At 45.2% G+C, this 131,638-nt stretch overlaps 5 protein-coding genes across 11 annotated transcripts; 2 read left to right on the top strand and 3 right to left on the bottom strand.

Moving 5' to 3' along the window:
- Positions 1-10,309: 10,309 nt before the first annotated feature.
- zzef1 (zinc finger, ZZ-type with EF hand domain 1) lies at positions 10,310-53,033 on the bottom strand. Its single transcript, XM_018741979.2, has 54 exons — positions 52,447-53,033; positions 49,118-49,262; positions 48,645-48,839; positions 47,994-48,177; positions 46,976-47,175; positions 45,679-45,889; positions 45,279-45,395; positions 43,955-44,133; positions 42,973-43,071; positions 42,406-42,497; positions 42,096-42,241; positions 41,740-41,845; positions 40,748-40,963; positions 40,449-40,549; positions 38,738-38,907; positions 38,486-38,619; positions 37,632-37,702; positions 37,431-37,545; positions 36,432-36,591; positions 36,211-36,332; positions 35,993-36,115; positions 34,756-34,925; positions 34,063-34,144; positions 33,734-33,935; positions 32,660-32,790; positions 31,165-31,405; positions 30,904-30,983; positions 29,866-29,959; positions 29,327-29,768; positions 28,991-29,155; positions 27,851-27,970; positions 27,579-27,740; positions 26,947-27,076; positions 26,275-26,413; positions 26,012-26,177; positions 25,668-25,930; positions 25,375-25,553; positions 24,478-24,652; positions 24,156-24,328; positions 23,328-23,605; positions 22,271-22,445; positions 22,022-22,154; positions 21,742-21,938; positions 20,819-21,133; positions 20,608-20,708; positions 20,246-20,381; positions 19,582-19,941; positions 19,319-19,462; positions 18,984-19,152; positions 17,881-17,979; positions 17,227-17,392; positions 16,618-16,768; positions 12,119-12,190; positions 10,310-10,876 (listed from the first exon to the last, which is right to left on the bottom strand). The coding sequence occupies exons 1-54, from the start codon at positions 52,897-52,899 to the stop codon at positions 10,796-10,798; spliced, it is 9,030 nt and encodes a 3,009-aa protein (XP_018597495.2). The 5' UTR covers positions 52,900-53,033; the 3' UTR covers positions 10,310-10,795.
- A 60-nt stretch (positions 53,034-53,093) lies between these two features.
- cyb5d2 (cytochrome b5 domain containing 2) lies at positions 53,094-55,996 on the top strand. Its single transcript, XM_018741981.2, has 5 exons — positions 53,094-53,309; positions 53,806-54,196; positions 54,761-54,901; positions 55,192-55,378; positions 55,584-55,996. Exons 2-5 carry the CDS (start codon positions 53,923-53,925, stop codon positions 55,759-55,761), a joined length of 780 nt encoding a protein of 259 aa, XP_018597497.1. The 5' UTR covers positions 53,094-53,309; positions 53,806-53,922; the 3' UTR covers positions 55,762-55,996.
- Positions 55,997-56,350: 354 nt separating this feature from the next.
- ankfy1 (ankyrin repeat and FYVE domain containing 1) lies at positions 56,351-79,773 on the bottom strand. Its single transcript, XM_018741980.2, has 25 exons — positions 79,744-79,773; positions 74,580-74,775; positions 74,132-74,250; positions 72,960-73,095; positions 72,502-72,625; positions 71,133-71,282; positions 69,282-69,447; positions 67,979-68,183; positions 66,529-66,597; positions 65,909-66,111; positions 65,444-65,541; positions 65,152-65,359; positions 64,950-65,048; positions 64,615-64,768; positions 63,947-64,115; positions 63,263-63,381; positions 62,039-62,195; positions 61,139-61,339; positions 60,726-60,902; positions 60,496-60,643; positions 60,245-60,335; positions 59,450-59,574; positions 59,155-59,301; positions 58,168-58,258; positions 56,351-58,071 (listed from the first exon to the last, which is right to left on the bottom strand). Exons 1-25 carry the CDS (start codon positions 79,751-79,753, stop codon positions 57,939-57,941), a joined length of 3,495 nt encoding a protein of 1,164 aa, XP_018597496.1. The 5' UTR covers positions 79,754-79,773; the 3' UTR covers positions 56,351-57,938.
- A 5,509-nt stretch (positions 79,774-85,282) lies between these two features.
- On the bottom strand, positions 85,283-96,801 carry ube2g1a (ubiquitin-conjugating enzyme E2G 1a (UBC7 homolog, yeast)). 3 transcript variants are annotated; one of them, XM_018742160.2, is made up of 6 exons: positions 96,752-96,801; positions 88,695-88,797; positions 87,817-87,914; positions 87,523-87,701; positions 85,985-86,108; positions 85,283-85,468 (listed from the first exon to the last, which is right to left on the bottom strand). In XM_018742160.2, exons 1-5 carry the CDS (start codon positions 96,777-96,779, stop codon positions 86,022-86,024), a joined length of 495 nt encoding a protein of 164 aa, XP_018597676.1. In that variant the 5' UTR covers positions 96,780-96,801; the 3' UTR covers positions 85,283-85,468; positions 85,985-86,021. The 3 variants fall into 3 exon arrangements, with proteins under 3 accessions (XP_018597676.1, XP_018597675.1, XP_018597677.1); XM_018742159.2 differs by having other exon boundaries at positions 96,569-96,794; XM_018742161.1 differs by lacking the exon at positions 85,283-85,468 and adding an exon at positions 86,572-86,663 and having other exon boundaries at positions 86,032-86,108; positions 96,569-96,794.
- A 7,640-nt stretch (positions 96,802-104,441) lies between these two features.
- Positions 104,442-115,907, top strand: spns3 (SPNS lysolipid transporter 3, sphingosine-1-phosphate (putative)). 5 transcript variants are annotated; one of them, XM_029249202.1, is made up of 13 exons: positions 104,442-104,716; positions 106,514-106,764; positions 106,894-106,959; positions 107,725-107,861; positions 108,836-108,987; positions 109,079-109,145; positions 110,230-110,372; positions 110,474-110,626; positions 110,749-110,906; positions 111,407-111,472; positions 111,999-112,097; positions 113,125-113,296; positions 115,457-115,906. In XM_029249202.1, exons 2-13 carry the CDS (start codon positions 106,539-106,541, stop codon positions 115,695-115,697), a joined length of 1,680 nt encoding a protein of 559 aa, XP_029105035.1. In that variant the 5' UTR covers positions 104,442-104,716; positions 106,514-106,538; the 3' UTR covers positions 115,698-115,906. The 5 variants fall into 5 exon arrangements, with proteins under 5 accessions (XP_029105035.1, XP_029105037.1, XP_029105033.1 ...); XM_029249204.1 differs by having other exon boundaries at positions 110,717-110,906; positions 115,457-115,681; XM_029249200.1 differs by having other exon boundaries at positions 110,286-110,626; positions 115,457-115,907.
- The last annotated feature ends 15,731 nt before the right edge of the window (positions 115,908-131,638 follow it).

The raw sequence follows: 131,638 nt of genomic DNA, 5'->3' as shown, positions 1-131,638 counted from the left end.
GTCCCAGGGTGAGCTTGGTCGTGGGGTATAATAAAGTGAAGCGTTTTGCATCTACACATTCTTATTCTCACGACAGGAGCGAGCGAGCGCTAATCATCCTCTGGCCGTGCCTCACATACACGCTCCCTTTAATTAGCTGCTACGAAGCAGAACTTTGAATGCTGGCATCTCCGCGGACAGCCGAAGCGCCAACGGGAGCGGCGGCGGTGGCGGCAAAGAAAGGCCACGGCGAAACGCCCGGGAGGCATCTGAAGGCGGCGAGAAAAGCGGAGCGCATTTAAAGCCGTCGGCGACGAGCGGGAGTTGAGCCCGAGAAGCCGGACACGTTCCGGAACAGGCCGCGGCGTTCAGAAGAACAACCCGAACGCTACTTGGGAATACCGCATGCTGCCCACCGCCACCCCTCCCCCACCGCCGCCGCCTCCCAAACTCACCTGCGGGCCAGAGTACATGGTGGGCAGTAGTGTCGGACCGTGGGCTGGAGAGATGATCCCTTCACGGCTTCCCGCTCGCCTGCGCAGCGCCTCCGCCTCGGCTACATCCTCCCACAAGAACGCGCTGTAGCAAAGATCGACGGGAGAGCCTGAGACGAGAGCAAAACCCACTGCTGGTACCGTAAGTAACGTAAAGTACCTGGTGCCGCACTGTCCGCCGCGGTGTCCCGACGCAGGCTGTGCCATCCTTCGGCCAACGACTCCCCTTCTTACGTGAAACCGAGTCGCACGATGCTGTGCGTTCCCTGTCGACGTGTCTAAAGCGTCCGTGGTTAAACGTTGAAGTTTCGAACCGTAATAAATACGGTTACAGCTGCGAGTGCTATTCTGAGCGCACCTTATCTCCAGGAGTTCCAGAAGATGCAGGACCTATGGTCTTTGACCTTGTGCCCCCTCCCTCAGGTGGACGTTCTTCTAAGACCGGCAGGCCCGTTTGAGCACGGTGCGACACGCCGATTTTTCCGGCGGAGACCGCAGCGCCCGGGATGCTGTCCTCCGTTGGTCCTCGCAGTCACGTCTTCATCAGGGGACCCACCTTCAAACAGCGAGACACCAATCCCTGCCATCTCCGAGCCTGAAGCACAGTGCAACCCTTACTCTTCTTAAAAGAACGAAACTTCAGCAACAAATATACACCAATTAGCATCACATAAAACAGACGAAGGAAGGTAAACGGGTTCAAGGCAGAAATTTGTTCTGAACTGGACGAAAAATCTCGGGTGGGGCAGCACTTTGCACATTGAACAAGGGTATAAATTGTTCTATTATTTACTCAGCTAAGTGGGTTACAAAGTATTAAAAAAAGTTGCAGCAAATATTAGTTTTGGATACAAGTACTTGCTAAACGAATGAGTGAAACGAACAACACTACCCTGAGATTGACTGGTGTTCCATCCAGAGCGCACCCCTCTTAGCCTCGCGCACAGTCCAGGATAGGTTCCAGACCACCACGACCCTGACAAGGCCGAGTCCCCGAAATTCAGTGAGCGAGGAAGTGAATAACAGAAGAGAAAGTGAATGTGGGAAGGAAAAAGTCAGCAGGTGGCAAAGTGCCTAGAGCTGCCAACTTTGGACTCAGAGGACCCATGTTTGAATCCCACCTCCTGCAGTCGCACCTTGAGCAAGGTACTTACCTCGACTTGACACAGTAAAAATTATCCACCTGTATAAATTGGCAAATCACTGTGAGTAGTTACAGGCTGTATGTCGCCTTAGAGAGAAGCATCTGCTAAATAAATATAAAGGAAAAGGTCTTCAATGATATATATTTTTAAAAATTAATAGGCTGGACTTTTCACGATATAAGAGCTACTTTTCAGGTGTTGGGGAAAGCTCTAGGCTCCTCATTCTCCGTTTTGGAATCAAACGGCATCAAAGAGCATCGCTATTTATAGTCGGAGAGGTTAAGTGTGCCTTTAACTCCTGGATTATTTTAAGCACGCAATTATCAGCGTGCCTTAAGGGAAGCACCTTGGAGTCTCTCACGGGCACGAAGAATTAGGGCTCATCTGTGACGTCGCGCTGCCGAGGACTGGTGTGGGCAGGGATGAGGGAATTAGCGCGGATGGACACGGACACGGCTGGGGTGATTCATCCAGGGGCAAAATCCGGGCAGAGGTTACATGGGACCTTTGGTGTGTTTTACTTCACAGAGATAAGGACAATGAAGGACACTGACCAAACAACCCGGAAGACACCACATACCCAAGAATGATTGCGGACAGATAAGCGAAGACATATCTAAACACGGCGGCTGGTTACAGAGAACACGGGGTTAACCGGGGTCAGTTAGACGGTCCGTTTCGGCTCAGTGGCACCTTTCGCTGAGCCGCTCTTGAATGTTCATAAAACAAAAATATTTAGTTGAAGTGTGATTTATTCTTTCAAGTTTTGGAGGTACTTAACATAATAGATGTATAAGTAAAAGAGTTTTTTGTACGCTGACTATCGTCTAGTAGAACCTTTCACTCCAGACAGTCTTTCGTATTTATCTTGGAGTCTTTAATGCCATACATAGTTGGAATTCTAAGTTTATTCTCAGCATCATTTAATCACAGCGTAAACAGATTTCATGGGAGGGATACGAAAGCTTTTCAAATGCTGATAAGTCTTCCATTGGGTTATGCAAACTTAATTTTTCACAATTTCATGTTTTTTCAGCATGTTTGGAAAGTGCTTTCTCTATCAGGGTTGGTGTGATTGGCAACCTGTGCTGAGAAACAGAGAATAAGGGGGACTAACCCCAACACTTCTGGACACACACACACACAGAGATGTTAGAAGGCCTTTACTGGAACTGCATGAAATCTGCACAACCTCAAGATAAAATCATTCAAACTCCACTTAGGTCAAGTGGAGGTCGATAGCCGAGACATTACCAATACACTAATATTTAGTATTCAGCATTTTAATTTCTGAAAGAGGACTAGACTCCTGCAGCGACTGTGGATGCACTCCATTTGGCACTAAGAACACGAGAGGAGAGCAGAACTTTCATGAGGGACTCCATGTGGCCGCCAACACTCGACAACAACCATTTCATCGTTTAATTTTATTTAAATCTGACACATAATGTTATATTCTAACATGACATTATATGGCAAAGTCAAGGAAAACTAAGGACTAAAACTGAATACTAAATATTAAAATTTAATTCACGCCGATTTTTTTCTTTTTTTTTTTAAAAATACATTTGTATATAAAGTGTTACGAAGCAGAGCTGATATGACACTACTGTTATTAGTCACCTGAGAAAACAACCGCATGATACCAGTCCTGTCTCGCAGCGAAACGACGAGCTGCAGGAGGAGAAGCTGGGTTCTGTTTTCCTCCGTCTCTGGAAGGGGAGAGGCGCAGTAAACAAGTCCTCCGCCACGCTCTGCTGCACAGCTCTCTGGGAAATCAGCTCTGGCAGTTCGGGTGAAGAAGAGGATCCCACTCCACAGCGGAGCGGGGATGTGGGCTGTTTATCCATCTGCAAGGGTGTAGTTCTCATATGAGCGGTAGAGGAGTTGGTCACGACCCAAATGAGGGTCAGCGGACGGCCTCAGGAAAGAAAAATTACGATCTTGTTTGGGAATTAGTGAACCGGCACAATATGAACACTGAAATAATAGTTACAGCAGAATTACTGTGGTTAATATAGCATCCATACACAGTTAATATAGTGCGTTCACGTCCAGTACATGTGCAGCAAGCACACCTGCAAGGAGGCTGTGGTTCACTACCACTCCTAGATGAATGGGATATTATAGATGGTGCTGTAATTTTAGCATTTTCAACGTAATTATCAGATACGCTGTCTTTACTTGATTAGCATTTTTATTTACATTTATTCATTTAGCAGATGCTTTTCTCCAAAGTTGCTTCCAATGAACTCTATGTAGCGCTGTGAGCCCACACACCTTATTCACCGCGGTGACTTGCACTGCTAGATACACTACTTACACAGGGTTACTCATCCATACATCAGTGGAACACACTCTCTCTGTCACTCACACACTATGGGGGAACCTGAACAGCATGTCTTTGGACTGTGGGAGGAAACCAGAGCACCCAGAGAAAAACTCCTGCAGACATGGGGAGAACATGCAAACTCCACACAGACCCCATATTCTCTTGCACCACCCAGGTGTTGTGAGGCAGCAATGTTACTTGCCGTACCACCGTTACAAATGTTTGGTTTTTATACACTCGTAACTGTTCCACGTTAAAGCAAGGAACTGTCTGGATCCTCTACATGAGTGGCACTGAAAATGAAGCTGCATCACGGTGGCCACTGGGAAAATCTTTGACTGCATAATGAAGTCATGTTGCTGTTATTACGTAAATTTGTTCTACATTTCACCCAGTTAAGAATTATTTGAAAATCATTGCCAGTAATTGATTGAACAAAAGTGAATGAATATACACAAAGTATGAAAATGACAGGTCATGAAGGGAAGGTAACAGGGTTTAGGGTCGCCGGGCTAAGACAAGACTTTATTCAGGGTCACCACCAAAAACGTTTGGAAAGCACTGACTTACAGGAGAGTTGGTGGAGCTTCTGTAAAACATACTCACAAAGCAACAGGCTGGAGTGCTAGACACACACACACACACACACACACACACACACACACACACACACACACACACACACACACACACACACACACACAAGGCCAAGATGACAGCCCAGCCCATCTGTGGATGGCAATATTTGAAGTGAGCTGCTCTGAATGTTCCTTTGGAGTCAATAGGAATGTGGTTGGAGGTGAATGCAAAAGGGACATAAAAATGTAATGTGTTTCAGAGTGTAGGATAGTGAGGAAGCCCTTTATTGGGTCACTGGTGCAAGAGCCAACACCCGTCATGGACCGAATAGCTCAGCATGACACACAACGTCTGTAGGGTGAATCAAGAGCGCGTCAAATGAGCCTTTGTGAGAGCCCGCTCACCGAAGACATGAAACGGTACATGCTAGGGTCTACTGGGGTCCATTACTGAATTTTTTTTCTTAATAAAAAGAAAATCAATCACTTTGAAGACATCATATAGGCTCTGTAGGGAACGCTTTCTCTTGAATCAATGTCAAAGCACAACACATGAAATAAACCCTCAAGCACTGATGTGAGCCTTACAGAGACTTGAGACACTTTTTTTTTTTTGTTGGCGTTTCACTACTGCTTGGAATAAATCTCAGTTTTTGGATTTTTTTTTAAAATGGAGAATATGCTGACTAACCTGTGAGCAGCGCTCATCCAGTCCCACCAAAATCACACAACGCAACACTCATTTTGATGCAGATAGAGTACACTTCATGCATTGCACAGCTGAATTTCAAAATTCTCAGAAACCCCCTTGGGCTCCAAGGGCAGAAAACCCCAACGTCCCTGACTGTGAAACAGCAACTTCAATGGAGGAAATTTTAAGCAAGGCAAGCGCCTCGGTGCTCCATTCGGTGACAGCTCCTGAGATCAAGGCCGTGCAAGCAAAACACTTGGGGAAGGGGGGGGGGAGAGAAGCAGGAGAGCTGGAACTGTGCATGAATCGGCATCCTCATCAAGGTCTATGACAGTTCATCTGAACGAATGAAAAAGAAACTCGTGACACTTCTTTCAAGGAGGATGTTGAGACTTGAAGAGAACTACAACAGACGAATGCATTTCACATATACTAGACCACCTCTCTCCACCACGGATGTCAGGAGAATCAACATCCATGAAATGAAGATCAGCAGTTCTCAAAACACATCTTGAAAAATCAAGAGGAGCTCAAGATCTTGATTTTCCAGCATCCCAACGTGTTAAAGCGATGAGAAGAAAATGACCAAGGGATTTTGAAACAACAGGAAAGAGCCTGCTTTCAGGGAATTCCGAGGTCATGTTCCCCAAAATTTCAACATGATGTTATCTGACATGAAAAACTACACAGCAAACACCTATGTTGAATAAGAAGCAATTATGAAAGGTGTTTTCTTGTTAAGGAAGAAGCTGTGGTGCAACAAGAACTTCCAACAGATCACTGGGTAAACATGGGCAGCATCACACAAGTTTGCCTGACAGCAGGTTTGCTCCACCTCTCCCCCCAACCTCCATTTACTCATTTAGCTGATACTTCTCTTCAGAATTACTTATTATGTTTTACCCATTCATACACAGTTGGGCAATATTTAATAAGTTTGCAGTAAGTACTTTGTTCAAGGGTACAACTACAGCCTAGCCATGCCACATGGCATGCAACAAGGCTCTGTACTGGGACCAGTTCCACCTCTTTTCCATGCTCAGCTTGCCATCAACCCAAAATGTTTAAGAAAGTATGACCTTTACTTCCTGAAAAAGGGGTAAGATGGGAGGCAAAAATCAGCTGAAACTGGGCCAGTGAGGTGGTGGGTAAGACTGCTGAGGGTGCATGTTCCACCAAGATATATGCAGGTTCTGATTCCACTGATTCCACTTGCAAACATCCCAAAATGTCCTAGTTATAAATATGCAGTTGCAAAAAAGGTCAAATCTCTGAAATCGTCTTAGATACTTACTGGCTAAACAAAAAAATAATAATACAGATGCTCCTCTACTTACGATGGTTCAACTTACAATTTTCAAAGTTACGATACGTTTATCGGAACATAACGCCATCATTAGTCGAGGAGGATCTGTACTAGTACTACACTAGGACACTAAACAAGTGGTGTCCTGAAGGAATTAAAATGTAAAGATTGTGCAAAAAAAAAAAAAAAAAAAAAAAAAAAAAAATCCACGGCCTTAACGTCCTCTTCTATTTAGAGTGAGTTCAGAGCTACACCCCTACACTATAGTAAAGATGTCACTGTAAAATTTAACAAAACATAAGCATTCTAAGATCAAAAAAAGTTGAAGTACAAGGACACAAGTCCATTGATGATATCAGATTCATTCTGACCTTTTTTTACTGGGAATAATTTGGATATGGCCATCAACAGATTAATCTGAATCGATGTGGGGTGTGCTTTTGCAAGCGACTAGTCAACAAGACTTATTCAAAGACTTCTTTGCTTCATTTTTATTTTTTTGGTCACTGACAAGGCTGATATGTTTCCTTTTAACATATTTTTGAGTAAATTTGTGGCTCCTACCCACCTAAAGAGGCAGAGACAGTTTTAACAGCTTTTTTTTCTTTTTTTTTTACTGTCAAATACTGTATTCCAGGGAATTTCATGGACTGCAATGAATACAAGATGCGATAAAGTGGCGAAACATCCCACTTTGTTCCGATTCCTAACCTCAAGCGGAGCACAGCCAATGTGCGTACTGACATTGAAGAGCGGTCAACTATTCCCCACACTGGGAGTCACCGCACAGTATTAATGGGAACTGAAATACCACAAACAAATAATTATTTGTGCATTTCTTGGAGATCTTGCACACTGGAGAGGATTACAAGGGAAAAAGTGCTTAGAGGTTGTAGAATTGGCCTTTAGCAGAGGAAGGAAATGGGTATTTAACAAGGTGGCCTCACATTCAACTCACACTATCTCCTCTGTTCAAAAAGACCACATTTGACCACAACAGTCAAACCAACTTGAAAGAGAAGCAGATACATTTTTCCGAATTCCATAAACATAATCTCATTTGCCAGGGCTTTTATCGCCCTTGAATGAGATGCCACTGGATGTCTCCCAGAGTGACTCTGCCAAATGCTAGTAAACGCTGAAGCAGCCATGTAGAGTCCAGAGTCGCCTCTAACCCACCAAATGTTTCCTTGCAGTTTTTCCAAAATCCAGTTGTTGCAATGAGATATTCAACTGTGTTTTTCTTTCTCATTAACATTTAATAAGACTGCTAGGGGTGAGAGTGCAGAAGTTATTTAAAACCAGCCACGAGAGCCTGAACAGAGATATTGGGTTGTACTAGGCCTCACAGTGCTCACCTCGACCTGGGTGCGATACGGAGGCAGCAAAGGGGGCTCTTTGGAGAAGTGAGAGGGCATGCTCAGAATCACCCCTAACTGGATATCTACCTACTTATTACCGTAATGACGAGGCCGTGATAGTATCCGCACGGTGGGAAGTGGGAAAGGGTGGAACGATATCACAGGTTCAGATGAGCTCTTCCGCTTCTTCAGAATAAGCTGGGGAACATAAACAACAGGACAGGAAATCATGGAAAAGTGCACAGTGCCAGACAAAATTGGGCTGAATGTAGAGCTGTAGACCAGACAGGGCGAGATCTCAGTAGGAAACCCTGACTGGGCAACACACACACACACACACACACACACACACACACACACACACACAGAGCTGTCAAACTGTACTTATCGAAAGTCACTTTGGAGGAATACATCTTGCAAAACAAACATAGAACTAAACTAAAATGTCAGGAACTAAAATATAACAGTGTATTGAAGGTTACAGGCAGTTGACCCAATAATGGTTTGATACAAGTTTCCAGTTTTTATAAAAAAAAAAAAAAAAACTTGTGCAAAATAATGGGATTGGCAGAAACAATTGAATTGCTATGCAAGAGCAGGTGATATTTACAGAGTGTTACAACGAAGGGGAGCAGTTCTAAAGGAGAAGAAACAAATATTTACATTAGGTTTGTAGTATTTGATCAACAGGCAGGTCAACGTTTGATTTGGATCCAACTGTTGGCATGTAAAAATGGGCCATGTGCTGTTAGAAGAGGGTGTAACACTTCAGAACTCATACTCTAGACGATACTTGTGGAAAAACTTTAGGCCTTAAGAATAACAAAAAAGTATCAATCACAGTAAATATAAACCGGCACAGTATACTCCCAAAACCCACTGCAAATCCAACAAATGAGACAAAAAGAAATTAACTCATGCTTTATGCATTAAAATTGGTTTTTAATTAAAAATGGATCACAAGGCAATCAAAGCAGTATTTTTCCCTATTGTAATATTACATACAGAAACCACAGTATCAATGATTTAGTTTTCTGTCACCAAAATAATATATTAGAATTATAATTAATTCTTTGGGAGTAGGAAACAACTTTTTCATATGGTGTATTTATTTCTGCATTTAACAATATTCACAGTTATATACATTCAAACCTGGTCATTCCAAAGACTCAAACCTCAAAAAAATTCAACTGAAACGTATCTGTAGCATATACCGTCTTAAAATTGAGAGGAGGAGGGAAAAAGGAAAAAAAAAAAAAAAAAGCTTACAAAAGCCAAAAATTAAATGACTCTTTTTAAAAATATGATTAAAGAAAATTTTTCACTGATATGAAAATTAAATAAGAATCGCTTTGATTAACCATAGGCACATTTTTAACCACATCAAGATGGCGAAAAGCTCAACTGCAAAGTTACTCTACACGTCAGCTTCTTAAGAATAACTCAAACTCCACCACCGGTATCAGGTCGATTACTGCTGTAAACAGAAAGGCTAAGTTTGTAATTTGCATGTCCTCGGCCAGCATTCATTCATTCATTCATTCTGAAGTTTGATGCAAACAATCAACAAAAGGATGTTACAAATATTCTAAACACCCGGGAAGTAAAGTTAGCACATTTCTCCACGACTGCTTTGACAGCGTTTTCTTCTTTGGCGTGTGCCATTCTTCCAAAGCCAAAAGCTAATCAACTTTTGCTGCGCTATTGCTCCATAATTTCCTCCAGCAGGAATATAAAAGGCATTTTATCTCAATCAACCCCGGTTATCCAAGGTGGAGGGAAAAAGAATGAAATCAAAAGTATCAAGTGAATAAAACTCAAGTAGTAGGCAGGGAAAAGGAAATGAGACGTGTTCCCAAAACACACGTGTTTCTCGGAGTCCTCTCAATCCCATTCGCACGGGGGACAAGGGAGAGGATATAAACTTGTCGTTTTGGGAGGTCACCACAGCCTTACTGTACCTGCTTCTGCGGTCCTTCACCGGCGATAGGAAGGAGGACACGGCGGAGGTAAGAGCACTGCACACCCTCCACATTGCCAAGGCAGCAGAAACACTCGGGGAAACGCAAAGATAAATCTCATCGCTGTCTGAGGAGCCTCGATGGGTCTAAAGGCACCAGAGATGCATTAATGACTGAAACCTTTACTTGCGATTTCCTGAAACCACAACAATTAAATTATTGCTGTACTGATGTTTCGATTTTGCTCCATTAGTAAAAATTATCCTCTACTGGTGCGGCATGGAGTATATAGTGTTTTTTTTTGTTAGATGTCCACACTTGGACACTTGTTCTGAAGAGGTTTAAATTATGTCTTGGTTGAGGAACAGGGTGCTCGTGTTTTTGAATAATGAGTCCCCTCGGGCTGGGCACGGTATTTTTAGGTCGCACTCTCCTGTTCGCTGCTGGAGAGAAAACAGAAAGACAAGGTGACCTGCTTTCACGATGATCGATTACCCTGCCCCTTGCAGCTTTTCTACAAAAAATAAAAACGCTCTCAAACCGTCGTGCGATCTGGCGCACCTCGCCCTCTTAGGTGCAAAACTGTGATGTCTTCCCAAAGTTGATACTCAAACTTTGCTCGCTTGAGCCACCCGTCTCGGAGAAACGTGCGCTGATGTCACCGCACTGCGATATGTTGCAAGGCAGAAGTTGAAGATTATGAAGCTCAGGGTCAGTTCTGTGAGCTGTCCATTACCCCTCTACCTGCCCCACTCCTATTCCTTGCAACTCCTAAATTCCCATGTGAAGGATGCAGCTGGTGTCCTCAGTCTGCCTCCAGGGGCAAAGTTTCTCCTTCTCCTGAGGCCAAGATTGCTGGAAGACATTCATGAGTGCCAAGTACTTTGTACTCATCTCCCCACCCCTTCCTCGACTGAGCGGCAGCCTTCGTCGGGAACGCTCCTGAGCTCATAATGATGCGTTCAGCAGCTTGGTTGATCTGTTCGGGTAGTTGATGGCCAGACTGATGGCAGCGATATTCTTCAAGGCCTGAGAAACAGCGAGAGAAACACACACACAAGAGCAGAGTCGATCACAAAAGGGATTTGAACACACCACATATGAAAACAAATGGGGCTGTGTCAGTGAAACTACCGGCCAATGCCACGTGAGCCAGCTCTCCGACAACCATGTGACACACTCCGGTTGCTGAGGAGGACTCTCGCTTGGCCATGAGCGGTAACAAGGTAATTAGAAATGCATTAGTCCCCAACGCAACACACACTAAAATAAGTGGACTGCAGAGGCTGGTGGGAATCCATGCCAAGATTCATTGTCGTTCGAGAAAATCACAAGTGTATGAAGGTTGACTGTCAAATGTTGACAGTGAAGGTACTGTACGCGTCCTGTGTGTCCAGCAGCTGTGCAGTGATGGGGAACTCAAGGTCAATGCTTTGAGTGTACACAAGTAGTAGCGCCACTTCTTGTTTAGAACTTCAGTTGTCACACTTAACCGTTTAAGCCCTATTCTGCGATGGTGCCAGAAAGTGACGTTTCATCAACTGCGTGACAAAGATATGTCATTGAATTTTATGGAAATCTCAGGAAAAGCGGTCAAGAGACTTCTGGAATCGTCAAGTGATGAGGAGAAAAAAAAAAACTACTGAAAGGAAAAGGCCCCCAACCTTGAGGAGCCTTCACATGTGGAATGACGGACAGCCTCAAAACTCTTCGATCAACCTACGTAATTAGGACACTGGATGTCGAACCCACTCTACAAAAGCTCTATGCTCATATCATAAGCCATAATGCACAGTTTTGGTGAGGCATACCATGCATTTCTAAGAAAAAAAAAAATTATGTGACGCCATGGCCGGTCATTCTCCTGCGCTTGTTTTTGGCACTTCGATGCGCGAAGGAGGTTAACGACCGTGTCGGCTGAGCGGATAATATATTGTCATCGAGCAGAAAACGAGCATTTAGAACTTCAGAGCGTATCCTCACCAGTTCAAGACCCTGGTTTCTAATTAAAGAAGATAAGGCTTTCTCAGAGTGGTGCTGTAACTGAAACAAGTGGAACAGGAAATAGATTTAAATGATTACTGGCTGAGAGAATGACAGAGGCTGCAGAGAGAGCGCCAGTAAAGTTGGGCTTCTTGTCTGCAAAGCCAGCGGTGAAACGCTGGAATGGAAATGGACTAAAGAAGTTATGGGATACCTGGCAAGCATCTAAGGTCAGAACCCATGTGAATGCAGAAAGACCATTTGCAGCAAGAAGATGGAAACTCATACCTGTGCTGTGTGGTTCAGCAGTTGTTCGCTGGTGGTCAGTGCCAGCAGGTACTCCTGCAGGACACCTTGCTCCTGCAAGACAAAGACCAAAACATGGAATCACATTCCTCCTGACTAAACAAGTCATATAACTGACTCTCAGTGGATCAGTCGGTATTTAAGGTCACCGACGTGTCAGGAAGCACTTGGGTACAGTATATGGTGGTGAGGTGAAAATATCACTGTTACACAATGCAGTCAAGCATTCAGCTGCAAGGGCTGATGTACATTTGCTGTATAGTTACTCATTTAGCAAACGCTTTTCTCCACAGCGACTTATATCTAGAACCTAAGGAAAGGTGCATTTTACAACAGGCAAAGAACTCCAGACAGGCTCTTGTGGAAGCACTCCCTTTGTCCAACATCACCGTTTTCGTCAGTGCACGTTAGTGTAGGCTGCGCACACAATTGGCAGGAAATACAAACATGATCAAGAGCGATGTGGAAGTTTGAGGCAGGTCGGAGATCAGGAGAGAAGGGGGTCCGAAAGACCCTTTCTTGAAAGTTGAACGGGATTCAGCTGCTCCGAGAGACAGAGGCATTTCATTCCACCACATCGGGACCGCAACCGAGAACCTGTGGACTTTCCATTTTGGACCTTGAGAAGTCGGACCGCGCAAGCAGCCAGAGGTTCGAGAACACGGCGCTCCGGCGGGGGCGAAGGAACTGGTTGGGTCCTGTAGGTACCGGGGCGCCAGATCCTCGCGTCTTGCAGACCGTAACGAGCGTGTTCAATTTGCAACTAACAAAAGGTTATCTGCACACTTCCCCAACACAGCGAGAATGACACTCGCTGGCAGCGAGAAAATGAAAAGCACATAAGCAGCTGCCCAAAGCTAATTAGCTAATAACTTCAGCGAGCAGGTACTGTAAACATCATACATCTTGCAAATGAACACTGATGCACTCATCTCCTTGCAGGGATTCCCTGCGGAGAACAAAGCTGCCAAATGAACGCGGCGGTTTTCGTTCAAACTGGTTCCGTCACTCAGATTGGCTCAACCTGAACTTTTGTTTTTATTCAATTTACCCCGATGGAAAAAACAGTAACGCGTAAAACACGCCCCGTAATGCGGCCCTGCAGAAAAAAAAAAGGAAGAAGAAGAGAAAAAAAAAAACCACTACGTACCAGCGGATTGGCCGGTCTTGAAGATCACACAAGATGCTAAACCACATCCTGTAGCGGAGAAGAACGAAAAGGAGGTGCGCGGAGGGTAACGCGCTACGGAAAGATGGTATTTCCTGTGCGCCAACCAAATGCGCACGTATTCGTGACAAGTCCCGGGTTTGTCACACACGCTTTCCCCATTTGCGACGTACGGCTGAAACGTTTTTGCAGCTTCAAGGTAAATTAGAGCCCCCTGAGCCAAATGCGACTAAAGAAGCTCTCTGAAGCAAAACAGTGTGTGCACTTTATTTACTGATTTCAGTAATAACACTATAATATAAACTAGGGTGTACATTATGTATAAAAGTGTCCAAGCGTTATTTCTACTTCTTCAGCATTTAAGCTAAACTACAAATGACTTTTTTTTCCCCTCACCAAGATTATAATAAACTGGATCCCCCCCCCACCCCCTTTTTTTTTTTTTTTTTTTTTTGAATTATCCTCAATGTACCCATGTAGGGTTCACTAGGAATTCGGAACTGCTTCACACTCTCACGGTATGAAACGCTGACCCTTTCGTAAGCGCTTATGCTTAGAGAGTAAGTACGAGTTTGCGTAGCTGCGCACGTGTTGCTGCGTTGGGCCGGCGGAGAAAGGCGACGACGCTCCGCTCTTTAGCGGGAGGGGAGCTGGGTGACGACACGGAGCGAGGAAAGCCGGCAGATAACGTTCAGAAGTGGAGCGGAACGAGGAGATCGGAAAGAATCCGACGGAGTCCCGACGTCTCACGTACCTGTGGCCGCATCATTTTCCAGACAGCTTTCATATTTAAATATTTCAAATATCCCAATATTCACATTTCAGCTTAACATTCAACCTGCACGATTCAAATGAGTTCTAAAATACCTCGTCACCTTTTTTGGATCTTCTTGGCCAGAGCTGCATGACCATCCCTGCTAAATACTGTAACCTTTTGCCCTTGAGTTCTACTATGTAGGGATATGTACTGCCATGCGTGTTTCCTTTGCCTACTGTTTCTATGCACTTTTGTTCCGTTCTGTGGATAATTCGTTTAAAAAAAAAAAAAAAAACCAAATGTTCCCATGGACATGGAAAAACTCATTATGTACCAACAAGTGATACTGAGCTTTACTGCGAAACGAACCGAAACGCTGCAGCTCAGAAAGTTCCTGCTGTGTGACACACAGCAAACGCACTAAATGGTGCGACGTCGCGAGCCGAACTCTGTGATTCACATCTGCACTCCGGCTCTTCGAGAGATTGAAACGCATCGTGAAATGCGCTGACTAACGCAACCTCGCCGATAACGCAACCATGCAAAGGCCGTTCCCCCCCCACCACCATTCTATGCGTCACCGGGGGAGTCTCTGCTGCATCCCAGCATGCCGCTGCAAGAAATCGCGCCGACGTGCGTCTCGGCATCCGGCAGATCAGCAGTGCCCCCTATTGCTCAACCACATCGTCCTTCTGCGGACTGTGCGTTTCCCTCCAAAGACAAGGCCAAACACGCATCAACCTCAATCCCCAAAGTCACGCCACTCTCCATCTCCGTTGTGACTGAACAAGTTATGCCCTTTGCTGGGAGGGAAGAAGGGAGGGGAAAAAAAAAAAAAAAAAAAAATTTTATATATATATATATAAATAGAATAGCGTGGGGGTCTTTAAAGCGGCTAAAAGAGGCAGAACACACTTCACCCAGCGGCTGTATAAACAAACAGGCTCCGCCCACTCCCTCTTGTCATTCATTAAGAGGTAAAAGGTGCACCTCAGCACAGACTGCCTGGCGTCAGCCTTAGGTGGGCGACCGCTTGCCTCCGCGCTGAAATATTGATGCGCCAGATTGGTTGTTGCTCGCAGATGGCCGGCTCCCGCGCGGAGACGCAGATCGAGCGGGACGGCGTCCAGATGAAACGCGCGCGTCTCTGTGTGTGTGAGGAGATTACTGACAGCTGAAGATGCGGGTTTGAAAAGCGCAACGGTCTGAAGCTCGACTGTGCTTCGTTTTAAAGGATGATCGACTAAACACAGCAAGTGAGCATCATCTTTAATTTAAATTAAAAAAAAAAAAAAAAAAAAAAAGAAGAAACTGCCTTGTGGAGCTGATATTTATTGGGGTCAAGTGACCACATTCAGACAGCAGATGGAAGGTCTTTCAACCACTTCATCAGGACTTGGGGAGATGTAAACATGGCCAAATTTCGGTGTTTACTCAAGCCACATGTTTCTCTCATAGAGCACAAAATTCATTCACTTACACAGAAGCACACGATGCGAAAAGAGCACTGTGTGTGGATCTGAGCCAGAATTGTATTGGGAATGTAGCACAATTTGAGAGCTAATAAATCTTTTAAAATTCCATTTAAAGAAGAGAAAATAATTTAGCGACGACCTAATCTCACAGCGACAATGAATCTTCCTTTCGCATTAGCGATCGTCGTATGACTGCGTCTCGTGGAAAATATTATGTGAACAGATGCTGCGATTTTTCCCTCTTTCGAAATGTGGTCAGTTAAAGTACTGCACTGATGGTTATACAGTTATATTTGAAAAATAGCTTTAATCTTCCGGCTGCGCTGTCGCTGCAGGCCCGTTAAAGTTTTTTTTTTTTTTTTTTATTTAAACCAAAGATATGCACCAAAAATAATTGCTCCATATGAAAGTGAAATGAACACAGCTTAATGGCTGAAATGGTTTTGTGGGAGCTTTTCACTCATTCGACATGGTTTTTTTCCAAAAAAACAAGTGTGCAGGAAGATGTGGGCGGTAATGGGCCTCGTGATACTTGCTACCTAGTGGGAGTTAATAAAGTCATTTGCCTGGTGGCCTGCCTGCTTGCTTGTCTTAACAGGAGAGCAATATTAACCCGTTCCACCCCATCTAGCTCACGATGTTACAGATCTTTCTTCTTTAACTTACCTTTTCAACTGTGAAGGTGTGTAACAGACTGCAGGAACTAACATGCTTGCTGAGTGGGCCAAGCCCAAATGACAGGGGAACTAGTGGGTGGGAAAAGGCCTGATTCTTCAGAGTTACCTACAATGTTGAAACCCATTTATACAGCTTTTAATATTTAATTTTATCGATTCTTGGCAAATACCGCACTACAGCAGGAGGTGTGATTTAAACCCCGGTCGTTGAAGAACAAAAGTGTCAAGCCCAACCGCTACGCCACCTGCTGCCTCTGATGTATTGCAAAGGATGTGGAGCACAGTTTTGTGTTGTGGTCAGAGAGAATCCAAAGAGCCAGCCACTCCCCTAGCGCCACTCTGGATTCTTACACGTGTGCTTGGGGGACATGGAAAAGGGCTGGGAGGTGACTGGCTGTACTCACGATGGCTTTGGCTTCGGCGACGAAGAACAGCTCGGTGAGGGCGCGATGCAGGGGCAGCAGCACGGCCGCGCTGCTGGGGTCGGGACTCAGCCCGTCTTCCATGGTGCTCAGGAGCCGCCAGAGCGGGCGTAGCAAGGTCAGGTCGCAGCTCCTGCGGGAACAAGCGTGCAGAGAAAACATGCAAATCCCCTGCATGCAAACCATCTTGATGATCGCGCGAGGACCTCCCTTGGGCCCATTTATGCAAATGCTGTGCCGGTTGCTTTTGCATGTGTGGCGCTGCTCGGTATTGTGCATCAAGCCCCTCCAGCAGAGCACCGACCAATCCAAAACAATGGATCAGATACACGTTCAATTTATTGTGATTTATATTTTGTCGATTTCAATCTAGATCCTCCATTATTGATATGTAAATTAGCATAAGTGTGATAATTCCTTTACATGGCAAGCTCTTACATGCTTTCTGCAAAGTAATGCAAATGTGCTTTTCAATACACAAAGTAATGTTTCATGCATCTATGACCACAGAGGTCACCCGTAGTACGCAACACATGTAGCGTCTCAAGGCAGAAACCAAAATGATGCACAGAAGACTCCGGAAGGCCTCACCGCTGAGAGGGACAGTGCAATATCCGCAGCAGTAAGTGGATAGCCCTCAGCCGCTGGTTTCCCGTTTGCCGACAGGCCACGCCCACCTGCCACTCCCAGATGTCGGCCAACGGCAGATGGCTAAGAGCCCTCGCGTCGGCTAACATCTGCTTCAGAATCTCAAAACCTATCGAAGAAACGGAAAGGACTTCAGTCGATATGTGGATGGACAAACTGGTATCTCTGCAGGTATTTTCAGAGGATGCTCAAAATTTTCCTTTTCATCAGGAGAGGAACAGTATTTGCTGGAAACATTTTATTACAGCATAAACCCTCCTTAAAAGCTAAGACCTTGATTATATTCATAGTGTAAACCAGGGGTATGCTGGGGGATACAAGCTAGATCACTGCAAATGAAATAGTTCTTAAATGTGTAGAAAATAGTGGCTATTGTTTAACATCCATCAGAAAAACAGTTCTAAGCACATTTGTATCATGAGAGGAGCAAATATCTCAACAACCAAGAAAACTAGGTAAGATTTTACATTTTTCAGACGGAAAGGAGTTTACCTGCTGCTGGACAAAAGTACAGTGGCTCACAACGCTAAGAAGAACATGGTAGGTCAAGTGCAGTATCGATGATGTACTGTATGTGTGTAGCGATTGGTCCCTCACCTGTCTGGAATCTGCCCCGATGACCCCCGGTCACAGTAAACTTGTACCCCCACTCGGTGTTGCTCATATCAGAAACGAACCTATAGTACAACGTATCACCTGCAAAAACACAAAAAAATAAAGATTACATTGGAACAAAAATTTTAACTATTCAAATTTTCAAAAATTACAGAAATGACAAAATCCCTAAAAGCCTTAATATCCTTAGTCAATGAAATTGCACATACTTGAGTCAACTACAGTACACCTCTTGCGTGCTTAAAAGAGACAGCTTTTTCATCCAATGTGCTTTACTACAATGGCTTTTTTAACTAATTTTAGGACCACAACGGGAAACTTATTCACTGCTTACTGTGTGTTTCACTCTGCAAAGCATGTTGACAAGGTTTCTTCTGTAACAAAACCAACTACTGTACATCCTTCCTGTCGCAATGACAGTCTCAGCCAATCACAATGTAGATGGCGTGGTAAATTAACACAACAAACAGATTCAATACAAAGCAAATATAAGCTGTATATTATTAAAACTATTCCAATATTTAAAAGCTGTTTAAATCAAAGTTTCTCCTCTTGTGGTTTACAAGCTGGAGTGCAAAGGTGACACTGACTGTCCAAAAATTACTCACTCTTCTGGATAATTCATGCCAATGATTTAGAATTCAATCATTTTGTTACTAATAGTATAAAATATTGTATTATAATTGTAATTCTACAGAGAGAGTGTGTTCCACTGGTGTATGGATGAGTGGCCCAGTGTAAGTAGTGTATCTAGCAGTGTAAGTCACCACGGTGAATAAGGTGTGTGGGCTAGTAACACTACATAGAGTTCATTGGAAGTTTCTTTGGACAAAAATTTTGGATCCTAAACTTCCTCCCCCCATAAAAATGTTACCAACTACAAATTGTTGGTACAAATATTGAAATATGATGGCATTATAATTGGTAGGGAGAAAAACATTTAGGTAATTTTGCTAACATTTTTTGTCTAGGAACCAATTATTTTTTTCAAATAACAAATAATGGTAAAGTGATCTGCCTAACAGGGTGAGTTCTCAGAATTAATTAACTCCGTTAGATGAGGAACGGAGGTACAGAAAGCTCACCGGGAATTTCGAAGTCGGTCCACTTCTGAGGGGAGCCACTAAAGCTGTGAAGGTCCTGCTGGAAGTCACTACTACTGGCCATGAGCAGCTCATCACAGCCCTCTTCCGTGTAGCATCGTGAGTCAAACTTGACTGACAGGTATATTGCTCCAGGGATGTGGACCTTGTCCTGATTTGGACAACAAGTTATTCCAGTGAAGAAAGTTTCATGTATATCAAATAATGACATCATTTAAAGTCCCAGCTGTCAAATTGCTGGCGCCGAAATTCTCCTCGCAGTCGTTCTGGGAAACTTGGGCTATACTAAAGCCGCCGCATTGCTCTGGAGCACCTACCTCAAAGTTGGTGTTGTTCTCGTACGGGTGCTCGGACTCTCGGACCTGCACGGCCGTTCCTGGCTCTTCCATGAACTGGCACGCTGTGAGGGACAGGCTCCTCAACATGCTCTCACTGCAGCCTTTCAGCACATTGTGCAGGATCTGAACAGGTCACGAGAATACACAGCTTGGTAACAATCAAGAACCACCTAGGGACCTTTTCATCCCTCAGCCACCATCAGCAGATAAACCTAAAGTACTGGATTGCCATAGCCTCTCACCTTCTCCCACATATGCTTTTCCTCCAGCTGCATAAGCATATCCAGGATATAGGCCATGTGCGAGGCGCCACTAAGCTCCAGCATGTCCTCGTTCATGGGCACATCTCCGGGCCAGTCGGCCAGCAGCGAGGCCAGAACGTGGCGGGCGTACAGCACGCTGATGGCCTCGTTCACCTTGAACAGGTACTGTCGCACGGCCTTGTTGCTGCGCGCATCCAGCTCCTTGTGGAGCAGAGCAGAGCTCTTGGTGCGCCGCTGCTTGGCGTAGCTCATCTGCAGTTCGCTCTCCGTGTTGGTTATCAGTTTCTGAGTGACTAGGTTGGTCTCCTCCGTGGCCTTCTCACAGCGGCTTGGCTTTGACTGGATTGAACAGGGGTAAAGCGCTACAGGTCAATGTACACACTTTGGGGAAAACAGGAATGCCCTGTTAGAACAGCTTCCAGTAGGGGGGTGACCAACCATGGCTTTTTCTGTCAGTCACAGGTTTTAAAATATATTTCTATACTCAGATTTACATCTTAACTCCTTAAGTAAGCAATGCAAGCAAGTTACATCTTACATCTTAATTTTCTGAAAAACAAAGCACTGACAAAGACAGAACTGAAGTCCCCAAGGACTCTCAAGGATGATGTTTGGCCATCTTCCGTTTAGCAGAAACACCCACCACACATGGGATGACAATCATGTCCGTGTCCACAGCCTTGGCACTTCTCTCGTCGGAGCGCGGACGCTTAGAAGGCTGCCACTTCTGTGCCAGCGTGCGGATCGTCTCATCCGTCTTTATAACGTTACCGTCGAACCTGGAATAGAATGTGTTCAAGGGTCTGAAACCACTTGAAGAAGTCCCATAGCAATATAAAAGGGACTGAGCATCTAAAAAGGGGGTCGCTTACAAACACCACAAAATAATACCCTAGTAATGATGCGTAAAGGCCTACAGCAGTGCCAGCAGCTGCACTGTGGCAGGATTTTATAAAGTGTGGTTTCTCTGAAAGGGAAAGTTGGGGCTTTGTCTATCTTGATTACCTCTTCTGGACCTCCAAAAAGAAAGAGTCAGTTCGCTTCATCTGCAGCTCATACATTGCCCGCAAGATGTGCAGTGGAGCATTGAGTGCGTCATGGGTAATCTGTATAAAATTAAGCAGGATTTAGATGACCAGAGCCAGCTTCAACATGACACAAAGCATTCTGGGAAACAGGAGAAAGACCTTTCAGAAGCCACTTAAAAATGACACACCTGGAAGCAGATCCTAGTCTCCTCATCCAGGCCCTCCAGTGGGTCAGGCTTGTTGGGGTCCAGGTCATCGGCGCAGCAGCTAGAGTGGTCCGAGTCTTGCTCCTTCTCCTGCTCGCGATCGTAGAGCTCAGTCTCGGACCCCTCGGCCATGGAGTGAATCTCCTTCTTGGAGGAGTAGAGCATTATGGACAGGATCTCCAGGTCTCGCAGCAGCCACATCTTGCTGAAGCCTGTTCCTTTGCTGCACTTCTTCACCAGTAGCTGAATGAGGCCTGACTTCTGAATGGCCGCTTGAGCTTTCTCCACGCCGTGTACCTGCAGGTAATGAACAGGACGTCCTCGGTTCAACATCATAGAAAGTCACACCTTTCCTCCTCGCCTGTCTGTTATTACTTGTATGTGCTAGAGACATCAGCAACAGATATATACAGAAGTCTACTCAAAAGAACCATTGGAACAATCAATAAACATTTTCTAATTATTATGCTATTTTTTATGTAGTTCATGCTTTTATCCAATGTATAAAAGGAAGATTAAAAAACTTAAGGGAGATGAGGTGCAAAATAAATGATTGAAGAGAAACTGAAAATAAGAAAAGTGAAATTTACATTTACTCATTTAGCAGTCTTTTTTTTTTTTTGTCAAAGCATCTTACAATGTTAAGATATTTACAATTATTTACTGTTTTATACAATTGGGCAGTTTACTGGAGCAATTTTAGGGCACCTTGCTCAGAGGTGCTACATCCGGAGGTGAGAATTGAACCCCTCGACCTTTGGGTCCAAAGGAAGTAGCTCTAACCACTATGCTACCAACTGTCCAGTGTGGGAAATAATGTGAAGCTTAATGAAGAAGCACCATCATGACGACCCTCCATAGCTCAAATCAGATTTGAAATGAACCCTATAAAAATGAAGACTCACCTTGAGGGTATTGTAGAGGCCCTTGAGGGCCAGAGACAGAACCCAGGTGGCTTCGACTGCTTCCTGGGCACTGGTCTCCATGCTGTTCTGCAGGAGGTGACTCGAGATGGCTGTGAAGTGGTCTAGGTATCGGCACAGGTGGGCCTGCGTCGATGCCCCTTTTTGACCGTCAGGCTGGACCAGCTGGTAGTCTTTCACTGCCAAGAGAAAAGGCAGAACAGCGGTTATGCGTGAGCCGCGGTTTGATCTGATTAAGTAAAACACTCGGGCGGTGGCCTACCGGTCCTCCTCTTGCGGGTCCGGACGTCGACCACAGCAGCCCGATTCTTCTCGGTGAAGTGCTTCAACAAGATGACGTGGTGCTGCTCGTTGGCGTTGTCAATGAAGATGGAGTGAGATCCCATGCACAGTACCTGAAGGGCAGCAACAAAGGGTTTCGCCTTAAAAAAAAAAAAAAAAAAAACCCACACACCACAGGAACAGGGGAAGAATCTTAAGGGCCCTCCCTGGTAAAGTGGTCAAAATGTACCTCTGGGAATCCCACAAGCACCAGCAGGGTGAAGAGATTTGAGCGCTTGAGCTGACGGGGCAGCTGTTTAATGCAGTGGTCGGTAAAGGTTGCAATAACGGTAGACCACTGCGTGGAGGAGTTCAGGTCCTGCAGGATATCAGCCACGGAGCACGCCCAGTCTAATCCAATGCGGCTGCAGCAAAAAAAAAAAAACATTAAAAAAATTACATGGAGCAACAGAAAAACATCTTATGCTTCAGGCAAAGAAAACCGAGGAGTCATATGAACCAGATGTCCAGACAGACAAGGTAAATCCTGAGGACTGCTTCACAGTTATTCGTCAACACAAGACCATGAAGGGCCAGCTATGTCAAAAACATAGAATAAGCTTAACAACAATTTGTTGGATGCACAATGTGGACATTTATGTAATGTAGGATGAGACTGTTGTACACAGTGGTTCGGACCATCCGCCTGGGGAAGAGATGAGTACCAGGTGCAGCCAATGAAGCTCCGATTATTGAACTGAACTTCGGGGCGACAGTGCAATGATACGAGCTTAGATTTGTTGATTTGTTGCATGTGATTTATGTTGCAGAAGAAAATTTGTTTTATTTATAGAGGAAAAACATGGTTTTCTTGGGGAAAAAAAAAAAAAGAGACTTACAATATTAAACTATTTACAATGATCTACCCATTTTTTTGCAGCAGGGTAATAATGTAGTTCATTATATCAATTCAGGGTAAGTGCTTTGTTCAAGGGTACTACAATAGGAGGTGGGATTCACACCTGGGTCCCTGGGGTCCAAAAGTGGCAGCTCTAACCACCAAGTCATTTTCTGCCCTGAAGTTGCAGTTTATGCATTGCTGGGGTAATTTTATAATGAACTTCTCCTTAGGGCCAAACTGTGCCACTTGTCTCCTAGTCACTTCTGGACCGGACACACGTCTGTCACAAGCACCGATGCTGGCAGGCACTGTTCTTTCATCGTGAGCAAGACTTACAGTAGTACTTTGTGTGGGCAACACTGCTTAGGACTTTGGGCTTGTTTCCCATGTCAGTCCATGTCCTCACCTGTCCAGACACACAGCCCCTAGACTAAAAAGGAGCTGAGTGGTTTTCCAGCCCTGCGTCTCCGGTGCGCCCTCCCCTGGGGCCAGCAGAGCACATCTGTCAGCCAGGGCCTCGGTGACGGCCGCGTCGGCGTCTCCAGGGGAGATGCGGAGCAGCAGCTGCCCCAGGAGGCCCAAAGTCAGGTGGTAGGTCTCGTTCAGACAGCCGGCGTTGGAGACGACCACGCGGAACAGCAGCGGGAGAATCGGGCTTAGGCTCTGCAAGGACATGGTGCAGCCCTGTGCACAGTACAGAAATGGTGGGTGGAGGGGTCAAAGGTCACAGTCTCTTTTATATGACCAAATCGTGAGCGGTTAGACATGAGACGCTGCCATTAACAAAGGAACTGACCAAATTCCCCAGTTGAAAACCACTTACGGATAACCGTTTTGCACTCTCAAGCACAGTATTTCAGCACGTATTTCCCTTTAGAATTTCTCCCTAGTTTTACAGCTCCCAGCTGACCCCACCCTTATATTTACATGTTTTAATTTATCTTACACTCCTCTCCAAAGTGCTACAATTTTTTTTTTTATTTTTTTTTTTTTACCCATTTAAACAGTTGGTATTTCCTACTGTATAAATTCAGGGTAAATACCTTGCTCAAGGGTAGTACAGCGGGAGCTCTAAGCACTATGCCACCTGCTGTCCCTTACTGACCGAATCGCCCAAGAGCCTGTAAAACTGCAAGTTACGTTGTTCACTTTGCACGGAACGGTCTTCATGCTGAATAAATTATGGCGAATGAATTCAATTAAGTGAGATTTCAGCGAGGGGGTTACAGCTCACTTGTTTGGCGGGAGGTAACATGGCTGCCAGCAGTCCCAGGATCCTTTCCCGGGAGCATTCCGCAAACACGTGCTCCTGAAGAGGCTGCTTGGTCGCCTTCTCCTCCTGGTCTCTGGAAGAATCCGGGCTGTCCGAGTCCGGTGTGACCGCCGTGTCTGTGCCCACCTCAGAACCTACGACGGCACCGACCTCTTCATCTCAAGAACTCGGACGGACAAAAAAGCCAAGGTTCGAACGAACGGGGTAACGCTGCGACATCGTCAAGAAGAGAAGTTGGGAAAGAGCACCACTTCACGCCTGGGACGCTGGACTGCTCACGTACCGTGAATAACAGGGGAAAGAGCGTCCTCGCTGGACACAGATGGGGTCTGACTGAGTGTTGTGGAGTCAAGCGTGTCCTGGAACACCAGTCGCTTCTTCCTTTCCTCCTCTCCTCCTTCAGCAGTTGGGGGGAGAGCGGGAGCCAAGGGGGCGTCTCCCTCACCCTGCAGACCCGTCTTATAGAAATAAGAACAAGGAGTTGTTCAGTCGACCCAAAGTGCACTCCTTCATCGCCAAAGGAAAGTCACACGGTCTCTATCACATATTAACTAACGCGGAGCCAGATTTCCCGTTAGCTACTGCGGGCACAGAGGCACGGAAAATGTTTAGGGCCTACAAAGAAGGGGGAACAGAGAAAGAAATAAAAAGCAGGAAAAATAAGGAAGAAGAGAAATTTAATGCAACTAAAACACAATTCCGGAACATCTAGTTTCTTCAGCCTCTCCATCGTGTGGTTTAGCACAGGAATAGTTTAAAGCGCATTGCGTCATTTGATGTAATTCAGCTGGCGTTTACCCCACTTTTTTGCACATTTCAGGGTAAACTGCCCAGAGGCTACAAACATCAAAACGGGGGGTGAAAAGACAACACAGGACTTCCAGCGTGATTTTCGGTTGGGTTTCAACCAATGCAGCTTTTTTGTTGCGACGTGCATGGACATAAAGGGAAGAAGCAGGGTATTCATTGCGCACATCTGTCTTTGCTTTTAATTACTCTGATGCCTTCTGTTCACGAAGGGATGCGTTTGGCCAACTTCAGCAAGCTGCCATAGTTAACGTGCCGGCAGGTCCAAGCGCAGTCTATTTACAGGCCCCATCACGCTGGGATGCAGATTGGCAAGCGCCTGGGGGGAAAGGAGGGGGCTGCAGACAGATTTGGGGGCAGCGTTGCGGGTCACCTTGTCTCTGGGGGGTTGCGGTGAGCAGACGGCGGCCGTGCTGGCCGGTGGGGAGGACGTCTCTGTAGCGCTCAGCTCCTGGCTGGATGCGCCGCCCTCCAAGCTGCGGTGGAGCGGCTGGCTTTCGGAGGCAGACTCGCTGGGTGAGAGCAGCGACAGCAGAGCAGAGGCCTTCAGACCTGCTCCATCAGGAGGGAAACAAAAGGTGTTCAAGGTTCAGCGTCACATCACGTGCACCACAGAAAGACACAAATGTCTAAGTGGGTTGCTCTCGTATGAGCAGGAATGCTGACCTCTGCCCTTTTGACCTTTCAGTAGGCAGTCGGCGATGAGTTCCGAGCAGCGGGTCTGCAGGGCTGCCGCCATGCTGAGCACACCCGGCTCCAGGGTCTCGCCATCCAGCTCCCGCTCGCTCGTTAGGTCAGAGGCGTAGAGCGCCAGGGCGGCGAACAGGAGCCACGCGTAGTTGTGGATGTAGGGCTGGATGAGGCGGTGGCGGTCGCTGATGCGGATCGTTACCATGGGGTACACCGTGATGCGGTGGGTTGGCAGATGGCTGGGAGTAGAACACCAAGGTGAGGCGAAATACCGCGTTGTCGCAGGACAGGTGTGGAAAAGGGTATGAGGCACTACGTACCTGTCGGGGTATTTCTTCGCGTTGTAGCAGCCGAAGCAGAGGTCGAAGTCCTCGCACACATTGCAGTTTATCCTGCGGCCCACAATGAGGCCCTGGCAGTGGTCGCAGGCATATTCCATGTTGACCATCTCGTGATCGTCCTCGTGACCCTCAGGTTTGGCGCCACCTGGGTTCAAGGGCAAAAAATGGGAGGTTCCGTGGGTTGCGGCTGCTGCCACTGGACTACTCTGGAAACGCCCACATGGGGACGGGAGGCCACTTACTGAGGAAGCACGTCTTGCACAGGTCCATGTCGGTGCACTGCAGGCAGCGGTACCGGTGCCAGGGCGCGATCCTCTCGCAGCCGTCGCAGGAGATCTCCACGTTGAGCAGGTCGCAGTACCGCGCAATGAACATGTGCATCTGTGTGCGGCAAAACGCAAGGCAACGGTGCTCAGGCACGACAGCGTGTTTATAGACAGTCCTTCAAGCTTATTAAAAGTGTCCTGGAGGATGTTCCACGTGAAGGGTGGAACTGGCCGCTCGGAAAATGCAAATAAAGTTCGATCCACAAACAAGCAAAGTCAAACAAGTGGCTACAGCTGTACTTCACGCTGAACTATAGTAAATTCTCAACATCACATGCCAGTGTGCCGACTTCTTAAAGGAGAGAGCAAATGTTTGCTTTCGAATGCGTGTTGATGGAGAAATGACAGGTGCGTTTAATAACACCTACTTATACGACTAGAGCTGCCTTTCACTAAATATTTGCCTTGGTGAGACAAACACCACTTGAGGTGTTCTTGGAGGAGCAGATGGCCAGCCGGCGTACTACAACAAAAGGCAACTGTAACGTTACTGTTCGATTTCAAGTGCCACGTCACCTAAAACGGAACCGAAGGAAGCGCATCCTTTGAAATGATGCAAAGGACTGGTGGAGGAGAAAGAGGCCTTGCCTTGCGCCGGTCCTCCAGGGATCCTTGGACTATCTTGTCGTACCACTTCTCGAACATGCCGTCCTGGCACTCCTCCATCCACTCACAGTTCCTGTCGTAGTCTGCGATTTCGTCTTCCTCGCTCCACTGGCTGAAAGGCGGTAATGAGAAGAAACGGTCACTGTCTCCGTGCCAAGGCCCGAGCGCCCTGAGAGTTGATGCTCTGAGGCCATGACGGCAGCCAGCAAAGCAGCAGTTGGGGGTGCAAACATATAACAGCAAGGCTGTAAGCTCAGGTCTCAAAAGGGACACTACAATCACATACCCCTCAGCAAGGTACTTAACGTGAGCTGCTCTAGTAAAGATACAGATGTATAGACGGGTAAAACACTCCAATTCCATTCAAATACATTTCCTCTGAAGTGACGTAACATGTTTACCTTTTATAGAGCCAGGTAATTTTTACCGTGCAAATTCAGCATAAGCATCTTGATGAAGGGTTCTGCAGTAGAAAGTGGGACTGAAACCCAGACCCATAGAGCAGAAGGTAGCAGCTCTAGCCACTATGTTACCTATTTCCCCCATGTACAATAAAGCAATATTGTTAAATAGTGACAATGATGATGACAGACTGCGGAGTCGCAAAACCATACCTGATGGCAATGTCATGAACACTGATGTTATCCTGTGACATAGTGAGCAGGAGGTCTGGAAGCTTGATGTCCAGGAAGAGGGAAAGATCTTGCACTTCCCAGGTCATGTCCAGAAGGTGGAGCAGACATGTCTGCACACAGGAGAGGGCAGGAAGCAGAGACCTGGGCACGGGGCAAGGGGTCAGCAACAAAAGTTAGCTCTTCACACCGATGCAGCATCATATTTAAAGGTGTCATTCTGGTGGAACTGGGCTCAAAGGAAGGACTCTTACTTCTCATTGAGGGAGCTGAAGCTCTGCACTCCGTCCACCAGAGTGAGCACCAGCTGGTGGTAGGATCGGCGCACCTTGTCCTGCAGTTCCTCTCCACTGCCAGACAGCTGGGCGAAGTAACTGCAAACATACATCAAATAAAATGGGTCACATTAGCAGAAAGGTTGCTGGATCAAGTCCTAGGAATGACCTATTTATTTTGCTTGTTTATTTAGCTCACACTTTTCTCCAAAGCGACTTGCAGCATTAAGCTACTTAGCCTGATTTACCTATTCATAAAGCTGAGTAATTTTTAGTGCCTTAAGTCAGCAGTAAATAGTTTGTGTAAGGGTACTACAGCAGGAGATGGGATTCAAACCTCGGTGCTTGAAATACAAAAGAAAGCACCTCTAAACACTATACTACCTCTCGACCTACCTAATAAACTTGTTTCAATAAACAGTATGTGAATCCGTACAAATCAGTGAAAAAAGTTATTTAATTGAAAACCATGCTAGTTAAGCACCTGAATTAATGAATGAAATACTACTACTACTTTTCATGGAAAGAAAACAACAGATGGTGAAGTTTATTTCAAGGTAGAACATCACTGATCTGGATGCCAGGTGGTCTTGGGTTTTTCATGTCTTGCGTTTCTAAATGCCAGTAGACCTGATTTCATAAACACTTTGTGGTTATCGGTCCCTGGTCTGTGGTCACTGAAGCTCGAGCGTATGGATATCGGCTGCTGAAGATTGTCCGAATTCAAAATGTTGCTCTGCTTATTACATTTTTTTTTTTTATTTTAATTTAAACAGCAGCACTCTGAGAAATAGTACATATCTCCACAGACATAAAAAGGCCACAAGGTTACAATATTTCACAGGTGTGATCATGTCCCACTTAGAAGTTCCACTATGGATTCCAGATGTTCCAGAATTCCTTTGATTTATCATGCAGATGAAATATTTTTTTTTTTTTTTTTTTTTTTTTTTAAAAGAGGAAGAAGGTTAAATACTAAATTTAAAGAATCGTGAAATGCGAAAGCTGGACTCACGTGCACCATGCTTTAGCCAACATTTCACACACTAATTTTTTTTAAACTCTATGAAATGGGTGCATCGCGTAATGTGTACGAGAGCCCTGCCATGCGAGTTGCACCTGGTGAAATCCTTCTGGCAGGCCAGCAGCTCCTGCAGGAAGAGCACGCAGGGCGCCTGGAAGAGGTGCGGCCGACCGAGGGAGCGCAGGCAGTGGTGCACCGTTTTCAGCGCTTCGCACACGCTCAGGGCCTGGGCCTTCTTCAGGGCAAGCACCTGCAGAACGCTGCACATGGAGAGCAGCAAGAGAGCTCAGCCGGTGGAGTAACACCCGAAATGTTAAGTTCAGTACACCTGCAGGGACCATCCTAGGACTTAAACTGTCCTTAAGCAGTAAGCTGCTCCCACCAGCGAATAATGAGTATTGTATTAGTAACTGCTTCTAACTGTTCTCTACCTGGCTTCAGTGATGGCCTGGTCCTTCATGAAGCTCATGATGTGCTTGAGGATGGGGAACCTATCCTTGACCGAGGGGGCCATGCGGGGCTCCTCCATAGACCTGAAGGACAGCAATCGCAGACGGCCCCTGCTGAACGGTGCCCTGCGGGGGAAGGCAGTGGGCGAGACGCCATCGCCTGTCTGAGAGTGCAGGCTCTCGGTGGAACTCCTGTGGGGTCCCGGGGCAAGACCCCCAGGGGAGCCCGGGTCTGAGGCCGTGGAGCTCTGCATCTGTACAGGGGGAGGATGGCTGCTTTCCCCTGCGGCCTCGCCAACCTCAAAGTCCCCCTCGGATATGGAGACGGACCTCAGGAGCGGGTGGCCCGCTTCTCCGCTCTGCCTCTGGCCTCCGCAGGGGCCGAATTTGAACAGGAGGAGGCTCTTGGCAATGCAGATGTCCGCTTTGGGGAGAGAGTGTGTGCCAAGGGCTCGAGTCACAAGGAGATTTATAATAAGCATGACCTGTATTAGCCACCAGATTTAACAACACATCCTCACCTAGCGCCTCCATGCTGACCTCGCTTTCCTCTTCCTCCTCCTTCTCTTCCGATGGATTCATCGCTCCCACCAGATACCTCTGTTTCATCTCCAGCTGAAAACAAAACAGCTTAAGTAACTATAACAAACCATGTAAATGTTTAATCATCCACTAAACATTCATTCATCCGAACGTTCCCTCCATTCGTCCAGCACTTGGATAAAGAAATTAAAATATCTTTACTGAACAAAGGAAATTAAAAGGTCTCTAAGGAAGCTGTAATCTACAAACAATCCTGGTGAGCAACAGTATTTTAAAGAGGCAAAAACTTTTGAGTCTCACCTCCTAGCTGCATAAATGGGTAAATAAGCAGCTTTTATAGCTTGTTATACAGCTCAGTAGTTTTTTGTGGCGCAATTTCATGGCAAGTACCTTCATCAAGGGTACTACACCTGGAGGTGGGAATCGAACCTGCGACCAGTGGGTCCAAAGGCAGCAGCTGTAACCACTATGCTACCAGCTGTCCCAGGGGAACTCTATGCAGACACTGGGAGAACATGCAACATCCGCATGGACTGAGCAGGATTCAAATCAATCTCCAAACAGCCGTTGCCGTTAGGTGGAAGGGCTACCCCTCTGTACCACCACACTGCCCATTTTCAATTTCAAATTTAATGTAGCTCATAGTTCATTAAAGTACAAGGTGTTTTAATTATTTGAGCTATACTGGAGACTTTTTTGCAGACTTCTACAAAATCTAACCAGCTCATAAAAAGGAGGGACATAAATTCTAAACCTTTTATTAACGGTAACTTAGAGATAAGGGGGGCGCGGTGGGTTCGGCTGGGTCCCGCTCTCTGGCAAGTCTGGGGTTCAAGTCCTGCTTGGGTTGCCTTGCGCCCTGTGTTGCTGGGTTGGGCTCCAGTTCGCCGCAACCCCACTTGGGATAAGTGGTTTCAGCCTGTGTGTGTGTGTGTGTGAGAACTAGAGATCTGCTCCTGATTTTGTTCAGATGCCGAGGAAGCAGTGTATTAAGAAAAACATGCTACTGAACTCACCATCCATGTTCGTATCCCCTCTGCAAGAGCATACACTTGAACAAACTCTTCAGTGACACCAGACTTTCCCCCCTGGTTCACTGTTTAAAAGCAAAAAAAAGTGATTTGACTGGAATGAAAATTACTTGGATGCAGGTAGGCTTGGATTTATTTGTAAATTACATCCAACAAGCAAATGTCCACAGTCCTAAGAAAAACCTCAGTGGAGGTAAACATGGTAAGTTAATTATATATCAATGCAAGGCATTACAGGTTTATTACCGTAAGTGCACAGGGTATCATGTAGAGCCGGGGTGTGGTAAATCATGGTAGCCCAAATGGCATTGACAGCTTGGTCGACCTTTGAACCCCAAGGAATCTCACTCCTGGTTGGCTGCTTCTTGCAAACCAGCATCAGCGCTTTCATCACCTCTGTCCTGCTGTCTGAAGGCTCTTGAGATGGATCCCACTTGGCAAAGTCCAAGAGGAAACTGACCAAATCATCTTTTGGACAAACCTCCGCCTTTACAACGGAACACAAATATATTCAGAGTAGTATAAATAGCTGAATTAAACATACAGAAGCACCAGGAAGCATCAGGATGTAAAGTGTAGTGCAAGGCTCACAGAGCAAAAACCTGAAATACACACATTCCTCATGTTTGACACTACATGACCTGCATTTGATTGTGAGATAGCCATTTACGTTTACGCTACTTCATTTAGCAGACCCTTTTCTCCAAAGCAACTTCCAATGAACTCTATGTAGTGTTATGAACCCACACACCTTATTCACCGTGGTGACTTACACTGCTAGATACACTACTTACACCGGGTCACTCATCCATACATCAGTGGAACACACTCTCTCTGTCACTCACACACTATGGGGGAACCTGAACAGCATGTCTTTGGAGTGTGGGAGGAAATCAGAGCACCCGAAGACTTACGCTGCTAGATACACTACTTACACTGGGTCACTCATCCGTACATCAGTGGAACACACACACACACACACACACACACACACACACACACACACACACACACACTCTCTCTCTCTGTCACTCACACACTATGGGGGAACCTGACCAGCATGTCATTGGACTATGTGAGGAAACCAGAGCACCTGGAGGAAACCCACACACACATGGGGAGAACATGCAAACTCCACACAGAATGGGCAGGGATCGAATCCAACCCTCTTGCACCACCCAGGCGTCGTAAGACAGCAATGCTGCTTGCTGAGCTACCGTGCTGCACTTGATTGCAAAAGATGTTTATATGAATTAAATAACCGAGTTTGTCCATTGCTATATACTGTATGTTACAGTTCATTTATAGAAGTTAGTATTGGAGCTGCTATTTTAGTTATGCATTAGATTTATCCTAATAACTGCTGTTATTGGTTGAGTGTCAGTGTGACAGGAAGGAGGATGTAGACACAACAGACTGTATAAATGAGTATATAACAAGTAAAAATGCTGTTGCTCTGAGTAATAAGCCTGGTATATGAAAAAAAAAGGTATACATTTTTATAACTCATTGTAGGGGTTGTTACTGGACTGCATTATTATTTAAAGGCGTTTAGTGCTCAATTTTAGAATGATATAATTTCAAACAGTACTTTTCTACTTCTAATAAGTTTCAAATAACGATTAAGAACATGAATAGCTGAAATTGTATGGAGGGAAAACACCTACTCATTGTTCACACCTCCTGGTTCTAGCGATAGCAAAGGCCTCCTTGTTTTTGCAGCTCGACAGGTGGACTGTACCTGGTCTCCACCGGCAGCAGAGGATGCGTGGTCCGGAGCACGGAGGCCCTGTCTGAACACCGGCTTCCACAGCGGAGAAGCCAGGATGTGATTCATCTTCGCGGCAGGGATGTCCTTCACACCTCGCGTTTCTGTGGAATGACAAACCGTCCATCACACATAGATGCTTTCATCGGCTGTCCAACGTGGGCGTGTGACTAATCAAAGTTTAAGGCCGTAATAGACGGTCTCCTCTCTTTCTTAGAAGAGATATTACACAGAGAAACTATTACTGAAGGCTGCTGTTTGACTCCCAGGACTGGGCCCTGCTGTAGCGCCCTTAAGCAAGCTGCTGAACCTTGGCCGCTCCTGCAGTAATGTCCATTTGAATAAATGCATTAAAAATCCTGTGGATAAAAGTGCTGGCTAAGCAAAGGGGGGAGTTAAGGTGTACAACAGCATTTGCAAACTTTTTTGGTGACAACCCCAAATAAAAATTCTATCCTGGCCTGGTGACCTTGAACATCATTTTGATACGCTATACTTATTTATAGACTTTCTTTGAATTCATAATGAATATAATAATATTCCACTCCACACACAGTAACAAAGCAAAAGCGACATGCAAATAAACACGAGTATAATGCAGGCAACAGAGTAGGTAAGCCTCCAGTGAACAAATGAAAGCAGAGCTGTCAGACTGAACTGTCGACATGTGTGAAAACCAATATTATAAACAAAAAATGGGTCTCCTTGAACATTTTCGAATAATTCAGACCAGAAAAGAACATTTTGCAACAGAATATGATAAACTCTACTGACAAAACTTGTCTGGAACAGATATGAATATATAGAGTAATTTAGTCATTACTATTTCAATAATCCTTCACATTGTGCCAGTGAAGCAATCCTCTTATAACAGTATAATACATTACTTCTTCCAGACTGTCCCATAACCCCTCATTAGGGCTGCAGTTACTGGATTGGGAAACACCGATCTAAGCGGAAATAAAGTGTCAAGTGGTCACAAGCTTGATGGAAACAGGACTGGTGTCCACAGTGGTCTAAACGAAGAGACGGAACCACAGCCATTACCATAGGGAGACTTGAGAGCCATGATGCGAGAGGCCAGGCGACCCGTGAGCCTGGACACTAGGAGCTGCAGATCGGACATCCAGGACACAGTGATGTCAGGCAAGCCGTACGCTGTCACCGTGAACTTATAGCCCCACTCGTTGTTGCTGCTGTCCGAATGGAACAGAAACTGCAGCTGGGGCCCCGCTTTAAAAGTCACTTTCTGGGGGGAGAGGTAAATGAGTCCATGCAAGATGGTTTTCAGTGCGTTGCCATGGTAATAGCTAAGCATCAGCCTCAGTTCCATCACAAAATACAATATAATACAAACAAAAGAAAGGGTCTCCTACCTTTGGCCACTTCTCTGTGCCAACCTTCATGTCGTAGCGAACCTTTCCACCTCTGGCATCGGTAAACTCCAAGTAGTCATATCTAATACAATTCCAAAAAACATGCAATGGATTAACACCACATGTCTGAAATGTGTACAGTCATTGCACCATTTTCATAACAGTTTCAGCAGAACAAATCCAGGAATAACCTTGGAATTTTCCTATCATGCCCAGACATTTTACAAAATGTCCTCATATTCAAATATTTAAAACGGTCATATCTAGTGTCGCTGCAGCTCTGCAGAGCACTGAATGACTGAAGTGTTTTCTTAATGTGCTTATGAACGTATCGCAACTAAAACAGTGTTTTATATGTTTTGATATTTTAAATGATATGTAAAGGTGTAAAAAATGGAAAAAAAATTACTCATGCATCTACATTTTTGGCTTATTTGAGTTTATCTGGGGCCTGTTCTTTTGTTGCCCTTTAGCAGCAACACGAAACATCTATACGAGGTCTGCAAGGTGTACTGTGTGAACCGCCCTGCAGGTGTCACTGTGAGCAAGGACAGGCATTCAACCCAGCCTCCCACCCAAGGGATCACAGCCGGTGTGGGTCCCGTGGGGCTCCTCGCCACAGGTAGATGCAGAAGGGAATAATAAATATTAAGCACAACAGTTAGACAGAGCTGTAGAGCTATCCCGTTTCACCTCTTCTCTGTTTCGCATCTCTCGTCAAACTCCACTTGGAAGGACGTGGCCCCGGGGCACACGAAGATGGTGGTCTCGTGCCGGCTGTTCTCGTAATTGTGAGGCGACTCCATGTTCCAGGTCCTCAGCACGACGGGCTGCTGCGGCTGCTGGCAGGTCTCCAGATCCACCTTATGGACACACGCACACAGGTTGGTTGAGGTAGGGCAAAAGCATCCGCATGGCTGGTTTGGTTCAGCACCAGAAAAAAAAAAAAAAAAAAAAAGTTTGGTTTTTAATATCCAGGGAGAAATTTTGTACCAAAACCTCTCCACTTTATTTGTTAGGGACAAATAGTGACTACTACAGCCTGAAATGGGATATACTGTCATTTGCCGGGGACATTGCGCTACTTTACGCTGCCCACTGAACATTAGGACAATGGTAAACGCTGCAATCCAACGTTTACCCAACTGCGCTACACCAGCAGAGTAAGATATGGCAGCAGGGCTCAACATTAATGGTTCTAATCCTGAGGTCAAGAAGTTTGCTTAAATTTTCCATAGACAATCATTTTGGTACCTGCAAAACAACCACCAGCAGTATAGCGAAGAAACTATGTATCATATGCATACTCATTTTGAAATTAGAAGTGCATTTGACAAAAATGAAGCACAGAAGTCCCAACACGTTGCCATTTGACAAAATTCTTTTAAAGTAATGCAGTAAGTGGTACTACGTAGTGAAAAACATCGCACAGATTAAGGCTGACAAAGGGAAGGAGCAATCTACACTCTGGGATTTCTCAGGAGCAGGAGGGTATAAATATGACAGGAACGTGAGGAAACTGCGAGAAATTAAAGTTTCAATGGACACACACCTTCACGAAGAGAATCATTTTTTTGACCTGGATGACAGTGCTATGGTATGGTATGTGCCACATCCTAAAGTGTGTCTCCGAATAAAGTTCTTTTTAAACATCATACCACATAAAGTGTAACTGGTAAACTTGTGAACAGTAAAAGTTTCTGCTGCTCTCTTGAACAGTAAAATACATTTCAAACCTAGACCAAGACCTACTGTTGCCTTTCCAATATGTTCCAGAAATGGTCAGGTGCAAAATTTGATGGGACAGGTAAAATGTACCTGTCCTGTAGACAATGAAACACAAAAACATTTTAATGTGTTAAAATTAAGTAGGAAGTCCCTTTCCACAAAGTCACGTCCTGCCAAACGGTAAAGCTGCAAGAAGCCGTACCTTCGAAAATACATCTTCTGTGTCGCTGAACAAGCTTTTGAGAAGCTCGATGAAAGAAGAGAAGCTTCTCAATAAGACGCAGTGTGGGATATCCAAGGAACACAGCTCCAGAAGGAAGATGTTCTAGTAAAAGAAATGTAACTTGGTCATAACCGACACCCAACACTTTCCAGTTATATCAGCAATCAGTCTGAAAATGAGAAATGTGAGGTCAATACCAGCTGCCTGGAAGCCATGGCCAGGATTGAGGTGCTCAGCTTCTCCATGATCTCAGCTCTGCTGAATTTCCCCATGAGGGACACCAGGACGCCCTGGGTGCTGGACAGAAACCGATCCACATCTGGAGGTGAGAAGAAGAGTCGCTGAGGAGCTGTTTCGCCAGGGCCAGTCAACAAAAACCAGCCATAATAGACTTGGAGCTGAAGAAACGGTCGCTAACATTTCAGGAGGATGTCCCGGGCCTGGTCTGAGGTTGTGGTGGCTCCCCCTTTGAGCTGCAGGTAGCACCAGGAGAGCAGGCTGCCTTGCAAGGCCCAGAAGAGGGACAGCAGCACCCTTCGACTCTGTCCACCGCCAGGGTCCACCATCATCACCTCACACTGAAAGAAAGGTAAACATAGTAAGTTTCAGTGCAGTGCAAAACCAGTGAATTACACAGCACTCAATCTACCTTAGCAAAACAGGCCACATGGCATTTAGATGATCCATTCAGAGTTTCTATTTGCACTTTGATCAAGTGGCAAAAGAACGGAAACCTCCAAAGCGGGGGTGGACCCCACATGACCAGCACCATGTACTGCAGTTAAAAAGAATACACTAATCCCATCCTAAATTTTTCCTGCAAACAGGCCAATCATCAAAAAGCCACATAATGAATTTGACATTTCAGATGGTGAAAAACTCCAATTAATTCCACACCCATCTCAAGTTTACCCCAACATCACTTTGATTGATGCCAAATATTAAGGTAAAAGCTGTGTAACAGATTAAAATAAAGTGAACAACAACAACAACAACATTAGATATGAAACAAATTTAAAAAAATAATTCATAGTGATTTAATAAAGTAAAAATACTGAGATACTATGTGTGGACTGCCTTGAGGAAACCCAACATGATTATTTCACTTTTAAATAACTAGAAAATGAGAGCACCAAGATGAAAAACAGAAGATCATGCATGCAAGACTGTTGAGTGCCAGCTGGCAACCGAGAGCATGGGTACATAGTTCCCACAATGCAGTGCATCTCATAGTCTCTCTCTGTGGCTGCTTGGTGTAATTTTCAAACGCAGCCTCAGTTCATTGTGCTCTACAAGATGCCGCAGACCAGACACGTGAAAAACCAGATATGAGCAGACAAACGGGGCGTTATTATACGCTGTCAGTATATATACAGCCGTATCCAAAATGCTAAATCCTGAATGGCAAGACCCTCACTTCACGGATGGCCACCAGGAGAAGCGTGTCCATGACATTCAGGACGGGAGCGACGTCGAAGTCCGCAGATGCCCCCTTGGGTGGAAGGAGGAGAAGGCCACTGGGATCTTGGTCACTGCAATAGCCACAGGATACACTCAGCATGTTCACCTGAGACTGGTTAGTTAGAAGCTAAACGCACTCTCCCATTTGGCTGCTTACCTGAAATAGTTACACAGAGACTCAAAGGTGAGCTTGACCGATTCAGGCTGATCCTCTGCAGAGATGTTTTTCTAGTGACACAACGGGGTGGTGGGAGAGAGCAGATCACTATGAAGCCTTCTGGCGGAAACAGACTCCGTGCTTTTAGTACAACATGCCAACGTATACTGGTTCCTCACGTTACACACAATCGAGTTATGAATTTTCAAATGCGTTTTCCAGTTTATTTATTAATAGCACTTTCTCCACTGTTCTAGTCTCTAAAACTCCTATCTGTTGTGCAGTAAAATTGACCTGCTGGCAGCAAAACATACTGAGAAGGAACAGAAACATAATAGAGGCCAAGGACCCGCTTCATTTAATTCACTCTCAGCATTTATAGCTTGAAGTTAATAAAAATGTTCTGTTTTACTACGCTTTTCTTAATTGTGTAGAAAATAAAATTGAAAGTTGTCTGAAGACAAACATTGGACACGCTTCTGTTAATTCATCGGATTGCGTTTAAAGTTAAGGGTTTGAATTTCAGTTTGAAGGTAATGAAAAAGCAAAACAAACACACCACAATATAGTGGTATCAAGTGCAGAGGCTGTACCCAAACCATCAGGAAGTAGTACTTATAGATGATGGATGGGTGGACAGACGTACCACACAGTACTTTTATTTACTATAGTTTTATCCGAGGTCTTTATAAAACCTAAAATGGATAAGCATATGTCATTCACTTATTACTGATTGTGACTGAATGATAAAAATGACTTTTGAGTTACAAACAATTACAAAAGTGTCCCATCCGTGTGCGTAAGATGAGGACCAAGTGTATTCTGAACGAACATTAAGGTGACAGATGCCTCACCATCATCTTGAAGAGTCTATCCCTTCTACTCTGCTTGTCGGGGAAGAAGACAGCGGCACCGTTCAGAATGGCTTTTATGGCTTCGTTCCTCAGCGCACGGTCTACAGCGGTGTCCCCCTCGGGACCGTCCACTACTGCTCGAGACACGAAGAGCGCAAGAGACATTTAAGACGAACCGCTGATAATCAGTTTCCTAAATACTTAAACAAAAAGTCACAAAATCGCCACTCTGGGGTGACCCAGGTCCTTTACCATCACATAAATGGCTGTAGAGCCCCCACACCGCCTGCTCCAGGTCACTGTCAGCGCTGCTCGATGCCCCCTCCACTGGCCGGGACTCCGCCGGAGCAGCCAGCACAGGGAAGCAGTTCTGTAGCAGCTGCAGCAACAGCACCCGGGTCCTCGCCACTTCCTTTCCCTCACTGTGTTGTGTACATACACACACACGTCAAACATGTAGGGATACAAACTGTCATATGTACCATTGTGGAACAGTTCACTTAAATCACTTACAGACACAACTCAACCAGAAGTCTGTTCATAATTGTCTAGATACAACTGCTACGACCAAAAAAAAAAAAAAAAAAAAAAAAAGTGGAATACTAGAGACAACCCTTGTATTCATGGTTTGAATTATATGAAAACCTTAATCTATAACGAATTACAAATGTACTATACGACTTATTACATTTTCCATCACCCACTCCCAGGAAAGGTTGCTGTGTTCCAGAGGTTATCCTGGCAACGTGGGGCTGACGCAGGAACAGCTTGGATAGCTCACCAGTCCATCATAAGACTTATTATCTTTTATTAATTTGGACAAGTAAGCGCAACATTTCTCAGCATCTGGCCACCTTCAGTTTGCTTAATTTACCTATACAACCAATAAAAGTGTAACAGATGAATTTCAAAGCATTTGTTGGCTACATTCGCTAAACATCTTGAATATAGGCACAGTAAATAAAAATACAAGACATTACTTATTGGCTTTGAACTACAATAAACCTACACAAACACTAGGAGAACATGCAAACTGCACCTACGCTGAGCGCGGATTATACTCATGTTGAAATGCATAGCCCGGGCAGCGAAACACCGTATCTTTGTTCAGCGAGTTCAAATTAATTTGCATCAATTCTATACAGTTGTCTTTACTTTTCTGTTTTTTTTTTTTTTTTGCATTAAATGTTGAATTAATACATTAACACTGATCAATGTATGCTGTGTCTGCGAGTGTTCAAAACTTACAGTATATAGTAACTGGAGAAGAGCGAGAGCAGACAGACAGCGGTAAAGTACTACAACTAAAAATAAACTATTATAGCTATTATAATTAATGGAACTGACTTGTGTTGCGATAATGTTAATTTGTGTCAATTTTAATGCAATTTGGTTATATTTTAGCATAAAAACTGAAAAAACACTACAACAGTACAGCTGGTAGCGTAGTGGTTAGAGCCGCTGCCTTTAGATCCAAAGGTCGCAGGTTCGATTCCCACCTCTAGCTATAATACCCAAGGTGTATATATATAATATGCAATACCCAATTGCTCCAGTAAAATTACCCAGCTGTATAAATGGATAAATAATTGTAAGTGGCTTAACACTAAGTCGCTCTGGAGCTAAATAAATGTAAATGGGTGTCACTCTGGGTGCTCAGGAATGCAAAAAACTGTGTTATAAAGCATTTCTCAGGGACAAATTACCTTCACAAGCTGGGGGGAAGCTGTAGAACTATTTTAAAACAACTGAAAATAAATGTCTCCACAAACTCTTATTTAATGCAACCTGTTGACTGGTTTCAACTACGAACGTGGACAACGTTTGTCGTCTTGTTATTGATCATCAACCCACAGAAACATCAGACACAAGCTGGACACGCTGTGGACGGGGGCTGACGCTCCTGGGCCGTCTGCATGCTCTTTACTCCCAACTAATGGCTGCACAAATTCAAAATACTTACATCATTCTGAGTTTATTGTAGAAGGTCCAGAACAGATGCAGATTCAGACCACTGAAGTCCAGCAGAGATTTCTGTCGGAGAAGTGCGGCATCGTGAAGAACCTAGAAGAACAAAAGTCCTTAGTCTCCAAGATATATTATTATATAAAGAAAACTGTAAATTCAGCATAGGAAAATGTAAAATGTTTGCTTGTAGGCATTTCCAGGAAACATTTCAGTTGGGGGGGGAGGAACACAGGAACAAAAAATAAATTAATAAGACCAATAAAAGAAGGTGAAAGAATGGTTTTCCCCACACACCATGTCTCTAGTAAGCTGCTGGATGAAGAAGAGAGTCTTCCTCATCAGCACCAGGCCAGTGATGATGCCGCTGTCAACACTGTCCCCATCGAGGGCCAGCTGGTCTGACTCGAGTTGCTCGGACCCTGGACAGAGGTAGCCGCTGAAGGCCAGCTGCTGCACACCGAGCCGCTCTGCTGAGTCTTGCCTCGTGCACAGGAACTTCACCATGACGTACTGCCAGGAAGACGGTCAGAGACAACAGGGGGTTGATTCTACACCCCCGTGCAAAATCACAGAGCACTGTTCAAAGATGAACTAAATACCCAAAGTTACTGCCCGTAAAGAAGTCCGCAGATCAGCAGCGACCCCCTGTAACCCCACTGTCCCAAATGAAAGGTTATGAGCAAACACACCAGCAGCCTTCCCAAATTTTTTGGTTCTCTTTATCATTTAAAAATCAGCATCTTCATTTGAATCCCATCTCTTGCTATAGTACCCTTGATCAATGTGCCTAACCTTAAATGATACTGTGAAATTACCCTGCTGTATAAATTTCAGAACAAAAGGGTTTCGGCCGAGCGATGCGCAAACCACGCATCGATTCCTTCGCTGCCTGGCTGGTGGTGAATCGACGACCTCTTCGCGCTGTCTTTGAGCGGAGCAAACGGATGTTCGTCCAAAGGGGCGATGTCTGGAGTGCATGGAGGATGCTCTGAAATCTCTAACTTCGGCAACGAAAGTCAACGATGGATCCGTGTTCCCGATACACCTCCACGCATAGTGGTATAACACTCCAAAAATTAACCAGACCAGATCGGACCTGTGCCCGCAGCAACTTGGACAATATCACGCGCGCACGTGCGCGCAACCATTGCTGCAGCCAAGAATACTTAAAACTGAAAACATCACCGTGGCCGACACATTCTGACAAACCCTCAGAATAAATGTAAACGCGATGTATATTTCGGAAGTGACGTCAGAGTGGGGGCTTATGGGAGTTGAGAGCGTACCTTGGTGACCCGACACTGCTGCAGATTGATCTCTACGTCATTCCAGTCATCTTCCAGCTCGAACCAGCCGATCGGCTCGTCTTCCCCGAGGTCCAAAACTTTCGAACTGCGGGGGGCAAGACGGAAGCAGCAGCAAGTCACTCCACCACAGGTCCCGGTTACAGTACGGAGAGCACAAACAGCAACATAATCCTCAACTATGAAGACTAGAGACAGAAAAGGCAGCATTTTAAACCAAGTATCAAGTCCAGTTCCACCATGAAAACTGCTCAAAGATAAACTATGTTTTGCATTCTCAAAATGGAGATTTTATATTATATATTAAAAAAATGCAATACTGGATGACATTTCCTTACTTGCCCTTCACGAATTCCTTGTAGTCCTTGAAATTCCAAGAATCGTACTTTTTGAATCTTTTGAAATGCTTGTCTGCGTCAAACGCATCCCCTTCGTTGTAGGCAAACACCAGGCCGCATTTGGCGCCGATGGCACCTTTTCGCACCTGTGCGAAGGACAAGGACGGACTGAGAACAAACAGAGAAGCGGCACCAAAACAGCAGGAGTAAAGCCGTGGTGGTTAAAAAAAAAAAAAAAAAAGGCGAGACTGCGGTATTTCCGAAGGACGACCCAAGTCCGCAAAAAGGGTAAGGCGGGACACTGACTCACTTTAACCTTCATCTGAGTGACCTGGAAGGAGGTCTGGTCCTCGGTAGACAAAATCACACTGGCTCTTCTCTTGCCACTTTCGGTGAGGAACCCTGGGGAGAAAGCAGTTGGGGGAATGTTACACCCATAGCTGAGTCTAACTGAAGGTGCTGGAGACGTCGCAGTTCAAACAGAGTTACAAATTACTCGAAATTTTACTATAATAAAACCAACAAATTCAGGAACAGTGAGCCAATGCAGCCCTATCGCCACATTCCATAACCGAGGTATGGCAATCAAGAGTAAATATTTACTACATTTCCAGGTGAGAAAATATTTCAAATACAAATATAAAGGTAAGAACAAATTAGTGAAGTAAGTGCAGTAGCACTGATTCTTAATTATGTACGTTCATTATAGACACTGTGCTTTGAAGCAAAATTCTGTTTTAATTTTCTGTCTCAAGAAACGGAATCACTTCTTTGGCCACGATTCTTTTTTTAAGTCGATACATCCTGCTCTGCGCACTGTGGTGTATGAAAGTGACACCACTGCATCACTCAGTAAGCAAGCGGTGGAAAGTCCTACCATCTCCGTTGGGAGACTCTGAGAGCATGTTCTCCGGGCCAGACTTGTCCTCTTTGCCCTTCACGTCGCACGCCTGAACGCACAGCTGGAGCGCTTTCCCTGTATGCAAAGCAACGATTTCATAGCCACCCTTCCGCCACATCTATAAAAAAACATCACTTTATATCATGTGGAATAAGACACCTGGTATTAGCGGGTTTGCGCATTACTGAAATGCAAAAGCAAAAAAAGAAACCAGGTAGAACCGAGGATCAGCGAAAGACTCTGGTGAAATAACGATGAGAAAACCGTGCGGTAACATGCAAGGAGTCCCTGGTGTGTGGAGTGTGTGGCCAGTCTTTCTCATGTTATCAAAACGCATGGAATCAATTGCCTTTCCATTCTAACATCCAAATTGTTTAAATGCGTATTTACATGCATTACAATACATATTAAGACTATCTACTGAGAAACACACACACACACACACACACACACACACGCATATTTTTGACAAAATTACATTGCAAATATTTTGTTAATACTTAACCCCCAGGCCTGTTTCCTTGTCACATATGGCCCATTTACAACTTTTCTGTCATTAATATGGTTTCTTTCAACAGGTTGTCACAAAACTTCATCCTCCACAAATAAAAGCAATGATCACCGTTTTCACTGATGTTCACTTGCTTCATTTTTGAATTGCTGAGATATGTAACCATGGCGACGGGAACAAAGACAAACATTTAAAATAATGAGTGCTCGGCACCTGCTTTTGTTGCACTCATCTCAATTTCACTTTTTCCCCCCCAATAAAAGACCTCCTGCTGTACTCCATATTCAGACATAGTACATTAAAGCAAAACAGCAACGTGGTAATAAATATGTATTAGTCACTATTATTAAACTAATGGATATCCTACTTAATTCCTACAATCCCTGGTTTGCCGTTCCTGCTGTGCATTCGTGTCACACCCCCAAAGGTGCGAGTGTGTCGGCGTACCGTTCTTGTACAGGAGTTTAAGCCTGACGGCGGCCATGGACGACATGAGCGATGAGGCCTTGTACTCCGTGCCCAGCCGCTCGCAGATTCCGCACAGGGACATGAGGACCTTGGCCACGCTGCCTCTGGCCAGAGCGAAGGCCAGCAAGGTCAACTCTGCATCGGGAGTCACGCAGCAACTGATGGGGGACAAACACAGGTACGGAGACAGCTCGTTCCAAACGTGTAAACATCCATGAAATATCAAAGGTGGGCACAGCAACAACACTGAGTCTTCTGTGCGAGGAAATCCGGAAAACCGGCAAATTCGGAACCGGATATCAGAATACTGGCACGCTACACTTGACTACAGCATTTCCCTGGGCAACCTAAGAGCTGGGAAATTTGTTTCAGCTGGAGGAGTTCTGGAAATGAATGAGTAACTAAAAGGTACAGTGCTGTTGTATCTTGCTAGGAATTACACTCGAACCATGTAAAAGTGTACAAAAGGATCTATAAAACCAAAGCGATACATGGTATCATTACCACGTCTGAGATAATCTCTTCTTAGCGAAAGGATTAGTCTGAAAGAATCTGAGTTTTCTGACTTCCCACTGATTTAGTTCTATTTAGCGTTTTTACCATCAATAAATAAAAGGAATAAAAACTCAGAAAAGTCCGTTACCAGACAAATTAGTCTGATGGCACCTTCTCAGGAAGATTTTACTCAACGGAGGATGCAGAGCACTTATTGGGATGCAATGAGTTGGCAGCAGGTAATTAGGTGCTGCCACCTTGGGACCCAAGGGATCCAGGGTCAAATTCCACCTTCTGCTCTAGTGCCCTTGATCAAGGTACTTACTCTGAATTGTTACAGTAAAAATTACCCACCGGTATAAATGGGTCAACCAGCGTAAGTAGCGTAGTGGAAAACATCATACAAACAATCGTAATCTGGGCGGCACGGTGGCACAGCAAATAGCGCTGCTGTCTCACAGCACCTGGGTGGTGCGAGAGGATGTGGGTTCGATCCCCACTCGGTCTGTGTGGAGTTTACATATTCTCCCTGTGTCTGCGTGTGTTTCCACCGGGTGCTCTGGTTTCCTCCCACACTCCAAAGACATGCTGTTCAGGTTCACCCATAATGTGTGTGCTCCACTGATGTATGGATGAGTGACCCAGTGTAAGTAGTGTATCTAGCAGTGCAAGTCACCGCGGTGAATAAGGTGTGTGGGCTGATAACACCACAGAGTTCACTGGCAGTTGCTTTGGAGAAAAGCGTCTACTAAATAAATAAAGGTTTCTGTTGCTGGTAAAGTACATAACCATAGAAAAACATCATTACTCTGCTATTCTGAGGAGGAATCCATCCACCTCCTCCAAGATGTTAGGAGAGAAGAACTTGGGGAATTCGGTGGAAGACGGCGTCAAGGACAGAGGAGGCATGTGCTGCAAGGCTTTTCTATGGAACAAATAACATAAATCACCTCAACAGGAATATCAGAGCAGCCTGAAAACAAAATTGAATTTAAAAAAAGTTCACGGTTCCCTTCGACCTTATCGCACACGCTCAATTAAAACAAACTGAGCTACTGAGCGATTTGAGCCGACCAACAGCTCCATTATATCCAACGACAAATAAACAGAAACGACAACGCCGGCGTTCGTATTCCGCCAATTCTAAGCCAAACACAGTGTCCGCCGTTCCTCACAGACTGGGGGCGAGACACAGAGGCACCACTCACTGGGTGCTCCGAAGGACCGTCTGCGCCAGCACGGGGTTCGTCTCCATGGAAGCGGTCACCAGGGAGGTGAGGAGCGAGAGGTACCAGATGGCCGAGGCGTCCGACACGGTGACCTCCTTGCTCTTGGTGACCTGGTAACCCATGGTCTTGAGGCCATGGATGCGCGTGTCGCAGCCGTCGCTGAGGCACCGCTTGATGTTGATCTGAACGTCTGCAGTGGGGAACCACACAGACAAATGGCAGCATGAGCACAAGGAGGACCTCGGCACGGTTTCACTTCCGCATTCGTGTGAACGTATTATTGGTTGTTTCATCTGGACTCAAGTGGGAAAAACTGTCTAAAGCAAAAACCACACACAGTGGTGAAGTACTGCACAATCTTAAGAGATGGAGGGGGCAAAAGAATAGATACGAACATCAAATGCCATCAAGAGTGAGTGAGACCTGCCCACTGGTGAGAACAGGAGAGAAGACCAGCTTCCGTACTGCACTCACACACCAGGTCTTTGAACCGCAAACATGTGAATTACACATTTCCACCTCCGCGAATCTTCAAGTCTGACTTACGATCAATATTTCTGCAGATATGAACATTTCTGTTGGCGTATGCAGCAGACTTTAGCTCGCTTATCCGGTCAGCGCCCCGTCTGGAATTGACAGCTAGCGGTTCGATGTTCGCACGGTGCTGAGCATTATGGGAAGGAAAGCCATATTAGTCTGCGCAACTAATCCGAACTGTTTTCTTGACTCGTCAGCATCGCTCGCCCGGAAAAAGAATCAAAATTCGAAGTATGGTTTCTACTGAATGTCTATCGTCAGCTCACCGTCGTAAAGTCGAAAAAAACCGCAAGTCGAACCATCGTAACTCGGGAACCACCTGTATTTGTAACTCTCCAATAACAGTTAAGAATTTTGGTAATCGGATCCTACGGTGAGACAAGAAAGCGGTATTTGGGTTTTTTAACAATTTTTGGGTGCACTTGGGTCCCGCCTACATCCAGTCAGAATTTTCCCAATAAGAAAAAAATTGTACTTGGACTTCCAGGAATTTGGGTTGTCTACTAAGAAACTGGTGCTTTCATTTAGTTCATCGTTTTCTCCAAAGTGCTTCACAGTTTTTTACTGTATCAATTCAAGGTAAGTACCTGCTCAATGGTACTACAGCTGGAGATGGGATTCAAAGTTGGGTCCTCCGAGTCCAAGCCCGCAGCACTAATCGCTACACCGCCTATCGCGGCTTAAACCCTCAGATCCCGTAAGGACCAGTTTAAAAGAAACCGAAGTTGGTGTCACTCACAGGGGTGGCTGATGCTGGCGTTGTCCAGGAGCGCCACGTAACCCGTGACGTTGCTGGGGATGCGGATTTCACGGATTTCCTGCAGGGAGCGCCGGCTCTTGCCTACAGCCACAGACACCAGCTGCGGCATGTAACTGTGGTCATTGGAAGCCACGGCGATTGCCAGCCGCCTCAGCACCACGTCGGGCTTCATCTTCAGCCTGCAGAATACCAACACGACTCTTCGCATTTCTGCTCCACTTTAAGGCGTTACCGAATTCATACGACCGTGTCCAGATTTAACCGATACTTCATGCACCGAACACTCCCGTTATCGACGGTTAGGTTACGAACTTCTCAAGATAAACACCTTGAAAAATATTTGTAATTGCATTTTCTTATTTTCCAAAGTTTATTGCAGAGAGAGAGGAACCTGCACCGCCTCACACAGTCATGGCATCAAAGTAAAATGCACCATGTGTGGGGCCACCTTGAATAAACTCACTCCCACAGTAACAAGCACACGTTTGTGGACCGAACAGGAGTTCATGCAGACAACATTTTTATTTTCTCACTAACTTGAATTAGTTTTAACGGTGCAACGTCTAAGTATTTTTTTTTATTTCTTACTGCTGTGTCCGAGACTTTTACAAAAGCTAGCCTGTAAATAAACTGAGTACTATAATGTATTAGGCTTTTATTTATCATGGAAGCGGTAGAAATAACACTGGAATTAGGAACAAACTAAATTACAGTTACTTTTCCAATACCAGTTCCGAAGAACCATTGCACAAATCTTCATTTACTGTTACATGCAGTGTTTTTACAGCACTAACTACAGAGCTCAGTTTTATAGAGAACCCACTAGGTTAGTGACGATAAAGTCGGAGTTAAACTAGAGGTCTTTATAAGAACTGATCACACATGTATAACAAAGTCAAGCATATAATGACATTAAAAAAAAAAAATTCAACTAAATAATGTATTGTAGCTTTTAAACGTGAATATCGCAAAGAGATGAGAATTAATTCAGTCCTGCCTTATCCAGTGAGACCGTGCACTTCCATCTGACTGCCAGAACGATACCGTGTCCCCATTTGTCATCTTGAAAACGTCAGCTGCGTTGGAGGAGGCTTCGATGAAGCTGTAACACTGGTTGATGATTTTGACCTTGTCCACGTCGGGGTCGTGGCTGAGCTCTGCTCTGTACTGGATGTCTAAATCTGCAAGGAGAAAGAGGTCACCCAAATACACACGATGCACTGCTTTAAAGTTGCCCTAATTAATTACAAGTTTTTGCGTTACATGCAAATTCAGCGAAGGTGGAGTGATACTTCTTGTACTTGTAATGTGTTGCTCACCCGAAATCACGTTTAAAATATATTTTACATGACAGTGCATTTATAAATTCATTTGTCTTCTCCATGTCTAAGTAAGAGGGCATTATGCATGCTTTCAGCATTGGTAGATAATAGCTAAAATGCATTAAATATGATACTCGGTAGAATAGCAATGTGTTGAGAAAAAGCTGAAAAAACAGTAGGTGACAAAATATTTTGGATTTCATTTTTGAACTCATGCTGGCATACCGACAAGGGGGAAAAAGATTATTTTGCGGCAAGATAAAAGTATTCATTTTTCAATCAGTGTTATTTATGACAAAAGTGCATGTTTTAAGAGGATACTGCACCCTTTTCTTTTTGCAGGAGAAAGTCCAGGAAATCCTGGACCACTGAGGATCTCATGGTGCAGATGCTGTTGTAGCCCTCCAGCACTGGGAAGGGAATGGCACTGCTGGGGATCCTGTTTCGGTGCAGGAACTTGAGGATTTTCGATGCATGCGCTCCTAGGCGGTCTTTTGACTTGGAGAAGATATCAACAAAACCTACAACAAAGAACATTTGAAAGGAGTAAATTGGTGATTTCATAAAGTCGCTTACTTGACTTCCTTGCTTAGATGGTATTTTATTCACATCTCGTCATAATAGAGCAGGAAGCTCGACACAAAATTCTGATTAAGTGTTTTCTCAGTACGGTCCTTTATTTGACATTAATCTGCCACCTTCGGTTTAAAGAGCTACACTCTTAATCACTACGCCACCTACTGTCCAGAAGTTAACTGCTGGACATGCTCAATTGTATTTTTCAGACAAAGGTGGGTACCTGGAGTGAGGGAGCAGGCCTGGAGTTGCCGGATCACGTGACTAAGCTCGCCCTGTAGGTTTGCGCCGTTCCAATTCTTCAGGGCCATCAGCATGTTCTCCACATCCACTATGCCATCGCCCTCTGCATCAAACTGGCCAAAGGCCTAGGAAGAGAGTGTCAAAGAGTCACCGAAAGATCTCGAGACTCAGAAACGTTGTTTCCTGCCACAGTCCAAAGATAGAACGTGACTGTAAACTGCTCTGTGGGTGTGTGTGAAAGAGAAAAAGAGAGTGAGTGACAAATATTGCGCTAATACACTGATTAATTTAGACTGCAACCTGTCTCAACCCCCAAGTTTCCTGCAACAGGGTCCAGACCACCGCAACCCTGCTTTAGATGAGCTGTTATGGTGGAGGGATTTTACCTTTTAAATTAGCATTCTAATTACCATTGTCACTATGCTTTTATCAGCTGTCAGCATCTTCACTGCAAAGACACTTTGTTTCAAACATCAGGTTCCCCATAGTGTGTGAGTGACAGAGAGAGAGAGAGAGAGAGTGTGTGTTTCACTGATGTATGGATGAGTGACCGAGTGTAAGTAGCGTATCTAGCAGTGTAACTCTTTGGGTGCTCTGGTTTCCTCCCACACTCCAAAGACATGCTGTTCAGGTTCCCCCATAGTGTGTGAGTGACAGAGAGAGAGAGAGAGAGAGAGAGAGAGAGAGAGTGTGTGTTTCACTGATGTATGGATGAGTGACCGAGTGTAAGTAGCGTATCTAGCAGTGTAACTCTTTGGGTGCTCTGGTTTCCTCCCACACTCCAAAGACATGCTGTTCAGCTTCCCCCATAGTGTGTGAGTGACACACAGAGAGAGTGTGTTCCTCTGATGTATGGATGAGTGACCCACTGTAAGTAGTGTATCTAGCAGGGTAAGTCACCATGGTGAATGAGGTGTGCGGGCTGGTAACACTACATAGAGTTCATTAGAAGTCGCTTTGGAGAAAAGTATCTGATAAATAAATGTAAATGTAAACAGCAGCTTGGCCCAGAAGGTCTTAGATTTCCCATAGATTTCCCTACTTCTAAAAATGCAGCCACTCATTCATCGCCTCTAGCGCAACACAGCAGTTCCATTGTGCAGACGGACTAAAGGAACAATTCCTCTGTGCTTCCAGCACAAACAAAAGCCATAGCATGAAGGTTTCTATGAATAAGTAAACGGGTTCTCTAGAGTCAAAGTCTGAACCGTAGTTTGCGCAGTCCGTCCCACAACACCACGAATGAAAAGCCAGACGACTGCAGTGTAACATTTATTTTTCATAAATACTAACAGAATGTATAATGATTATCATGAATTGAAATGGGAAACAAATGTACTGAAATGTGTTTAAATGCAGATGTTTGGCCTCTTATAACATTTCCAGTTGGTTTCAAGTTCAAATTGTTAAAAATTAAAACTTAGGTAGAACTGCGCAAAATAATAATCCATTTCCACTACCTTCCAATTAATCCTTATTATTGACCATTTCATCATAAATCCCCGTCCAGTGTCCGTCGTCATCTGGCCCCTTTCAAATTTCTCCACTATCTACAGTCAATAAAAGCTTTAAAAAAAAAAAAAGAAGTCCCATTTATTATTTACAGGTGAAGGTCTGTAAAAATCTTAGCTACAGCTAAAATAAATATACTTTGCAAGACTCTTCATTTTAACATTTAATTGGCTTTGAGTTACATTAAAATTAAACATTTATAAGTACTTAAAAAAAAACTTCTCTACTTAAACTCCTATTCAAGCCGAAATGTTATCCCAGAAACATGCAGCTTTCCTCATCTTGTAATTGATCATCAACAACGAGAAACACCACACACAAGATGCAAAAACTGTGGAATTACGTTGAATTAAGTCAGCCACACGTCGTTTGCTCGTGTTTTACTTCCAACTACTTCCTGGCCCCAGAAACGCAGGTCACTTTCACACCTCGAGGGAGGAATTTCAGAAAAGAGAATGCAGAAGAAAGTACTATTGGAAACTAAACTAGAACATGTCACCGTCATCAAGAATTCACGACGCCAACAACAGTAACGCAAGAAGCCAACGTGGATGTCTTTAACCAGTAACCGACCAGAATTTTTACCCGCCATCGGTTGCGAAGCCGAACGGAAATCGAGGAGCTGTTTCGAAGACGGTGCAATGTGCGTGGAGGAGAGAAGGAAGCCCAGTCAATCTACTCGATGCAGCATCAGATCTGACCGTTCCCTGGTGCTGCATCAGACAAACACACAACACTGTAGTAGGAATCAACATACTGCTGATATTTATGAAAGGCACAAAGTTTACTACAGTACTGTGTAGTGTCAGCTCATGGGGGGACCGGGGGACTGAAGAGTAATGAGAGGGGAGAAGAGAGGAGAAAAAAAAAAGACTCCAACTGGCTCATCATACAAACCCTACAACATATGACACTGTACAAACTTACAAACCACAGTCCAATTACTCATTAAATGAGAAAAGGCATTGCAAAAAAAAAAAAAAAAAAAAAAGGCAACACGCACTATGGTTTTTACTTTTTTCCCTCCACAAAAAATAAATCAGATTAAACTGGAAAAAGTGGGCATCACCCACAGAAAGCCGAGACCAACTCAAATGCACAACCCTATTAAACACACTTTTCTTTTGCCTACTTGTCTGGGATCCATAAACTATATCAATGTGTAACATATATAGATTAATTACTTTATGGTGAGTGTGTTCATAAAGTTATTAATCTATATACTGTATAAGGTTACTGCCTTAATCTATATATAAGGTTACTGGCAATCTAAGGAGCATCGGACAGACTCGGACCCTTCACTTTAAGAGCCCATATTATTCCAAGGATTTCGAGGATATTTTGTTGTTTTAGCTGTCAGCTGGCACGTGCATGAAGTCGGACCTTTAAAAAAGTGTTACATTAACGTCGCGAAAGGAGTCCTGCTGAATTCCGGAGGACTTTGGAACTACGCCTACGGATATGAGAGTGATTTGGAGCCGTGCGGTGGGGTGTCATTTGGAGGGCTGGGATTCTCTTCCAGAACTTTCAGCGCGGATTTTAAGAGAACTGGAGCGCACTGATTGATTCTGCGAGAAAACCTGACAGCGCGAAGCTCGGAAACTGCGCAGCGGCACCGGATGATCGTAGTGCGAGAGGAAAGTTAATTTGTCTTAAATGGAGAAGGAACGGAGGGAGGAGTGTAGCTGAGTGCAGGGGAGAGGAATGGAGGGAATGGAGGGAAATAGAAAGGAGGAGAGCGACGGGGCGGGCTGGGAAACCACCAGGCTGGGCTCGGTCAGCGGCGGAAACACGGACCTCCTCGCACTCGTATCGCGGGGCGTCTCTGCTCTCCAGCATCTCGCAGAACTGCTCCACGGTAACCGAGTCCTCGCCGCGGCTCAGCCGCTCCTCCAGCCACCGCACCAGAGCGCTCTCATGGCGGGCCAGCACCGACTCGGACATGGCCACCCACGAATCGCTCATGCGGCCCGCCGCTTCCCGCAGCTTCACTTGCTCCAGGAGGGCGCCGGGGGAGGGCAGCACGCAGGCCGGCACCGAGGAGGGGGAGCCGCTCGGGCCTCTTCCTCCTCCTGCCGCTGCGGACCCTCCTCCGCCGGCCGCTCCTCCTGCCCCGCCGCCGCCGCCGCCGCCGCCACCGCCGCCCGTGGCGCCAGAGGCCGGAGTGCCTGCCGCGAAGCCCGGACTCTCGGCTTCCATGTCCTCCTCGTCGCCGCTGGCGCCCCCGCAGCCGCTCTCCGCGTTACCCATATCGTTCGGCGGCTCCGGGCTCTGCTTCGACCCCCGGCGGCCCGACCAGCAACGGCGAACGGGCCCGGACTTGTCAAATCCACAGCACTGGCGGGTCCGCTCGCACTCTTCCGCTGTCACTGCCGCACTGACGTCCCGTGCGTGCTTACGTCATGGCGCCACCGCGTCTCGTCACGCGTAGCCAGAACACATGTCAGCCACTTCCTTGTACACCTGCGTGCGTTACTGTACGAGTACGGCGGCAGCGCTTCGTTCTGCTCGCGCTCTTGCACTGTCATTGCCGCATTGCCGTACGGTGCGCGCGGTCGCGTGCTGCGTCATTACGTCACGCGTTTTCGGAAAACTTTGATCTGGCTTTTCTGCCGTGCTCGCGGTGTGCGTACGTGAGAGCGACACTCAGCTGATTAAAAGTAACCATTCATTCACCTAATGCTTACTACCAGAAATAGATTTATAATGATATTGTGATGGCTTGAAATCATGGGAAGCAAATGTACTGAAATTAAAATCCAGATGTTGGATTCTGTCGTGTCCAGTTGCCAGTTCAGTTGCTTTTCGTAGTAGTGTGTCATGTTCTGACTGATGTCAAAGGTCGGATATCATATTTGTTGAGTAATGTAATTATGTCGGGGGTGCGGTGGCGTAGTGGGTTGGATCGGGTCCTGCTCTCCGGTGGGTCTGGGGTTTGAGTCCCGCTTGGGTGCCTTGCGACGGACTGGTGTCCAGCCCTGGGTGCGTCCCCTCCCCCTCCAGCCTTACGCCCTGTGTTGCTGGGTTAGGCTCCGGTTCCCCGCGACCCCGTATGGGACAAGCGGTTCTGAACGTGTGTGTGTGTAATTATGTCATCAGTACAATGGTGCTTTACTTGTTGCAGTCTTTTAACCCGTTTTTCTGGGCGCACTGCAGCCCCGCTTCGCTCTGGTTCGCTTGCCCAGGAGCCCCGGAGGATCGCCGTGCAGGCTGAGCTGCGCGTCACCTAGGAAACGAGCGTGAGCGTCTGAGTGTTCGCGCCCCGCCATCATCATGTCCCGGTACGTGGCGGCCCTCGTCGCGGTGGCCCTGGCCGCTCTCTCCGTGTCCTGGGACCTGGACGAAATTCTTGGAAACGTGGCCTCTCTGCTGCTGTCCTTCGGCTCGACCAGCGCTCCGCCGCGCCTGATGTCGGAGGACGAGCTGCGCCGGTACCGCGGCGAGCCGGGCAGCCCCGGCCTCTACCTGTCGCTGCTCGGACACGTGTTCGATGTGAGCAAAGGCCAGAAGCACTACGGACCCGGCGGGGGGTACCACTTCTTCGCAGGTGCATGCCATGCATTGTCTCCCCCTCCCCCGTTATCCTTGTTATTATTTTGTTACATAGATCACCGATCGCTTACTGTTAGTTAACTAATTGACCATCTGTCTAGCTGTCACTTAGTTCCATATATGATCAGTTTTTTTTTTTTTCTGAATTTACAAATGACACTAATCTGCTTGAAATGATTTACCCATTTATACACATGGGTAATTAGCCAATTGAGGGTGAATGCCTTGATCAAGGGTACTATGATAGGAGTGGGATCCAGACCCCCTGTGCTTTGATTGTGAGGCAACAGCTGTAACCAATACGCCCCCTGCTGCCCCATAATGTAAAACAAGTTGCAATATTTGATCCTTATACAGCAAGGTGGTCTTACTTGACCTATTCTGGGTAAGTGCTTTAGATCACGGATATTACAGCAGGAGCAAGGGTTGTGGGAGTCAAGCCAACAACCTTCAGGCAGTCTTCTGCTCGCTTGATTGACTTTTTACAGGTAAAGCACGCTGGCCATCTTTAGGATGTCTGTTAAACTAGCTTTTTTTTCTATTTTTAAAACAACCTCAGGGAGAGATGCCTCCCGAGCGTTTGTCAGCGGGGACTTCACAGAAACAGGCCTGACAGATGATGTTTCGGATCTGTCCCCTGCGGAGGTGGTGACCCTTTATGACTGGCTTGCCTTCTATCAGAGGGATTACAAACCAGTAGGTATGTATGATGAGATGAACCACATAATAAAATCAGTAAGTACACTCAGGATTGCCCAGTTTCTGTAAATGAAGAGTACAGAGTGGGAGTGATGTGCTGCGTATGGGGGGGGCACCTCCCAGGATGTGATGATTTGGACTTGTAATTATACCTGTCCCTCAGGTCACCTGGTCAACTTATTCCATTAAATCATCCTTTAAAGCAAATAGTCTTTTATATGAAATAATTAGCTGAATGATACCTGTGAAGCACGCTGAGGTAAAGAGCGGTACTCGTGCTGTACCTCACAGGCAGGCTGGTCGGCCGCTACTACAGCGACACTGGGCAGCCCACGGAGTACCTGCGTCACGTCGAGGCCACCCTGGCTGAAGGACTGAAGCTCAAAGCTCAAGCTGAGGCTGAGAGCAAACTCTTCCCATCCTGCAACTCAGAGTGGAGCGCCTCTGCCGGCGGGAGGGTGTGGTGCTCAACCCAGAGGTACCGATATTCTCCCTGCTCCATCTGGGAGATGGACGACACATGTGACAGTCCAGGGTGTGAACTTTAGACATTTAAGGTTACAGAGTCCACACATTTCTTGTTTTATGAACCTAATGTCTTCATTTTGTTAAAATAACCATTTTTAAAATGTGCATGATGGTCAGTCTGGGCTCAACGTTCACCCTTTTCCCTCTTCCTGCAGTGGTGGGGTGCACAGGAACTGGGTGGGTGTACCCCGGATGCTCTTCTCTCCTGGCTCCGCAAGCTCTCGCTGCGTGTGCGTGCAGAGCAGTGACCCCCTGAAGTTGGACAACCCCAACCTACGCGAGTATGAAGGCTGCCCCCCACTGGCAGAGTCTTGCACCATCCAGAGCTCATGAAAACAGGGCCCACGAAGGCTGCTGCAAGCTGCCATATACCCCTCTGGAGGAGGAGGAGGAGGAGGAACTGTGCAACCAGAGACACTCCTCAGCACTGAGACATTCCATACACAAGGACATTTTATAAAACTAAACTGCTGAAAATTTAAGGATCAGAGATAAATCTTACGTGTTGTAAAAGTGCTGACCCGTGTTGGCCATGTACCACTGTGAACTAGTGAATAAGGCTGTTATAGTCTACATATATTGTACCCCTGGAATCAAGTTGTCTTTTTATATACCCTGCGTTTCCTATAAATAGGGGTTAGCAAATGTTATGTACAGGTTGAAAGTTGCCAGCTGATCACATCAGACGTTTAAACAATCTAGATATTTAGACGGAAGTGATGCTATTAAAATGTTACAAGATGACAAGCTTTGTTTACATAAATTACATTTATAATAGCTCTAACAGCTGTACACTTAAACATTTGACAATAATGATTTAAGGTAGCAGCAATCTTTGCCAAAATAGCTTACCTACTTTTATTATGTAGTGATAAGGCTGTAGTGGTATTTTTCAAAGCTTTTTTTTTTTTTTTTTTTGGGGAAGAGAAATGGACAAAAAACTAGTACATATGAGGTGGTAAACCAATACTGAATAACAAGTCCACTTTGGGTTTTCTGATGACCTTTATGTAAATTTGTGTCCTCCCATTTTTTTTTCTCCATGAGTACTAGAGGAAGAAATGGGCTAAATATCTGAGCGTACAGATACAATACAATGTGCGTAAAAGGTTAACAATGTGCATAAAAGATTAACTGAGGCAAGTTTTAAGTTTGTCACATTGACAAAAAGCACAAACTGCATAAGTACAAAACAGTTATAGTGGTCAAAAATATTATACATTTATCTGTACAATTTATCAATATCTAGAGTGGACCATTGACCCCGATCACATTCTTCCTCCAACATGACGACAATGATTACGAAATGTAATGCATCCTGCAGCAGTGTTAACCTAATGGTATTTGAAATATAAGGTCACATGAAGAATTAAAATACTGGTAATTCAGAACTTTTCTTGAATTGTCCCTAAAACAAGTTCTGCTTGATCTGAAGAGTTCATGGACATATCCTTTGGTTGTCTGTGAAAACAAGACTTAAAATGTGCTACAAAGGAAAGCTCATGCTTATGCATAGAAAGCTTTTAGTATGATTTCATCAAAAGACAATGACCATTTTATCACATACAAATGACAGATCTTTCTCGGTTGTACAAATACAGCTTTTCACCCTCCCCGTTTCCTCGAAGCCATTTTCTAATTTCCGGAATACTCCAAAACAGAGGAAGGAATCCTGTACTGAGAAGAGACAGTCACCAAGTCCAGTAACTGAATAAACTACAGACTAGTAAGTTAAATCTGTAAAATTCATCTAGTTCTGACAAAGCAAAGACAGTGAACATGCAGAAAATAAAAGTTTCAGAAAGATCCACTGATTATTCCTGTAACTAATGTCTGTGACTAGTGTAAGTTACATTTTTGTTACATTTTCAAAGATAAAGTAAATGCAGCAAAATTTATTGGTTATGGTGTCTAGTCACCACTATACGTTTACCATATTAGTGTCTGAGTATTTGCAATCACTGAATTGACAATTCTAGGAATAAAGTATTGTAAAGCGTAAAGTGGAATCGAGCCGAAGCTTTCATCACGAGGAATCAACTACTGAAATCACTGCGCCCCACTGTGTAGTAACCCCTCCACTGGGTATGAACATCCTAGCAGCCATTTCTCATCATTTCATTCCAGCCACTACAATAGGAATGTTTATCTCTGACAGTCATGAATAAGACGCTGTGATCAAAATCAGGGGTCACTGCTGTAACACCCCCCAGCCCCTATCAAATACCCTAAACATAACCCCGAGTGCCATGTCCTCATCAATCCTCAACTTTTGTCTTTGTGCACATTTGGATCACCAGACCAGAATATTAAATTCTACTTAAAAGTCCACTATAACACACACAGCTGAAGGACTGGAGGAAAAGAACATAGTAGTGGTCCAAAGTTCACCCAGGCTCTTCCCAGGGGGTGCTGTCCACAGGCTGCCTGAGGCTTGCCAACACGTCAGTCAAAATGCAGCATGGCGGCGGCAGCCCTGGATTGGAGGAAGTGGCTGTGGTGGGTGGGCCTTAGGACACCCCGCCCAGCGTGAGCACGTCAAAGCAGATGTCACACACCCGCACAGGCTTGTTCAGGTCAAACTTGATGATGGGGATCTCTTTCAAGGAACACTTGTGGCACAGCAGGCGCCCGCAGTGGCGACTGCAGTGAGCCGAATAGGGAGAAGCACAAAACTTGCAATCAATCTTTTTGTGTGCAGAAAAGACCCAGAAGAAAAGAAATTCAGCCGAAACTTACCAATGATGCTTCCTTGTCGTGACGCCGAATTTTGCTGCACATTCGTAACAGTTTGATCCATCACACCATGGAGGCTCCTTAGACAACATATCTTCCACAGATAAAATACACTTCATTACAGTTCATCCTTTATATCAAAAAAAGCTACACTGTGCCCTCAACTTACTAACACGGTTGACACTAGAAGTCAAACTGAAAAGTTGCTTTTACCACACTGCAATAAAGAAAAGCTTAATACATCTATCCAGTTTTAAACAGGTTATGTTTTGTGAAAATCTCAGACAAAGCTATAGTAAATAAAAACTAGTCTTAACACTTCCATCCATCCATTATCAGCAACAACTTGTCTAGGGTCTCAGTGGTCCATATCTGTAAAGCATACAGTGTCAGACAGGCTGCACCCCCAACACACCACTACATCACAGTGCAACACTTATTACATTTATAAACTGAAATTAAGACTTTAAGATTACTTTTCATTTAATTAAGTTAAAATTAGAACTAATTTAAAAATTACTGAAAAAAATTGTTTATCTTTGCAAACTCCTATTCAATTAAGACTGTTGACTGACTCATCCCATAGACATGTGCAACACTCCTCATTCTGTTACTGATCACCAATTAAGCAATACCAGACAGGAGCTGTAAACACATACTGTAGAAGCTCATGGAATAAAGGTGGTCCTTCACCTTTGTTGTGACTGTGTTCTATTTGAGTATTTTGCTGATGGCAAGCAGAAATGCAGGCTATTTTTGCCCCACAAAAAACAAATTTTGGAAAACAAAAAAAAAAAAAGTGAAGTAAATCGGGAAATGTTTGGATCTTCAGATATTCATGACATGTTCATAACATCAGGTACTACTGTATTACATATTGTTAATGTTACAGTAATACATTGTTAGAACTCACTGTCCATTGCCACTGCCACTGTTTATTTTCATAGTTATATGGTCCAACCTTTGATGGGAGCGAGTCTTATTTCCTACCTAGAAGGCGGAAGAGCAGCTGCTTGGTGGCCACCTGGTAGTTAAAGATGTTGATGCCCTGGTTGTTGTTGACCCCCAGTCGAGCCCCAGACCTCACAATGGCCCGGCACAGGTTGGCATTACCCTTCATGTAAGCCAGCAGAAGCACTACCAAGGAAGAGAGCGAGACGACAAAAAAAAAAAAAAAAAAAAAAAAAAAAAGAGAAAACATTACTCAAGCCAGCACATGCTTCATACATGGTGCCGAGTTACAGCTGCACAAATGGTTGTTCCCAGAGAAGCTCCACATTCTCACCTGTGTTCCCTTCGTTGTCAGGTTTGTCTAAAGGGTACTCTGGCATACACTCCAGGAACAACTCAAAGATGGCGGCAGCATTCTCCTTTCCATACTGGCCGAGGACGTGCATTGGTGACTGACCTCTGTCAAAACAGGAACCACTTTTCCCCTCAACTATGACCGTTGGTGAATTCTAAATCATTCCAGAATTTTTTTTTTTTTTTTTTTTTTAAAGTTAAAAATGCTCACACACACATTGCAAGGTTCTTCTGAGGATTTCCTGGTATTTCTCAATCAATGTCTGTCCTCATATGTTGAAAACACAGCATTACCCGACAACAGAGATGCTAAGGTATGTGCTCTACTACAACCTGGAATGCACTTCTACCTCATGAACATACCTACTCACCTAATGGTTTCAGCCATATTTTTGTCTCTATATTTAGGTGAGTTGTGTATAAAATGGGGTTATACACTAATTTCACTCTTTATCTGAGCCCTGTAAAATGTCAGAAAACATTTATTAAATTAATAGATTATTAAAATTAATAATTAAATTGTTAAATAATTTACTACTATTTATTCAGTAAACATCTTGATGCTTTAGAGAGTGCTAGCTGTGATTAATTGGACTTACTAAATTTCTGCGCTCTTGTTTCCTACACAAATCCAAACAAGGTATGGTCCTTTTGTGGTGTCGACAGAGTACAGACAACAGAAATGGCTTTCACAGCTCCAATCAGACAAATAAGGATTGACAAAAGAACAAGCACGCTTTGGAGAAGCGCAAAGCAGATGTTAATTAACCTGCACCTGAGGTTGAAGGCTTCAGCATCAATGTTGGACTCTGTGAGAAGGGCACGCACGTTGTTCAGACGTCCGTGCATCACAGCAATGTGGAGAGCTAGAAAAGAGGCAAGGACAGTGTTCATCAGCAGCAGTTAGTTGTGTATTTGGAACACTGTTTGGTACACATGCTTGGTATAAATGTCCTCTCAAAGTTCCAGAGTGTACACTTGTGTCTAAGAGAAGAGCATGGGGGACGGATCCAGAGCAGTTCCTACCATTGTTGCCGTTCTCATCTACGGCCGAGAAGTCAACACCGTTCTCGAGCAGCACGGAGCAGATAGTGGGCAGGTCCTGCTGGGCGGCCAGGTGCAGCGCTGTCTGCCTGTGCTTGGTCAGTTCATTCACCTTGGCTCCGGCCAGCAGCTGTGCAGACATGCAGACACAAGTCAGGGTGGGGGTTTCATGGATTGAGCCCCTTGGTTTACTTGGGAAGGGAGGTATTCACCAGGTTGCGGACAATGATTTCAGAGCCAGCCTGCACAGCCAGGTGGAGGGGCGTGAGCTTGGCGGCATCCTGGACCCGCGAGTTCACGTTGGCCTGTACGCTGATGAGGAAGAGCACGCTCTCGATGTCCGAGTTCTGCACAGCCACGTGGAGGAAGTTCCGCCCTTTGTTGTCCACCTAGATGAAAACAATTCAGAATGCAAATATGACAGGAACCATCAGTATCATCTTTATGTATGAAGCAAAGATACCAGCACAGATTGATGTGCAATTTCCTTGCTCGCTCTGTTCTACCTTCAGAGGGCCACATCCCACATTACTCCATTAGTGATGCTTGAAAGCATATCGCCAACTAAACAGCACTCTGGGTATGGCCTCGGCTGGCTACCATCCAATTTTGGACTGCTCCCCACCTGCTCAGCAGCCCCCGGCTCTCTCTTCAGGATGGCCTCAGCGGCCTTGTTGTTCTTGTGGGTCATGGCACAAGCAAAGGGGGTCATGCCCTGCCGATCCCGCACATTGAGACGGATATCCGGGTGCGAGATTAGAAGCTGAATGATCACACCGTGCTGGTTACTTATGGCCACATGGATAGGAGTTCGACCCTCGGCATCCTGCAGAGAGAGAGAGAGAGAGAGAGAGAGAGAGAGAGAGAGAGAGAGAGAGAGAGAGAGAGAGAGAGAGAGAGAGAGAGAGAGAGAGAGACGCTCAGGACTGGTCCATCAACATTGGACCAAATGCTTTTGGAGTTCTCCACGTTACCTGGGTACTTCAAGTTTAACTCAGGACTCAACATTCTATATAGTGTCTTGATTTTGACAGACATTACTTCCATTATTGTCAAATAAAAACACAAAATTATAAAGTTCATTGGCACATTACTGGGCCTTGGTTGACCGTATATTCGAATGACCAGACAGCATAGTACATCACAATACCTATTTTTAAAGTACATTTCCCAGAAAAATCAGATTACTTTATTTCAGTACTTGAAATGATTCAGACATACAACTTAGAGAATACTGTATTTTTCTGCCAATACAAAATAGGAACTGTTATATTCTTTGCATCAGCCTGTTGTGCATGGTGTGCAGACATTTCAAATACGAAAAAAGCTTCAGCTGAAATTTACGCTGACAAATTGCTCCACTTTGTAAAAACAAAATTTTAATTAAAAATGTTAAACATCTTTCTGACTTCAAAAACAGACAGTTCCATTTGGTTGAACCACAATGTGCCAAAAACGTACAGTAAGGTGAAGTGTGTAAACTGTCCCGTGGTGCTTGTGCTGCTGCTTCAAGCGCTGAGCTCACCTGTGCATTGACATTAGCACCAAACTCAAGCAGGCACTGCACCACCTCCTCGAGGCCCCAGCTGGAGGCCAGGTGCAGCGGTGTCTGGCCATCCCGAGCCTCCTCATCACCCTCCCCATTGGGGCCAGGCCGCCGGGGGCTGTTTACATCACACCCGCTGGGAGGAGAACAGAACAGAACATCATGGAGTCAGAGTTGAGGACACACTGACCCCCATGGAGCTGGGCAAAGGGCCCAGCAATAGTTTGCCTACTTTGGAGACTTGTTTTTGTCAGTAAAAGGGTTTTAGTTCTTAAGAGTATTGTCACACTTGGCCTGATCACATATCCAGTTCACGTTAGCGCTGGTTCACCCGGATTATACAGCCTGTGACCCAGAACTGCTCATTTAACGGATGCGATTAGGACGTACATTGCCAACGCGACGCACCCAAGAAATTAGTAGCATGGACAGTAATTTGTAACAAACAAGCAGGCATGACCCGTGACAATCCCATTACCCACATCATCGTTCCCCAAATCCTATGCTGACATTGCTGTCCTACTTCAGCAATTACTGAACCAACTAATTAATTAATTTCCCAGTTTAAACAGTTGAGACTTATTTCCCTGGCCTAAGGTCACAACATGTTTATGGAGATTTGGAAAACCTGTGCCATATCAGGATAAAATCTAAGAAACTCTCAGCTACATGGACATTTAAACAGGACCCCAATTTCACAACACAGATATGCATATTCAGGTGTTGTTGCCCCACTGGGTTATATACTGAGTCCTAAACTTGTAAACACAAATGGGACTGGAAGTCTGTTCATAACTCCAGTCACCATTAAGCTACAATCAAAAACACCCAAATAAGAGAGACATAACTTCAAGTTGTAAAGGCTGGAAGTAAAGTCTATTGGTCTATATTCCTTCTGACTCTTTGGATACCAGCTAATGATGGGATGAGAAACGCAGGTAATTTTTGTTCCGCAACACATTTTAGAAAGTAAAATGGTAAAGAAAAAGCAAATAAAAAGAAAAAAAAACTGGAAAATGTTTTTAATCTTTGGAAATTCCAAATTTGCATGTTCATACCAAGAGGAATCAGCATTCAGGTTTTTGGCATTCAGTAAAAGTTTCATTATCTACTTTAAGGTAAAAAAAATCTCATATGAAACCATGACAGCTTCAGTGCATCTCTGGTTGGTCACATGATGCTGCATGGTGTAGAAGAGTTCACCTGCGAATGAGGAAGCAGGCCATGTTCTCGTTGTTCTCATCCACAGCCCTGTGCAGAAGGGTCTGCTGACAGCCCCCTGGGCCTTGGCTCCAGGAGGTCGAATCACAGCCGTGTCTCACCTGTAAGGTAGAGGAGAGTCCAGAATGAATCCCAACAGCCTACCCCAGTTCCCTTATTTTACAGTTACAGAAAGGACACTTTGGACACCTTTATTACACAGTCACATAGGTTCTTAGAAAACATTTAGAGATACTGTATCGTAGAACTTCATGTCAACTTCTTCAGGGGTAGAGCAGCAGGGCCCCTTTGTAGGATATGGACATTCAGACAGTCCTACTTGCCGTCTCTAAGGTCTACATTAACCTCTCAAAATAGAAATCCCAACTTGCACCATAGACACCATAGAGCAGCAGGTGGCGTAGCTGTTACAACCAACAGCTTTGGATTCTAAGGACCCAGGTCCAAACCCCATGTCCTGCTGTAGTACCCTTGATCATTGTAATTACCCTGAATTGCTCCAGTAACAAGCACTCTGCTCTGTAAACAGGTAAGTAATTATAAATTGCTTTGGTGAAAAGCATCAGCTAAATGAGTAAAAGCAAACATTTTTTACACAATTATAGTTTTATAATGAAATTCATGAGCTCCAACTCTTCCGCTAGTATCAGACAGAGAGAGACTCACTAAGGTAGAGGCAATGTCCTCCAGGCCATTCTCCAAAGCCAGCCACAGCGGAGGGTTGCCCTTCTCATCAACCATCGACATGTCAGCACCCCGTGTGCAGATCGCATCCACCACCAGGGGAAGCTGGTTTTTGATCGCCAACTGCAGAGCCGTCTCGCCGTCCTGCGTCCTGCTTTGAGCAAGCAAAACCCTGAGAGATACTTCAAGTGTAAAATTATCAGCTGCTGACTCCTAAGTGATGTTAAATATAATGTTAGCATAAATCAAAGAACTACTACCTGGGATAAGAATATAATTGAAACTCGGAGGAATGTAATGTGTTCAGAATCATCTACCATTTAAGTGCATTTGAACATTTTCTATTTCCTTCAGCTTTACTAATTCAGTTGCAATATTTTGATGCTGTGATATATATCTGAATATTCTCTCTGTAAAATGACATACGAAATGAAATGAATTTTATTCTGCTAGAAAAATGTAACAATCTGTATAATAATAAATGCTGGATTTCTCTTTACATAGTGAAGTTTGTGGTCAATGGCAATGTTTTTTCTGTTTTGTTATTCTCGCTGTGCACGAGGGAGGGGGGCATTAAAAAAAAAAAAAAAAAAAAAAAAAAAAAAAAAAAAAAATTCTACTTCCATATGTTCCAACCACCCTGTACGGACCTCACATTAATGTCGGCCTGATGCTCCAGCAGGAAAAGGGCACTTTTGCTGTCCTGTCGTTGGATGGCCATGTGGAGTAGAGTCTGCCCGTTGGACATGGTGTCATTGATAGATGCCCCAGAGCCTAGAAGCTGAGCGGCTATTGTGTGCATCCCTGATGAACAAAAAGCATTTACAAACTTCCAAGACTTAAAACTCCTAGGCTTTGCTCACAAAAATTAAAGTAACAGAGTTACAGTTTCTAGCCTGCGTAACTGTGTTGATCCTACAAAGTGTGGTATAAATGAGTTTGAGGTGCTGATGGAAGATGGTCAGCCGACTGCAGTGAAACATACCGGTCCACAGTGCCAACCCTAACACCGTCTGGTCCATGGAGTCTTTGAGACTGAAGTCTGGGATAATCTGCAGGTTGTTGGTGGCGTGTAGCGCATTTGCTGCCAAAAGAAAAACAAACCCAAACGCACAGAAAAACATGAGCACATTGCAAGCACACAAGACATTTTCTGGGAGATAAAGGGCAAAGTGAGCAACGACTACCTTTCTGCTCCAGGATGACAGACACCACATCAGGATGGTTGTGCATAATGGCCATGTGCAGAGGAGTCTGGCGGTACACTCCATGGGCCCGCTCGGCATCAGGCCCAGCGCTTTCTGTCTGCAGGTTGGGGTTGGCCCCCTGTTGGAGCAGCTCGGCTGTGAGGCTGGGAAGGCCATGACGGCAGGCCGTGTGCAGAGGGGTCTCACCCTGTGGAAGTCAGAGGCGGGGTCATTGCTCTGTTCACAGAAAGCCCGTTGAGCCAGACGAGCAGCCCAGAACGTGAACACCTACCCACTTATTGGAGTGGTTCACCTTTGCCCCATGGGTGGCCAGGAAGAGGGCAGCCGCCTCACGTCCGGCTCCAGCTGCCCTCTGCATCAGGCAGTTTCCTGGACAAACAAAGAGAATTATTTTGTAACAGACGTTGAAGTGGCAACAAGAACCGTTTTCAGCATCACCTTTCACCGCCAAACTCGTCTGACACATTTTATACCCCAAGAGGTGACATACAAGCCACGCGTTTTCACAGCTAGACAGCTAGGCTCAAGAGTCCTACAGGGCCCCTTCCTAGGATTTGAAGAGTCAATCTAAATGATATAAGACAGCAACCTTCATCATTCCACCCCCTGCTTTTGTCAGAAAGAATTCAGTTGGTCATGTGTGAAATGCTGTTACTTTCCATTAGAACAATAAGTCAGCTGGCTACTCTAGGTCACTACTCATGTAGCCACTTGATGTGTGAGCTTCAGGGAGCACCTGTGGCAGCGTCAGGTGCATCCGGGTCGCTGCCCCTCTGGATGAGGCGAGCCGCAAAGCTGTTTTCATCGAAGGAGGTCCCGTTAACCACAGGCGCGTCATCCTCAAAGGGGTTCACCGATGGGTCCGAGGCCACAGTGATGTACTGGAGGGCCAGCCAGAGAGCCGTGCTCCCCTCATGGTCCTTCAGCTCCAGGTCCAACCTGTTGGGGCAGGGAAAGGGACAGATCAGTATGTAAACTCACTCACTGCCAGAACCTCAGGCCATAAAGTCACAGCTTGAATCTAAAATGTTATCATTTTATACTACCTTCTAGGAGGGTTAAGTACACCCCCTGAAAAGGTTACACAAACTGCAAAATGTCAAATTATAATCCAGCATAGCGAAAGGAAAACATACTCTTAAAACTAGCCTTCTGGTAAAATATTTCACATAAAGCAGTGAAATAAATAATAGAAATGAAGCTCCCACTGTGGTAAGAAATGTTCAAAACTATGCTCAAAACAGCAAAAGAAAATATCTGCAGAGCATGTGTAATACATGTGTTAGGAGAGCAGATAAACATATCAGCAGGGCCAGCACCGTGAACTGCGTTAACACCCACAGCGGCCATACTCACTGTTTGCACTGCAGGAGCTGGTTGAAGACGGGCTCGTTCCCGGACAACACGGCCTCGTGCAAAGGAGTCCTGTAGCCGGAGTGAGAAACAGCCACTGATTGCACAGAGCGTCAGAAACAACGTGATGTGCAAAGACCAAGAGAACCTCTATTGTTTTCCCCATATGCACAAGGTCACCTTTACTAAGCATCATTTCTCAGTCCTGGGGTTTGTCTCCCTTCCTGATGCTTGGTTTTGTCCCACATTAACTCTTATTTGAGGTTCTTCTAATAATCGAACAAATTGCAAGTTTCAATTTGGATTAAAGTGAGCATGTTAACAGAATGAAAGCAGTAGAATGCAGAATGTATATTTTATATCAAAATAAAACATGTACACATACATACACACAGGAGTGACAATTGCAATGGATCTTCCAAAGCATTTGTGGTTTTTATCATTTTCACACGATTAATGTTGTTTAATACTTCAACAAGTTACATTTTACTTAAATACTTTGTACTGTATATTTGCAGTAGAAAATCCTTTGAAATATTGAAATACAATTAAAAGTAAATTTGTTGCCTTTCATCAAATATCCTACCACTGAGGGAAGAGGCTGGTGAAACAATATGAAAATTCCATCCAATTCTGCATTAAATCAGTGTTTTATGCTCAAAAAATTACTTTAAATATTTGAACTCAGTGATTAACAATTTGGGTTTCATTTCACCAGTTAACAAAACTTTTTTTTTTTTTTCTTGTCTGTTGAAAACTCTGAAAAATTAACACTATGATGCATTGGACTGATCAATCCAATATCAAGGAATACAAGGGTTTGTCATGCAAATTAACAGTATAAATTGTCATTTGAAAATTTCTTAAACACAAACATCTCTATTTTAAAAATAACTACAACCAAACAAATTAGTGGTTGATTAAATAAAGATCAAATCAAAATAACGTTGGTATATGTAATCATCACAGTTGGGTGAAAATCACTATTATTTATACACCTTATTTCTGTATTTCATCATCACATGTATTCTGTAACAGAAATTCTGATTTTAAGGCATCGCTCTTAGGTGCACTCTGGAACCCACCATACAAAGTGCTGCACAAAAAAAAAGCTGAGCTGAACAGCTGAAAATGAAATGAACTATGCCATTAATTCAATAAGCAGCTATTTATTGCCAAGGTTAGTTTAAACTTTAAAGGACCAGGACTGTCAATAACTGCTGTGAAGGATACTGGATGTTCAGTCAGTTGTCAAATAAACAAAAAAGCTGAAAATACACTAAACTAAATGTGAATTAGAACAGTTCTTGGGTACAATACCGAAAACTGAAAGAATGAGTTTCTAAAAGCATTAATGTCAACCCCAAAGGTAGTTCTTAGGCAAGAGATAACAGGGTGCATAACAAAGGGCTGTTATAAAAGCAGAGAGCTGGCCCCTTCCCCTGCCACTTGCCTGCCCTTGCTGTTCTGCATGTTGGGGTTTGCTCCAGTCTTGAGTAGCGCCTCGGCGATGCGGGTCATCCCGGCCATCACCTCGGTAGAATGCTTTTTGGGGCTGAAGGAGCACACCAGGTGCAGCGGTGTCTCCACAGCGCCCTTTGTGGCTGCATTGACTTTTGCCGAATGCCGGATGAGAAAGGTAGAGGCAAACTCGTCACCTGCGGCAGGGGGTAAAGGAGACACCGTGTCCGAATCCAAAATGGGATTCTGATAGGAATTTACATGACCGTGCTGTCTGTTTTACTTATCAAATCACTAGAACAGAAAGTCAATGAAGTTACAAGTATCATAACACAACAATAGATTGAAACCAACAGAGAAACCAGACAAAAGACTTGGACTGGATTCCAAGGCAACCAGTTCCTGGCAGTCCAGCAACAGAGCCCAGTTCTCAACAGGAACCAGATAAAATCCACAGCTTTCCCCTTTCCTAAAGATGATTATTATTATGAGGGTTGACTGAACAGTTTAGACACAATACTCATCATTCTGCATCTGGGGGTTCCTCGGGTCTGGGTACCTTTTCCAAAGTACCTTCCTTTACACACTATACAGTTCTTGCAGTACTAGAAAAAAAAAAATCTTAGCTGTACAGCAGCAGATTTTTTTTTTTTGTTAAACATCCCTACCTTTTTTAATCTCTTCATAATTGTTTTCCTGCCGCATTTTCTGGGTTGCAAGTGCTTCATTCAATACTTCTTTGTGACACATTTGATGAAACATCACTTACAGCCACCATCGCAGAATAGGCTTTAATGGATGTGTATGACAACTGAAGGACTAAACAGAAAGTTGCTCTAACCTGTTGTGCAGTCACAAGGCCTTGACCTCGACAGGACGAGGGCAGTACACTGGGTCTCAGAACTTTATTACAAAACCTTATTAACCCACTTATTTCTTGACTGAAGCCTCTATTAAAGGCAACTCACTGGGACAGCTTTATACAAATGGCAAAATAATCAGACGAGGACAGGCTAGGTTAAGATGCTGTGTCACAACCAAAAGTTAAAGTAAGGGAAAGTGAGATGAACAGCCCAAAGTTTTCTGAAAACAACCTGGTTACTTCATGGTTTTTATTTCTCCAGGCTCATTTCCTCTGCCTCATATCTATGGTGTTCCACCTTCATGTACACCCAGATGTTACAGCAGTCTCACACCGAGAAGCAACCGGTTTGTCTCACAAGGCTGCAGGGTGGATACCACCAGTGTGAACGGCACAAACGAAGCTCTGATTGTGACCGCAGGATGAGTCCCACCTCTCTGGATGGCCTTGTGCAGCAGGCTCCACCCACTCTGGTCCACCATGTCTACATCGGCTTTGTTGTTCACCAGGGTGGTGGCGATGCTCTCTAACTTGCGGGACAGCGCCAGGTCCAGAGCCAAGTCTCCATTATTGTCCAGTTCATTTAGCTTCCCAGGTAGCTGAGTGAGGGAGAACAAGAGCAGAGAATTAGTGAAGCACTGCTAAGAGAAGAAACAGAAGAGAAAAACGTGCATCTGTATGGTCCCTATCCGGATTTTGACTTATCCATGCAACAAATATTATGATGTTTCTTTATCTGCACCAAAATTTTGAGTAACTTCATTCTAGACAAGGCATCCAGTCCACGTGAGCTGAGACTGCAGTTAAAAATTGTACCAAGCAGTTGTGCGAGATGCACTGATTCATGGGTGGCATGTACAAATGCTCAGTTTCCCACTGGAAGAAGCAAGTTTTGTGTGTACTCATGTATTAGTGCGCTCTACCGTCCCATTTTTGCATCTTGTCTGTGAAAATTGTAAATATGAATCTAAAAGAAGGGATGAAGAAAAACTTATGGGAAAAAGTAGAAAAAAAAAAGGTGAAACAAGAGATTGTCATAGTAATGCTTGCGGTGAAAGACCAAAAAAAAAAAAAAAAAAGCCATCTATCTTTTGCCTCCCCTCCCCCTCCAGCCTTATGCCCTGTGCTGCCAGGCTAGGCTCCAGCTCCCGGCAACCCCGCATGGGACAAGCAGTTTCAGATGATGTGTGTGCGTGTGCATCTTTTGCTTTGGGTTCATCAAAATTTCCAGTGCATGAGTATCAAATAAACAAAAAGAGCTCAAAATATTGGTGGTGGTGATAGTCACAAGTTACACGAAACACCATCATCTCCCTTCTCTTCCCTTGCTGAAGCCAGTTGAACTGCATTGAACTTTTTCTTATGGTGTTAGGCTTTGCGGGTGATTTCTGGGTGAACTTGAAATGGCATTAGAACAAGTTTGAATTTTTCCCATTCAAATTAACATAATTGCGCTCATTATCTGAATTTTCGTCAGAAGGGCCCTTTTCAGGAACAAGGTACCGATAACAGGTGACAAGCATAGCTTGATAAATATCGTCGCCATGAGTGTTTCCGGAGGATTTAGCTTTGCACGACGCTGGAAACATGCCCTTGACGTGCAGCTAAACCAGCAAAGCACCACACATGTGAAGCAGCAGGTGCCGCACATTATGAACCTCTTCAGGATCTGCGGCAAATGATCCTGTGCTGCTTCTTTAATGACTCTTGTTCAGTCTGTGTCTGAAGTTCAAACTGTAAACTGTTTTAACACCAGGTAATCATTATACTCAAGGCCATAAATATACATCCTCAGCAAGCAATGTGTCATCTGATGCTGAAGACCATCTTGGCACTGAGCTCCATGACTGAACTTTATCTAAGGAAGCAACGGGGAAATGCCCCAAAAACAGTCAACAAACATCAACACAAAACTGACTTAAACAATGACGACCATTTGTTTACTTCTTGCCTAAATTTTGCATAACCACCCCATTGATGAAAATGCAGCACCAATACATTATGTATTTTGTTTGTTTTTAACATGTTACTTAAAACTGGGTTAGATTTCAGTGTCATAAATAAATAAGGCATCCTGCTGGCATTCCACTGTGGCCACGTTGCAGCATTTATTAATATCATATGCAAGAAATGACGCTCATGTTACATAAGAACTGAACATGCATGTGCCTGATACATTGCGAAGAAAACACCAGAAGCCAAAACACCTATGGCAAGAGATGGAGGCAACATCCAAACTGTGTAACGTGATTGCGTTTACCACCTGAGAGCCAAGGCGGGATACCTGTGAATCCATCTCTATGAGGTACAGGAAGACCACATCCTCGCGCTCCACTCTGATGGCTTTGTGGAGCGGGAACTCTGTCCTCGATTTGATCATCTTGTAGAGCAGCTGTGCACTCATTGTGCTGAAGTCTTCTTTCCTCAGGTCATCCTTCGAGAAACAAGGATACAAAAATCAGGGTCAGCTCCTCCAGAACATTAGATTTCTTGGCACACAAGCTGGGCTTCTCAGCACCAGTTTTGGCAGATCCCTGGGAGGACAGGATTTCCAGATAGTGTTTAAGCACCTCTCGAGCTCAGCACCGAGGGAGGAGGGCAAATCAGGCTAATTAGGATAACAACTAGTTCAATGGCCAAGTTCTCACAAAGGCTGAAAACCTGCACTCGGCCACAGCGTAAAGCTCTTCAGTCCACTCCGTCAACAAAATCAGTTCTCTTTACTTACAGCAAGTCCTCCACCTACAAAGACCTAGACATACAACAGCTGTCTCATCATCTTTATTATATTGTTTTGGAATCCCAGCGTTGGCCCTAATGTCTAATGATCACTGCTCAACCTATTGTGTGATAACATCAAAATGTTTTATTTACAGAACTTCTGTGATTCTATTCAATTTACTTTTTTAATTTGTTGCTAGCCTGTGGAATGTGAGGATTCTGGTGTTGGAGCAAAGAAAAGGCAAAAGAAAACAAATCTAAGTGAAAATAGCAGCACATCATGAAAATACAGGATGTACAGTGCAGTATATTTTAACATGATAGTTGTGAAAACATAAAACATAATCCTACTGTATTATACAATGCAGCATTCATACATTGTTTACTGTATATATCTTGATGGTTTATATAATATAGCAGAAGAGTATTTTAACTTCAACAGCTAAAAACATGGATCAGCAGGAGGCATAGTGGTAAGGGTTGTCACTGCGCACTCAAAGGACCCATGTTCGAATCCTACCTTGCGCTGTAGTACCTTTCAGCATGCTACTTAGCCTAAAATGCTCAAGTAAAAATAACTCGGCTGTAAAAATGGGTAAATCAGTATAAGTAGCTCAATGCTGTAAAATGCTTCATAGAAAATAGTGTATGATTCATAAATTTGAATGTATCAACGAAAGGTTTGAAATCCTTCGAGGCAGAAATGCAAGCCTGACATGTACACATTCAAAGCACTGCTTTTTAACCAGACAGGACTGAACACGTTGCTGCAGATTCACCAACAGCAAGATCAAAGGGGATTAGAGGTTACATCATTTGAAAAAATGAATCTCAGAACACCGTGAAAGCAGTTTGCGAGGAAGACTGCATTTCAAACCATATATTATTTTCAATCGGAGTAACCGTTTACAGAGTGGTGACTGATTCTTTACCCAGTGACTGGCGATGATCTCCCCACAGTAATTCATCAGGGTGCTGGCGTTGAGCTCCTCAGCTGTCTGATAGAACCGGATGCAGTTCCTCACGTTCACCGATGACATCACTCCCTTCTCACACCTGCCGGGGAAGACACGTAAGATCTCAGGGTAACGTGGTCACGTTGTCAATGAAGTTCTCTCCAGGTGTACATTGGGGCGTTCAACTTTGCCCAAGGTTTTTTGTTTATTGCTCCAGCTGAGCCACAGACCATTTTACCTGACTGAACCCCCTTTCCTGAGCATAGTGTATGAACTGGAGAATCTGCTAGAGCAGAACTTCCAGGACAACTACAAACAGGCCTGGTGTGTCCTGTGGTTGAAACCCAAGGCAACACAGAAATGCTCTGAGCAAAGATAGCCCAGGAACCTGATGAGATATGCACGCGCCAAGGAGTAGCTGGACCAATGGCTACCTTTCTCGCAAGAGCTGCAGCTGGAAACGGTTCGCCAGCTTCATGAGGTCAATCAGGAAGGCATCGTCCTCGTTCAACTCCAGCTCGTCCGTGTATGCCCAGCGGAGCATTGCCATGGCAACGTCTGGTTTGGTGTCTGCGGAGAGTTGGAGGGGAGCCATGAGATCACAGGTGACCCTCTGATTATGAAAAGGCTGTCATAATGCGGATTGTTCCAGTATGTTTCATACACACTGGTTTCTTGTGGCACAAATATTCAAATTACATTTTTTCAGACACTGGCATTTTCCAAATAATTTAAGTGCATTTTCATCACTGTTTTATTTTCTCAAATTTGTCTTCTATTGTGAATATTTGCTGCCTTTCTGTATCCTGCCATTAGCTAGTAATAAAATGCACTCACAGAATAGAAACAATAGAGGTGAAGGACTGTGACTAACTCACTTTCAATGTTTACAGCACAAAGCACCTCAGAGTTAATCAAAATTTTCAACTAAAACGTTTTGTAACGCATTTCTAATTTACGTTAGCTATACCCAAGCTTTTCACAAACCGCTACCAATAAAAAAGCTGTGGAACACTGGTTTTACTGAGCTTTTGTCGTCTGTGTAAAGAAAAAGTGACCTGAAGCTGACAAACCCTGGACATGATTATATGAGCAAAATGACATTGAACAGAAGGTTGTGGAGGTCACATACTTTATTTTCAGTCATTTTAAAAGTGTTTTATTTTTAATGTAGGCTGAAGTTAAACATTTTAAAACTGGAATGTACCCCAACTTGTGCCGTTTCTGGGATTCAGCACACCTCCATAACCCTGTTCTATGCAGTAAGCAGACTGCTCTCTTCATTTCTTACAGCTATTTCTAAGGGCTTTACATGATCTAACCTTTTAATAATCATAGGATGTCTATATTATTCAGCTTTTATTGACTGTGGCATGGTGGTACAAATGACTCTAGAATTACTAATAAATCAAGTTATGAACAGCGGTATTGGTACTGTGTTTGTAAGCTGAGGACCGAGTGTAAAGTATAGTATAACTTATGGTTAATCAGCACATCCATCATTTGATCCATCTGAGTCCCCATTGCGCTTCTCACATAACACCTGTGCACAAAGCCACGCTTGAGTCTTCCCTGTGGATTACACTGTCAGTGGAAACAAACTCACCAGATAAGTCCAGTTCTGTAACAGAGGCCAAGTTGGACAGGCTCCAGATGTCGCTGCGGGCTGCCAGGACAAATTTGTGTGCGCTGTACCTCTTCTCGCCAACATTTACCTTCAAGTCACTAAAGAGGGACGCAACATGGAAAATAAATAGCAGCAAAAAGAAGGGAAAAAAAAAGGGGGGGGAAAAAAAAAAAAGACACCACCACCTAACCAACGCCACAACAAAACCAAACAAACAGAAGTACGTCATACGATGTGTTTTCAACCACCATAGTGCAAAGTGACCCTGTTTGAAGTCACCCCTTGAGAAAAGTAAGACAACCACCTTCATCTGTTGACTTTGTCAAGTCCTACTTAACGAATGGGACGTGGAAGTGCTTGAGGCATCATGATCTTGGGTGCCAAGATCAGACAGCAAAAATGTGCAGCGACTGCCTCCCCCACACACCTGTACTGGTCCTGCTGGTAGAGCTCGCCCACAATGGTCAGCAAGCGGCAGACAAAGGAATCGTCCCCTCCGCTCCCGCGGCTCGCCTGAGCCGCCAGCGTGGCGCAGCGCTTCTCCGTCTCCGCCAGCCGCTGCTGCATCTTCACATACTCCTGCCGCAGCAGGGCGAGGTGCTTCTGCAGCTTGGCCACCTCCTCTGCGGAGACACATTGGTAGCATGTGAGACCCGCTATGGAGGTGGGCCTCTACGGAGGCCTACGGAGAAGTTCCGTCAAGCTTTCGCACCTGTGCAAAAATCGACACCCACTTTCTCTTCGAAGAAACGAAAGGAAAAACATCTCGTATAAAACCATAAGCTTTCTGTTCAACCCTTTACTTGCAGTTATGCATGGATTTTGCAACTTATGAACAGAACTGGGGTCAGAAGCCTATAACCTGATTTGCTCATAAATCCATAGTCACTTTTACCACTAATTCAGTCAATAAAATTTTAGTGGGATAGGTTCTGCAAAAACCTCAGACAAAGCTATAATAAATAAAAAAATACTCTAATAGTTATTTTTATGAACACCAACGAAAATTAAATATAAGATTTGTGAAATTTTTTAAAAATCTAATTTCCACATTCTCCTGACCAGCAGCTGACTATTCATCCCAAAAGCATGTGCAGCGCTCAGTCAGCTTCTTGATTATACTTAATTACTGTAATTAAAAAATACTTTGACAACTCTTTTAACTTCAAACTGCATTAAAACTAATTGAAACTGATAAAACATAAAAACAATAAGTCCCTCAAGCTTTTACTTAATGGGATTTCTGACCAATTCATCCCAGAAACATGTGTATCAGTCCTCATTTCGGTGACCAACCTTTAACACCACCAAAAAACTAGTTGTAAACACACCGGAAAAGAGATAGGCAACACCGCAGCACAACTGCTGTCTCATAGTGCCTGGGTGGTTTGGGAGGATGTGGGTTCGAGCCCTGCTCGGTCTGTGTGGCATTTCTATGTTCTTCCCGTGTCTGCGTGGGTTTCCCTTGGGCGCTCTGGTTTCCTCCCACAGTCCAAAGACATGCTCTTTAGGTTCACCCATAGTGTGTGAGTGACAGAGAGAGGGAGTGTGTGTGTGTGTGTTCCACTGATGTATGGATGAGCCAGTGACCCAGTGTAAGTAGTGTATCTAGCAGTGTAAGTCACCTCGGCGAATAAGGTGTGTGGGCTGACAGTAACACTATATAGAGTTCACTGGAAGTCACTTTGGAGAAAAGCATCTGCTAAAGTAACATTAAGGCGGAAATGAAGTGAATTAAATTGGTCCCACTGCCAGCCAATGCACGTGCTTTACTGCCCAATATCAGGCAGCAGGTCTCTCACTCTGCAAAATGCAGAAATTTTCAAATGTATAAGTGAAGAAAACACAATACATAGAGGAAAAAGTGTGCATCTTGAAAAACTCAAAACTCAGTCATTTGTAACTTGACAAGCGATTTACCTAAATTTCATTTCATTATCATACAGCTCAGCCTCTCAAGAAAAAAAAAAAAGTGTCAAAGTCTGAAGAAGCTAGCCCAGTGTGTTTAGAGTAGGTGTGCATCCTATGCTACAAAAATACACATTTATATTCAACAAGAAGAGTCACTCGGTTTTACGCAGCAATTAAATCCTGTCCAAATAACACAAGACAAAAGATGAATCTGATTTCTGAATCTGAGATGAGACCTAGAAGTAAACAAATCAAATTTAACTGCAAACACGTGGCAATAATTGCAACTAGACTGACGCAGCAGACACGGCTCTCATTTAAACCAGAATAAAAGTACGGCCTGGACCGCTTGTGGTCCATGGGCGGTTCAATATGTGGACGCGGAAGATATGGGCACACAGCAAAGCTGCAGCCACATCTGTGCATGACAGACAATCGCAAGCAAAGCTTAGATAACTATACTACAAACCGGCGGGAGATCCCGCACTTTGAGTCCAGCTTCTCCGTCTTCTTCAGAGCGAAGGTCCTCGTGACCAGTTCCAGCAAAATACATGGCATGAAGAATAAATCCACTTCTCTTCCGACTTTACAGATTATTCTACACAAACTCACATGGAGATTACCCTACCGAAAGAACGGTTCAGGGTCTGGCCCAGCGACACAAAACTTGCGTAACTTTACCGATTTGCACGTAAACAAAGCTCATCAGTTCAGCTGACCAACTCAAGTCTGACCGTGGCTGACAATTAGTAGAAGAACTTAGTTCCCCTCAAAAAGCTGCTGACACAAGACAGCTGGGAAGAGTTTTCTCCAACAAGACATCAAATGTGTCAGCAGCAGGATTCTTCCCCAAGTTCCATTTTCTTGAAACTGACCACTAAGTTGCAGTTTCTCCGAAACACGGTAGAGGAGGCATTTTACCCCACCTCCTTCCCGCCGATCTGCGGGGCCAGCCTCTATTAGTGACGCGGTGAGGAAATGAGAAGAAAGCCGCCCCCCCCCCCGCCGCACTCTCCCACCCATTCCGACAGGAAAGAAAAGTGCTGCAACAGCAGAGTGCGGAGCCTTCACTTACATTACTCTTTCCAGCATTCCTCAAAACTAGGGCTCATCGCTGCGCTTCCTTCACGTTAAAAAACCACCCGCATGAGAGCAAAATGGCGCCTGCGTGTTTTACTGCCCTAGAAGGACTCATTCAGGAACGCAGCCCAGCTCGCTGGGCCCTCTTCATTTCACAGCTTCAACATGATGCATGCTGATATAGACCTCATACGCAAATTATTACACAAATGTGGAGGTATACATTTTTTTTTTAAAATTAACAACTATACATTTACACCATGTCAAAGTTTCACCCTAAAAAGGTGTATTGATAACACGTTGATCTGCCTTGCAGGAACCAAACTGTGGGGGTCTATAGTAATAATGGTGGCGCGATGACACAGCGTGTGGCTGGGTGGTGCAAGGGGACGGGGGATCGATCCCCACTCAGCGTGTGTGGAGTTTGTTTGTTCTCCGGAAGTCTGCATGGGTTTCCTCCGGGTGCTCTGGTTTCCTCCCACACTCCAAAGACATGCTGTTCAGGTTCCCCCATAGTGTGTGAGTGACAGAGAGAGAGTGTGTGTGTGTTCCACTGATGTATGGCCGAGTGACCCATTATAAGTAGTGTATCTAGCAGTGTAAGTCACCATGGTGAATAAGGTGTGTGCGCTCTTAACACTACATATAGAGTTCACTGGAAGTCGCTTTGGAGAAAAGCATCTTGCTAAATAAATAAATGTAAAGGTAAGTAACTCAGAGCCATTATACATGGCAATAAACATACCTGAAACTATTTAGTGTTAATGTGCTATAATTAATTATTCTGGTGTTCCCCCCCCATCTGCATCTCTGGGAAACAATACTGAATAAAACTCAAATCACTCGATACTAATCTAATAAAAAAAAAATCAGAAGGCAACAGCTACATTTATCCACAGTAATTACAATTAGATTTGTTAATTTAGCAGATGCTTTTCTCCCGAGTTACACAGTGTTACACCGTGTTACACCATGGCGAACTCCCTATAATCATTCTCACATACAGAGAAATGTAACACACACACACACACACACACACACACACACACACAGTACAATCTGGAATCACAGCATCACATGTATTTGGACTGTTGGAGGAAACCCACACAAACACAAGAACATACAGACAGCAGACACACCAAGTGGGGACTGCACCCACGTCCTCTACTCGCCGTACTATGGTTCCACCCATAGAGCGCAGGCAATAGACAGGTGGCAGTTTCCACGACAACAGAAAGTCAGAAACAATAAGTGGAAAAAAATAATCGTCCCAGGGCTTTAAGACTGAGGGGTTTTGATTGTTGAAATGAAATGTTGCAAATAATACACCAAATACCCAGAGACTACTGACACCCCAGTAGTGTTCAGGGCTGTTCCCTTACAACCAGAAGGTTCCGGATTCGAATCCCCATCCTGCTGCGGTACCCTTACAGTGCTACTATGAGTATAAAGTAGATTTTTTTGACACTGTATGCCGCATTCAAAAAAGCTGTCAGGTAAGAAAATGTTAATAATAATGTCAATAATTAACCCTGTGTATCCTGAAATACAAAGTCTGCGCGCCTGGGGACGGTGTCTCAGATCATCATGAAGTGCTCCTCACGTGATCAGACAGCAGACACGGGCAAACCTACCCCATAATAACCATAATCATGTTTATGAGATCCATCATGAGGCCTCCTTTCTAGGCAGCAAAGGAAGTGGGACACCGAGGCGTCCGCCTCCATACGGGAAGGTTTCTCCACCGGTCTGACACCTCTTGTTTGGCCACTACCTTCGGCGATCAATGACGTGTGTCTCTCTCTCTCTCTCTCTCTCTCAGACACACACACACAGTCACTGCCATGCATGGACAGTGAAGCATGTAGCGTGTAAGCACCGACCCGTCCCTTCGTGAAATCGGAACGTGTGTTTTGCGGTCACACTGGCACTCACTCACTCACTCACTCACAGACATGAGGCAGCGCAGACCGGTGTGTGTCCTCTGGGTCACCGCACGGCGTGGGCGTGACATCTCAGATTTGCGTGCACCTGCTGACGCGGGAGTGTGATGATCACGAGCACATCTGTCTGTCTCTCTCTCACACACACACACACACACACACACACACACACTGCAGCTGTACCACCTGGCCAGCCTCTCTGTGTGTGTGTGTGTGAGACTAACAGCGCGAGTGCACAGCTGCTTCAGTCCGGCAGGGAGCGCGCAGCTCGCACCTCCTCCTCGTGCGCGAGAGCCGCCCGCCGTCGCCCCAGGCGCGACCTGCTGCTGCTCGAGCTCGACGTCACCGCTCGGAACAGTGTAACAACTGAAGAGGTGCTCGAAGGAAGCGGCGGACCAGTGCGGACTCCCGAACTGTCGTGCTTCTTCTGACACTGTCCCCCCTTCCCACCCAGTCCCCGACACACACACACAGCCGAGCCCAGAGGGCGGCCTGGGGCTCCCCGGCTCCTCACTGGGCTGCTGCTCTCCAGAAACCTGCACCGTTCCGTCACAGCGGTGACATCTTGACATCATTTCCCGCATTGAGAAACAACCTGCGGCTGAAGTGGAACAAAAAAGAGCTCTCAGGGCGGGTGCACAGCGCTCAGTGACTTACCTTCCGCCATGTTGGGTCCGGGCTCTCCGCCGCCTATCGCGAGAGCAGGAAAGAGACGCGCCGCGACAGTTTCACTGAGAGAAGGGGGCGATGGGCGGGGCAACGGAAAGATCGGAAGGCGGATTGGTGGACGGGATGAGGGGCGGGACGAGTGACGGACCAAAGGTAACCCTGCGCGGAGTTGGTCCCGCCCATAGCCCCTGAAAAATCCGTGAGCGACGAACTAACAGCGCTGTGCTGGTTCGTCCGTGGTGGGGACGCGTTTTGCTCGGGCCGCATCTCAGGTAGCGGTTTATTATAGTATAAAATATAGTATTATGGGCGGCGTGGTGGCACAGCGAGTAGCGCTGCTATCTTACAGCACCTGGGTGGTGCAAGAGGACATGGGTTCAATCCCCACTCAGTCTGTGTGGAGTTTGCATGTTCTTTTTGTGTGGGTTTACTCCGCTCCGGGTGCTCTGGTTTCCTCCCACACTCCAAAGACATGCTGTTCAGGTTCACCCACAGCGTGTGTGTGTGACTCAAGTTTATTGTCATAGATACAGTACCATGTACATGTATCGTGAAATTCTTCCCGAATGCTTCTCCACAGACTATGGACAAAGAGACAATAGAAATACTGCACAAACAAAACAATGACAGTGAGTAGTGCAACAGCAATAGCAATAAATAATGGTAACAGTGACAATAATAATACAAGGTGACAGCCAGAGAACTCAGAACGAGAGAATGAGAATGCTTAAAGTCATAGTGTAATTTACCAATGTGCTTGGGAGGAGCAGTCCACTCTAGTTACTAAAAGTGGCACATTGGTTAGTGTTGTATACTCTTACAGCACTGGGGTAAAAGCTGTTCCTGTACCTAGCGGTGCGGGTTCGAATAGACCTGAGCCGCTTTGCAGATGGCAGGGAAGAGAAAAGTGCCCGTGCGGGATGACTGTGATCTTTCATGATGCGCATGAAAATAGGCCGTCTCATCGTTGTTGGTGATCAGACCCACAGTGGTGGTATCGTCAGCAAACTTTATGATGCTGTTGGAGCTGTGCCTGGCCACACAGTCATGTGTGAACAAGGAATACAGCACCGGGTTCAGGACACCTCCCTGTGGAGTGCCAGTGTTGAGGGTCAGTGGGAAGGAGGTATTACTGCCAGTCTGCACACGCTGGGGTCTGTTGGTGAAGAAATCCAGGATCCAGTTGCACAATGTGGCACTCAGTCCCAGCCCTAGTAGTTTGTGGATCAGCTTGGTTGGGATGACAGCGTTAAATGCCAAGCTATAGTCCACAAATAGCAGCCTTGCATAGCAGTTTTTATTATCCAGGTGAGCCAGAGTGGTGTGAAGTGTGTGTGCGATATCGCGTCTTCAGTGGATCTGTTGTGGCGGTAGGCAAACTGCAGTGGGTCCAGAGTGTCTGGGATGGTGTCCTTAATGTGTCCCAGCACCAGCCTCTCAAAGCATTTCATTGCAATGGGAGTCAGAGGGAGTGTGTGTGTTCCAGTGCTGCATGGATGAGCGAGCCAGTGTAAGTAGTGTATCTAGCAGTGTAAGCCTTCGGGTGCTCTGCTTTCCTCCCACACTCCAAAGACATGCTGTTCAGGTTCACACAGAGTGTGTGTGTTCCACTGATGTATGGATGAGTGAGCCAGTGTAAGTAGTGTACCTAGCAGTGTAAGTCACTGCAGTGAATAAGGTGTGTGGGCTCATAACGCCACAGAGTTGGTTGGAAGTTGCTTTAGAGAAAAAGTGCCTGCTAAGAAAATAAATGTAAATTTAATATATAAATTAGTCCAGCCACAGTGCCTAAAGCTTAAGCCACATAAAATACTGTCAGTCATTGTACAAATAAAAAAAAAATATACATGCCATTCTATACATCAAAATAGTTCATACCCTATATTTATCTGTCTGCCAGACTTTAGGATTCACTTTAATATTTCATGTTGTACCAGCTGGAAAACATATTACATAGAAAGAGTTCCAGTATATTTGTAACTAATACTGGAGACAGACTTATCTGTTCAAGTAATTTTTTTCCTTCATTATATGGGTGGCAGCCAGGTGGTGCCCGAGGATGCGGGTTTGATCCCCACTCAGTCTGGGTGTAGTTTAAATGCTCTCCCTGTGTCTCATGTTCCAGTTTTTTCCCCCCCACAGTCCAATGATATGCAGTTCAGGTGAATTGCTGACTCTAAATTGCCCCTAGTGTGTGTCTACCCTGCGATGGACTGGCGTCCCATCCACAGCATACCCCCCCCCCCTCAACCTTACACTCAGTTCTTCCAGAATAAGATCATTTATCAGACACTTTTCTCCAAAGCAGCTTCCAATGAACTCTGTGTAGTGTTAGCCCACGCACCTTCTTCAAGGTAACTGACACTGCTAGTTACACTTACAATGGGTCACTCATCCATACATCAGTGGAACACACACACACTCTCTATCACTCACACACTATGGGTGAACCTGAACAGCATGTCTTTGGAGTGTGGGAGGAAACACACACACAGACAAAGGGAGACCGTGCAAACTCCACACAGACTGAGCGGGGATCAAACCCACACACCACCAAGGCACTGTGAGACTATGCTGGTCTCAGCTCCACTCCCTCTTACTGCTCTATTACCCTTGATTAAGATAATTACAGTACAGCAGATCACTTTAGTAGAAACACTATAAGGTGCAAGGGGGAGCGTGGTGGCCTCAGCCAGTGCCTGCTGTGTGGCAGGTCTGGGGTTCGAGCCTTGCAACAGACTGGCGTCCCGTCTTGGGGGTGTCCTCTCCCCCTTCGGCCTTGTGCCCTTTGTTGCCGGCTCACCACGGCCCCACTCACGACAAGCGGTTGACGACGATGGATAGACTGTAAGGTGCTTTGTGTGGAAATGCGAGCCAAATAACCTGTTAATGGAAGCTGCGTTACTCCTTGGACATAAACTACACCACCTTGCTTCTGTGGTGCAAACTGAGTACTGATCCCACTACTGAGTAACCTTTGTCCAAACATTTGACAATTTACCATTTTCAAATAACCAAAATAGAATAACGAGAGCAGGAATAGCTAAGGGATATGGTACAGATTTATAAAAATCTAAGGTTTTAACTTCCTGGAAAGCCCTTAGGGTGAATTCTCAGAAAGCAACAATGCAATTATTTTTTTTTATTTTTTTTTAAAAACAAAGTTAAACTCTCCTGAAAGCAAACCGTAAACGTAAACCCAAGCAAGGGTATTAAATAAAACTTGTTGTGCAGTCCAATTCCCCAATCTGAAGATATGACTATACTGATAGAAGTGGTTCTGCTCAGCAGCACACATTGTTTCAGAGACACGTTGCTCCTTATTTGCGATCCCATTTCTCCAACGCTTTATCCTTGCAGACATGTCGGTAGATCCGCAGCTGGGCACATTGTAACTTCGTATCTGCAAAAGTTACGAGACATGCCTTTTCATTTTAAAATAATCTCTGATAACAGATGTTTTTAAAAATGATATACTATACCAGTATACAAAATGACATGATTCCTACCAAGAGGGAGTGTGACTCAAGTGGTAGTGCATCGTTAACATATACTTTTCACATCCTACTTCCTGTGATGCACATGAACGTATCATCAGTGATGGAAGCTTAGGCCACTGGGTGGTGTGGGTCACCGCACGCTGTCGCCCAGACCGTCTGCCAATATTCCTTATTGGAGAAATATTCCCACTATACGTAGCACCTTTTTGGTCCATACTTTAGTTTTATACCAAGGATTGCTTATATGAAGCTTGAATGCATGTTATCTATGAATACAGCCTAAGCCGAGGAGTTGTTTAAAACAGAGGAAATCAATCATAAACACCTCCCAAAACTGAATTTCTACCCACTGCAGTGTCTTTAAAAGAAACTTTCATATTTCTCCAAAGTACAGTCTCAAGTTTCTCGCAGCAGCATTGTAAACACTGGGGACAGAAAGTGGTGCTGGGGATACAGCTGCTGCCTTGCACTTCAAGGACCCAGGTTCAAATCCCACCTCCTGTCATCGTATGCTTGAGGAAGGTACATACTCTCAATTACCACAGTATAAACAAGTAAATAGTTATGAGCAGTTTAACACTGAGTTGCTTTGGAGAAACGTATCAGCTAAATTATTAATTAGTTGATTATCATAGATTAAGCCAAGTAAGCAACTATTGTTACTGAGAGTTAGACCAGCCAGCTCTCTGCTGCAAGTTCTTCCCCCCCCCCCCACTTCACAATATAGAAATAGAAAACAATGACAGCGTTATTGAAAAAAATTATATTTTGGAAGAACTCACTACAGGTGACAATTTTCATTACATGAAAAATATACATCAGTATTTTGTCTTTGTACAATAGGCAAGAAAACTGCAGTAGTCCTTCAGAGCCAGAATAAAATAAATGAAAACATAAAATAGGGCACATAAAAGGAAAAATGTGCACACTAGCAACTGATCAACTTTGAAAATAATCCCTAAACTGCCAAAGAAACTCTAGTTAAAGCAAGTTACTACGCAGACACCACAAAAACAAGCGTGCCAAAAATCATTTTTCAGAAGGGTTAATATTAAGAGAAACTCCAATCATTCCAAATCTTACATGAATGTTGAAAATGAACAGCAAAGGTTGCACCAAGCAAAGTTATTGCTAGACCAATTTAAAACATCTTCCTTATTTTCCTTCAAGAAAGGGCTTAAAACAAATACGGAAATGCAGACACGCAAATGGAACAATGCATTTTGGCTGCTGAACCTTGAACGTTTCTTTTTGTTACCAAGCAATGTGACAGGAGGCACTTTTAACAAACAAAACTCAATTCTATCTCCTTGCCCAGTGAGAATGGGTATTTCTGCAAATGCACCCCAAACAAAACCACACAGAGTGCAATCATCTACTTAACAACCCTTTTCCTAATATAGTACCTTGGATTTAAAAGACTAAACAGATTAAGTAATTGCTTGACTTACATTTCAGTTTTAACCAAATGAGTGAAAGCAAGAGGAGATTTTTAAAATAAAACAAAAAGGCAAACATGCTTCACAACTTTTAAGTTTGCCCCCTGCAAAATACAGTTTTTAAGATGAAGAAAAGGTGTAGAAGCCCTGGTCTAATCTTCGGGCCTTTTGCAATGGTATTTCAGATCGTAGAGTTTCATCTGTCATGGGATACCATTATAAAGAAAGGAGGGGAGAAGAAGAAGGGGAGAGAAAGAAGGGGAGAAAAAGAAGGGGAGAAAAAAAAAAAAAAAAAAAAAAAAGCCAAAACATATCCCAGTCACTCTTTTACAAGTCTTACCCAAGCAACCTGTAACAGAAATAGCTCACACCAGAGAAAGAACAGATTTAGAAGGAAGGACAAAAATTTCAAGAATTTACAGGATTCATATTCTAACTACAGAAGCTCTACTTATTTGGTGCTATATGTGTGGCTGGATGGATATGAACAGTATATATATTATCCGGTTTATGTTTTGTGCTATGTACAGGTCTTTACAATTCTTCCTGAAGGTTGAAGCAGTTCGACTTCAAAAAGTGTGTTGTCACTTTTTTTTTTTTTTTTTTTTTAAAGTTGGCACATGCCAGGCCTTCCATGTCAGCATCAATAATGACTGGTATGTTCTTTTTCAGCCCATTTTGCAAGCCTGTGTTTGCCAACATTTAAATAAGGACAATTCCGGCAAGAGATGGGTAGAACGCAGGAAAACAGTGCCATGTTTCTCTATTGGAGACCTGTGAACAAAGCCAATAAATTGTATTAGTTATGCACAGTACAGTCCGTCCATGGGAGAATACTTAGCTGAAGGTACCAAAAAGCTCACATTTAGGTGCGTAAAACACTCAGCAGAGGAAAAACTTAACTTAGCACTGCTAAACAAGACATCCTATGGGCAGGAAAAAAAATACACAGCGAGTCCTCATTTTTGGGTACACACTGTTCATGAGTTTTGTAATCAAGAGAGAACCTCACATCAAGTCAAAATACCAATATACAGGCAGCGAAAGTAACACGTAGCCAGTTGATATTGTTGTATGTGTGGATTAATGCTTTGGAGCAACACAAAGGTAAAACAAACAGCTTGCACCACAATCGACTGGTCAGCAGATACTCTGGGTATTGTGCCTCATATGGTGATAGTTACGCTCTTTATTACATCGGAATGCGTGCACTTGTGGACACGCACACACCAAACCTGTTTGGTGCTGTTGGACTGACTTGTTCTGAAAGTAACATGTAAATGTTCATACCCTGAAAAAAGTGAAGCTACAAGCTGCAGAACACGTATCACTCAAAGGCAGTCTCTTGGCTCTTTCTTACACAGCGGGCAACTTTCCGTTTGAATTCACCGTTTCGGTCTTCTCTCCATTCTTTCTGCAAGACAACACAAACATATTTTCAGAATAAAATACACAGTGCAGGACTGCTCTCTATGAAAGGTGTGCACATTGGAAGGAGGAACGTAACAGATACACTAGTCTGCTCTGGAAAAGAAGCGTTTCATTTTTCCAAGTATGCCCTCCCCCAGCCAGTGTTATAGCATTTTAAAATAATGTAACGGATAAGACAACTCATTCTCCAATAGCAGACAATTTTAATGTAAGGTGCCACAGGGAGCAGCAGGTGGGGTAGTGTTTATAGCTGCCACCTTGCACTTGCAGGACCCAGGTGCACATCCCACCTCCTGCTGTAGTACCCTTGAGCAAGGCACTTACCCTGAATTGAGAGTAAAAATTACCCAGCTGTATAAATGGGTAAATCCTCCTAAGTAGCTTAACACATTAAGCTGCTCTGGAGAAAAGCATGAGCTAAATGAATGTGAATGTAGTGTACTGACCAAACTTATACCGTTTCTTCAGTAAGCAGAAAACTCTCCTGTCAAATGTCTCTGTGTAGCGGGGAGTTTTCCCTCCACAGCATACATGTTTTCTGCAAGAATAGAAAACGAATCCTGCTCTATGCTGCCACAACACAACAAATTACTCCACTAACCTCCTCCTCCTCCTGTCTCTGTAACTTATGACTAGATGCTTCTTCACACAGCAAGTGGATGCAAATCATAGGTTTTCATTTTACCATTGTTATTTCACATTGTGTCATTTCATTATGATGAACCAACACAGTGGTTGGAGCTGCTGCATTGCAGTCAAAGGTCCCATTTCAAATTTCACCTCCTGCTGCAGTATCCTTGAGCAAAGTACTAACCCTAAACTGCTCAAGTAAAAAAAAAAAAAAACCAGCTGTACAAATGGGAAAGTCAGTAAGTTAGAGAACTGTCAGCTACATCAAGAAATCATGTCATGGCCAAAAATGCCACAAATAACATATGAACGAACATATCCCTCATGAAAGAGAAAGCACACTGACACGAAGAGCATGTCAGCATGAGCCACTAAGGTGAGCATCTCAACATGCAGAAAACCAGCTCCAGTTAATAAGACTCACCGACCTCAGAGTGACCAAAGGCGGACAACCACACAGATAGTTAAAGTCATCCAGAAGACAAAACTCACAGCAGTCAATATCATTGTTTGTCTAAGTGTTACACACTTTCAAATGGAAGAGTCGATGTCCTCAACAAAGTCAAGCATTTTGTCAGGGAAATCTCTAACTTTATGGAAGTGCGAGGAATAACTTGATCCATTAAATAAGAATGGATGCTTTAAAAATTAAATGAGACGGATTTTCAGGAGCACGCTGTGTCCACTAAACGGAGAATGAGTATAGATGGGAAATTCGTTAGAAAGGTACATTATTGTAATGGGCCTTAAGCCACATGCAGACTTACTGCAGCATCTACATTTGCAGGGGAGTCTCCATTCGGGTCTGCCAACATGGATATGACACTGATCATAATGGTTTCCACAGTGTGAATTGGAAGCCAGCGTTCCTCTGGTTTCTCGTAACCGTATTTATCTTCTCCAGGCTCGTGCAATATCGAAATGCATACATCACCGTTCTTGTCAACTGAAGGGAAAAACCACAGACAAGGTAATGTTTACTTTCTGTACTAAAAATACTACAAATTCTGTCCTGAAAAGAGATACAAGTGATTCACATAAAAATATGGCTGATTACTTACCATTCGGGTGCCATATTTCAGTGATGAATTTCATTTTGGGAGGCCTGAGTGGATAGTCTTTGGGGAATGTGAGATGAGCTTTAAACACACCACCTTCACTGTTTTTTTAAAAAAAAAAAAAAAAAAATTAGCATTAACAGTCATTAGTTAATACTTGTCAAAGTCCTAAATCAACCAACTGTTGTCCTAATACAGCAGCTCATGCTACACACCTTTTAAAATTAATGTTTTAATTAATTTCTATTGTAACAGAAGAGATGTGCCCTTTTTTTTTTTTTTTTTTTCTGTCAAGCTAATAGATGTCTGTCAGTAGCAACAGAATGCTGCTGACCTTAATGCACTTCTACACTGTTTAGAGCTCAACATCTGTAAATGATTGAGAGTTACAGGTAAATCCAAGTTACTTATGAACAAAACAAGTTAACAGAATTCCAGCCCCAGTTGTGTTTGATACCTAGTTTGTTTTCTTTCCTCCAAAATATTAGTCTCTACTGAACCAATTGACCATAAAAAATTCAATATATAAATTTATCATATAATTCTGAAACAATGGGGGGCGTGGTGGCGCAGTGGGTTGGACCGAGTCCTGTTTTCCAGTGGGTCTAGGGTCCGAGTCCCGCTTGGGGTGCCTTGCGACGGACTGGCATCCCGTCCTGAGTGTGTCCCCTCCCCCTCCAGCCTTACGCCCCGTGTTGCCGGGTCCCCGCGACCCCGTATGGGACAAGCGGTTTCAGACAGTGTGTGTGTGTCAGACAATTTGGAAACAAATATACAACATTTCCTGTAAATCATTCTGTAAACAATGGTTTAATCAATAAACCATCAACAAAACATGTAATGCATGCATAGTTAATTGAGAGTAACAAGCAAACACTTACTATAGTGTGTCTGGGGGGCCAATAATTAGAACTTCCCATCGGTAAAGGTCATTATCGTCGATCAAGCCGGCAGAGAATCCTTCAACTGGATTTTTATTCAGTTCTGAAAGGAGAAACATGGGGATTCAGAGCCGGCTTTGTGTCGGTACACTGATTTCACAACAGATTTCCATGAAGACTGCACCCCCCGAACAGCTCACAAATTCTGCAAGAGTATATGCAGTTCGTCTTTGCAACACATTTTGGAATAATTTAAAATGATGGCTCTCAACTCTGTAGCAGCAGGCACCATGAATTGCTGATGCTCGATGCTCTACAAGAGACAGTCTAGCAAAACAGAGGTCTGCTGTTCCTCAAAGCTCCAGCCACAACGTTGTGTTGGTGCAACACAGTAGTTAGTGAGCCTGTGTGTAGAAACAGAAAATTCCTGGTGACCTCCCTGGCTATAAATCGAGAGAGCCTCAGTGTATTTATTTATTTTTTTTTTTAAAAGCCTGTCAATAATACTTTTTAGTGACACTGCCAATCAAAATTTGGGGGGTGCTCAAAGTTTATCCATGTATTAAGAGGCCATGAAAAAAAGTTTACATTTCAAATAGGGACCAAATTAACTGGATTTTTTTCTTTTTTTTTTTTTGAAATTGTGGCAGAACCCTTTGAAAGCAGCAATCCATGACTCTTTGATGACGAAGACATGAAAACAGTAAGCAAAAAAAGAAGTCCTCCCACTGTGACCACGATGTGATTGTTGTGACGTCCTGTCCTGCACCATCACCCTCAGCAGAGTAACGGACGGCTGTGAAGGTGTGACTCACTCGGGCAAATCTCAGGAGCACAACTTATTCATAGGCCCCAGAAAGAAATAAAACTATACCCTCTATATAGAAAACCCAATAAATATTAGGGGTAAAGGTCAGATGCTATCCCATAAACCGGTAGCAACAATCAATCACTAAACATGGGGGAATTCTTCTTTTCCCTACTTTGCTTTTCAAAAAACCTCCGGGTAGCAATAAAAGATCATTCCTCCCCTTCAAGTATTCAGAAAATTCATAAAAGACACAAGGGAAGTAACTTTCCCTTCCACCCAATTACATCACACTCCCACAGGGAAAGATTTAAGGGAATTATATCCTGGTAAACAAGTGTAAAACCCACAAAGACCTTTAAATGACTGAATGATCTTGTGTTGACAGGAGTGTAAGGGGTTGTTTTTATGAAGGCCAAGCCCACTGAGGGGAGGGGACCCAAAAAAAGTGCCAGTTTTAAGCAAAGAAAATAAGACCCAGTTGTACCAGTGTACCTGAGCAGATGTGGCTTCAAGCAAACAGTTAAGTTCTCGAGAAACCTCAGATCACAGAGAGTGTGAGTCAGGAAAAGTTCCTGGAACGGGGCCACGGGTTTTGGGAAACAACCCCAAGTACTCGCTCTTGGCTGTGAACACTTGGCCATGATTGGTCACAAACAGTGTTGGAATCACATAACATCTGAAGAAAGTCATCCTAAGCAGCTTTCACCATGCAGTAAAAGTAGTTTTTTTTTTCCCTCCCCAATGCAGATACAAGACAAGAGGGAAAGGAGAGATGAGCCAAACCCAAAAACCAGGTCATTCTAAAAATTCAAAGTTTAAGATGACCAAAAAACCCTCTCAAAGCCATTTAAACTCCTTAAGGCAGTTTGTGATCCTCATCAGCTGGAACCCCCTCTGAATGCTGGCCTTTATTCCAGCTCATAGCTTAAGCAATAATACTTGATTAATTGTATGCACCACACTATTCATGAACGAACACCTTTTAAATACGTTACAAACACTAACCACAGGGCTCAGTACCAATTTAGCTTGTGCTCCACCATAATCGTTTCAACTGAGCAATAACTCTAATGCTAAGGTCAGCAAAAATGTTTCAGGAATAGTAGCTGTTACAAAGTGTTAATCAGATGTTTGAATTATTCAAACTGACACCATAATGTCAACTTAAGAGCTCAGCTTCGAATAAACAACAGTACACACGCAGGGGTTTCAACAGGACAACGGTGTAATAATTGCCACATATTTATTAGTATCAAATGTTCAAGTGAGGCCGTGGAGCAAGCCATTAGTTTGTGGGGCAACAGGAGGTGTAGTGGTCTGAGCCATCGCCTTCCAGAAGGAAAGGCAAGGGTGAAATCCTAGCTCTCCTGTAATACTCTTTAACAACATCCTTACCCTGAATTGCTCCAGTAAAAATTACAGAGCTGTATAAATGTCTGAATAATTTTAACAATGCACAAATAAGTCACTTTTAATAAAGTCACCTTTTAACTAAGGGTTGACAGTTGTCCATAAACGTAATACAGGTGGTCCCCGATATACGATGGGGTTACGTTCGCCGAAACCCATTATAATTCGAAAATATCCCAAGTCGAAAATGCGTTTAATACACGTAATACATACCTCTGTGTCACAGAATGGGACATGCAGATCGCTTTTTTTTTTTTTAAATTGCTTTGAATCAAAGTACAGTTTCTACCGAATGTCGATCGCCAACTCACCATCCTAAATCGGGGACCACCTGTTGTAAATCATTAAATATTTTTATGTTCAGTATCACAAAAGTTCCAACCTTCACCAGGATGTTTATGGATTTCTTGTACAGCAAAATTCCAAATGCAAACAGAAGGTAAATCAGCATTAACATGAGTAGATGTCTTCCATTATTCAGCAGATAAACTGTTGAAGGCACAGACAGCGAGTGCATCAAGATCACTTTCGCTGCTGGTCCAACTGCTGTTGAGACATGGACCCATGCTGGCGTCAGGCTGAGCCTCAGACATACGGGTCCAAACAGCCCTCTTTCGACCAGCGTCCATCCACCAGCTGTACAAGATAACTTGCACTGCTAGAGTCAGTACACTAGCTACAGTCAATCACTTATCGATACACTCACTTGCGCGCGCACGCACGCACACACACAATTGGGAAACTGGAGTCACCACTTTGCTTGAAACATATCTTCGGATGATGGAAGGAAACAAGAGCACCCAGAACAGCACTACTCACTGTGCCACATATGCTTTACAATAATATTTTGCTAAGTATTTCTATTTACATTTGTAGAGGACGACACTGTATGTCACTGGACCCTTACCTGAAGACAGTGGCTCTGTGTTGCCCCACCCAAAGGCAAACACGTATTGTACGCGAGTCATATTTGCGAACTCTTCCACCTCCTACTAACATGAAAACACCACAGCAGACTGACACAATGGCCATTTCCAAGGCTGAGAAGAATGCTTTCACGTCAACAGGCCTGAAAGCTCCTGCAAGCTGCTTACAAGCTTAGTGCTATCTGGAAAGATTGCCATGGTACACCAGGTTTTTCTCCTTTCAGGAGAACAAACTTCGCAGAAGAGAAAAGAGGGTGGCCCGTTTACACCATCGGTAAGAGTGATGTTTGTTGTCTTATGGAGACCTTTGCTGATGGAATATGGCTTTAGCAGATAACTTTGCATGGTTTACCTAAATTTAATTCAAAGTACCAGAAAAAGCTTACCGTTTTACTTTAATATACCGGTATAGGTATAACAGCCCTAGAAAAGTTCTACCCAAGTTCAGTATACAAACCGACTGCTCCCGGTATTACACACTCTTTCGGGTGTTTGAGGGAACACGTTTCCCTAATGATTTTGTAGTCATGAGCCAATCAGCTGCAGACTTTAACATAAAACCCCTCCTTAATTTTGTAGTTTTTCCAAGTTGTTTTATTTCAGATTTTTTTAAAATGTTTTCTGTTCATTTATCTTTTCACATTTAAGAGGTGTCTCAAAACTCACCTATTTCAACCTTCTCACCTAATCTAGTAAGTGCTTGTTATGTTTAATAATGGAAAAGCCTACATACAGCTACTTGTGCTATGAACACTAGTTTATATGGTCATATGTTGCAAATTAACTGTATGCAACAATCATGTGTTTACATCAACAGAAAGATTTGGATGCAATGTACTTTTTGTTTTCTTCTCCGAGACGTACGCTGCTTTGGAGAAGTGTTGGCTAAATTAATAAATTTACAATTTTAAGTTTCTGCCCAAATCAAGAAGGAAATGACTAAATTAAGTTTAACATCTTATAATCCTGATGTTCCGATTACCATTTCTTGAGACTGTTGGAGAGAGTGTGTGTAAATATTGGGGCATGTCCATAAAGCCCTGCCAATTAAAACAATAGGAAAGGACCTCCAGGTTAACAGACTCAATGTGTATCAACCGTTTTCAGGAAAGAGTTATGTCCATATAATGAGACACCTGTATTTCCATACACTTCATAAATACATTAAAAATTGAAATTTATTGTAATGGTAAAATTTTAAAATGAGGCAGATAACCACAACACACAAACTGCACACGAAAAACTGAAACTCACTTATCTTCCAATGAAAGGAGGGGACCCTGAGCTTCCACTAAACCCCACTAATGATACTGAAATCACATGGGATTGAATTATTGCTGACCTTTTCATGCACATGGCAAAGTAGAGCAACATGTTAAAGTACCCAAACTCATTGCGACACCAAGTCAAGAAAAACTACTTCAGCAATTATCGACAAATACCACAGTCAACCCTCTATATGTGACTACCTACAACAACTCCAGCCCTCAGTTATCTGTATGGAGCAGTCGTTCAACAAAGCAAAACAGGGAACAAACAATCACGGGAACGTTCAAGAAAATCACACAGCTTCATTCACTGTGCACAATTATAGCGTAGGCCAAGTAAAAATGGAAGCGCTACTTCCAATCATGTTGACAATCACAATCATTGATTAATGTAAACATACATATCAACTGAAATAGATTCAATACCATAGTTAATTTATTTAGCTGATGCTTTTCTCCAAAGTAGTTTACAGCATTACAAAGAGTTGGAGTCCCCCCAAAGCAGTAATTTAATTATGTATGTACTAAGTACTGTGTACTGAAGTATTAAAGATATTAAAGGTACTAAGTACTTTTCTATGAGATGTACGTTGCTTTGGAGAAAAGCATCTGCTGAATTAACTATGGTATTGAATCTATTTTAGTTGGTTGCTCTAGGTACTACAGCAAAGATCAAGCATTCATTAGTAGCTAAACAGCTGCTATGACAGCACAGTGTCTGCATGGTTTGTAAAGTGAAACACAAACAGTGAACCTGTGATTTCTTATTTTTCTATCAGAAACCTGAGTGTCAAATCTTCACTATGTCTCCATTCAGGGTACACCCTGCCTCACAGCCTATGCTTTAGAGCGCAAGACAAGCGGTTATTGATAATGAAAACATTACAAAATTATTTCTAACTTGCAATGTAACAAATTTTATACAATATAACCATTAACCAATATAACCAACCAACAATATACCATTTGGCCTGATATTTCAAATGACATTTTTCCTACTAGGAACAGATTACTGTTTTCGCCCCAGGTGAAATAGTAATGCGAGTCCATCACAACATGAACTCGACTAATGGGGTAATTTGATCAAACAAATTAACCCCATTATGTCAGGGAAATACGTATATGTATGCCAGAGTAACCTGAAAGCGGTTCCAGCCCGTACCCCTGCAAAAAGGTGAACTACACCCCGCAACGACTTGGCAGGAAGCCTAAGAACACACCTTCTTTCTACTACACACAGACCACGGATAGGTAGTTTACTGCTTCTGATATGTGTACTGATGCTGACAAACTGTTTCCTTTTAAAAAAAAAAAAAAGAAACCTTCAGCAATTCTTCCGGGAGGAAAGCAGAGCATGTAATTTGAATAGACCCCACTAACTTCCCCTCCCCACTTTATTCGAGGCAAAGGTCTAAATGTTCAGGACAGAGAGAATGAAACGATACTGGCTCTTTAACACCACAACTCCAAGAAGAAATGCCACGATCTTGCCAAGGCAAAGTGGAATGTAAACGGTTCCGGAGGACCGCGGCACGGTACTGCTGCCGACTTGACGCCGTGCCCTCACAAGACTGCACTCCATCAACAAAGAACACGGGGTGATTCTATATAGGGCAATTGTTAAGCGTTTTTAATACCCTCTTACAGATGTTAGGAGTGCACACTTGCTTAACAGTACACACCTTTCAGAAACCTTACCACCACGAATCGCTTGCGTTTCGGACAATACGTCACGAAAAGAACAGACAAGCATCATCAGTCAGTTCGGCCAGTTCCGAGATGGCGGTAATACCAGAGACGCGGAGCTGCAGTCCGACAATCTTGAAGCAGTATAGGAGTATATCGAATAAAAACGAAGCCCTTTGCCAAAAAAAGGTGGGGGGGGGGACGACGACGACCGCACTGCATTACTCACTGCTCCCCGTCCACACAAATAACACCTTTGAGTCATGTTATGTCAACGCTGCATCGCGGTGCTTGTATGAAGCCAACGAGGCAACAGAACCTCGGAACCAGCAGGCCAAGTTAGGGCTCGTGTTCCGAAATCCCAAGCTTTGCCCATTCAAATCCATTATTTGTACACACAGTACAATTTCCACACAAACTGCATTTTCTAAGAGATGTACAGTCCCTTCGGACAAAGTCAAAGAAGCTTTTACTAAATGTAAACCCCGCCTCCTGCCACAGTGCCCTTGATCAAGTACTGGGCCTGTATTGGGGCAACAAAAAATACCCTCCTCCTGACCTGTATCAAATGTTTAACACACTGTGACTGTTCACGATCCGGAAGCAGAACTAATTCACCTGCCAAAGTGCTGAAGAAGAGGTGAACGGTAACGACAAAAACAGAACAGCCTCCGGCCTCCTGTCAGGACCTGTGTTCCGCACAACGACGCGGGCAAATGTCACTTCTGGCGGAGGGGCCGGATGGAGCTTAAAGAACCACAAGCAAGTGGTTCAAAGGGGGTGAAGCTCCTCCGACGTAGTGAGCGCGCGCTGTTACTGCAGGGCTCACGCGAGGACCGTTACTGAGGTGCGCGCGGTGCTTCCGCCGCGAGGCCACGCCGCACATCGAGGGGAGGGGGGACCCGCACATGTGCGCATGCGCGCTGGAGCCCCGCCGACTCCGCTAGCAGAGCTTAGCTGTCATTCAGGGTTCGGCGACTAGTACAACGGGGGAGGGGAGCAGGGGGAAGACAAAAAAAAAAAAAAAAAAAGGGGGTGAAAATAACCTCTACATTTTCGCTAGAAAATGCCACAGCGCAATCTAGTATTATTACTGTTATCCAAATTAAACGCGTGAATGAAATAAAAGAGCGAAGAACTCCGCTTTTACACCAGCCGTTCTTTATATGAACATGGGCCGATTACCGAGCGACTGTGTGAGAAACAAAGGGCAGGACGTGTCTCGGTCTCCCGCACATTTGTCCAGGGCACACCAGCACGTCACCTTCAAACCTCGACCGTCCTGCAGTGCTTCGAGAAGTGCTCAAGAGGCTAAATACGCATATACCACATTAGCCTAGGAGAGCAGACACACACAGCGCATGATTGGAAGCGAAAGCTGTGCGGGAGAGACGGAAAAGCGAGCGGACAGGCCCGCCGAGGCCGGTCACAACGACCGCCGTTTTAATACACATTTCAGCAAGTCGATTTAAACACGAAGACACACATCGGCGGTGACAGAGAAGCCCGCGGGCAGGAGCCGCTCCCGTCCGGGACACCTCCTCCGCTGCGACGAGCGACCCGGGGCTCCCGTTCACCACTCGACATAATCATTAGCGTAATAAACACAAAGAAACGGTGTTATAACTGGCTTAAGGTGAGTGAGGGCAAGCCGTTCAGGCCGAGTTTCCGAGCACAGACAGCTGGAGGACCACTCTGTAGACTAGAGCGCCGCGCTCCTTCCTTCAATCCTCCTTTGGCTCCGTTAGCTCCGTGCTAACTGCGCTCGTTTACCTGCCAGCTGCCTCCTGAGCAACAGCGCCGACTGCGGCTCCGTCATGGCGTTCCTGCTTTCGGCTTCAAAAAACTGTCCAAACGTCTCACACCTACAGGCTTTGCGGTGTTAACGACGAAAACCAAGAGAAAAGACTCCCGGTGGTTCACGCCAGTCCGCTCCAGTCCGGCCGCACTACTCGCCTCTTACAGCCACACTTCCAGCGAGCATTCCGGCCTCGTCGCTCCGCGCATGCGCACAAATACCTGCTGGCGGGAGGGGAGGGGTGGGGGAGATGGGGGTGCTAGTTGCACGCGCGCGCCCGTGTCACTTTCCGCACCATGTTGGGAAGTCGTGCTGCAACCTGTCATTGTCACCGAGGTACTGCGAGTTTACTGTGATTTCTCAGCATTAAGGTGTGTAGCATATCTTGAAATGTGCGCAAATTGTTTAGTAGCGGTTTAGTCCCCACAGTTTAGTCTCCATTTTAAATATCATAATTTATTGTAGAAGACGAACAGTTTAATAAATTTTATGTAATTATAATAAATTGGAATTAAATAATGTTACTTGTCTAACACTGGGCAGCAGAGAGTCGGGTCTGTTATAATCTGAAGGTTCCGGGTTCGAATCCCACCCTGAATTGATACAGTAAGAATAACCCGGCCTGCTGTATGAATGAGTAACGAAAGGTAAAGCACAAAGGTTCTCAGTTCTGGCTCCCTTGGCTTGTGGTAAAACGACCTCCCCCTCTCACTCAGAATTGCTGAAACTCTTGTCAACATTCAAGAAGGGTCTAAGACTAAACCCACCTTTTCCGGACTCACTTCGCCCCATGATGATCTCTCCAGCTCATGTTCATGCACCATAACTTTACGTTATGATCATCCCCAAAAAAGCCTTTACACAGCTGCTACTCCTGTATTGTATGTAAATGTTTGTGTACCTTAAAAAAAATTGTACGAACGTGATCAGGATTGGGGGGTGCGGTGGCACAGTGGGTTGGACCACAGTCCTGCTCTCCGGTGGGTCTGGGGTTCAAATCCCGCTTGGGGTGCCTTGCGACGGACTGGCGTCCCGTTCTGGGTGTGTCTCCTCCCCCTCCGACCCTACGCCCTGCGTTACCGGGTAGGCTCCGGTTCCCCGCGACCCCGTATGGGACAAGCGGTTCTGAAAATGTGTGTGTGTGTGTGTGATCAGGATTCGTGTATTCTGAGTTTTATCATCATGCACCCACTTGTGCGATGAACATCGGACCGGTGCATAAACTAGCGGAAAGAAACTAAGTTTACTTAATCAAACGTCTGCAACTATGTATCTCTCTCCTAATGTAATGCACAAATTGTATTTTCAAAGTGTATTTTCTCTGAGATGTACGTCGCTTTGTACAGTATATTTATAGTCGACGCTTGAGCTGCAGTTCCACCAAGTGTCCATCAGGTGATGCTGTTCAACTGTTACATATCGGTCACTTGGTTAACCGTTAGATGCCCGGATGAGCCCCTGACTCGTCCTGAGAAATATCCCGCAGTCACGTGACTACGTGGTCCGTTCGATCCGCGAGACACGCGCTTGAGTTCGGCGTCAGAGCGCTAACCGAGCGCTGCGCGAAAGGCGTTTTCTCTTCAATGCAGTGATAAGTTCTGATAACAAGTGATCTGATTATAGCTGCTGTTGCAACGAAATAATTCTGGGCTTCGCATTGAAATATCCGCATTGATGAGAATCCTGTGCGAAGCGTTACAGTGTCCATCTGGGAAAAAAAAAGCTCTAAAACACGTCACAGGTGCCTATGTCGTTATACAAAATCAAGCAAAAGTGACAATATAATACTGTGATGTTATTAGAGGACTTAGTTGGTAGAGTATCACACAAAGTCCACTGTGCAGTTTACAATTTACTGATGGACAGACATGTATAGTTACAACTTGGACACAAAACATCAGCTAAACTGAAAACAATTATCCAATACTGTAATATATTTAAACATGTGTTTTAAACAGCATTATTTAAGATGACGTTAAGGAAATGAGATTAGAAGCAGTGAATCTGTGTAGATAATATACGATATGCACTAATATGAGTGAAGTATTGTAACAACTGTCAAGAGTTTGAGCGGGAACTGTGTTTAATGTACATAGTTGAATTATGGGTAAGATGGGAATAAAATGATCAACCGCTGGGAGGACTTACGTGGAAAATAAAGGGGTGTTTGTGTCTGGCAGTGGGAAGAGTGGCTTGAGGTGTAGGTTCCTGAGGAAAAGGGGCTCTTGAGAGAATTATTTTCCAAAAAAAAAAAAAAAAAAATTCCCTGTGTGCAAGTGTTCTAATAAAATGTCTATCATGAATACTGCCTGTGTGTCCTTCTTCGCCCCATCCGAACCCAGAGCGCTGCACGCCGCAGTATCGATATATTCTCAGTGAAGGTGTTCCAACAAATACACATTCAACAAGTAACACGTACTGCTATTTCAGGTGCTTATTGTACAAACAATAATAATCTTGTGCAGCTTCTCACGAGTGCTGCAGGACTGACGGCATCTCTTCGCGTTAAGAATGTAGAAAATTAGAAAAATCAGAAAATTAACGCAATGAAGTTGTAAAAAAGCTAAATTTGTGCTGATGTGATACATTCAGGTCACAGGCATGGCTCCCTTTTCCTTGTCTTGCTTTCCTGCTTGTCCTGCTAGTTGATTCCTTGTGGTGAGACTGTTGAGTGAAACTAATAATAATAATAATAATATTTACCTGACACATTCTCCAAAGCAACTTACAATATTCTGTTTGAATGATAAGCTACTTCCCACGATTTTCCCTACTTAAAAAGCGGTATAACTTTTACTCTATCAGTTCAGAGTAAATACATTGCTTAAAGGTACGACAGCAGGGGTTGGTATGAAAACCCTGCTTGTCCAGAGCATATCCTGAAATCACTGGGCACAAGGTTAGGAGGGGACACCCTAGACAGACACCAGTCCATCTCAGGGTTAGCAGATACACACACACCCAGTCACACACCGTGGGCAATTCAGTGTCACCAATCCACCTGAAGTGCATTTCTTTGGAGTGTGGGAGGAAACCGGAGCACCCAGGGGAAACTTACACGAACATGGGGGCCACCTGCAAACTCCACACACACTGAGCGGGGTTCAAACAGCCGATGCGCTCCCTTTCTTCAATAAAGTTTGAAAAAAACCTGTTGTGGTTCTCATGTCTGTGACATCCTTCCAGGCCAAACTAGGTCTAGGTTACACATCTCGTTACTTCCTGCAAAACCCACAAAAGCAAGAGTCTATTTCAATTTTCGTTCCGAGGTTTTGCCTGAGCTCTCAGTTTCCCTGAGTTATGTTTCCCTCTACCAGACACGCGTGTTTGTTCTGAGATCATAATCGATGATGGTGATTATGAACTCAGGAAAATGCACTCCTATAAAAAGAAAGATTCTCGAAACACCGCAGGGCATATCCTTTTGATGTAAAAAAATATGATGTTAAAAATAGATCATTACCTATTTCTGTGGACTAGAGAATCACAAATGAGTCCCTTATAAAATCAAAATCAAATAAGCTTAATTAAAGATTATACTTTTTGTTAGTTGAACCTTTATTTACCTGATCTATCCAAAAAACCTTTTACGGGAAATTGCCGCTTCCTCTCGACAGTATAATAGTGACAATAATTAATTGGATTTTTATGTGTTTCTAAACCGTGTTCATTTGGGCATTCAAAAAATAAATCAATATAATGCATTTAAAAAATATAAAGAAAACATGACATTGTACCCCTGGTCGATCAAAACTTGTCCAGAACCCAACATCATATTAATGACTTTGCTTGCAACTTTTGGAGTAATTTCAAAACTAGGTCAATTCAGCAAGCAGAGCATCGGGCTTCGTGCACCCCTACTTTTAGTTTAGTGTAAATCTGATCAGATCGTCTTAAAGTTCTGCAAACCTAGTTTTGTCTTTTCGCACCACGTTAAAAAAAGAAGGCGGCTCAGTGCTCAGCTGCAAATGGTCCAGAAAGTCCAGGTCTGCGCTAAAGGCGTTTGTGACGATAAAGAAATGATTCTTTTAATGGTTTTGAAAATGATGAGAATTGATAAAAATTGCCAGATTTTTACATTCTATATTTAGATAGGCTGCTTCTTCGATAATCTTCACACTTTGGCGCCTTCTCCAGCAGTGGACAATGCGGCTCTGACTCTTTGACCTCTCTGCATCGCTGTCCTCCGGTGCTCACAAGGTTGGCAACTTTCTCAAACTTGTCTTCTCCAGGAGCTGTGGATATTCAGTCATTTCTGTTACTCTGCTTCACGTTTATGATTGTTTCCTGATCTCCTTCCACTTTTCCATCAGCCCATCCACCCCAGCTTCCTTGTCTGTACCCTTTACCAGATTCTGGCGCAACTTAAAATCTCTTCTGCCCTTTTCCCTCTTTTTTGGTGTCACAACCTCCGTTGCACACACTGTAAAACACTCAGATTTGTCCACAGATGGTGCCCCCAATATCCTCTGCTCAACTCGATCCTCCTCTCTTCACTCTCTCTGTTCTGTAATTTTCAGACCAGCACATCCCACTGGCAGCCCATGATTATGAAACACACAATGCGTTCACAGACGTTAGCTCTGTGCTGCTGAACGGAACGGAAATGGAGGAAATCTCACAGCCTCACAGACTTAGGAGTTACATAGGAGCTCCGTGCATCCACACACTCTGCTGCTTTCTTAGTAAGTGGTGTGGTGCGGCTCCTTTTCTTCACCTCAGTCTCTCTCAGATGGTGTTCCTCAGGGCTCGCTGCTTGGCCCCTTATTCTTCTCAAGCTACGCTTTTTCCCATCACTCTTTCATTGCTTCCCATAGATCTCCTGTCACTGCTAGGATGATGGTACCCAGCTCTTCCTCTGTTTTCCCCTGCAGCTACAAACGTACCTTTTCCTATTCCAGTTTGCCTCTAAAACATCTGCGTCTGTCCTTGGATGACTTATCATCGTCTACAGCAAAGTCTTTCAAGATAGAGATCCTTCATCTCCAAGCAGGTCCATCCACCTGCTCACTTGACAAGCCATTCATTTCCTCTATTTTATTGCTCAAGAGCCAGGGAGTAATAACTAACCAGCTCAAGTCTCTACACATCGACATCAAAAGTTGAGCTTGCAGATCATGTATCTTCTGTAAAACTTTTACAGGGCCTGCTATTATCTTACAACACACCCTACACTGCTACTGGTCCAAGCCCTGGTTATATCTTACCTGAACTACTGCAACTGCCTCACATCTGGCCTTCTGAATGCTGTATCATCCAGCTGTGTTTGACCCACAAATAGTTCCCAAGTATCTCACCTCCTCATCTCTCCCCACTGGGTTCGTATAGCTGCTAGTGACTTGTTCAACACTAATCGGTTATGGCCTACAAGACCATCATTGGATCTAATCTCCAATACCAGCAGAATCTGATCACTCCCTACATCGCTACAAGAGAGCAATGCTCCTCCACCTCTTCCTGCTTTGTGGTCTCCCACTCTAGAAGTCCAACATCGAAAGTCCATACGTTTTCAGTTTTGGCTCTGATGTGACAGAATGAGCTTCTTCTCTTTCAGAACTTCCACCTTTTAGTGTTCCAAAATGCATTTCTTTCAGACCTACTTTGTCTTCATCTTGACAGTTACATACATTTGCACTACATTGTCTGCATCTATCATGGGGTGCGGTGGCGCAGTGGGTTGGACCGGGTCCTGCTCTCCGGTGGGTCTGGGGTTTGAGTCCCACTTGGGGTGCCTTGCGGCGGACTGGTGTCCCGTCCTGGGTGTGTCCCCTCCCCTTCTGGCCATACGCCCTGTGTTACCGGGTAGGCTCTGGTTCCCTGTGACCCCGTATGGGACAAGCGGTTCTGAAAATGTGTGTGTGTGTGTGTGTCTGCATGTAAGGGGGTGTGGTGGCGTAGTGGGTTGGACTGGTTCCTGCCCTCTGGTGGGTATGGGGTCTGAGTCCTGCTGGGGGGGTCTTGCGATGGACTGGTGTTGTGTCCCCTCCAACCTTATCCCCTGTATTGCTGGGTTAGGCTCCTGTGACCCAGTATGGGCCAAGTGGATTTTAGGCAGTGTGTGTGTGTATTTCCTGACTCTGACTCAATTCTATATCCAGCTGCTTGTGTAATGTGTGCCAGAAAAATGGCTGTATTGGACACACTGAACGTGCATCAGAAAATGCATTTTGGTATCTAAAGCTCTTTGTCTGTTGTGAAATATACTTTTGCTTACTCTGAGTTTTATGTGGTACGTTGAAGAAAAGCATCTGCCAAATGAAAAAATGTCAATTCTGATTTCGATTCTGTTTTTATACATGGTGGCTGTAAGCAGAAACTGATGCTCCTGAAACTCAGCTGGCGCTAGTATTAAGGACTAACTTTCAATAGAGCAGTTTTCGAAATGAAAGTTTAAAAGTAGTGGAAAAACAACCTGAAAACAGGTGACACTTGAAGAAACTCGCAGTAGTATGTCAGCATTAACACTGTCACTTCTTGAAAAAAACGCTGTTTTTTTTTAAATTTTTTTTTTAAATTGACTAACAAGGGACAGAATCCTCCCGGTTGATCTGGGACTAGTAAATTATGAAAGTGGAAGGAGACTCTGAATTCCACAACAAAATGAAAAAGTTACTGAATAACTTATTGAAACAAAGGCTACATGGCCTTTGTCCACATATATCTTGCAAACTCTAACCTTCAGACTTGACTTTGCAGTAAAATCCTCACTGCTTTCTCATTCCGATGACTGGAGCAGACACCAGGACTCGTCGGCGATTCAATTTTAAATTGATAGAATGGTCTGTTATGAATGGGGTGCGGTGGCGCAGTGGGTTGGACCGCAGTCCTGCTGTCCGGTGGGTCTGGGGTTCGAGTCCCACTTGGGGTGCCTTGCGACGGACTGGCGTCCCGTCCTGGGTGTGTCCCCTCCCCCTCCGGCCTTACGCCCTGTGTTGCCGGGTAGGCTCTGGTTCCCCGTGACCCCGTAAGGGACAAGCGGTTCTGAAAATGTGTGTGTGTGTGTGTGTGTGTGTGTGTGTGTGTGTGTGTGTGTGTGTGTGTGTGTGTGTGTGTGTGTGTGTGTGTGTGTGTGTGGTCTGTTATGTTGCTCTGGAAACTATAGACAGCGGTGATAAGTGAAAGTGTGTTTAAATGAGGGATTCGAACAAAAAAAAAAGACATCAGGTGCGCTCCATAATTTCCATGCACATTTTCTAGATTCCTAGAATTAAATCTGGGATTTCTAAGAAATAAGTCTGCAAAGCTGACTTACCTGACTTTTAGCTGACTTTTCAGCGCCAGCGATAAAAATAATTCTTTTCGCCTTTGATTTGTGCTTGTATATTTTTTTCAGCTTATAAAGAAGATGTAACCCTGCGCCACCGGTTAATCCCACGGAAACCTCAACTGCAAGCAGCAGTACGCATGATCTGAAAATGGTTCAAATTTTCCATTCTGAAAGGTGCATTACATTTCCATATACTGTATAAATTATAAAGGGGCGCAGTGGGTTGGACCGGGTCCTGCTCTCCAGTGGGTCTGGGGTTCGAGTCCCGCTTGGGGTTCCTTGCGGTGGAGTGGCGTCCCGTCCTGGGTGTGTCCCCTCCCCCTCCGGCCTTACGCCCTGTGTTACCGGGTAGGCTGCGGTTCCCCGTGACCCCGTATGGGACGAGCGGTTCAGAAAGCGTGTGTGTATATGTATATAAATCACAATAAAACATAATATAGAATAATTTGTCTAACCTGTTCCACTGACTACGAGGCCATTTTATTATGTCTGTTTCGCTCGCGAATCATGATCATGTGGACACTTTTCTCATTGTCTGCACGGTGCCGCAACAGTCACAACATTGAGCGTAACTTCCTCGCCGGAGGGTACGCGTGCGCTACAATGAGGAACTGTCTGCAAGCATATGACAAGAAATTAGGGGAAGGGCCTTTTGCGTTAACTCAGTAATAAGCAGCAGTGTATAAAAGCCGCCGGGAGCTGCTGTTGCTGCTGCTGCTGCTGCTGCTAAGGCGAAGTGTCAAGTGACCCGAAGCAGCCTCGCTTACCGCGCAAGGACCGCGAGAAGCCGCTTCCCAACGCACGATGGAGTGACCCGCCGCAGGGGGGACCGCCAGTCATCGCCGACCGGCGTGCCGTAAGCCTCGCTCTCTTCGAAAAGAACCGACGACGGCATCGCGGAAAGCTCTTCAAGTTCTTGTCTTGGCGACATCATTGATTCGATGGTGTCACTGAGATAAACAATCTGTCTGAAACGGGAAGGCGCCACATTCACACTGTGTGACTGTTGTAAAAGAGCAGCGCGCGGCGACACACGGGGTTACTTTCTTTTTTACTCTGTTCTCTCCGTGTTAAGGATATAATTGACACATTCGCCGCGCTGGGTACAGTTTTATTTTTAAACGAGAAAGAGAAGCTCGAAATTCTGTAGGGGGAGGGGGGGGGGGGACATGATGATCTCTCTCGAGGCATGTTTGGTGCCAGTTTTTTTCTTACGTGCAGAAAAAGTTTCTTCGTTTATTACGCTACTGACAAGCACTGCATTTTGTACCGCGGGCCGTTATTTATTTATTCACTTTATTTATTACTTCACCGGCCACACTGGTACTGCAATTTTGCGCTGCAGCAGATCAGTAAAACGGGGATAAACCAGAAGCAAGCCGATATCTTCAGGAAGATTAATAGTTAATTTTACACTGTGATAAAGATCGGCGTGAAAGGAATGAGTGACAGCGTGCAGGAGACGTGTCTTCGAAACACATTTCGGTTCTACTCTTGCCTTGGGTACTGCAGTTCAGGAAACAAAAAAAGCGTAAATATCTCAATAACGGCCGTTTATTCCCAACCTGGGGTTTGCGCAGTGGCGCAGTGGGTCGGACCAGGTCCTGCTCTCCAGTGGGTCTGGGGTTCGAGTTCCGCTTGGAGTGCCTTGCGGTGGACTGGCGTCCCGTCCTGGGTGTGTCCCCTCCCCCTCCGGCCTTTCGCCCTGTCTTGTTGGGTTAGGCTCCAGTTCCCTGCAACCCCATATGGGACAAGCGGTTCAGAAAGTGTGTGTGTATTTATTCCCAACCTTTTCTGCTTCAGTCTGACAAAAATGTTCCTGCTCTTCCGCTAAACTCCTTTGCTCGGTTATGTGTGAAGAAGGACTGTTGTTGGGAACAGGAGTAGCGCAGTCCGGCAGATGCCGTTTTAAAGGACAAGTCTAATGTGGCGTCTGGGGTAATGTGATTACGGTGACATTCCAAAAAAAATTCCGCGGTCGTATTAGAGTAAACTCTGTTTGGCTGGACGCCTTCTGGTGAAACTGAGGAGAAGCTCTTCACCCATTAATTCCGACACTCGTCTAAAACCGTACAGAAGTAGCATCCGGACGTTTGGTTGCTTCTGCAAGGGATACCATTACAGTTGGTGTATTTACATTACGATATCTCTCTAAATGTTTTCGATGTGGGTGTCTGCCTCTGGCCGCTTCATTCTCCCACAAGAGTAAAAACTCGGCCCCAAAGCGGCGGAATGAGCTCCCTCGTTCCCTCAGGACTGCTGAATCCCTTGTACCACTCAGAAAAGCTCTCTAAACCCTCCCCACCTCCTGGAATGTCCAGGAATTTATAACAACACTATCTGAGGCGGTTATCAGCATATTTCCTATCTGAAACATTTCTATAAGCAGCTACTTGAGCGGGTTCGCACGACGTGAGATTTCCGGGGGACCGCTTGAGCAACGCGTACCAGCGACGGTTTGATCAGGCTGCGCGGAGCGCTGTCGAACGATGCTTCGATGATCCAGCGTCTGTATCTAAGGCTCTTTATCTGTTACGCGCTGCGTTCTCGAACGCTCTGAACCGTACGTCGTTGCGTAGAATAAGCGTTGAAGTTAAACGGGGTTTTTTCAGCAGAAGCCCAGGAAAACTTGCAGGTTCTTGCTTATTTACAGGTGGGTGGCGGCGAGACATCGAGACATGGAGCTGAACGCGGTCGCAAGGCCCGATCCAGGGGTGGAGACCACGGGTCTGAGCACCATCTCGGGCTCGTTGCAGCGGTACGGGTCCGTGAGGGACGGCCCGGCGACGGCTACCACCTCGGTGCCCGAGACGGCTGCCGTCATGCCCAAGCGACTGTACGTCGTGGTCGCGGTACTCTGTTACGTGAACCTACTAAATTACATGGACCGCTACACTATTGCAGGTGAGATCTGACATCTGCACGATCGCTGAGTCTCCCTCCGTGTGATATCCTGCATACCGTACAATCCGCTGTGTTGTAACACGCACTTCTTACTCTTTTTTTTTTTTTTTTTTTTTTTTTACTTTTTAGGTGTTCTTCTCAACATCCAGAAATATTTCAATGTTACTGACAGCCTGGCTGGACTGCTGCAGACAGGTACGCGAACGGCCCTCGGCTTTTCAGTTTCGGGGGGGGGGGGGGGGGGGGAAACTCATTCATTGCGTGCGACGATCGAACTGCAGCCCTGTGTGGAAGACGAAAAAAGCTGCACTTTGCTGTGATCACAAACAGGAAAGAGGCTCCTACATACCAGTATAACAGGTGGAATGAATTTTTTGCTGCGTCCAAACCATCGGGCGATCGGCCCACCCACGCCCCTCGCAGCTCTTGCTCAAATTTCTGCCTGTTTTACAAGAGCGATGACATTGCATTTTGCCTACAAGGGCAACAATAACTTATTCTTCCCTTTTTCTCACTGCGGCATCTCCCTTTAGACGAAGCATAAACTAGTACACGGGTTTAAACATCCCTTCTTTCCCACGACTGCAAACTGACGACTTCTGTGTTTGAGTAAAGAAATGACATTTACTCGTGTAGCCGACGCTTTTCTCCAAAGCAGCTGACGGCGTTGAGTTACTTACGATTTTTTACCCATTTATACAGCTGGGCAATTTATGGTAAGTACCTTGTTCAAGGGCACTAGAGCCGGAGGTGGGATTTAAGACTGCAACCTTTGCGTCCAAAGGCAGCAGCTGTAAGCACTAGGCTACCGGAGCGTTAGAAGAGTCCCCCCGCACCGTACACGGTCCACCAAGACCTTGCCACGGCCAATCTCACTACGGCTGTAACTAGGTCAGCGTGTCGACAACTAGTTTGCACGCTGCCCTGTTTCATTTACTGCATCCTTCGCTTTCTTTGCAGTTTTCATCTGCAGTTTCATGCTGCTGGCCCCTGTTTTCGGGTACCTTGGCGACCGGTACAACAGGAAGATTATCATGGTGGCTGGGCTGTGCATCTGGACCTTCACTACCCTCGGAAGCTCTTTCATCACTCAGTCGGTAAAGTAATGGAGGAAAAGCTGTTACCAAACATTCTGGGAAAGGCCTGAGTATGTTAATCAACGATGATTTGCGCAATGATTCTTCTGCGTTGTTCCAAAGTCTACGGCTTGATAGGACGTTGACAAGGAGGGAGAAAATGAAAGCGTTAATTCATCTTACTAGCAAATAAACATACTCATAAGACTAAATTTAGTAACAAAAAACTTAGTTCTTTTATAATGATGTCATGCAGTACATCCATATCATCTTAACCTCCAGTAAAGCTCTAGAAGTTCTTGAGCTAAGTACTTATTTTAAGCTTTTTGTGTAAAATTTGTTACCCTGACATTCATATCTCTCTTTATTATACTGTGTTTTCTTTGTGCTGTTTGTTTCGCTAAGAAATAATATTTTTTGGGTGCACTTGGAACGAGTTACATTTACATTTATTCAATTAGCAGACACTTCTCTCCAAAGCAACTTACAATGGATACTCTGTAGTGTTATTAGCCCACACACCTTATTCACCACGGTGACTTACACTGCTAGATACACTACTTACAATGGGTCACTCATCCATATATCAGTGGAACACACAGACTATGGGGGAACCTGAGCAGCATGGTTTTGGACTGTGGGAGGAAACCAGAGCACCCAGAGGAAACCCACACAGACACAGGGAGAAGATGCAAACTCCACACAGACTGAGCGGGGATCAAATCCACGTCCTCTCCCACCACCCAGGCGCTGTGAGACAGCAGCGCTACTCACTGTGCTAGCACGCCCCCAGGTTCAGATATTCCCCTTAAGAAAAAATGGTATTTGTCATCTCGATTTTTGCCCAGTGAATAGATTTCCAGGAGCAAAACAGGTTTGTAAACCAAGGAGCGGGTGCATTTACAAAATCGGATATCCGTTAATCCATTTTTAGCGTTTCGCTGCAGTCGTCGGTGAGCCGGCTAGCGGATCACTAACAGAAACGTTTCTTGCAGAACTTCTGGGTGTTCATTCTGACGAGAGCTTTGGTCGGCACAGGAGAGGCCAGCTACTCCACCATCGCTCCCACCATCATCGGGGATCTCTTCTCTGGCTTTGAAAGGACCATCATGATTGCTTTCTTCTACATCTTCATCCCCGTGGGAAGGTGAACATTTTGTATGACAAAAGAGATCTTATGCACATTGAGCAGCCAAGCACATGACTTAATACCCCTAGATCTGGTTCTGTCTTCTCAGTGGCCTTGGATACATAGCAGGATCTGCCATTGCAAATGCCACCGGGGATTGGCACTGGGCACTACGGGTAAGATTTACCGCTCATTTGCAGCTCAGCTCGGACACGCTGACGGCTATTTAGAGTGCAAAGTGGCACTGATGACATGTTAATTCCAAGATTCATTAGCTAATTTAAAATGATAGAAAAAGAAACCCAGTAAATAACTAACAATAATGATCACAAATTGGTCTGTCATGTTTAGTTTGGGTGTAAATAGTTCCCTCTATGCACATATTTATGTTAATTTATAGCGTGAGAGGGACTGGAATGTTTAATGAAAATCTTCTAATGATATTTGTAACGAAAATATGAGGGCGGGTTGAAAAGTTTTGACACGGCACCTGCCATTCCACATTGGGGGATTCCTTGTTCGTCCTCCTTTCCGAAGCACCTTCCCTCGTACTCTGCGCGCTTCTTGCAGCGCCTCAAAAACTTCTCAAAGACGCTCGACAGCTGATTTCTCCACGCTGCGGTTAAGGCGTCGGTCGTAGGGTTTTTCTCCTCTTCGTAGATCATTTACACCGGATGTTCTATCACATCGAAGGTCATCGCTCACTCTGAAATGATTCCACCACCCAAATACCGTTGCCCTGCTCTTTATCTCTGTTCTATATACTTGAGCCCACATTTCAAAAGTCCCCAAAGGCCTTGAGCACTTTTCCTGAGCTTTGCACAAAATTCAATTCCACGTCTTTGAAGAAAGATTACTTGTGGCAGCCATTGGAAGCTAGGGGTGAAACTACTGGGCGATGCTAGGACTAAAGAGAAAGCGGTCCCGCTACCGATGTACAGTCCCAAGGCCAAGACCTCGACTCCCCCACCACCGTACGACCGCAGCACAAATGGGATGTGCGCAGTATAGCCCGTCTCCAAACCTTTCGCTCAACCCTCGATCCGTTGTCCAGAGGTTCTTGCGCAGCTTTCGGTGTTCGGTTTCAGTGTTACATTTAGGTCAGAGCATATTTTCTTGAATCTGCAGATAGTGCTTTGGGTACTGAACAACGAAATGGTATGGCGAAAGCGGTACTTAAGGGATGATGCAAGGCTGCATGAAGAAAGGCTGTGCTGTGGACTTAATGAGACGTCAAATGTCCCATTGCTCTTGTTGCAGGTTAATCCCATTCTGGGTTTCATAGGCCTTATCTTACTCATGCTGATTGTCCCTAGTCCTCCTCGAGGGGCTTCGGAAACCCAGGGAGCAGTCCATCTAGAGAACACTCCTTACATGGAAGATGTCAAGTACCTCCTGAAGAAGTCAGTCAACACAGCACACACATATGTTCCACACCGCGAAAAACACGCTGCACGATAAGAGGTTTCCTGGTTCCTGTCTGTTTGTCCTTGCTGTTCTCCAGTCGGAGTTTCGTGTGGTCCTCGCTGGGGGTCACCGCCATGGCCTTCGTGACGGGCGCCTTGGCCTTCTGGACGCCGGTCTTCCTGTATCGGGCTCAGGTGAAACAGGGACGATGCCGCCCCTCCTCCGAGGATCCGTGTAACACCGAAGACAGGTATCGTCCGCGTCTCGGCCTTTGACTTCCAGATTCGGCTCCCCTTCCGAACGCGCCCGCAGCCGCCCGGTGCTCTTTGTGTTTTTCCAGCTTTAAGTTTGGAGTTATTACCGTGGTGACAGGAATTCTGGGAGTCGTCATGGGGACGTACATTTCCAGAAAGCTGCGACACAGGTTGCCCAATGCCGATCCTTTGATCTGCGCGGTGGGCATGCTCACTTCGTCCCCCTGCTTCTTCTTCGCCATTGTTCTGGCCGACAGGAGCATCGCAGCCACTTATGTAAGAATGAACTATTGCGCCTTTTCATATACTAAAGTACTACGTATACTAACTACATGGATGGATGGATGGATGGATAGATATTTGTGACCAATGATATTAAGTACAATTATGGAGCGGAAAGAAGATGTGATTTGAGATCCAGCATTGAAGAAAGGTCTCAAAACATGTCTCTTTCAGACTCGCTTCCTGCCACATCTCCCATCTACTCCGTTAACACAGATAATTTGTCACAAGTACACTAGTATTTCCTACCAATTCTATGCACAGCTGCCCAGGTAACGCATGCTGGATTAAACGGCGACGTCTGACTAACTGACTGTACTTTGAGAGTCCCCGCGTCTGTGTCTCGTTGATGAAACGCACTTTCGTTTTCGCTGGGTCGTACTTCGCTTTGGAGAAACGCGTCCGTTAAATTAATTAACGGGAACGTAAAAGTACGCGTTAAACGGGTTTTCCTGAACCTCCACCAGTGGTCTCTTTACGCTTGTCTTCCCCAGGTGTTTATTGCAGTTGGAGAGACGTTGCTTTCGCTGAACTGGGCGATACTCGCCGACATCCTCCTGGTGAGCGTGACCCCCTGGCACTAAGCCACAGACCGCAAACCCTTGCATTACTCAAAATGCTCCTATAAATCGCATGCGGCACAACAGACAGCCAGGAAAATAAGGCGTTTTGATCGTTAAAGCATTCACTTTGCACGTACACCGACGCATGAAGAAGAATGCAGGAAGAAAGGGAAAGAAAAGGTTGCTTATAGCATTTAACTGTGATCGATCACTCACTCTTGGTAACGGCTTGTCAAGATGCAGGATCACGGTGGTCCAGAGCTTATTCCAGAAGCATATGTCACCAGGGTAAACAGGATACACCCTGGGAAGGGCAGCAGTCCATTACAGGGTAGCCACACACACACACACACACACACACATACTCACACACTATAGGAAGTGCTTCATATTTCTGGACTCCAAAATAAATATTTTAATTCCAGTTCAAGCAATTCAGCGCCTGTTTTAATTCCAGTTCGACTTCTGCAATTCTGGCCATAATTTGTACCGTTACCAAACCATTCGTTGCATTTTCTTTTAGTATGTTGTCATACCGACGAGGAGGGCGACAGCCGAAGCCCTGCAGATTATGGTCTGCCATCTCCTTGGCGACGCAGGAAGCCCTGCCCTTCTGGGTTTGGTAAGTCTGGGCGGTAAAATGTACCACGTTCCTGCTGTGCTGCCGTTCAGCTCAGGTTATCTGTCATTTTATAATCGCTTGGTTATTACGAGCTCATTGGAAGTCGCTTTGGAGAAAAGCGTCTGCTAAATAAAGAAATGCAAATAAATGTTATGACTGCAAGTAAACCAACAACGCTTACGAGTCATGCAATGCAGCATAAAATGTTTCATTCGGACACTCCCTTTGTCAAGTTTCATGATTTTGCACCACACGTGTATTGGGAAGGGGCTCTGCTGTATGGGCGCTAATCATGCACGCTTTGGCTGATGACTTCATGGCCGTAACGACGGATGTTTGGAACATCAAGCGAAATTAAAGGCCAAATCAAGAGACACTACGTAAGGTGTTCGCCTTACTGCTACCACCACTGCTACAACATAAGCTTCATTCGGGCACAAAATGCAATAACTGCTACGGAGGAACTAAGAGGCAGGCCTATCACACCGTGTCTGACCGAAAACCAAAACTGAAAGATTTGCATAAACAAGTTATTTCAGCCGTAACCTCCTCTTCGGGCAGCCGCGTGTATCTGGTCAATCTCTAGTTCATCAAGATGCTTAATCTGAGACACAACATTATGAAAGCGCAACCCTTAAGTTCTGCGAGCTGGGTTTACCATTTACCCTACAGCACGGGAACCGTATATTACTGTAAATTCACTGCTTATGTTTTTTGTGAAGTAGCGCTCTTCTTGGGAGGATTGCCCACCCCAAGGGCTAAGCACAAATCGAGACACATAAACACTCAAAGTCAACTTAAACGTGCCTATTTTGAACATCTGTGCAGCAGGTGCTTATGTCTGCTCTCACTACTGGCACCGAGGGGACTGCGTTCGACGAACAACCGCTGTGATTTGTTCTTGAAAACTGCGGCTCGTGAGCAGGAACCTTCTTCGACCTCGACAGGAGCGACATCCCCCCGTGTGACTTCTGCATTACTCCGCTGACACCCGTGTCTAACCACGGCTTTGCCTTCTCTCTCGCAGATTTCGGACGCAGTGAGCAGGTCCAACCCCGACTCTTACAGCTGGATGTTCCGCAGCCTCGAGTACAGCTTCCTGCTGTGTCCCTTCATAGGGGTCCTGGGGGGCATGTTCTTCCTCCTGACCGCCCTGTACATCGCAGAGGACAGGAAGGCCGCGCAGATGCTGACCGCAGGTAACGGCAGATTGCCAGATTGCGCCTCACCTCTCGCCGCGCCCTCCGGCTTCACTGAGCGATGCAGGGTTGAGAGTTGAGTCATGTTCCACCGTGACCGTAAGCCTCCACAGTTCTCACCAGAGAGACCTTCCCATACCGAGGCTGAGATGAGTCACGCACAGAGCCCACGCCGTACCGGGTCGAGCACCAAACCGCTGCTACTGCCCACACTTTCCTTCCTGGAGCCCCTCAACGGGCAATGTGGCGTGGAGGTCGGGAAGATTATACGCTCGTATTGACGGAGTTCGCTTTTGACACCGTGCAACCCCCACCCCCCACCTCGACTGGTGGATTATTTGTTTTTATCAGCCTTCCTGTCAGCTGACCCTGTTTTTGCCGACAAACTAACCATCTCAGATAATATCCTTCAGGTTCTTTCATACAACCGGCGCTCGGTGATGCTACTGTTTTTCATTTTCAACTGATAAAAAGTGGTTAAAAGTAGCGCTCGGGACACACACACACACACACACACACACACACACACACACACACACACACACTTCTGATGTTATATTTATTCCAACCAACCAACGTCTACAGCCGCTTGTCCCATGCGGGTCGCGGCGAGCCGGAGCCTTACCCGGCAACGCAGGGCGCGAGGCCGTGGGGGAAGGGGACACACCCAGGACGGGACGCCAGTCCACCGCAGGGCACCCCAAGCAGGGCTCAAAACCCAGACCCACCACACAGCAGGCACCTAGTAAACCCACCACACCACTGTGCCCCGCACCTCCTCCCCTTTTACTTATTCTTTTGTCGAAAAAGAAAACAGGTCACGCTTCGTAATGTTAAATCTTTCCCTATTTTTCTTATTAGTATTACATTTTTTTGTATATTTTCTTGAGAATTTTGTTAAGGGCAAACGATGCTTATGCAAAAAACATGGCGTGTAGATGCGATTATAGACAGAAAGCTTCTTAACTCAATTTTATATATTTCTCACATTACCTAATTTTTTAAAAGAAAGTGACTTTTAGTAATTTACATTTTTTGAATATTCTTAGATATGGCTGTATGACTACCCTTCCTAACTATTCTGAGTTGAGCTTCAGTTATACCTCCTTCCCTCTTATAATACTGCACTGACTTATAAAAATATATGCACAGTTTTTTTTTTCTCTCTTTTCATATAACTGTCTTATTACTCAATGCATCAGTATTTCTCTCCCAGTAACACAACAATTTACACCAGCAACAGGTATTTTATTCACTGTCCACTATGTGTTTCACTCTGCAAAGCACATGGACACCATGCTTGTTTCATAACAAAACTACTAAGTACTCTATGTACTTCCTGCTTCCTACTTCCTGTCACATTGCCGGTCTCAACCAATCATGACACTGATTGTGGTAAACCTAAATCATAACTGAAACATCAGATTCCATACTAACCTTTGGGAAAAAACTGCCTAGATATGGAAACATTGACAAATTTAAATGATATAAACCGCCTTTATAAGATGAATACACTTTCACAATTGTAAATGAATGTAATAATTTGGATAAAAAGTGATAGAATTCAGTAGTTTTTGTAACAATTTCTATAGAATGTGTTGATACTGCCATTGTTTCATATTAATTTACCCTTTGGATAATTTTTTATTTTATTTTTTATCCAAGAACCAATTATTTTTTTTCTATATGAAATATGCTTAAGTGACCCCTAATAACAGAAATTGATGTAATGTGGTGATTTCACGCAATGTTTTAACCGTGTTAGGTGACAGGTGGATGTATTATGCTCTTTTACATATTTGCATTTTCTAGTATATTGACTGCTAATAAAAATGGATATTTTACTGGAACAATATAAGGCTTAAGAACTACTGCAGGACCTCTAGAGAGATTTCAAGTCACAAGGCCATGTCCTTAACCACTGCATTACCTGCTCACCACCTTAGATTTACAATTTACATTTATTCATTTAGTCCCTCTTCTCCAAAGAGATGTACAGAAAAGTCCCGAAAGGGCTCAAGAAACACTTTAATAAAGACAATTAATATTACTTATCTAGACTAGAAGGCAAAAGAACTTGTGTCTTTATTGTCAAATGTAAAGAAACAGATAATCCTAACTGGACAACTAAACCCTTTAACTCCTTTTTTTTTTTTTCAGGAAAAGCTCCCGTTTTAGGACAAACTCCTGTTTCAGGACAAATTCCTGTTTCAGGACAAGATCCCGTTTCAGGAAAAAATCCTGTTTCGGGACAAGATCCCCTTCCATCGGTGTCAACCTGCCACCCCATCCACCTGACCTCGGAGGCATGACCACAAAAGAGCCAGCTGTGACCTGGTCAGAAGCCAACTGGTGTGATCTGAACCAAACTCAAACCCAATACTTGTCAGGTGCTCAGTGAGCTGTGAGATGCTGCTCCAAAAGCTGGTCAGAGTAGAAGTTTTAAGTGGAAAAACATGTGGCTAAATCCTCATCAGATTTACAGTCTGCTTGAATTCAGCTTGTAATCAATGTTGACAAAAGCCTTTTCTGCTTCTCTTCAAATACAGTTTTTTTTATTTTTAAATTTATCTCTGGGGGGTGTGGTGGCGCAGTGGCACAGTGGGTTGGACCACAGTCCTGCTCTCCGGTGGGTCTGGGGTTCGAGTCCTGCTTGGGGTGTCTTGTGACGGACTGGCGTCCTGTCCTGGGTGTGTCCCCTCCCCCTCCGGCCTTCCGCCCTGTGTTATGGGGTAGGCTCTGGTTCCCTGTGACCCTGTATGGGACAAGCGGTTTGGAAAGTGTGTGTGTGTGTATATTTATTTCTATAGTTCACTCTGATATTTAGTGATGTTAGTTATCTCTAAGCTCAAACCCACCATCTGATGTATGTACCACTGGGTCCACTATACAAGATTTTCCACCTTCTCCAGAAAGGATCATTTTACAATTTTTAACAAGAAGTATCTTAAATTCGGAGGGGTGCGGTGGCGCAGTGGGTTGGACCACGGTCCTGCTTTCAGGTGGGTCTGGGGTTCGAGTCTTGCTTGGGGTGCCTTGCGACGGACTGGCGTCCCGTCCTGGGTGTGTCCCCTCCCCCTCCATCCTTACGCCCTGTGTTACCGCATTAGGCTCTGGCTCCCCGCGACCCTGTATGGGACAAGCGGTTCTGAAAATGTGTGTGTGTGTATCCTAAATTTGTGTACCTCTTCTCCCTTTAGCAAGAAAACTGCCACCCCTCAATCCGCCGCCATAGTAACCTTGTAAAGACAAGATGGGAACTGAATGTAAAAGGTGCCAATAAGTAACTGATGTCATTCAAGATCATCCTTCTGCAGTGAACATTTATCTGTATGTTTTATATATGTGTTTCCATCCCCCCGTACTATCGAAGTAGCTCACATGCTTGGGTTTCTAAACTTTAATGAAGACAATAAAAGTTTCACTATTTATATCTGGGCCCTATTTTGAATGAACATCTCAGCATTTCGGTTACACCGAATTCTTAAATCAGCCAAACAATGACTTGTGTTAGAAGTATGCTGTGCTACAAGGGGCAACTAATGTTGCCTTATCGACAAGATGGTCACGACAAGTGCAAGAAGTGATGGCCACCAGGGATCATTTGAAATCTCTACTGGGTGAAAATTCAAAACTTCCCGCAGAACTGCTGAATCCCTTCCAGCATTCAGGGTCTCAAAACGCACCTCTTCAATAACTCCAGAAACTTGCATGACACTGTTTCTCGCAATTGATTTTGTTTCCTTTCAGTCTCTCTTCCAGAAGCATCTTGTCACGTACCGCGCGCTGACACAAATTGTGATGCCAGACAACCTCTCTGTGCTTCATTACATTTATTCATATAGCTGACACTTTTCTCCAAAGCAACTTATAGTGTTAAGGTTACAATTATTCACCCATTAAAAGAGCTCGGTAATTTTTATGGAGCTAATTACAGTACGCAACTTGTTCAAGGGTACTACAACCGGGGGAGGGTAAAACCTGTGACTTTTGGATCCAAGGGTAGTAGCTCTAACCATTACGCTACCAGCTGTGCCTGTCATTCATCAACCATGCCTGCTTTGTCTAAAACTCCCCCTGCTGTGATACGCATTTTTTTAAACCCTCGGTTGCACTTCTCTTTGGAGAAAAGTGTCTGCTAAATGTAAATGAAAGCGTGAAATCTGGCTATGAGAGGCAGAAGTGGGATCAGCGTCGGTGTTTTCAGGAGCTGCCACTAGGTGGCAGTGCCGGTCCTTTTTCACCTCAGTGGCTTTAACAGACAAAGTCCCAGTGAGTTCTTGCAGACACTTCTGCACAAGGACTGCAGCCTGTTTCTGTCTATTAGAGGGGCTCTCTGCTGCTGTCCTCCCACTGGGATATTAAGTAGGTCGGTGGAAGCACTGTGCCCATTTTTACACCCTCACGACGTTATTTAGGCCACATTCCGAACGAGCAAGGGCTTAAGGTTCTTGCCTACATAGAGCTGCAAAGAATTGTTAAGGTGGAAAACCACTCACCAAAAAAGCTCTCTTTGGTTGCTAAAATATTAATTCATGCTTGAATATTATTATTTTATCATATTAAGGCACGAAAGTGCTTTGGTTAATAGCATATACTGATACACTATTGCTTCATATGGATTTTATGCATTACAGGTAATCATTATTATGCAAAGCATTTTCACCATCATCTTCCGATATAGATATGAAGTCTTACTGAAGACCTGCTTTCCGTTTGTATGTGATGGCACCAGGGAAGCATAGTGGTTAGAGCTGATAAGATGTTTGAATCCTACCTCCTGCTGTAGCACCTTGAGCAAGGTAATTACCTTGAATTGACACAGTAAAAATTATCCAGCTGTATACATGGGAAAATCGCAGGAAAGAGCTTAACATTGTGAGTCGCTTTGGAGAGGACTCTCACTCATGTTGGCTCACCCCTCGACCTGGTAAGGGTCATGCGGGAGCCCATCCTGGTATCACTTGGTTACTCTGAACAGCACACACACATTGACTGAAGCCACTTGTCCCGAGCAAGGTCGCGGTGAACCTTAGCCTAACCCAGCAACACGGGGCGTAAGACTGGAGGGAGAGGGGACACACCCAGGGCGGGACGCCAGTCCATCACAAGGCACCCCAAGTGGGACTCAAACCCCAGACCCACCAGAGAGAAGGACCCGGTCAAACCCGCTGCGCCACCACGGCCCCCTATATTCTGAACAGCACACCTGTCCAACTCTGGAGAAAAATGTGAAACAAATGTGGATGGGCAAATGAAAGGAGTGCGTTTGAAGCCCTCAAGTGTTGATTCTTAAATTTCTGGCCCCAGAGGAGTGTTGCATATGGAAACACGAGCTCCCAGTGTGAAGGGTCGAGTCCCAGGGGCTGTCTGGGTTTTAACCAGTCAGAGCAAACAGCGTCCAGGCCTATGGGACGAGTGGGGCATCCAGCGAGCAGTGCTGTGATGGCGGCCTGTCAATTTGGACGAAGCACCGGGTGCCGAGGGGCGTGGGTGTGGGCAGCCCTTCCGAGGGCGTGTCATCGCACGTGCCCAGGGTCCGGGGTGCGTGGAGGCGTGTGGGGTGCTCATTATACAGAGGCACAGCTTCATCCGTGATGCACTTGGGGCAGCAGGTGTTCTAGTGCTCTGAGTGAGTCACATCTGGGCTCGAAGGACCCAAGTCTGAATCTCGTTTGCTGCGGTGGTGCCCTTGAGTGAGGTGATACAGTACAGTCACTCGGCTGTAGAAATGGATAAATCGGCGTCAGTAGTTTAACACGGTAAGTCGCTTTGGAGAAAAAGCACCAACTAAATGAATAAATGTAAATGTGAACGGACTGAGTGCAAAGACCCAAAGAGGGACTGAGCGCCCTAACGAATCCACAACCTTCACACGGCACCATGTGAGCCACACGCTCTTGGGCACCGCAGTGGGATCAAGGCACTTGCTGAGGCTCTGTTGCATCACCATCATTCCATTCCTCTAAACGTACCTTTACCACGGTAAAGCTCGACTGGGGTGTCGCCTTCAGGTCAAGCAAAGAATGTCAAGATCATAAACATACTGCTGCCACTTGCTTATTTGTTTTTCCAGGGGCATTAGCTGGCCACATGTCCTTGCCTGTGTTTTTTCTACTTCGAGCTTGGAATTTTCCAGAAGCTTTACGTGCCGCTGAAAAACACCCAGGCAAAAGAATCTTGGAAATATTTTTCCTCCTGTCTCACAACCGTTTAACTGCAATTAGGAAACAATAGGCATTGTTGCCCTGTTCTGAGCACTTTATCTCGAGAGTTATTTGCTTCCCCTCTCTGCTTTTACCGCGCAGGAAGACGCCACAATAGCTAATAAATTAAACCCTTGGACCCATGGAAGCAGGTGGGCCGAGCCAACTGGAGGCCCACTGTTGTCATTCACCGTGTTTCGCTGCCACAAATCCAGGCCAAATCCATATTTCATATCTACTGTGTTTTTTTATGATCCCCATAATAACTCTGGTAATCTATTCAAACATTATCAGCAGACTGCAGTCAACCAGAGACTATCCAGGGAAACACAGACCGCAAGGTGTGGCATTCCCAAGACGGGAAGTGCGCCCTTCGCGCAACTCATACACGCATTCATATATTCATATTAAATCACTCAGCTCTCATTACATTATAAAAATTACACATAATAATACTTGTACTACTGAAAAGGCTGCATTAATAACAAAACACTCAAGGAAGCGTAACATTTCGGGTGAACGCTGTAATAACGAATCATTTCTTGGACTCAAAGAAACAACAGACCTTAAAATGACTTTACATTACTTGAACTTAATTCAATAATAATGGAAAAACAAAATAGATTAACACAGAATAGGGCTGGTTTGTAATTAGGCAAACCTAGAGGCTCTGAAATTTGAGGACAGCAAATTTGTGACTCAGATCAAAAAAGAAACTGTAATCTTGACAAAAATGAATGGAAAAAAAATCCTTGCTTAAAATTAAAATGCAAACATTTATCGAGCATTGTGTGTTTTTAATGTTGCCATTATGTCGGTAACATTTTCTACGAAACAAACTGTCGGTCCCCACGCAGTAAATACTATGTCTATTTGTTCCCTTAATGAGGTTCAGTCCAGAAAATAAGTTCAGTTTTCAGTATGTTTTCAGTCTTTAAAGCAGAAAATTGTGTTCTGTACATATATAATGTTCATAAAAGTGTTACCCTAAATAATAACATTAAAAACTATCTTATTTATAAAATACTGTACTTTTTTCATTATCTATATGGATATATATAATTTTTTGGAGATATATTATATATGTGGGGGGGTGCAGTGGCGCAGTGGGTTGGACTGGGTCCTACTTCCCAGTGGGTCTGGGGTTCAAGTCCTGCTTGGGGTGCCTTGTGATGGACTGGCATCCTGTCCTGAGTGTATCCCCTCCCCCTCCAGCCTTACACCCTGAGTTGCTGGGTTAGGTTCCGGCTCGCTGAGACCCCATATGGGACAAGTGGTTCAGACAATGTGTGTGTGTGTGTGATTATATATGTGTACCTTTATTCATTTCGAGATACATCTAAAGGAAGCCAGATTGATTCTTGACTAGAGCTGCCAAAAACCCGATCACCAGCCCCGACACAGAATTTCATTTTTTGTCTTGCCTCCCATCATATCTAAAGGTAACTGTCTTACCAATAACGCTACCTGTTTAAATAGCTGCCCCCCTCGCTACGCACCTTTCGGTTTTTTCCGTTCCCGAATACGGATATGTCAGCAGACGAGAAAATTTTGGTAATAAAAATGATTTTCAATATTGCAGACACACCTTATCTACAGCATACAGAAAAAAAAAAAAAAATTTCCGGGGGAGAAAACCCTGTCCGTTTCAAAAGCAAAACCGTTTGCTGCACTTCACCGACTTCTGTCAAAACCTGAGACACCGGAAACAGCGCCGACATCTTAACGTGACTCCGTTTTTGCTGTGCTACACCGTACGAGAGGGATGTTTCAGCTCGCCGTCCCGAAGGGCCGAGTCCGGGACGGTTTTGCTCCGGCTGCGCGGCGAACGCCACGGAGCGAACCCTTTTCTGGAGAGAAGGAGCACGTGATGGATTTGGTCCTTCGGGGACTTTCAGGAGCTCCGAATGAATGAAATGTTATTAATCCCATAATCTACATCTTACGGCCCCCCTGGGCCCAGACAAATTCGCATTCTACATGGTAGGCCTAAGAGAACAAGCTGTCCTCTTTGCAGCGGAGAGCCTCCTCTCCGGAGCCCAATCGGGCACGCAGCACCCGTGGGACTCTTCTGATAAAGCCCGGCGGAGGCTGAGACCAGCCCTCCGTCGGCAGGGCCGTCGAGGACAAAAGGCCGCATCGTCTCCTTATCGCCCGACCAGCAGGGGTGACATCATCATCATCGGAGCCATCATATGTTAGCGGCCAATGTTTCCTTTTAAACGGCCATTTGCGTCATCGCAGGGGGGCTCCTTTCCAGGAACCACAGCTCCCCTTCAGGGTTGGGGCGACAGCGCCGCAAGGGCCACTTATCTCGCTCGTGCCACTACTTCCAGAAGCCCTTCTGCGCTGTCGGACAAGAGCAGCTCCTGACGCGAAGGATCCGCAAGGCTGTGCTTTCAAGCCATTTCACTTTTCGCTCTACCTGGAAATACACGTGCCTGGAATTACATTTCCATGTGAAAATAAATAGTTTTCTAATAATTTATAAATGCGAGAGCTGGAGAATTACGACGAAATTATTAAAGCGCTGTCAGCTATGAACAATTTCACTGGCGACAAGGAAGCACATCGTGAATTTAGCTTCAGCCAATCAGTAAAATTTGATATGTCAAAATGAATTTTTGTGTGCAAGTTGTCTGAAAAAAAGTAGAAGCAATTTCAAACTGTGCACGACATGATGTTGACCTGATATATAAGGTGCCCGATGCTCAATTTTCAAATTAAGTAAGGTTTTTTCACTATTTTGTCCAAGATTTCAAACCTTTAAGTATTTCCATCCAATTCTAAACAGCAGAAATTTTGATTAGCTGGAAGATCACCCACAAGTGACATAAAGACATATAATTCCTTCTGAGGCTAAAGTTCCATAATCACTTAATATTTAACGTACAGTCATTTGGCCACATTATTAGGTATACCTGCCCTTTGCAAAAAACAGCCTCCACCCCCGCAGTGGATCACTTGGCTTTGACTCACCGTATAAAGAATGCAGTTAGGATCAAGAGGTCCTGTTACATTTTTACTCAAGAATGAGTGAAATGCACACACACACACACACATTTTCAGAACCGCTCGTCCCTTACGGGGTCACGGGGAACCGGAGCCTACCCGGCAACACAGGGCGTAAGGCCGGAGGGGGAAGGGGACGCACCCAGGACGGGACGCCAGTCCGTCACAAGGCACCCCAAGCGGGACTCGAACCCCAGACCCACCGGAGAGTAGGACAGCGGTCCAACCCACTGCGCCACCGCACCCCCCTTGAGTGAAATGCACTTCTGATCTAAGTGTTTTGTAATTTTTAGTCATGCATGGCTTCCAGTAACTCAGAAACAGCCACCCTCCTGGGACTTGGTTCATTACTGTGTCAAGAGCTTACAGAGAATGACACAACAGACATAAAGAATGTAGCCCGCAGAAAACCTTGCTGATGAGAGGGCAGAGAAGAGTGCGAGGCAGCAGTGAAGCCGCTCGACGCAATACCGGTGTAAAAAAAAAAGGGAACCATGAACGCATAATTTCTCAGGCCTTGAAGTGGATGGGCTGCAGCAGGAGAAGCCGGTGCTGAACTCCACACCTGTCACCTCAGAACAGAAAGACGAAGATCAAGCGGACACACAGTCTCCAAAGAGTACTGCTGAAGAGTGGAAAATGTCACCTGCGTTCATAAATTTTGGCTTCCTTTCTCACACAGGGTACTGGGAGAGTTGAATGTCGCCGCACGTCTCCCAGGGGGGTGCAGTGGTGCGCTATGCGGTGGGTCTGGGGTTCGAGTCCCGCTTGGGGTGCCTTGTGACGAACCGGCGTCCCGTCCTGGGCGCGTCCCCTCGTGCCCCGTGTTGCTGGGTCAGGCTCCGGTTCGCCGCGACCCCATTCGGGACAAGCGGTTGTAGGCATTGTGTACGGTATATGTGTCCTCTCTTGCTTAAAAATAAATACTCATATTCATTTACTTAATTATCAGCTAATTTCTTTGCTTATCTCTTTTTTATGACTGCACCTACATATATGCATATGTTCTATGTGTGTATGTATGTTGTATATCGCATGCTGCAGCCAAGCGCAACCTCCCTCTGGGACTAATAAAATCGCATTCATTCATTCATCCATTCATCCATTCAATTGTTCCACAGTGTGCGTCTCTACGAGTTTTTGAGAAATAAATTGAACCGAACATCGCTGACCTGACATGCGGATGGCGGTCAAAATTTGTCGTAAACGGCGTTGATCTATGGATCCATGCTATCCGGTGTCAACAGCACGGGGGGTAGCGGTGGTGTAACGGTGTGCGAAATATTTTCTTGGCAAACATCAAGCCATTAAAGAATGAGCACCATCCGAATGTGACTGTATTAACTCCGCTGCTCATTAGGTACATTCCTTCATGACCACAAGATACTATCTTTCAAATGCATTACTTCCAGCAGGATAAAGTACATGTCACACAGCATATGTTGCTTTGGGACTGTTTCGCAGGACGGCGACTTTGCTCCAACGGTTTGCGCAGTTGCCAGAACTCAACCCAACAGAGCACCTTTGGGATGAGATGAATGGGATGAATTTGTAGGAAGCGTGTGATGCTGTTGAGTCAGCGTAGGCCAAGATTTTGAAAAATTTCCACCAATATTCGGAATCTGTCCCTTGAACAGTTCAGGAGGTTCTAGCAGCTACGATAATTAATATTAACTTACATTTGACTGGCAGCCTTTCCAAAGGCAACGTACAGCACTAGATCAACTGCACTCTTTACAATAATCTACCCATCCACGCCGGAGCGGTATTTAACGTTCACGCCGCGTCTCACGTGGTAACTCCGCACGGAACGAACCGCATTCAAACCCACAGCCAAACAATCGGCGCAGGAGCCGCGAGGCACCGGTGCCGCCTGCTGTGCCGCACGTTACCCAGTAGAAGCTGTTCATTGTAGGCCGACCCAGTAAAGACGCTTGAGCGTGTCTTGTGAATCGTCCTGGGATAATAACGCTTCTTCCACTCAAAATGACACAATGAGCATCTGCGTGCGAAAGATCGTTGCCAAGCGTGGTTCTTGTACCGATTAGGATTCAGCGCAAGCGAGCTCATTAGTTCGTGTTATCGCCGAGTGTTAATGAGCCACGTATTAATTAGACGAGAGACCCGCCGAAAGCAAGACCCTACATTTCGTGAAATGCGCGGCAGCCTAATTGCAAATAAGATAGATGCAAGGAACATTTATTTCGGAATTCATACCAGTGAGACAAAGAAATGAACGAACGTGAGATTGTGTGAGATGCTGAGAGACGGAGAGGAACGAAGCGAAGCGCGATACAGAGATACGTAGGGCTGCGTTCGGAAGTGCCGTACCACAAAACACCGCCCCGCGTAACGCGTTCTGTCCCACCATATAATACCAGGCCGCACCAAGATTCAGCACAGATGTTTACACAAATCCGAGAGTAAACTCTTCCTTTTGCTTAAGAGGCTGATTAAAGCTCTTTATGGCATTGAGGGACCCCGTTTCATGTAGCTTCCCACGCTGAGTCCTCTAGAAGGTCCGAAGGTATGATTGCTGGGTGTAAAAGACGCAGGGTCATAAAGAGGTCATGTGACTTCTAAATTAATGCCTGTGATGCGCTTGTTTTTTTTAGTTCTGGAACGTTACCAATAGCGGCACGCTGCTGGGACCTGTCTGTGCCCGAAGGTGCAGTTCCTTTCTGATTTGCCTGAAAATAAACCTTTTGGGGTAAATTATTTGTTCTCACGGAGGATGCGGCGGGACAGCGGGTTTGACCGGGTCCTGCTCTCTGGTGGGTCTGGGGTTCGAGTCCCGCTTGGGGTACCCTACAATGGACTGGCGTCCCATCCCGTCCTGGGTGTGTCCTCCAGCCTTGCGCTCTGTGTTGCCGGGTTAGGCTCCGGCTCAGGCTCCGGCTCACCGCAACCCCGACCGGGACATGCGGTTTCAGACAACGTGTGTATTTGTTTCCAAACATCTTGCATCGAGGAGAACCGGCGTTTCATTGTGGCAAACAGTCCTGAATGCAGGAAACTGATTTGAGCTTCCATGGCAAATAATACACATGGTAAATGTCACTTTACTGACTATTCCTGCTGAAGCCGTTCGGCTGTTGGTCCCTCCGTGCTAGGGTGCCGCTACAGGACGATAATTACAAAGTCTCCGCGGCTAAAAATAAAGGCAAGTCATGTATGATGATCAGGTTTCTCTGCCGCTTCATTTGAACACAGAGGAACGTATTCATTTGGCCGTTTCTGTTTACTTGCAGCGGGATCAAAACATTGGTGGGAGGGTGTAGATATCTGGCTGTTAGGGCTTTGGTCGGTTTTTATTTAGGTGTGTGTGTGTGTGTGTGTGTGTGTTCTGAGAACATCATGTTGTCCCCAAATAAAGACTTGTAAGAAAGAGACAGGGAGCGCATCGCTCAAGGACGTAGGTTTGTAACCCGAAAGGCTATAGCTGTTGGCTTCTTTGGATCAAAGAAATCATCCTGACGTGCTTCCGAAAACATATAATGTCAAACCGTAAGGCTCAGCGTGCGGAATAACAATAATGTATTTAGCTCATGCTGGAAATTACAACGATTTACCCATTTATGGAGTTGGACAATTTTTACTGGAGTAGTTCTTGCTAAGTACCTTGATCACGGGTACCACAGCAGGAAGTGGTATTGAAACCCGGGTCCAAAGACAGGAGCTCTTAGCCACCCTGCCACCTGCTGGCCTGTTTAAAGCAATACATCATTAAACGTAAGTGTATTAAAAGATTAAAGGAGTACAGTGCATTTTGACGAGAGTATAATTGGGTAAAATAGGCTACCTCGTATGCAGCGGTAACAATGACTGGGTTTTTGTGTGAACCACCGATCATAAACGGCCTGTCGCTGCCAATAAAACTTTAACACACTCTTCCCTCTCTTATCTAAAACGAAGAAGTTGCCCGCCCCTGAGCGGCAGGTTTTCCGCGATGGTCTCCGCAAGCAGAGGTGTCACGGAGAGGACAGAAAACCGCCTCCTGTCCTCGCCGCCCGTTTCCGTGGAAACGGCGAAGAATGCGGAGCGCAACGTACGACAGAAGGTCACTCGTCCCGGGCCGTCCGGGCGCGGGGGGCGGCCGCAAGGCCGGAGCCGGCCTGGTTCTCCCGAGAACCCCCCCCTTGACAGCCTGACACCGCATCGTGGGTGAGCCTAAAAATAACTACCGGTAAAAATGGACCCGTCGCTAGAGCCGATTTCAGGAAGGACCCCTCCCTCTTTTCAAGGTGGTCATGCAAATGTCTTGACGCCCGATGCCCCAGACCGTGCTGTATAATAAATAATAAACAGGCAGAGCCTTTTTCTGCCTGCTGCCTAAATTCAGCCTTCATAATAATAACTCACTCCTCTAGGCAGGATATAAATACTCCAGATGGGACCTTCGCGCAGAGAAAACACCAGCCTCCATCTGCGATGGACAGCATCGCTTCTTAAAAGACCCAGTTTGTTGACCTCTGTGCTTTTTGCGGAAGTAAGCGTAGGGGTCTTGACGCTCCCGAAGAGAAAATCACGAGAGCCGAACACATTTCAGTTCCGAATATTAAAGATGGGAGAAAAACGCCGAGAATAAACGCAATTCCGGCCGCCGTTTTAAGGATGTTTTATTGCTGTCGTTATTAATGGTGTTTTCCTCACGGCGGAAGGGCATTTCTCTCCCATGCTCCGAGGGCCGCTGATATTGATTAATGCGCGCGCATGGACGACCCCCCCCAAATAAAACAGCCAGAGGTCAAAGGTCGCCGACGACAAGTTCCGCTCCTCGTTATGCAGCAGAGACGCATCGATGTGGCAAGAAAGTAAATATCCAGGGAGAACCCTCCAACGCCACCTTTAAAGTAGAGGGTTCATTATGATTCATAGGTCAAATTAACATTGTCGACTAGTAAGGAGAAGACCGCACTGCAGAAACGAAATGACTACTGAATCTTATCAAGAAGCGATTACTCTGAAACGTGGTGTGAGGGACACTTCATAGGCGGGGGCGACTATCCGCCCCATTTAAAGACATGCGTGTTAGAGCTGCTGCCCTCGGGCCCAAAGGTTGCAAGTTCAAATCCCACCTCCAGCCCTAGTACCCTAGAGCTCGGTACTTACCCTGAATTGTTCCAGTGAAAATTACCCACCTCTATAAATGGTTAAGTAAGTCACTTCCAAGGAGTGTGAACGTGCAACTTGAAAACTGAGTTTTAATCAATATCGGTTATGATACATTATACACCGCGGTGCCGTTCCTTAAGAAAACATCACTGTTTAAAAGTCTGTTACTCAACATCGTTTGCAAATTGTCACTACTAAGGAATCGCAGTTTCAAATCTCGAAAACTGCAAAACGAAAGCTATAACCCGGCGAGAGCATCAGCATGAGATCCACTTGTTCCGAATTAATAACCCAAACTCATGCATTGAACCGAACGGCTGAACGACCACTCTCGTTACGCTAAACGCTGAAGTTAGAGGCGTAAACGGGGTGAGGTGGTGTGATGCCTTGATCTTTTCACCATCCCACAAGCCTATTTATTCCCTTCTTCTCAGCCTTCTTATCCGCATTCATACTTTGGAGGGCCGCCTCTGAATTGAACACCGGTTGGGTTTGCTTTGGCATTACTCGTGTTTACCTGCGATTTTACTCCGGGATGAACGCTCGCCACGTTCCGCTTCTGAAAGTGGCTTGCAATGCAAACGCTTCATATCAACGCACAAACTTGGGTGCTGTAAAAGGTGGCCAAGGATTGACGGACTGTTTAAAGCGATATATTTGGAAACCAATACTCTGCAGAGACGCCTGTGGCTTTGCAGTTTAATCACCGAGGGAGGAAAATCCAGCCCTATTAAAGGCGTCCAAGAGCACCCTTAGTCACTCGGACCTAAACCGTCCCCACCGAGCCCCGCCCACCCAGTGCCCACCGAGATCCCGCCTGCAGCGCGGCCCCATCAATGGACAAGTTGTGTACCCTTCAAAGGAAAGTCCTTGGTGAAAGCAAAGGTTTTACCAAAAGCTAAAAAAACGCAGCCTTTGTGGCATATAAAAAAGCAAAATGTTAATTTTAGCGTAATGGTTAACCAAGCTGTCTCTGTAGATTTAGCTTTTCCTTCTATGTTTTCATCTCTGAGTTCACAGATACTTGTTAGCAGAGGGAAGGTTTTTCTCAAAGGGTGACGGGACGGGTAACGACCCGGAGAGGTGAGAGAGCGGTCGGGTTACCGGGCGGAGAAGCTACCTCTCCTCCTGAGAGCCACCGACATCCCGCCAAGATCTTCCATAATAATCATAAGAACGCATGGATCGGAGCTCCTTGCCATGACTACAAGGGTTCTCTAGAAAGAAAGCTCCTCTGAGGTCAAAGGAGATAATAAGGGTGGGAAATAAATGTGTAATCGCAGCAAAAAATATATATAAAATTGTATTTATTCGGCGTGGCGGGTTTGGCCCGTGCCTGCACGTCGGTGGGTCTGGGGTTCGAGTCCCGCTCGGGGCGCCTTGTGACGGACCGGCGCCCCGTTCTGGGCGCGTCCCCTCCGGCCCCGCACCCTGGGTCGCTGGGTTAGGCTCCGGTTCACCGCAACCCTGCTGGGACAAGCGGTTTCGGACAATGTGTGTGTGTATTTTTTCGTTTTATGTAATTTACAATAATGTGTAAAAATGCAATAAGGGGCTTAAAATAACCAGCGAGTCAACATGTGATGCCCATGAACAGCTTTGTGTCACACATTGCTCAGGTGGAGCTCATTTGTGGTGTGTGTGTGTGTGCGCGCTTGAAATGATGAACTTTGTGGACAGCGCCAGCACTCCCGAAGGCTCTTTGGCTTTGGGACTCGTCATCCGTTATCTGCCGTGATGCACGAGAGCTTTTCTCGAGCAGCTGCCACGCCGGGTGGCGCGTTCCAAGACGAGGAGGCCGCCGAGGCCTCTGAAACGGCGAATCACGGAGGAGGGCGACGCCGCGGCGGCCAACGTGCGGTGTCTTCGTGGTGATTTCAACGCTGGATTTACGCACCCGACCAACCGGACGCGCAGATCTCCGTGAAGACGAGAAACGCGACCGAGGCCACGTAGGCGCGGCCGGGTGCGTGTCGCAAGGAAATTTAAGTGTAAACCAGTGGAGAGCATCATAAGGGTGTAAAGTCGAGCTGGGCCGGTAGTCACTGGTACTGGGTACTGGGTCACTGAATGCTGGTGTTACGCAACACAACGGAAACACAGAATACACTGAGAAGCTGCAAACACAGCACATAAAACAAGGGTAAAAGTTTGCGGTATTTCACAGCTGTGATCACAGACAGGAAGCGAGAGGTCCACCGCCCAAAAAGGCCCAAACATTCCGGAATCCGTCCGAATTACCACGCAGATCGAACGCGACGCCTCCGTCAACCCATACGCGGTGCTTAGAGAGAGAACTTGAGGAGTTGACCGTGTCAGCTAAATACACTTCCTTGCCAAGTGCGGAAGAGTAATCAGTCTGAACTGCATATCTTTATGAAAAATAAAAAAAAAAAGACATTTAAAAAAAAAAAAAAGAAGTTGGATTGTGATTCGACAAGAAATCGGGGAGAAACTCGAAGTTCTTGTTAAGGAGCTTTTAAACGGTCGCTTGATCGCTGCTCCAATAAACGTGGATCCTGTTCACGTTCCGAGAATAAATACGTCGAAGCGCCACGAGAGGCCTGGCTTTTTTTTTCGTTTCCCCCTTTTGCTTCTGCTTTCTTGCTGTGGTTATTTAAAATGCCTCATACGCACACCTGAGCAGCCACGCTAGTCCCCGAGCTCATTCATCTCGTCGTATGTACTTATTTTGTAGCTCTTCGTGCGCGAAAGCGACGTCCAGAAGATTCAAGCGACTATTTGCCCACAAAATAAAAGCCCCAGAATTTCGGAGGCAAAAATTTAGACAAGAACTTGAAAACGGCTCAACGGATAAATGAAAAAAAAATTCAAACCGGCTAAAAGAATGCGATGTTTTTTTTTTCCTTTCCATTGACCCAGCCAGCGACACTTTTATTGCATCGAGTTGTGGCAGATTGCAAAGCCCCGAAAAACTCCAAAAACCCCAAAAAAACCCTGTGGCCCGCGCGAGGCACGATTCGTACGTCTTGCCGCGACGGGACCAAATCTCCTGCAGAATACGCAGCGCGTGCCGCCTGGCTGATAGCCCCACGTATCGGCGGAGAGGCTTCGCGGCTCGACACAGCTGAGGACGCCGATAAGGGAGATATCGCCCATCCGGCACCGGGGTGGCCCTGGCGCTCAGCCTCGGGCCCTTCAGGAAGGAAGACGGTGGCGTTTGGGTGGCGCCAGAAGGAGCGGAGAAGCCGCTTCCAGTGCCGCCGCGCGGGAGGGACGGGGAGTCCGTTGAAGGAAACGACAACGGCCCAAGGGACGAGACTGGAAAAATAAACACCTAATGCAGCCCGGGGCGGGCATGAGGGCTCCAGACTCCTGCCAGCCTGCCAGCAGCCAAGCGCACCCCCCCCCCAGCCCCACCATGGCCGCCCGAACCTGCGTATGTGTTTTAGCTGAGTCACGGGCTATTCAGGGCTCCGGCGTCCCCGCTGAACCCAAAGCATTTGGCCGACGTCAGGACAGTTCCCTATTGGTCACGCCACCTCCGTGCGGGAACCGTCGCCCGCACCCCCCCCGGCACCTCCCGCCGCGACCCACAGAACCTCAGAGCCGTCCCTAGGGCCAGGAAAGAAGCACTTCCCGGCACCTAACAAAGCCACTGGATTTTTTTTCTTACTTCTTTTCTACTTGCTGGCATGAACATTAAGGATAAAGTCTGACCGCGCAGCCCGAAACATCAGATTACCTCTGCAATTTGTGCTCGTAGCTCATTACTCGGGTCCTTCGCATTGCTCCGGCCTTCGAGCGCGTGATGCCGCTATGAAATAAACTGTATTTCTCACACAACATGTAAAAGTGCTATTAAGTGAATGATGCCTTTATGGCCTCTGGCCAAATATAGAATTATGGCATGTATGCGACCTGCAAGAAGCGAGTAAACAAAGTAAACAACGGTATAAATGCAGACACTCGAGGGTCAAAGTACAGTCAGACTGAGTGGAGCCGCGGCTCTTGCCGGCGCATGTTACACGAGACTGGAAAGACCTCA

The sequence above is a fragment of the Scleropages formosus genome, chromosome 25 (genome assembly GCF_900964775.1).
Source record: "Scleropages formosus chromosome 25, fSclFor1.1, whole genome shotgun sequence".
Taxonomy (NCBI): Eukaryota; Metazoa; Chordata; class Actinopteri; order Osteoglossiformes; family Osteoglossidae; genus Scleropages; species Scleropages formosus.
Note: the sequence above shows the minus strand (reverse complement) of the source record. Positions and strands in the feature narration are given on the sequence as shown.

What these genes read in the sequence shown, in the direction of transcription:
- zzef1 (XM_018741979.2), bottom strand. Translation starts at nt 52,899, where the DNA reads ATGGGTAACGCGGAGAGCGGCTGCGGGGGCGCCAGCGGCGACGAGGAG. An exon ending in AGCAGCTTACTAGAGACATG is followed by an intron (nt 40,550 to 40,747) that starts GTGTGTGGGGAA and finishes TTGTTCTTCTAG; the next exon opens with GTTCTTCACGATGCCGCACT. An exon ending in TGCTGAACCACACAGCACAG is followed by an intron (nt 10,877 to 12,118) that starts GTATGAGTTTCC and finishes GCTGTTTCTCAG; the next exon opens with GCCTTGAAGAATATCGCTGC.
- spns3 (XM_029249200.1), top strand. Translation starts at nt 106,539, where the DNA reads ATGGAGCTGAACGCGGTCGCAAGGCCCGATCCAGGGGTGGAGACCACG. An exon ending in GGACCGCTACACTATTGCAG is followed by an intron (nt 106,765 to 106,893) that starts GTGAGATCTGAC and finishes TTTACTTTTTAG; the next exon opens with GTGTTCTTCTCAACATCCAG. An exon ending in ATTGGCACTGGGCACTACGG is followed by an intron (nt 109,146 to 110,285) that starts GTAAGATTTACC and finishes GATTGTCCCTAG; the next exon opens with TCCTCCTCGAGGGGCTTCGG.
- cyb5d2 (XM_018741981.2), top strand. Translation starts at nt 53,923, where the DNA reads ATGTCCCGGTACGTGGCGGCCCTCGTCGCGGTGGCCCTGGCCGCTCTC. An exon ending in GGGGTACCACTTCTTCGCAG is followed by an intron (nt 54,197 to 54,760) that starts GTGCATGCCATG and finishes AAACAACCTCAG; the next exon opens with GGAGAGATGCCTCCCGAGCG. An exon ending in GTGTGGTGCTCAACCCAGAG is followed by an intron (nt 55,379 to 55,583) that starts GTACCGATATTC and finishes CTCTTCCTGCAG; the next exon opens with TGGTGGGGTGCACAGGAACT.
- ube2g1a (XM_018742159.2), bottom strand. Translation starts at nt 96,614, where the DNA reads ATGACGGAGCCGCAGTCGGCGCTGTTGCTCAGGAGGCAGCTGGCAG. An exon ending in TGAAATATGGCACCCGAATG is followed by an intron (nt 87,702 to 87,816) that starts GTAAGTAATCAG and finishes TTTTCCCTTCAG; the next exon opens with TTGACAAGAACGGTGATGTA. An exon ending in CTGCAAATGTAGATGCTGCA is followed by an intron (nt 86,109 to 87,522) that starts GTAAGTCTGCAT and finishes GTTGTCTTGCAG; the next exon opens with AAAGAATGGAGAGAAGACCG.
- ankfy1 (XM_018741980.2), bottom strand. An exon ending in GCCTGCTTCCTCATTCGCAG is followed by an intron (nt 62,196 to 63,262) that starts GTGAACTCTTCT and finishes TTCTCCTCCCAG; the next exon opens with CGGGTGTGATGTAAACAGCC. An exon ending in GCTGCTCTTCCGCCTTCTAG is followed by an intron (nt 58,259 to 59,154) that starts GTAGGAAATAAG and finishes TATCTGTGGAAG; the next exon opens with ATATGTTGTCTAAGGAGCCT.